The 142,682-nt window shown below is 45.5% G+C and overlaps 5 protein-coding genes and 2 non-coding genes across 10 annotated transcripts; 1 reads left to right on the top strand and 6 right to left on the bottom strand.

The window, feature by feature from the left end:
- Positions 1-27,795: 27,795 nt before the first annotated feature.
- On the top strand, positions 27,796-29,843 carry LOC132317585 (uncharacterized; the record flags this gene model as incomplete). The annotated part of the gene is given in 6 exon segments (XM_059821598.1): positions 27,796-28,351; positions 28,354-28,418; positions 28,420-28,684; positions 28,687-28,919; positions 28,921-29,079; positions 29,805-29,843. Coding segments are annotated over 6 exon segments (1,317 nt in total), but the record flags the coding sequence as incomplete, so codon positions are not given.
- Positions 29,844-35,773: 5,930 nt separating this feature from the next.
- On the bottom strand, positions 35,774-42,898 carry LOC104257222 (N-alpha-acetyltransferase 20). The gene is made up of 7 exons (XM_059821782.1): positions 42,802-42,898; positions 42,575-42,599; positions 42,380-42,470; positions 40,961-41,096; positions 39,809-39,954; positions 38,331-38,418; positions 35,774-35,993 (listed from the first exon to the last, which is right to left on the bottom strand). Exons 1-6 carry the CDS (start codon positions 42,864-42,866, stop codon positions 38,333-38,335), a joined length of 549 nt encoding a protein of 182 aa, XP_059677765.1. The 5' UTR covers positions 42,867-42,898; the 3' UTR covers positions 35,774-35,993; positions 38,331-38,332.
- Positions 42,899-46,345: 3,447 nt separating this feature from the next.
- Positions 46,346-90,561, bottom strand: MSH4 (mutS homolog 4). The gene is made up of 23 exons (XM_059821597.1): positions 90,183-90,561; positions 87,788-87,946; positions 81,386-81,549; positions 78,574-78,684; positions 77,394-77,509; positions 76,600-76,773; positions 74,027-74,199; positions 72,742-72,809; positions 67,134-67,208; positions 66,645-66,709; positions 65,925-66,094; positions 63,019-63,155; positions 62,479-62,582; positions 61,529-61,653; positions 59,530-59,730; positions 58,223-58,341; positions 57,557-57,685; positions 55,893-56,067; positions 54,157-54,245; positions 53,629-53,810; positions 46,664-46,705; positions 46,518-46,566; positions 46,346-46,420 (listed from the first exon to the last, which is right to left on the bottom strand). The coding sequence occupies exons 1-23, from the start codon at positions 90,559-90,561 to the stop codon at positions 46,346-46,348; spliced, it is 3,081 nt and encodes a 1,026-aa protein (XP_059677580.1).
- Positions 90,562-93,213: 2,652 nt separating this feature from the next.
- On the bottom strand, positions 93,214-105,515 carry RABGGTB (Rab geranylgeranyltransferase subunit beta). The gene is made up of 9 exons (XM_059821735.1): positions 105,493-105,515; positions 104,733-104,840; positions 103,441-103,638; positions 100,912-101,017; positions 99,397-99,449; positions 99,167-99,277; positions 97,066-97,191; positions 96,270-96,419; positions 93,214-94,191 (listed from the first exon to the last, which is right to left on the bottom strand). Exons 1-9 carry the CDS (start codon positions 105,493-105,495, stop codon positions 94,051-94,053), a joined length of 996 nt encoding a protein of 331 aa, XP_059677718.1. The 5' UTR covers positions 105,496-105,515; the 3' UTR covers positions 93,214-94,050.
- On the bottom strand, positions 102,374-102,459 carry LOC132317658 (small nucleolar RNA SNORD45). The gene has a single exon (XR_009484139.1). It is a non-coding gene; the product is annotated as a small nucleolar RNA SNORD45 (small nucleolar RNA).
- Positions 104,488-104,570, bottom strand: LOC132317657 (small nucleolar RNA SNORD45). Its single transcript, XR_009484138.1, has one exon. It is a non-coding gene; the product is annotated as a small nucleolar RNA SNORD45 (small nucleolar RNA).
- Positions 105,516-107,399: 1,884 nt separating the features above from the next.
- Positions 107,400-121,419, bottom strand: ACADM (acyl-CoA dehydrogenase medium chain). Of its 4 annotated transcripts, XM_059821727.1 has the most exons (13): positions 121,359-121,386; positions 120,790-120,935; positions 116,779-116,878; positions 115,886-115,983; positions 115,708-115,777; positions 113,175-113,275; positions 113,009-113,089; positions 112,061-112,191; positions 110,769-110,877; positions 109,800-109,940; positions 109,626-109,721; positions 108,678-108,926; positions 107,400-107,791 (listed from the first exon to the last, which is right to left on the bottom strand). In XM_059821727.1, the coding sequence occupies exons 3-13, from the start codon at positions 116,873-116,875 to the stop codon at positions 107,720-107,722; spliced, it is 1,245 nt and encodes a 414-aa protein (XP_059677710.1). In that variant the 5' UTR covers positions 116,876-116,878; positions 120,790-120,935; positions 121,359-121,386; the 3' UTR covers positions 107,400-107,719. The 4 variants fall into 4 exon arrangements, with proteins under 4 accessions (XP_059677710.1, XP_059677708.1, XP_059677709.1 ...); XM_059821725.1 differs by lacking the exon at positions 120,790-120,935 and having other exon boundaries at positions 121,359-121,419; XM_059821726.1 differs by lacking the exon at positions 120,790-120,935 and having other exon boundaries at positions 116,779-116,875; positions 121,359-121,419.
- Between the last annotated feature and the right edge of the window lie 21,263 nt (positions 121,420-142,682).

Genomic DNA, 142,682 nt, shown 5'->3' with positions numbered 1-142,682 from the left:
AGTGCCCGGGACTCCAGGGCACTGGCCGGGCCCTGACTTACAGGGCAGCCCTGGTCCCAAAGGCCCACGGAGGCTCCTTCTCTCCGCATTCAGGGGCACCCTGACCCGCACCCCGCTAACGGGGCGGTCACCCCACACAGGCTGCCAGCTGAGCACAAAGGCTCCCAGACCCAGACCCCGATTACAGGCGGGTCGACACCCAGGGAGCCAGAGAGCTCGGCCTTCCCCCGCAGCAACAGGAACGAGACTCAACAGCCAGGCAGTGGAGCTTCACGGCCAAAGGCCGGTGGGGCCGGGGCCCCAGCCCCGAGAACAGAGGGGGCACACGCCCGGCCCCACGCATCCTGGCCCCACGCCTCTGAAAGGCTGGGGCCAGGGGCACCCGCCTGCTTACAGAGGGTCCCTCCAAGCACGGGGGGCACACGCAGCCCTGCTTACAGGGCGGTCCCCCTCGGCTCGGCACGCACTCCCAACAAGCCCCACGGAGCCCGAGGCTCCGACCCGCGCCCGAGTTACAGGCTGGCCATCCTGGCTGCAGCACACCACCACATCTTCAGGAGCCCAGGGAGCGACCTGGACCCCAACCGCGGGGAGGTCGCCCCAGCCAAAAGCAGCGCCAAAGGCGGGACTGCGCCCTCCGGCACAGCGCTTCCTCAACCTGCACCCTCTAAAGGGCGAGGGAGGGCTCGTTCCTGTTGGCTGGCTAAAGGAGCCTCCCCGGCCCTGCTTACAGGGAGGTCGGGCTGCTCCTGGGGACAGAGGGCTCCACAGCTCGTGACACACGGCCCGACTCCAGGGGGTCACGCTGGCAGGTCGCCAGCAGGACAGGCAGCCACGCAGGCAGAGACCCAGGCCCTGACTACAGGCGGGTCGCGTTGCCCGCGCTACGACTAAGCGGCTTCGCTCTGTCCTTAGAAAGAAGGGGCAAGCCTGCACTCTCCCTCCGCTCGCGGGCTCTGAGGGGGCTCCCCGCAGCTGCACAGAGCCCTTCTTTCCCTCCTGGGAAGCTTAAGCTAAGCTGCAGCAACTTTAACAGGGGCCTAAAGGACAAGCTCACTCACACCAACAAGGACAAGGACACACAGACAGAACTTCCCAGAAGGGAGCGCGAGCTCTGTGCAGCCAATGACTGGGGAGCCATCCCTACCGCTGAGCAGGAAAGGAGAGCCTCAGACCTGCCCCCCGGGGCTGCTGCGTGGAGGCCAGAGGGGCCTCAACACGCCAAGGGGCTTCACGGGTGGCCAAGGGGCAAATGCTGTGACACGCCCCGACTCCGGGGGTCACGTGGGCCAGGCCGCCAGCAGGCAGAAAGCCACGGGGCCAGAGGAGGGGGACAGGGAAAGGGCCCACCCATGCTTACAGGGTGGGCTTGGGGTCCAGAGAGCTCCATTTCCCCCTCGGGTGCAGAGACGGTGGCTCTCCCCCTCCTTACAGGGTTGCCACTCTCTCCGGGCAGCCAAAGGAGCAAGGTGGCAAAAGGCCAACAACAGCAAAAGCAAAGACCGAGCCCTGGTTACAGGGCGGTCGCCCAGCGCAACGCCAGCCAAGGGCACCCCAAAGGTGCCCGCGAGGCTCTTACGTGACCGCGCCCTGCTGACAGGGAGGTCCCTTTGCCCAGAGCGCCTTTCTCGTGCCCCCTCTTCAGCCCGACGCTGCTCCTCTTCTCGCTCACTCTTGCCTCGCCGTTCCACACGCCGCCTCTTCTTTCTTCTCCGCCAGCTGCTGCCAAGGAAGGAGGACACAGTTAGGCCTGAGAAGCGCCAACTCCTCCGCCCAAAGGACATGGGGTCCCCTACCCCTGGAGGGAGCTCCTCAAGGCACAAACCCAGCCACCACCCACCCGCCCGACCGCCCACAGAGCCCCCACCTCCACAACACCCCTCCTACTTCAGCTTGTCTCACCCAAGCGATGCACAGCAGAGAGTCCCAGCCGGTGCTGGAGCTGGCCTCAGAGGCGGGCACCCTGGGCAAATGGAGCTGGGCATGCAAGGCAGCGGCCAAAGAGGCTGCACCCCTGCTTACAGGGGGCTCGAGCCGCTGCCTGGACTGCAAAGTGCCCGGGACTCCAGGGCACTGGCCGGGCCCTGACTTACAGGGCAGCCCTGGTCCCAAAGGCCCACGGAGGCTCCTTCTCTCCGCATTCAGGGGCACCCTGACCCGCACCCCGCTAACGGGGCGGTCACCCCACACAGGCTGCCAGCTGAGCACAAAGGCTCCCAGACCCAGACCCCGATTACAGGCGGGTCGACACCCAGGGAGCCAGAGAGCTCGGCCTTCCCCCGCAGCAACAGGAACGAGACTCAACAGCCAGGCAGTGGAGCTTCACGGCCAAAGGCCGGTGGGGCCGGGGCCCCAGCCCCGAGAACAGAGGGGGCACACGCCCGGCCCCACGCATCCTGGCCCCACGCCTCTGAAAGGCTGGGGCCAGGGGCACCCGCCTGCTTACAGGGGGTCCCTCCAAGCACGGGGGGCACGCGCAGCCCTGCTTACAGGGTGGTCCCCCTCGGCTCGGCACGCACTCCCAACAAGCCCCACGGAGCCCGAGGCTCCGACCCGCGCCCGAGTTACAGGCTGGCCATCCTGGCTGCAGCACACCACCACATCTTCAGGAGCCCAGGGAGCGACCTCGACCCCAACCGCGGGGAGGTCGCCCCAGCCAAAAGCAGCGCCAAAGGCGGGACTGCGCCCTCCGGCACAGCGCTTCCTCAACCTGCACCCTCTAAAGGGCGAGGGAGGGCTCGTTCCTGTTGGCTGGCTAAAGGAGCCTCCCCGGCCCTGCTTACAGGGAGGTCGGGCTGCTCCTGGGGACAGAGGGCTCCACAGCTCGTGACACACGGCCCGACTCCAGGGGGTCACGCTGGCAGGTCGCCAGCAGGACAGGCAGCCACGCAGGCAGAGACCCAGGCCCTGACTACAGGCGGGTCGCGTTGCCCGCGCTACGACTAAGCGGCTTCGCTCTGTCCTTAGAAAGAAGGGGCAAGCCTGCACTCTCCCTCCGCTCGCGGGCTCTGAGGGGGCTCCCCGTAGCTGCACAGAGCCCTTCTTTCCCTCCTGGGAAGCTTAAGCTAAGCTGCAGCAACTTTAACAGGGGCCTAAAGGACAAGCTCACTCACACCAACAAGGACAAGGACACACAGACAGAACTTCCCAGAAGGGAGCGCGAGCTCTGTGCAGCCAATGACTGGGGAGCCATCCCTACCGCTGAGCAGGAAAGGAGAGCCTCAGACCTGCCCCCCGGGGCTGCTGCGTGGAGGCCAGAGGGGCCTCAACACGCCAAGGGGCTTCACGGGTGGCCAAGGGGCAAATGCTGTGACACGCCCCGACTCCGGGGGTCACGTGGGCCAGGCCGCCAGCAGGCAGAAAGCCACGGGGCCAGAGGAGGGGGACAGGGAAAGGGCCCACCCATGCTTACAGGGTGGGCTTGGGGTCCAGAGAGCTCCATTTCCCCCTCGGGTGCAGAGACGGTGGCTCTCCCCCTCCTTACAGGGTTGCCACTCTCTCCGGGCAGCCAAAGGAGCAAGGTGGCAAAAGGCCAACAACAGCAAAAGCAAAGACCGAGCCCTGGTTACAGGGCGGTCGCCCAGCGCAACGCCAGCCAAGGGCACCCCAAAGGTGCCCGCGAGGCTCTTACGTGACCGCGCCCTGCTGACAGGGAGGTCCCTTTGCCCAGAGCGCCTTTCTCGTGCCCCCTCTTCAGCCCGACGCTGCTCCTCTTCTCGCTCACTCTTGCCTCGCCGTTCCACACGCCGCCTCTTCTTTCTTCTCCGCCAGCTGCTGCCAAGGAAGGAGGACACAGTTAGGCCTGAGAAGCGCCAACTCCTCCGCCCAAAGGACATGGGGTCCCCTACCCCTGGAGGGAGCTCCTCAAGGCACAAACCCAGCCACCACCCACCCGCCCGACCGCCCACAGAGCCCCCACCTCCACAACACCCCTCCTACTTCAGCTTGTCTCACCCAAGCGATGCACAGCAGAGAGTCCCAGCCGGTGCTGGAGCTGGCCTCAGAGGCGGGCACCCTGGGCAAATGGAGCTGGGCATGCAAGGCAGCGGCCAAAGAGGCTGCACCCCTGCTTACAGGGGGCTCGAGCCGCTGCCTGGACTGCAAAGCGCCCGGGACTCCAGGGCACTGGCCGGGCCCTGACTTACAGGGCAGCCCTGGTCCCAAAGGCCCACGGAGGCTCCTTCTCTCCGCATTCAGGGGCACCCTGACCCGCACCCCGCTAACGGGGCGGTCACCCCACACAGGCTGCCAGCTGAGCACAAAGGCTCCCAGACCCAGACCCCGATTACAGGCGGGTCGACACCCAGGGAGCCAGAGAGCTCGGCCTTCCCCCGCAGCAACAGGAACGAGACTCAACAGCCAGGCAGTGGAGCTTCACGGCCAAAGGCCGGTGGGGCCGGGGCCCCAGCCCCGAGAACAGAGGGGGCACACGCCCGGCCCCACGCATCCTGGCCCCACGCCTCTGAAAGGCTGGGGCCAGGGGCACCCGCCTGCTTACAGGGGGTCCCTCCAAGCACGGGGGGCACGCGCAGCCCTGCTTACAGGGCGGTCCCCCTCGGCTCGGCACGCACTCCCAACAAGCCCCACGGAGCCCGAGGCTCCGACCCGCGCCCGAGTTACAGGCTGGCCATCCTGGCTGCAGCACACCACCACATCTTCAGGAGCCCAGGGAGCGACCTCGACCCCAACCGCGGGGAGGTCGCCCCAGCCAAAAGCAGCGCCAAAGGCGGGACTGCGCCCTCCGGCACAGCGCTTCCTCAACCTGCACCCTCTAAAGGGCGAGGGAGGGCTCGTTCCTGTTGGCTGGCTAAAGGAGCCTCCCCGGCCCTGCTTACAGGGAGGTCGGGCTGCTCCTGGGGACAGAGGGCTCCACAGCTCGTGACACACGGCCCGACTCCAGGGGGTCACGCTGGCAGGTCGCCAGCAGGACAGGCAGCCACGCAGGCAGAGACCCAGGCCCTGACTACAGGCGGGTCGCGTTGCCCGCGCTACGACTAAGCGGCTTCGCTCTGTCCTTAGAAAGAAGGGGCAAGCCTGCACTCTCCCTCCGCTCGCGGGCTCTGAGGGGGCTCCCCGTAGCTGCACAGAGCCCTTCTTTCCCTCCTGGGAAGCTTAAGCTAAGCTGCAGCAACTTTAACAGGGGCCTAAAGGACAAGCTCACTCACACCAACAAGGACAAGGACACACAGACAGAACTTCCCAGAAGGGAGCGCGAGCTCTGTGCAGCCAATGACTGGGGAGCCATCCCTACCGCTGAGCAGGAAAGGAGAGCCTCAGACCTGCCCCCCGGGGCTGCTGCGTGGAGGCCAGAGGGGCCTCAACACGCCAAGGGGCTTCACGGGTGGCCAAGGGGCAAATGCTGTGACACGCCCCGACTCCAGGGGGTCACGTGGGCCAGGCCGCCAGCAGGCAGAAAGCCACGGGGCCAGAGGAGGGGGACAGGGAAAGGGCCCTCCCATGCTTACAGGGTGGGCTTGGGGTCCAGAGAGCTCCATTTCCCCCTCGGGTGCAGAGACGGTGGCTCTCACCCTCCTTACAGGGTTGCCACTCTCTCCGGGCAGCCAAAGGAGCAAGGTGGCAAAAGGCCAACAACAGCAAAAGCAAAGACCGAGCCCTGGTTACAGGGCGGTCGCCCAGCGCAACGCCAGCCAAGGGCACCCCAAAGGTGCCCGTGAGGCTCTTACATGACCGCGCCCTGCTGACAGGGAGGTCCCTTTGCCCAGAGCGCCTTTCTCGTGCCCCCTCTTCAGCCCGACGCTGCTCCTCTTCTCGCTCACTCTTGCCTCGCCGTTCCACACGCCGCCTCTTCTTTCTTCTCCGCCAGCTGCTGCCAAGGAAGGAGGACACAGTTAGGCCTGAGAAGCGCCAACTCCTCCGCCCAAAGGACATGGGGTCCCCTACCCCTGGAGGGAGCTCCTCAAGGCACAAACCCAGCCACCACCCACCCGCCCGACCGCCCACAGAGCCCCCACCTCCACAACACCCCTCCTACTTCAGCTTGTCTCACCCAAGCGATGCACAGCAGAGAGTCCCAGCCGGTGCTGGAGCTGGCCTCAGAGGCGGGCACCCTGGGCAAATGGAGCTGGGCATGCAAGGCAGCGGCCAAAGAGGGCTGCACCCCTGCTTACAGGGGGCTCGAGCCGCTGCCTGGACTGCAAAGTGCCCGGGACTCCAGGGCACTGGCCGGGCCCTGACTTACAGGGCAGCCCTGGTCCCAAAGGCCCACGGAGGCTCCTTCGCTCCGGATTCAGGGGCACCCTGACCCGCACCCCGCTAACGGGGCGGTCACCCCACACAGGCTGCCAGCTGAGCACAAGTGCTCCCAGACCCAGACCCCGATTACAGGCGGGTCGACACCCAGGGAGCCAGAGAGCTCGGCCTTCCCCCGCAGCAACAGGAACGAGACTCAACAGCCAGGCAGTGGAGCTTCACGGCCAAAGGCCGGTGGGGCCGGGGCCCCAGCCCCGAGAACAGAGGGGGGCACACGCCCGGCCCCACGCATCCTGGCCCCACGCCTCTGAAAGGCTGGGGCCAGGGGCACCCGCCTGCTTACAGAGGGTCCCTCCAAGCACGGGGGGCACCGCGCAGCCCTGCTATACAGGGCGGTCCCCCTCGGCTCGGCACGCACTCCCAACAAGCCCCCACGGAGCCCGAGGCTCCGACCCGCGCCCCGAGTTACAGGCTGGCCATCCTGGCTGCAGCACACCACCACATCTTCAGGAGCCCAGGGAGCGACCTGGACCCCAACCGCGGGGAGGTCGCCCCAGCCAAAAGCAGCGCCAAAGGACGGGGACTGCGCCCTCCGGCACAGCGCTTCCCTCAACCTGCACCCTCTAAAGGGCGACGTTCCTGTTGGCTGGCTAAAGGAGCCTCCCGGCCCTGCTTACAGGGAGGTCGGGCTGCTCCTGGGGACAGAGGGCTCCACAGCTCGTGACACACGGCCCGACTCCAGGGGGTCACGCTGGCAGGTCGCCAGCAGGACAGGCAGCCACGCAGGCAGAGACCCAGGCCCTGACTACAGGCGGGTCGCGTTGCCCGCGCTACGACTAAGCGGCTTCGCTCTGTCCTTAGAAAGAAGGGGCAAGCCTGCACTCTCCCTCCGCTCGCGGGCTCTGAGGGGGCTCCCCGCAGCTGCACAGAGCCCTTCTTTCCCTCCTGGGAAGCTTAAGCTAAGCTGCAGCAACTTTAACAGGGGCCTAAAGGACAAGCTCACTCACACCAACAAGGACAAGGACACACAGACAGAACTTCCCAGAAGGGAGCGCGAGCTCTGTGCAGCCAATGACTGGGGAGCCATCCCTACCGCTGAGCAGGAAAGGAGAGCCTCAGACCTGCCCCCCGGGGCTGCTGCGTGGAGGCCAGAGGGGCCTCAACACGCCAAGGGGCTTCACGGGTGGCCAAGGGGCAAATGCTGTGACACGCCCCGACTCCGGGGGGTCACGTGGGCCAGGCCGCCAGCAGGCAGAAAGCCACGGGGCCAGAGGAGGGGGACAGGGACAGGGCCCTCCCCTGCTTACAGGGTGGGCTTGGGGTCCAGAGAGCTCCATTTCCCCCTCGGGTGCAGAGACGGTGGCTCTCCCCCTCCTTACAGGGTTGCCACTCTCTCCGGGCAGCCAAAGGAGCAAGGTGGCAAAAGGCCAACAACAGCAAAAGCAAAGACCGAGCCCTGGTTACAGGGCGGTCGCCCAGCGCAACGCCAGCCAAGGGCACCCCAAAGGTGCCCGCGAGGCTCTTACGTGACCGCGCCCTGCTGACAGGGAGGTCCCTTTGCCCAGAGCGCCTTTCTCGTGCCCCCTCTTCAGCCCGACGCTGCTCCTCTTCTCGCTCACTCTTGCCTCGCCATTCCACACGCCGCCTCTTCTTTCTTCTCCGCCAGCTGCTGCCAAGGAAGGCGGACACAGTTAGGCCTGAGAAGCGCCAACTCCTCCGCCCAAAGGACATGGGGTCCCCTACCCCTGGAGGGAGCTCCTCAAGGCACAAACCCAGCCACCACCCACCCGCCCGACCGCCCACAGAGCCCCCACCTCCACAACACCCCTCCTACTTCAGCTTGTCTCACCCAAGCGATGCACAGCAGAGAGTCCCAGCCGGTGCTGGAGCTGGCCTCAGAGGCGGGCACCCTGGGCAAATGGAGCTGGGCATGCAAGGCAGCGGCCAAAGAGGCTGCACCCCTGCTTACAGGGGGCTCGAGCCGCTGCCTGGACTGCAAAGTGCCCGGGACTCCAGGGCACTGGCCGGGCCCTGACTTACAGGGCAGCCCTGGTCCCAAAGGCCCACGGAGGCTCCTTCTCTCCGCATTCAGGGGCACCCTGACCCGCACCCCGCTAACGGGGCGGTCACCCCACACAGGCTGCCAGCTGAGCACAAAGGCTCCCAGACCCAGACCCCGATTACAGGCGGGTCGACACCCAGGGAGCCAGAGAGCTCGGCCTTCCCCCGCAGCAACAGGAACGAGACTCAACAGCCAGGCAGTGGAGCTTCACGGCCAAAGGCCGGTGGGGCCGGGGCCCCAGCCCCGAGAACAGAGGGGGCACACGCCCGGCCCCACGCATCCTGGCCCCACGCCTCTGAAAGGCTGGGGCCAGGGGCACCCGCCTGCTTACAGGGGGTCCCTCCAAGCACGGGGGGCACGCGCAGCCCTGCTTACAGGGCGGTCCCCCTCGGCTCGGCACGCACTCCCAACAAGCCCCACGGAGCCCAAGGCTCCGACCCGCGCCCGAGTTACAGGCTGGCCATCCTGGCTGCAGCACACCACCACATCTTCAGGAGCCCAGGGAGCGACCTCGACCCCAACCGCGGGGAGGTCGCCCCAGCCAAAAGCAGCGCCAAAGGCGGGACTGCGCCCTCCGGCACAGCGCTTCCTCAACCTGCACCCTCTAAAGGGCGAGGGAGGGCTCGTTCCTGTTGGCTGGCTAAAGGAGCCTCCCCGGCCCTGCTTACAGGGAGGTCGGGCTGCTCCTGGGGACAGAGGGCTCCACAGCTCGTGACACACGCCCCGACTCCAGGGGGTCACGCTGGCAGGTCGCCAGCAGGACAGGCAGCCACGCAGGCAGAGACCCAGGCCCTGACTACAGGCGGGTCGCGTTGCCCGCGCTACGACTAAGCGGCTTCGCTCTGTCCTTAGAAAGAAGGGGCAAGCCTGCACTCTCCCTCCGCTCGCGGGCTCTGAGGGGGCTCCCCGTAGCTGCACAGAGCCCTTCTTTCCCTCCTGGGAAGCTTAAGCTAAGCTGCAGCAACTTTAACAGGGGCCTAAAGGACAAGCTCACTCACACCAACAAGGACAAGGACACACAGACAGAACTTCCCAGAAGGGAGCGCGAGCTCTGTGCAGCCAATGACTGGGGAGCCATCCCTACCGCTGAGCAGGAAAGGAGAGCCTCAGACCTGCCCCCCGGGGCTGCTGCGTGGAGGCCAGAGGGGCCTCAACACGCCAAGGGGCTTCACAGGTGGCCAAGGGGCAAATGCTGTGACACGCCCCGACTCCGGGGGTCACGTGGGCCAGGCCGCCAGCAGGCAGAAAGCCACGGGGCCAGAGGAGGGGGACAGGGAAAGGGCCCACCCATGCTTACAGGGTGGGCTTGGGGTCCAGAGAGCTCCATTTCCCCCTTGGGTGCAGAGACGGTGGCTCTCCCCCTCCTTACAGGGTTGCCACTCTCTCCGGGCAGCCAAAGGAGCAAGGTGGCAAAAGGCCAACAACAGCAAAAGCAAAGACCGAGCCCTGGTTACAGGGCGGTCGCCCAGCGCAACGCCAGCCAAGGGCACCCCAAAGGTGCCCGCGAGGCTCTTACGTGACCGCGCCCTGCTGACAGGGAGGTCCCTTTGCCCAGAGCGCCTTTCTCGTGCCCCCTCTTCAGCCCGACGCTGCTCCTCTTCACGCTCACTCTTGCCTCGCCGTTCCACACGACGCCTCTTCTTTCTTCTCCGCCAGCTGCTGCCAAGGAAGGAGGACACAGTTAGGCCTGAGAAGCGCCAACTCCTCCGCCCAAAGGACATGGGGTCCCCTACCCCTGGAGGGAGCTCCTCAAGGCACAAACCCAGCCACCACCCACCCGCCCGACCGCCCACAGAGCCCCCACCTCCACAACACCCCTCCTACTTCAGCTTGTCTCACCCAAGCGATGCACAGCAGAGAGTCCCAGCCGGTGCTGGAGCTGGCCTCAGAGGCGGGCACCCTGGGCAAATGGAGCTGGGCATGCAAGGCAGCGGCCAAAGAGGCTGCACCCCTGCTTACAGGGGGCTCGAGCCGCTGCCTGGACTGCAAAGTGCCCGGGACTCCAGGGCACTGGCCGGGCCCTGACTTACAGGGCAGCCCTGGTCCCAAAGGCCCACGGAGGCTCCTTCTCTCCGCATTCAGGGGCACCCTGACCCGCACCCCGCTAACGGGGCGGTCACCCCACACAGGCTGCCAGCTGAGCACAAGTGCTCCCAGACCCAGACCCCGATTACAGGTGGGTCGACACCCAGGGAGCCAGAGAGCTCGGCCTTCCCCCGCAGCAACAGGAACGAGACTCAACAGCCAGGCAGTGGAGCTTCACGGCCAAAGGCCGGTGGGGCCGGGGCCCCAGCCCCGAGAACAGAGGGGGCACACGCCCGGCCCCACGCATCCTGGCCCCACGCCTCTGAAAGGCTGGGGCCAGGGGCACCCGCCTGCTTACAGAGGGTCCCTCCAAGCACGGGGGGCACACGCAGCCCTGCTTACAGGGCGGTCCCCCTCGGCTCGGCACGCACTCCCAACAAGCCCCACGGAGCCCGAGGCTCCGACCCGCGCCCGAGTTACAGGCTGGCCATCCTGGCTGCAGCACACCACCACATCTTCAGGAGCCCAGGGAGCGACCTGGACCCCAACCGCGGGGAGGTCGCCCCAGCCAAAAGCAGCGCCAAAGGCGGGACTGCGCCCTCCGGCACAGCGCTTCCTCAACCTGCACCCTCTAAAGGGCGAGGGAGGGCTCGTTCCTGTTGGCTGGCTAAAGGAGCCTCCCCGGCCCTGCTTACAGGGAGGTCGGGCTGCTCCTGGGGACAGAGGGCTCCACAGCTCGTGACACACGGCCCGACTCCAGGGGGTCACGCTGGCAGGTCGCCAGCAGGACAGGCAGCCACGCAGGCAGAGACCCAGGCCCTGACTACAGGCGGGTCGCGTTGCCCGCGCTACGACTAAGCGGCTTCGCTCTGTCCTTAGAAAGAAGGGGCAAGCCTGCACTCTCCCTCCGCTCGCGGGCTCTGAGGGGACTCCCCGTAGCTGCACAGAGCCCTTCTTTCCCTCCTGGGAAGCTTAAGCTAAGCTGCAGCAACTTTAACAGGGGCCTAAAGGACAAGCTCACTCACACCAACAAGGACACACAGACAGAACTTCCCAGAAGGGAGCGCGAGCTCTGTGCAGCCAATGACTGGGGAGCCATCCCTACCGCTGAGCAGGAAAGGAGAGCCTCAGACCTGCCCCCCGGGGCTGCTGCGTGGAGGCCAGAGGGGCCTCAACACGCCAAGGGGCTTCACGGGTGGCCAAGGGGCAAATGCTGTGACACGCCCCGACTCCGGGGGTCACGTGGGCCAGGCCGCCAGCAGGCAGAAAGCCGCGGGGCCAGAGGAGGGGGACAGGGAAAGGGCCCTCCCCTGCTTACAGGGTGGGCTTGGGGTCCAGAGAGCTCCATTTCCCCCTCGGGTGCAGAGACGGTGGCTCTCCCCCTCCTTACAGGGTTGCCACTCTCTCCGGGCAGCCAAAGGAGCAAGGTGGCAAAAGGCCAACAACAGCAAAAGCAAAGACCGAGCCCTGGTTACAGGGCGGTCGCCCAGCGCAACGCCAGCCAAGGGCACCCCAAAGGTGCCCGCGAGGCTCTTACGTGACCACGCCCTGCTGACAGGGAGGTCCCTTTGCCCAGAGCGCCTTTCTCGTGCCCCCTCTTCAGCCCGACGCTGCTCCTCTTCTCGCTCACTCTTGCCTCGCCGTTCCACACGACGCCTCTTCTTTCTTCTCCGCCAGCTGCTGCCAAGGAAGGAGGACACAGTTAGCCCTGAGAAGCACCAACTCCGAACTTCTAAACCTGGAGAAGGACTGACTCCTGGAGCAGCATTACTTTAAGTCCCTGTTCTGTCTTCAACCCGTATCAGCTACAATTTTTGCTTCATGCATCCTCCTCTCCTTTCTTACCCAGCCCCATGTTCTCTCTCTCTCCACCCCTCCTGCCCATTCACTGCAAGTAATCCTTTTGCTGAACTCACCATTAAGTACCAGTTGATCCTTTATCTCCTTTCCTCCAGGTAGATTATGTCCATGCATTTCTGTTAAAACTGGGCTCCAGAACTCTAAATAATAGAAAATACCTTTGTTAAGTTGTTATTTTGAATCAATTTCTATGCAGATGCCTTTTTTTTTTATGAAAACCCCTCTCCATGATCCTGTTTTCAGCTGTCCTGCACCTTAGTGCCCAAATAACTACACAAATCATGTAGCATGACCTCCTAACATCTTCATCCTTCCTCCTACTTTTAGCATCTTGCAACACCATAGCTTCTCCCACAAAAATGCTGCCAATATCTTCCCTAAGGTACCTTATATACTGCCCTCAAACATGCTCACCCCATCCTAACCATCCTCAATTTTACTCTGATAAATGATGGAGGTCTCTCCTGGTGCTTTCCCTATCATCTCAGTTACCTCAAACTTGCCCCTCAAAAAAACTGTTTCTGTTCCTCTTAAGAAACCTAAGGCTTTCCATTGATAATGCTTACTCCGTCCATTTTGAGGTGCCTCAGATTTTCCATAAAAACTGTCTGGTGGTTCCCCTCTAAATTACCTCAACTATTCCCTCCCCAATGCCACCTGTCCCCTCTACATTACCTCAGATTTTCCTACAAAAACACTTGGTTTGTCCCCTTTAAATTACCCCAGCTATTCAGCTTGAAATATCACCTCTATACCCTCTAAGTTATCCCAGATTTTCTGTCGAAAATGCAGCCTCTGTCTTCTCTGAGTTACAGCACTTTCCCTCAGAAATGCTCATTTTTCCCCCTCTAAGTCACCCCAGATTCATCCCTCCAAAAAAGGTCATTTTGTTTCATCTAAATTACCTCAGGTTTTCTGTCAAAAATGTCACCTCTGTCCCCTCTAACTTACCTCAGCTTTTCCCGCCAATAAGTTCATCCTGTCCCCTATAGATTATCTCACATTTTACCCTCAAGATGTCCCCTCTCTGACCATTTTAAGTTACTTCAGCTTTCCCCCCCCCCCATAAAGCTCACTATCCCCTCTAAATTAACTCAGCTTTTCCCTCAGAAATTGCACTGAAACACCGTGCTGTCCCCTGAGGCAGCTGCCCAGCACTCCCTCCCTGTGCAACAGCCCAAAGCCTGCCCCACGGCCACTCCAAGACCCATTACCAAACCCTGCACAGCGCACCCCAGCCGCAGGCGCGCATTTCAGCCCGTGTGGCTGCCGTCCCTCTCGCTGAACGGCGGAGCAGTGAGGCAGCGCGGTTTCAAACCCGGCGCCGTCGGCGCCTGACGAGCCCAAGGCGGCGCGAAAGCGACACGCCCCGCCCCGCCGCTGAGGGAGGGCAGGCACGCGCGCGGCTGAGGGCGAGAGGCGCCCCCCTGTGGCGCGCGGGAGCGATGCACCCGCGTAGCCCACGGCGGCACAGCAGCAACACGCCGCCCCCGCTTGGCGACCCTCAAAACACCCACAGCCCCCTCAGCGACACGCGGGGCACCCCCCGCCCCTTTGTCACCCTCAGGACACTCACAGCCCCCTCAGCGACACGCGGGGCAACTCCGCCCCTTGGTGACCCTCAGGACACTCACAGCCCCCTCAGCGACATGCGGGGCACCCCCCGCCCCTTTGTCACCCTCAGAACACCCACAGCCCCCTCAGCGACACGCGGGGCACCCCCCCGCCCCTTGGCGACCCTCAGAACACCCACAGCCCCCTCAGCGACACGCGGGGCACCCCCCGCCCCTTTGTCACCCTCAGGACACTCACAGCCCCCTCAGCGACACGCGGGCACCCCCCGCCCCTTTGTCACCCTCAGGACACTCACAGCCCCCTCAGCGACACGCGGGGCACCCCCCGCCCCTTTGTCACCCTCAGGACACTCACAGCCCCCTCAACGACACACGGGGCACCCCCCGCCCCTTTGTCACCCTCAGGACACTCACAGTCCCCTCAGCAACACGCGGGGAGCAACACGCGGGGCACCCCCCGCCCCTTTGTGACCCTCAGGACACTCACAGCCCCCTCAGCGACACACGGGGCACCCCCCGCCCCTTTGTGACCCTCAGGACACTCACAGCCCCCTCAGCGACACGCGGGCACCCCATCGGCTCTCCCGCCCAGACCACTCACAGCCCACCACCCCTTCTCACCTGAGGCCGGCCCCGCCCACCGGCTCTGCCCCCTCCTCCCCGCACACCCCGCCTGTCCCCGCTCTGTCCCCCACCGCCACCCCTGCGTGAGCTCTTCCCGCACCTGCATCCTGGCCCCAGCACCTCTCATCTCCTTTCCACCTGCCCTGCCTAGCTAGACCCCGGCCGAGTCCTCTGGCTTGCTCCAGCCAGCCCCCGGCAGTCCACAGGCTACTCCAGAGCTTGGCTTGACACAAGAGGCCCTCTCATTTCCTTTATTTTTTTTTAAAACTCCAAATAAGCATTATGTGCTCTGATGTGATTTCCCCCAAGTTCTCACCACATGCGCCTACTTAAGCTGATTTTTACATAAATACATCCATTTTGATCTTTGCCACATTTGTGCTGCTGTTTTCCCATAACAAACGCTTTGGCAGTATCATTCCTCTGCCAGTAAGAATTCCAAAGGGAGTAAGTATGCTGTCTTTGCACTGAAATGCGTGGTCAGACGGAGCTATGAAAGTTAAGGAAATAAGGCTGGTTTCCTATGCATTTTTAAGCACGTATTCTCTAGAACTCTCTGATCTTTCCACCTGCACAGAGGTTCTCCTGGTTAGCAGGAAAACGTACATTTTCCTTTAAACAAGGTCCTGGGTCAGACTGCAACCCTGTGGATAATTCCCCAGGGATCCTACCTGACTGGGCAACTATTGTAGTCATTTTAAGGGGTGGGGAAAACTGCCAGCGACAAACACAAGCAACCTCGCGTCAGCAGAGGCACCAAGGCTGAGTGGTCTCTGCCTATAAAACTGACTCAGGACTCTCCAACGCCACAGGGCTAGCTGCTGGCCATACCCTTCGGCTTGCTCAGGTAGGTACAGAAGGGAGAACTTTGAGCATTGAGCCAGTGTACTTTGAATACCAGGGTGACATTTGAGTCCCCCTACTCCATCATAAAATCATTTCGGTTGGGAAAGACTTTTAAGACCATCATGTCCAACCGTTAACCTAACACTGCTAAGTCCACCACTTAAACCATGTCCCTAAGCATCTCATCCACACGTCTTTGAAATATCTCCAGGGATAGTGACTCAACCACCTCCCTGGGCAGCCCATTCCCATGTGTGACAACCCTTTCAGCGAAGAAGTTTTTCCCAATATCCAATCTGAACCTCCCCTGGTGCAACTTGAGGCCATTTCTTCTTGTCCTAGCACTTGTCACTTGGGAGAAGAGACCAGCACCCACCTCCCCACAACCCCCTTTCAGGCAGTTGTAGAGAGCAATAAGGTCTCCCCTCAGCCTCCTCTTCTCCAGGCTAAACAACCCCAGCTCCCTCAGCTGCTCCTCCTAAGAGTTGTGCCCTAGACCTCAAGGCACAGCCTCACCAGTGCCAAGTACAAAGGTACCATCACTTCCCTAGGCCTGCTGGCCACACTGTTTCTGATACAAGCCAGGATGCCATGCATCGCATGGGGCTGTTGCAACCTCGGCATAGCAGCTTTGACGATCAGGCTGACCACAATAGGCAACGGGCAGGCCAGGATTATATTGTAGCCTCATGGGTGAGGTGGTGAGCTATCTAGGGATCTCGGCTCCAGGGGACTTGACACTTCAGTTTCCAATACTCAAGAGCCTCAAGAAGAACCCCTGAGCAAGGCAAAACAGGACCCCATAGCCAATTCATGAATTATCTTCTCTAGAGAGTCTTAGCACTCTCATGAGCTAAAGAGCTGACGTCTAGTGGAACTGGAAGCTCCCATCCAGGCCCTGGGTGTCTGCTACCAGCTTGGAGCTACTGTGCCAACATGAAATTCTTAATCAGTGTAAGTTCACTCTGCTGAGTCAGGTGTGTTCCAGTGTATTATTTGGTCTGACAGAGGAAGATTTGTCCCAGCAGGTTTATGCCAGATGGGCTATCATCTCTGCTCCTGCAGCTGACACAGCCAGCACAAACAGCTCTGCATGTGCCAGCAAAGGGGACAAAACCTGTTTGTGCACTGGTACAGGTAACACCTTCATTGCCAGGTGATCCACCAACATGTGGATCCAGTACTAATCAATGCAAAACAGCAGTCTGCTACAGCTATACTCTAAAAAGGTACTAGAAATTTTGTTGGAAGGGAACAGTCTCAAGGCAGGGGACAGCTTTATAGCAGACAATAATGCAGATGCCAGCAGCAACACACAATGCCAGGTCTGACAGAGCAGCCTTCTCTCTCCATTTTTTCTTCCCCTAGGATTTTCATGGCATTATTTTGTGCCCAGTGAGCTCCGTAAGAGGTGCCTATGCCTGCAGCCATTGACAAGGCCTTTGGCCAGGCAGGCAGGCTGCCGGGAAAGCTCCAGGCCTGTGCCCTGGGGGAGGCATGGGCAGAGCCCAGAGCTCTGGGGCAGCCTGGGACCAGCCTCCTGCCCGGTGCTCGGAGCCCCTTATGGCTCCAGTGCTGCTTAGGAAGGGGAAGGGGCAGCACAGGCAGTGCAGCCCCAATGCCCAGCAGAGAGCACCCGGGAAGGCAGGCAGCTCAGCCCCCACATGCCGACTCAAGCCTCCAGGGTCAAACCACTTCGGAAAAGTTACAGGAGTGTTTATCCCAGAGTAAGCACACTGGTAATTGACCTAAGTAAAGCCAAAGCAAGCTACTAACACAGGCTTTGCCACCCAAAGTGCATCTCAGTGCTGCAAAGCGCCTCCCCCCACCGCCAGGTTAGACTCTGCATCGCCCAGGACCATTTATATTGCCTGACAAATCTGGTCTGGAGAGCAGGCCACCAGCATAGCCCACAAACTCAAAGCAGCTGACCCCTAATCTTCCCAAGCAAGGGGGAGATTTATCATCATGGTCTGTTGCTATGTTAAATTACAGGGCAGACCAGCATCCCTTCAGCAATGCCCTAGCCTCCCCCAAGGCCCCTGAAGACCTCCCAAAGGAGACAGGACCCTGCAAAGAGGTCTCAAAGCCATTCTTGAACAGTGATCCTCTACCACGTTTTGGCAGGCATCAAGCCATCCATTTTTCAACAGCAGGCACCGCATCACCCAGGCTAAGCTAAGCCTGAAGCACCATCCCTTTGTACCCCGTCCACGAGCTACCTGACTTTCCTGCTCAGGCACAGCTCCCACTGGCGTTGCAACACTTACAGGACCACCCAGCCTCACTGGCCCTCCCTCAGCATTGTAGTTCTTAACTCAGAGCTAGAAAACATTTGACAAATACCCTACCCTCCCTAGGTAATCACTTAAGTAAAATGTAAGCCCCTTCATGAAGTCCACAACCCCAAAAAATATTTTTAGAAACTCTGTTTCCAAAAACACTTAGACCCAACCTCCAGCCAAATACCTGTATCAGCCCATTTTTCTCTGAAGCTTTAATCCTGAACACATTGAGGACCCTTCCAGCACCTCTCAGCTCCCTCACACCAGACCACAGCACAAGCAGAAACCTTCACCTACTGTTGGGAAGCTACTTATAGGGAGCCCAGCTGCATTCCTGGGGTGCCAGAGGCAGAAGCCCTCATTGGCAGCATCTGAGGCACAATTAATAGCACACAGGTGCATCCCAGCCTGATTTCTTGAGCAAATCCATTAATCCTTGCATTTATATAATTCTGGAGTTGAATTCTGAACAAAATATTTTAGGCCCTTTAACATGCAAAAATACTGTCACTGTAGAGTATATGACCAGGAAATTATTGCTATTTTTCAGTGGTCTCCTCGGTTTCTTTTAAAAAACAACTTATCAAGAAGCCCCCCTTCTCCACCCTTCCTGTGCAATGGCAGGAAAAAAATGTGGGCAAAAAGATTTATGCTATCTCCTCCTAGCTCTGCTTCTCAAGCCTGCATCCTTCCTCTCCCTGCAACTGGATTTGTACTTTTCTTTGCCTTGAAATTCCTGGATACAAAGCACTGGCCAGTGTGAGTATCACAATATTCTCCTAGCTTGCTAAACTGAGCCCTCTGAGACATTCAAAGTCCTGAAACAAGATTATAAATCATGAGATTATAAAGCTTATAAAACAAGCTTATAAACATGAGATTATTAAAAAAACAAAAAGAAATTGCTGCTTAAGTTCATATGCTGGCTTAGAAACCTTTTGAACAAGTAAGTTTCTCAGCTTGTTATTGCAAGGATAAAGTCAATCATTTGACTTTATTTACTATGGTTATTTACATACTTTATTTACTATGTTTATATACATATAAACTGTGTTTATTTACATAGTTCTTTATTATGGGAGCAGTGGAGGGTGTTTGTGATGAGTCAGTCCTAACATGATGTGTCATTTTACTCTTTACACAGGGTAGATTTTTTTTAATGTTGTGATTTTTTTTTTTAATGTTGTGAATTCCTGTTTTGAAGAGATTCAGATTTCAGTCAAAAAGTGTGTTGGGCAAGATACTCCAAAAAAGCAATGTTTAGGATCATGACCACAATCTAGGCTAGGGCTAGGAATAGTAAAGAAAAGATATTTCTCAAAATACATGTTATTGGAATTTATGCAGCTGTTACACGGGGGAAATATGCGTGTTTCTGAGCATCTTACTCAGTAAGATTCCTTTTCTTTCTTGCTATTTCTTAACTTGAAGGAAGTACTTACAGGTATTTCTGAGGCCACACATTAGTGTGAAACTCAGAAACCCCCTGAAGAACAAGTTATTTGCAACCAAAGGAAAAATGGAAAGTTCTGTCGATTAAAATCAGAGGCAGGGACAGAGAGATGGGCAAAATGAGAAAGACAGGGAAAGAATTAGATGAAAAACACATACTGTCGGAGGAAAACAGTGCTACTATAATCATGCATGCACACAGACACAGGGGAAGGTTCTACTTACATACAAACACACACTTAACAAAAAGGGTATTTATTAAGCATCACAAACAATGTAATCTGCTGTTTACTACAAGAATAGTAAATAAATGCTAGGAACTAAACCACAGCCTATTTTAATGCAATTCCTGTCTGCGCTGGCAGGCCAGGGCTACACTTCTGAAAATATATTAGAAATAAACCACAAAAAGCTGTATTCAAACGAAGCAAACTTTGTAAATATGTATTAATCAAGCGTGAAGGGCCAACAAAAACTGCCCTGAAGTCTCCATGTGTCCTCCTCATGCAAAGCAATGACTGGATAGAGCTAGCTGCTTCCTCCATTCTCCTTAACACGACATTCAGTGCTTTTGCTGTTGAGATACAGGAGGGAATTTACGCTGACACCAGCTGAGTCAGAAACAGCTTTAACGGGGGAGGAGAAGAAAACCGCTCCCTGGCCTGCACGGGTGAGAGTGAGCACAGCCCCTTGCACCTTGCTGCGTGTAATTGATGGCTTTCCCTGGCAGAGGTGGTCTGTGTTATTGGGGTGAGGGGTGGGTCAGTGAGCGTGGTCGGTTATCTCTTCCCAGTGTAGTCTTTTAGGGAGCCCAGGGTGCTATGGCTCTCCATGATAAAGCTGCATGATACAGGGAAGCTGGCCTGTATGAGGGATGGGGGGGAAGCAGCGTGATGTTAACATCCGTGGCTTGCAGCCCCTGTGTTAGCTCTGGTGACTGGTGGGCAGACTGGTTATTCTGCTAGGAAGCGCCCGAGGGCAGCATTGCCTTTTGCTGGAGTATGCTCGTGAGAACCAGCGTAGTGCTGCAGTCTTCCCTAAGGATCGTGAGGCTTGTTGGGGTGGAGCAGGTTGGATCCTAAGGTCCTGCCGTGGTCTGTTCTTACATGTGAAAAGAAACGCATTGTAGAAGCCGAAAGTCCTATGTTTTGTTTATGGACTGCAGTCCACTGGTAGGGTGGGTTTTGATTTTTTTTTTAAATGATCCTTGGGTTTTCAGGGTTTAGCCTTGTCTTCCCTGGTAGGGTAGATAGGAGGGATGAAAGTGAGCTTTATGGACTCACCTTGTCATGAGTCCTACAGCTCTATTTTGTGTCTATGCTAGTAGGTCTAAGTTACTGCGGCAGGCTTTTAGCAGAGAAGCACAGATTTCAGTGGGGAGGACTGCTCCGAGCTGTACGGGAAGGGGGAGTGGGAAGAAGTTAAAAAATGCTGATCTCTTAGAAGCTTACTAGATGAAATGGTTAAAAGTAATAGCAGTACAACTTCTGAATGCTGGCAATGATGTGTCTCATGTGTGTAATGAGTTCCAGGAAGCTGTATGGTTGTATCAAAGGGGCAAGGCAGACTTCAGTGGGGAGTGCTGGCAGGGAGAGAGTTACAGCATTGCTGGAAAGCCAGACCGGTAGTAGGGCCTCTGAACAGTGTTGAAGTCTGCCTTCTCTGTCCCAGGCTTTCCAGGGCCAGCACACTGCTGGCATACCTGTGTTTGGTGGTGAGGGAGTGAGGGGCTTAGAAGTGGGAGCTCTCCTGGATTGTCTTTCCAGACCTAATGTGTTCTTCTTTTGCAGGTATGGACCAGGCTGAGGAAGGACCCTGAACCTGCCTTGATGGCTGTAGACCTCAGAGTTGCACTGTGCTGCCTGCCTGGCTGCAGCTCAAGCTACCTTGACCTATAAAATAATTTCCAGCCTCTTGCGAAACACAGTCAGTAACTGTTCTTTGATCACTTAAATATTTTCCTATCCCCCATCTAGCCAAACTCTGTCTCTTTGGCACCATTTACAACTCAGAAAAACTTCAGGCAGCAGAAAAAATTGTTTCCTTGTTTGCAAAAACAAAAAGAAAATAACACTACCCCACTCAAGGGGCATGGGGACCTTGTTTGCCCTGCTTCAGCTTGAAGTGAGGTTTTTATGGGCGGGTTATAAACCCCTGCACAGCAAGCTCTGTAACATTGACAGACCTTTCAGCGTAGCTGCTTTAATACCTCTGCTCTGACAGCAGCAACACCATGCATCTCAGGGGATGAGATCAGAAGCAGGCGGACATTTTCAGCTATTGGCAGGCTTGTGTATACTTCACAGAAGCCTTTATCTTGCTAAGGAAGTGGAGACCTTTCAGCGCCTCTTGGTGGGGAGGGGGGAGGAATTCAACATGAACAAGGCAAACCCGTTCCAGTCCTGCCAAAGCTACTGGTTTGCTTTGAGCCTCCGGTTGCCTGCAGCAAGGGCTGCTTCTCTGTGCTACGGAATAGTGATGGTGTCCTGCTTCAGAGGTAGCTGCATAATTTTCTACCCACAGCAGAGCTTGGGATCCTTCTGTGAGTGCCATTAATGGAAGGTAGGCCAGAGCTTAACAAAGTGTTGGCCACCCGATTTCCCATGCAGTTTCATGGGATGCCATGGCCTACCTTCACCGAAGTGATGCTTGAGTGTGGAAATATAGTAGCTTTCAAGGTCACTCAGCAATACTGGCCAGTGGTTCACGGGCCAAATCCTACAGAGTCTGCAATGTTAGCTCAGCTCTGGGTAGGGGTAAAAGCCCAAGCAAACTCTTTTGTGGGGTGGGGGAAACAGGACCTCACTTCCCCCTCGAGAGGCTCTGGAGAATCGTTTTGGGAAGGTGAGGGCTGCAGTATGCCATCCTCAAGTTCTGTATTTTTCCGTGAGAGAGACTAAAGCGGAACTATGTTGGGAACAAGCAGAATCCTGTCTGAGAGGTAGCTTGGACTCTGGAGGTCCCATCAAAATCTGTTTTATACTGTATGTGTACTATGGCATTGCCCTTCTCAGCCCCTCTAGTTTCCAGCAGTTTTGGAGTACTATCACTCCGGTTGTAGCGGTAGGGAAGTAGAGTCCCTGACAGACCATGCTCAAGTAAGGTCATGCTGTCTTCTGCAGACTTGGGCTTGCCTAGAGTTTGCTAGATAGGCGCAGGGAAGAGATACGCAGAGCCAGCATGGTGCCTGTTTGCCCCAGCTGAACTTGGTCTTGGTGGTGAATCCTGCTGGAGGATGGGGGTCTGGTAACTGGCTCAATACGGAGAGTGGGGACCTTTCTCTGTGGCTGGCAACTCAGATCCCTGCTTGCTGGAAGTTGAGGAATTTACTCTACTTGAACTCCCTAGCTCCGGGCAGCCTGCTGGTAGATGTTCTCCAAGGAGATACTTGAGGCAGAAACTTGGTACCGTATATAAGGGAGAAGCAGCCAGCAGGGTGTGATGGGGTGGACCTTGTTCTAGAGCCGTCACCGGGCCAGCGTCCAGCCACCAGTGTCACAGCGCTGAGGACCTGCAAACACCCCTCTGTGTTTCCCGTGCCCTCTGTCTGGCACGTTTTCTTCCGCAGCCTTTGGTTCTTCCTTATCGTAAATCCTGTAGGATTTAACTTCTAGCTACTGATCCTTTTGACAGTAATGGACCATTAACTAACTAGACATAAAATTGAAAGCGTAAATCCCTCTCCCTTGGGGAATCAGAAAGCAGGTTTAGGATGCAGGCCATGAAATGCAGGAGTGTACTGTAATCACAAAAGAGGCCTGATTAACTCTGCCTGCCCAGCATCCCCAGGTCTGTGCTAGCTGATGAACAAGAAAGCAGAAGCTGAGGCTGGTACTGCAGAACCATTTGCATCTGCCAGGGGAAAGCCTTTAGTCTCAGCGTTTGAGCTTGTTTATCCCATTGCCAGGGTCTGCCCTGTAAGACAGTGAGGGGAGTCTCGGCTGCTAAGGAATGAATTATTTCTGGAGTCTGATGCTGCCTCTGATTGCAAGCTTGGTGTTTTTTCCTTTTTTGGGACAGGGTGAGAAGGGAAGACCAGGAGCTTTGCTCGTGTCAGAGGTGAGGGGGGAAGAAGCACAAGGTGCCTCTGCCCCAGGGGAATGGCCCACACTGCTCCCACCAGGGAGAAGGACGAGATGATGCAGCAGCTCTGCAGGTTGGTGTGCGCCAAGTCCAGTTCCCAACACTTTCCCTGAAATCTCCAATAATGTGGCAGGACTCCGCTATGTACCTGTGGGAGTGAGTTTGCTGCTGACTCTGTTCTCTGACCTTGAGATCAGTGCACACTGATTAAAAAATTAATTACCTTCCTCTTGAAGGAATGACTGTACTTTCAAGGTCTCCCAGGCCCTTAATCAAGCATCTCCCTTTGAAAGAAGTTTTGATTGAATTGCAGTAAGCTGTCACTAGAGCCAGGATGGCCAGGTTAGAGGGGGATGAGTTCAGAGACCTAACTGGGCTCTGCTTGTGGTGAATGGAGTGGTTCCAAACTTCTCAGAGAGAAGAGGGGGAAATGGGTTCAAAAGCAGTTTAGTTATGCAGAAACTAAGTATCTTGGGCAGTCTGAGTACCGGCCGGAAATTATACAGGTTGCAGTAGAAAAACTAGCTGCATGTATGGATGCTATCCAACATGGGAACAATGTAGGAGAAGGAGAGGACCTGGCCTAGATTGTCACTGGGCTGGAGATGCAGTTTTTACAGATTTGAGTGCTCAGTAGTAAGTAGCTTGAGGCTTCCTCTTCTCTGTGCCATGTTCTTTCTTCATGCTCTGCTTTGCAACCCCAGAGTTAGAGGATAATTCGCTCCTCAAACACAGGATTCCCCAATAATCACTTGATCGTCGCAGCTGGGCTTTGGGAGGAGCAATGCCGGCAGGGGACTGGCGAGGCCATGTCACCTGCCCTCCCACCGCCTCTGAGGTCCCTCTGAGCCTGCAATGGAGGGACTCCAGGCATGGTGCTGATGGTAGGCAGGGCTGGGGGCGGTCTGTATCGCCGCAACCAGTGTGACTCCTCCGAGGAAGTGAACTGCCTGGTGACTGCTGGCCAGTGGCCCCAGCACGCCTCAGCCAGCCTCACCTCGTGTGTATGCTCTGGCATTTCCCTCCTCTCCCTGCAGCCCATGGCCACGCTCCTGCAGCCGAGCTGCGTGCTGGTGCCTGTGCTATTCGTCATGCCACCAGCACAAGAGCAACTGGAAAAGGTGTCTGGAATTTATCACCCGTGGCAGGAGCTTTTGTCTGTAATAAAAAACATTTTCCCCCTCCTCTCTTCTAGTACTTTCCCCCTTCCCTTCTGTCATTATTATTATTATTAAGAAGCTTAATGTCATACGTCTTGCTGTTTCATAAATAACCCCTATAATCAAACAGCACTGGGTAAATCACAGAATCACTAAGGTTGGAAAAGACCTGTAAGATCATCAAGTCCAACCAAAAAAAAAACAACCAAAAACCCACAACCAAAAAGCTCCACCCACAAACCACACTACAACCCACACCAAAACAACCCACCCACACCACACAGCACCATGCCCATCAAGCCACATCCCACAATGCCATATCCACACGCTCCTTGAATGCCTCCAGGGAGGGTGACTCCACTACCTCCCTGGGCAGCCTGTTCCAGTGTTTCACCACTCTCTCAGTAAAGAACTTTTTCCTAATATCCAGTCAGCAGTCTGGCAGTCTGGGCAGTCCAGCTTGTGCAATTTGTTTGGCAAAATGAATCCAGAACAATATGAGTCTGTGGAGGAAAGACAAATAGAGCAGCTTGGATTAATGTGTTAACCAAGAGAAAAACGGCTTGGCAGCGTGGTTGATGCTGTATTTATCCACACAAATGGAGGTCAGGGCTAATTTATTAAAAATAGAGTACAGAGCTTGCCAGAGCGGTCAGTGTCTCCGGGGAGGGACAGCAAGAAACACGGTCCTGCCAGGGTCATGGAGGGGAGCTGAGCTCAGGCTTGTCTGGGGGTGTTAGGCCTTTCTGCGCTGTGGGGAGGCAGGCAGTGTTGAGAGGCTAAAGGGACCCCACCCTCAGCTGACGGACACACGGGCTGCAGCAGTAGGGCTAGTGTTTGCATTCCTTGTGTGTCTTGGCAATGCAAGTAGCCCTGGCCTGGTCTAGGTGCTGGGCATACCTGCAGACAGACATTGCTGCAAGGAGCAGACAGTCTAGTAAAAATCATCAGCAGGTTCTTGTTGACTCTTTGACCTTCTGGGCTTTTTTCATGCCTTTCTTCTGAATCTCTGAAAGTGTCCAGCAGACTTTCATTCAGCATCAGTCCTTCCCTGGCCTATTTGGTGCATTTTAATTGTTTGCGGGGAAACCAGGAGTCCTGACTCCCTATTTTGGGACTGAGCAGGTCAGAGCTGGCTACTGGCAAAAACCTTCCAGCCAGAAAACCCCTGGTTCCAGCTGGGAGACCCCAGCCAACCACGGCTCCTTTGCCATTTGCTGGCAAACAGGTTGTGCCTGGCCAGGGGACGACGTTGCCTGGCTGGGGGACAGGCAGGAGGGGAGCCAAATTCAAGCCCCTGTGCGCTGGGAAAACCTCTGAGCTGTATGGAAGCTCAAGGGGACCCTCAGTCTCTGCAGTTGCCACACTGCTGAGCTCCAGGCTGGGCCTGGTGAGCTCTATTTGGTTGTTTTCTGCTAGACCAAAATGCTAGGGCCAGAAAGGGTGTGCTGGTGAGCAGACCAGGCTGAGCAAAGACCTCCAGCCCTGCAGGATGCTCAGAGCGCTACAGGAGGAGGGAATGCGGGAGGCGCAGCCCTTGAGCACCCTTGGAGGCAGCAGGGATATGCAGAAGTGAAACAACAAAGTCGGTACCGAGCCCGCGATCAGGACGGTTTTCAGAGATGAATAACTCAGTAACAACTAGTTTGTTATTAAGCAGGCACTCTTTAATACAGCGCTGGGCAGTACTGGGGATGCATCCACCACGAGTGCTCCAACGGGTTAGCAAAGCACCTCAGTTCATATACAGAAAAATCATACATATTCATCAGAATTCTAAAAAGGGCGGTCTTATGTGGATGAGTTCCTGGAATTCATTTGCATAGTCCAAGCATGCACAGTAAAATTAGGGTTAGGGTCTTTTCACCCTCCGGTGGTCATTCATAGTCTTCCTCACACTGTCCGCTAGTTGAACTTCGGGCTTCCTTTGTCCATACATGGTCATGGAATTGGCTCATCCATCCTTTGGCCTCGGAATGTTACAAAAGGGTCAGTTTGAACTAGTTCTTTGGCGCTTATCTTGACACAAACATCCCGAGTCCCTGTTATCAATGATATACTCAGGAGGCATAACGAGCTACCTCAAGGCCCATTTGATCTTGTCAGGAAGGGGGTTACACGTCTTGAAACATCCTACTATCAACTCTGCTCAGCAAATAACTAAAACTATGCAAGTAAAGCTTTTATGTATCACAGCAGGGTCTCAGCCAGGGACCATCAGTGACTTAACCCTTCATTCAATACGACTTTTCATCTCACCTTTCACAGTGCCAGCCCTTTTTGCAGAGCCCAGCCAGGGGGTGTGGGAGGAGGTGAGGACAGGGCAGGCCATCCTGCATGCCGCTGCTCCTCCCTGGGGTGCCTTGGGACCCAAACTCCCAGGGAGAGCAGCTCCCTGATGCTGCTGTCCTCCTCTTTCATCTCCGCCTTGCCCAGAGCACGGAAGAGGTCTTTTGCCAGGCTGCTTTCTGGGTCCAAGGACATTTTGCCTGTGCAGAAGCAGCTCTGCTTAGCCCTTTCCCAACCATGCAGCTACAGGAGCCTGCAGGGAGCAAGCCCTTGTTTGCATCCTCACTGCCGCCAGCCCTAGGTCTAAAACTTAAGGCTTGTGGCCAGTGGCATCACAGACAGAGCTTCAGCTGTGTCTCCTGCCATTCCCACCACCATTTCCCATGTGGAGGAGACCTGTGTTGCATAGACCTGTGTTGCCGGGCCAGGCTGGAGAGCCGCTCCGGCGGCGCCCCCCTGGGGATTGAAGAACCCAGCAAGCCACACTGAGGAGGGTAAGGAAAAGTCTCCTGTCCAGGCCTCCAGCTCCTTGACGCGAGTGAGGAGGTCAGCAAACCATGTGCCCAGGCTGGCTGTGGAAGGGTGAGCTCTCTTTATCCAGGACTCGGGCACCGTGTCCAAGAAGAGGGCATTCTGCGGGTTCTCCACGTCACTTGTCATGGTCAGTTCTCCCTGAGTGAGAAAGGGTAGAATTAGCACTGACAACTGTTTAACCTGAACAAAGCCTCCTTGAAAGCAGAGACTGAGCTAGGAAATGTGAAAGAGCATGACATCCTACACAGTCACAAGTGTTTACGTACTGTGAATTTCTTAATGAGTTTTGGGTTTTCATGAACACCTTCTATCGCATATTCCTGCATCGTCATCTTCCTACTGTAAAAATACTACTTGGAGGAAAAGATGCATTACACAGTGACAATAAGCACTGTGTGAGTTGTCTCAGTGTTGTTTCTGTTCTCTCTCACTGACTGAAGATCTTTATAGGGCAGGAGGAGGAGGAGTGGGAAGACGGCAGCAACAGAGAGCTGTCCCAAGGGGAAGACACCACCTTCTACAACATCTGGGTCAACCCCTTGGTCCCAGAGCTCTTCCAGGATGACCACACTGGTCCCCAGGAGGGGCCCGGCTGGCCCAGCAGCACAGGCACAGAGGCGGCAGGAGAGGCAGACGGCGACCTGCAGAGCGCGTCTCCTGCCCCGGCAGGGCTCACGGATCCCGAGCTGGCAGCTTCTGCCCTGGCCGGAGCTCCTGAGGAAGAGGGGCACCATGCTCCCAGGGCGCAACTGGAGGCCAAGGCACCAGCTTCTCCTGTCTTGGGTGAGCAGGCCAGCGCAGCACAGGCAGAGAGCCAGGAACCTGCCCCGCACATCCCCGCAGCCTATGAGGCAGCTCTGCGGGAGACAGCCCGGTGCCTCGTGAATGAGGCCCTGGGCAAGGCTTTCACTGGGAGCCGGGGACCCAGGCAGCAGCCGGCGCCACAGCAGGACCTGGCACAAAGCATGGATGTGGCAACGGCAGCAAGAACACCTGCAGCGCCTCGGAATACAGAGTCTCCCTTGGCTGGAGAGCGTCAGGGAGAGGCCAGCACAGCCCCTCTCATCCCTGAGGCATGCCAGGATGGAGAAAACATGGCTTCTCCCATGTCTGGAGACCATCAAGGAGAGGCCAGCACAGCCATTGTCTCCCTGGTAGCGCACAAGTCTGAAGTGGCTTCTTCAATGCCTCAAAACCCTGCAGCAGACGCGGGCACACCCCACCTTGCCCCAGCAGCAGATAACGAAAGAGACCCAGTGGCTTCTCCCTTGGCTCGGGACCCTCGGCAACAGGTGAGCCAGGCACGTGTGGTCAGCAGCGGGCATCCCGAGGTGCCAGAGGCAGACGCAGTGCCCGGGCTGTGTGCGGCAGGGAGATGCCTGGTGCTCTCCATGTCATCCCGCCGACATCCCTTCCCTCCCCTACCTGTGCTCTTGCTCTCCCCATGCAGGCGGCCTCAGAGCACAGAGGCGACGCACAGCCCTCCTCTGCCTCCAGGGACATGCCCGAGGATGACCCAGGTACGTCCCCGAGTCGAGCACTGCCCCGGCAAGGGCAGGCCTGGCCCGGCTGTCCCAGTGAGCGGCACCCAGGCCAGGCCAGCAGCACTATTCACCTGGGGGCTGGCCATGCCCTGGCCACCCCTCCCTGGGGAAAGCCCTCAGTGGCGAGTGGCAGGCGGGAGCTTGCCTGTCACCCGCCCAGCCCCTTGCCTACAGCTCTCCTTCCCCCACAGGCATGGCCGCCCTCCCGCACACCCCAGCTCAACAGTGGTGGCCCTCCTTCTTCAGGAGGGCGCTCAGGGCTCTGCGCACAGCTTTCCGCTGTACCTGCATCACGGGACAGCAAGAGGAACAGCGCCCCGCTGCCAGCACCGTGTGGATCTCCGAAGATGGCAGCTGGCCCTGAGCCTGCACAGCATCCAGAAGGAGCGGCAAGGGGAGGCACGCGAGGGATGGGTGCATGGACAGCGCCCCAGGCATTCAGCTGCCCTGAGGACATTCTGCTGCCAGCCTCTGCTCGGCTGTGGAAGCTTTCTGAGGCCAATAAAAGATGACCATTTTCCCCCAGTGCTCGTCAGTGCCTGTTCCATCTCGGGAGAAAGACAGGCAGGCAGAGCTGGAGAGCCCCTGTGCTCCCTCTTCTCCAGGCTGAGCAGAGCCTACGCCCTTGGCCTCTGCCCGTGCCTCCGGTGCTCCAGCTCCCAACCAGCTGGGGCCTCCGCTGGCCTCGCTCCACCGTGGCTGTGTCTGCCGGGACCCGGGCAGCCCCAGCCCACAGCCAGCGCCCAGGCACGGCCTCCCCTAGGCCCAGCGGCGCAGAGGAACCCCTTCCCCACGGTGCCACCCATGCCCTTGCAGCACAGCCCGGGCTGCAGGCCTGTCCTTGCTGCCCAGGCACGCTGCCCACCCCTGTGCGCCTTGGCCTCCGGGGCCTTTCCCACAGCCACTGCTGCTGTCCAGCCACACGGCCCCGGCCCCGGGCAGAGGCGGCCCCCACCCCCGGGGCCACCACCGCCTGGGACGTTCGTGGTCCAAAAGGGACGCCCTGCCCCGCTCACCTTTTCTCCCGGGCTGCAGCCGCAGCCTGGCCACGCTCCGTGACCGCTCTGCCCCTCCCGCGGCTCACACCGACCCCGCCACGGCCACCCGGGGCAGGGCAGCACCAGTGGCAGCCCCTTTACAGGGAGGGGCCATCACCACCAGCCTCACTGGCCCCACCTGGGGCTCCCCCAGCCCACAGCTGCAGCCACAGCCCCTTACACCCACTCTGTCACCTGCTCCCCTGGACTCTCTGACAGCCGCTCACCAAGTACAAAGGACTACAACCACAGCCGTGAGGGCAAAGGAGACAGCAGGTGTTTATTCGTTAATGCGTGTAAGTCCCGGGAGTGAGCCTGCTCTGGGGCTTGGTGCCTGTACGCTCACCCTTCCCCTGGGACAACTCGGCAGTTGTTAACTAGAGCAGCAGATAGAACAAAAATACACCGATGGGGAGCAGGACGGAGGAACAGAAAGATAAAAATAAAATGAGGGAGAAGGACTGAGGAGCAGGTAAAGAAAGGTACAGGGAAAGGGCAGTGAGATGGAGAAATCAATAAAGAGGAGATGAGAAGCCCTGCAGGGACATGGTGGAAGAATAACAGTGCCGGGGAGCAGGACAGAGGGAAAGAGAGAGAAAATTATGAGCATGGAGAAGAACAGATGGACTGAGAGAGAAATTGAATGAGAGGAATAAGGAAGGAGGGAGGGAGACAGGGAACAAGCCAGAGGGATTGAGGAAAAAAGAGAGACACAGATCAGGACAAAGAGATGGAGAAAGAGGAAACAGTGATGGACTACAGGATGAGAAAAAAAGGCCAGGGAGCAGGACAGAGGGGAATAATGAACAAACCAGCGAGCCAGGCACGGGGATATAGTGAGAAACAATGGGATAGGCAGTGGTATGGAGATGTACAGACAAAAAGTTAGGGGGAGGATGGAAGACAGAGAGAATAAAAGAAGAGAGACAGGGAGCTGGGCAGAGATGGAGAAATAAACATTAGAGACAGAGAGAGAAGAAGAATGACAGGACCAAGGCAGAGAGATGGAGAAAGAAAAAAAAAAAAGACAGTGATTGGTAGCAGGCCAGAGGGACAAGGAAAGATAAGAAGATGGGTAGAGGGATATAGAAAACAGGTGAGAGACAGTGTCGTGGTTTAACCCCAGCTGGCAACTAAGCACTACACAGCTGCTCATTCACTCCCCCCAGGTGGGATGGGGGAGAGAATTGGAAGAGTAAAAGTGAGAAAACTTGTGGGTTGAGATAAAGACAGTTTAATAGGTAAAGCTGTCGCGTTAAAGGGCAAAGCAATTTGGCAGAAAATAAACCCCCTTGCGTTCCAGCTGGTCCTCAGATATCAGAGGGGCTGGGGGCAGCTAGGCTTAGATTCTGAGTGATGCCCAATTCTCTGTGTTACAAGCCCGGTCGCGTTCAATGTATTGAACTCTCACGATTACGGGTATACTCGTAACACTGCACACTTTCAGTCTAGTCGTGTTCCATGAACTAGCACGGCCACACTTAAGGGATTTGGTGGCGTTCAATGAGAACTGTCACGGCTAGATTAGTGAATAGTGCAGTTTATTGAAGCAACAGATACACAAGTTCTTTTGGATTGCTGGTGATAAAATTACTGCTTGCAAAGCATGTGCAAATACCAAGAATATGAGTAATATAACCTGGCTACAAACGCGTTAAGTTATAAAGCAACTCTATAGAGATTTCTAAGTTTCCCGGGGAAGCACTTGGTATAACCAAGTGTTCGAATCTTACCCAAAGGCGTCCCTGTGGGGGGGAAGAGAGGCTCAGCCCGTCGACTGATCCCAGGTGTCAAAGGTGGTCTGCGATGGTATCTTCCCTGGCATCCTTCCTCTCTTAAGCCATTTTATATTATTTGTCCTTACAGGTGGAGCTTGAGTGACTCTAGTCATACATACCTCTATTGTAATTGGTGTAAAAGTTTCTCGTCTACTTTTAAAGGTATAGACTAAGAAAAATTCAGAGCGCAAGCTCAGTGAGGGGTGGTCGCACCTTGGAGGTGGGTAGCTTTGGGATGGAGGTGTGTTTTCTGGTATTATAATGAGATTATAATGAGCAAAGTTCACCCAAAGGATAGTATTTTGTCAAAAAATGACAAACTGTTGGCTCAGGGTGGTAAATATGCAGCTCAGGGTAGCAAATATGCAGCTTGTCAGTTCCATAGTACCTTCCAGTTCCCGTCTTATCACAGAGCCTGGCCGCGGTGTCTTCACTCCGCTCCACCCTCCGTGTAGTTTCTCTTAGAGTCAGCGCACCAAGCTCCCCTGGTGTTGCCAACATCTAAGGTTGCCTAGGGAACCTCTGTGGGATGGATTCCTTGCATATTTGCCACACTCCACCCTGAAGATTTCTTCAATGCTGTACCTTTAATATAAATTTAATTCCTAAATTACCTCCAGCAATTATTCCACAAAAGCAAAAGCCACGCATGCAAGCAAAGCAAAATAAGGAATTAATTCACTACTTCCCATCAGCAGGCAGGTGTTCAGCCATCTCCAGGAAAGCAGGGCTCCATCACGTGTAACGGTTACTGGGGAATACAAGCGCCATCACTCCGAACATCCCCCCCTTCCTTCTTCTTCCCCCAGCTTTATATGCTGAGCATGACGTCGTATTGTCTGGAACATCCCTTTGGTCAGTTGGGGTCCGCTGTCCTGGCTGTGTCCCCTCCCAACTTCTTGTGCACCCCCAGCCTGCTCGCTGGTGGGGCGATGTGAGAAGCAGAAAAGGCCTTGACGCTGTGTAAGCCCTGCTCAGCAGTAACTAAAACATCCCTGCTTTATCAACACTGTTTCCAGCACAAATCCAAAACACAGCCCCATACTAGCTACTATGAAGAAAATTAACTCTACCCCAGCCAAAACCAGCCAGGGAGCCAGAAAGTGGGATACTGCAGAAGAGGGAGACACAGGGAGCAGGACATTTGGATAGAGAGCCAATGAGAGCAACAGAGAGAATGACAGAGAAATGGAGCACAAGAGAAAACAGGGACAGTGAGCAGGACAGAGATGAAGCAATAAATAATAGGGACAGGGAGCAGCACAAAGGGTCAGAAAGAGTAAGAGATTAACAGGAAGGAGGACAGGGACAGTAAGACACAGAATGAAAAAAACCCAGCAACAGTGACCAAGACAAAGGGATAGAGAGAGAAAGAGAAGGAAGGAGGGAGAAAGATAGGAAGGCAGGGACATGGAGCGGCACATACAGGCACAGAGAGGAAAAGAATGCCAGGGAACAGGCCAGAGAAATTGTGGAGAAAAAGAAACAGATGCAGATCAGGACAAAGACATGAAAAAGGAAAAAACAGTGGTGGGCTGCAGGACAGAGACAGAAGATGAAAGAAAGAAGGAGAAGGAGCAGGACAAAAGTGCAGAGAGAAAAATAAAAGGCAGTGGTAGAAAAAGAGAGAGAAGGGGAGAGAGGAAGAGGAAGCAGGACAGAAGAATAGAGAGGAAAGGTACAGAAAAAAAAAAGAAAAAAAATCACAGCAGCATGGGAAAGAGAGAGGGGCAGAGAAGGCCCAGGATGTACAAGAGGTGAGGCAGGGCCCTGAGGGCCCGGGACTCCCAGCAGCTCTCACTTTCAGTGTTGCCAAGAGACTTTGACAGTTCAGACGCTTCTTGTTGTCTTCTGTCCTCCCTTCCTCTTATGTAACTCTGGTCGCTTGGCTATCCTCCACCTAAGAGGATATGTGGGTGTCTTACAGCTCTTATGAGACAAGGCTTCCTAGACATGTAGCCTTGCTCGCTCGCACACTACACAGTCGTGCCGTGCTTTGGGTTATGCATACAGACCCTGTGGTGCATTGGTGGTCTGGCCCACTGTGGACTATGAAGAGGGATCCTTCCTCACCTGGAGAGGCAGGCACTCTCTTGCCTGCAGTGGGAGGCAGCTGCCGGACAGATGGCTTTCAATTTCTTCTTCTTTACCTTTCTCCGGCCTCTTCAGCTTCAGCCACGGCAGCTCCTGTCCACAGCCAGTAAGTGCTCCGCCTGCTCCTTTTCACCCCCATGCCATGAGGGGAGTGGGGCCGGGCAGAGACAATCCACACAAGCCTGAGGCAGGTGTAGTCAATGGCATCCCCAGGGGAGGAACGGACAACCATATCCTCAGGACAGCCTCTGGGAGAGGGAAAAAAGCAGCAGTGACCATTATTACCATAGCTTGCACCGGGCCCAATCTCCTCCTTTGCAAGGGCTTCTGGAGACACCGCTCTTTCCCCGCACTGCTGCTAACGGCACCTGCATTAAGGAAGAACCAAGTGCATTCGAGGGCCAGCTTGCCACCTTCACGACAGGGCTTGGGGGAAGCCTGGGGATACGGGACAGGCTTCAGGGGAGGTGCTGGAGCTGGGGGCAGCTGTACAGGGTGACTGCGACCAGGGGAGGCTCAGGGAGAGGTCTCGCTAGTCAGAGAGGCGCTCAGCGTCTGCACCTGGGCGGGCGTCCACCTCCTTCCTCTCTTCCCTTCCACCAGCTCTCGGATCACTCCCTGGTGCTACACTGACCCCGCTCGCCTCCCGCTGACCGGGAGCCTGTTGCAGCGGGCGGTTTGAAGCTTCCTGTCCCGCCATCCCCGGGCCGCCGGTGGGCAGGAGACACCCCTGCACCCGCCAAAGGGTCTCGCCCGTCTCACCGGTGTTCCTGGCCCTCACCCACCAGGAATCGTGCCCAGGACACCGCCATGCTGCGGCGGCAGCGCTGCCTCGCACCGGTACCGTGCTGGCGCCGCAGTACCGCGCTTTGGCCACAAGGCGGCAGCAGCAGCGAGCGCCCGGCGGGCGGCACTTGCCCAGGGGCGGCAGTTCCGCCTTTCCTGTGGCGAGTGCCCGCCGACACCGCGCACGCGGGGCGGCAGCAGCGTTTCCGTAACGGGAGGCGGCAACGAGCACGGCAGCATCGCCTCGCAGGCACTGCCGTTATCGGCGGATGGCAGGGTGGAGCACGGTGCGCCCCCATGCCGCCCGCCTGTGTTTCGTTCGCCAGACCGGCAGTGAGCACGGGCGCGCGCCACGGCCCGCATGCGCGGCACCCAACCTGTAGTACCGACTTTGGTCGCCTGGTGGCAGCAGCGAGAGCTGTGGCGCATGCCACCACACACGCGCGGCGCCCGAGCCGCAGTGCCCCTATTCGGACGCAGGGCGGCGCACCACTGCGCATGCGCTCTCGAGGCGTGGCCGCACGGCTGGCTGGGGAGCGGCTGCAGCGGGAAGCCCGCGGGAAACCGCACTAACCCAGCGACGAAACTAATCCTCGGGCCCCGCCGCGGGGCCACGGCCGTAGCAAGGGCTACGCCGCACCGCACGTGCCCGGGAGCAATGCGGCCGCCCGGCAGCCGAGTCCGCAAAAACGACACCTCCCGGCGTGCACTGGCAAACACAGCATGGCCGCCCGGCAGCTGAGTGGCGGAAGACTACGCCTCCCGGCACACTCGGGGAACCAACGCCGCTGACCCGAAGCCCGGTGCCCCAGGACTACAGCTCCCGGCGTGCCGCGAGAGGCAGCCCGCCCTGCCCGCTGGCCCTGCAGGGACACCGTTTCCGCCCCCCCCCGACGACACCGACGCACCGGGAAGCCCGGCCGAGCCCCGAGCGGAGCCCCGCGCTCCACAGCGCGGCTGCAGGCGGTCCCCCCGCGTCCCCCACACCCGGCCCCGTCGCTGGGCAGCCCCTGCCGCCGGCTCCAGCACCACGCGGCTCCCCAGCGTCCCCGCCGCCCGGCTCCCAGCAGCCCTTGTCGCTGGCCCCGACACGGCGCCGCACCCCCGAACCCCCGCCACCACCGCTCCGTGCCTCTGCCACAGGCCCCGCTGACTCCCCGCAGGCCCCGCACCCTCCTCCGGGCGTTCCCTGGGACCCGCTGGTCCATCGCGCGGCCTCGCTCACCCTCCCTCCTTGCAGCCGCAGCCTGGCGCTGCTCCGCTCCTCCCTCAGCTCCCACCAGCCCATCCACAGCCACCGGGGGCAGGGCAGCACCAGCCCCTCCACCAGCAGCCCCCCCTTACAGGGAGGGGCCGTCACCATCAGCCTCACTGCCCGCCCCTGGGGCTCCTCCAGCCCCAGCCCACAGCTGGAGCCCAGCAGGAACAGGGGGCCATCACCCGACCCACAGTGTGTCACCTCCTCTCCCGGGCTCCAGCACAGCCCCTCACCCGATGTGCATGAGTGCAAATGCAGCCAGGAGGGCAAAGGAGATGGCAAGTGTTTATTCAGTCACACACAAGTCCCGGGAGCGAGTCTGCTCTAGGGCTCAGGGCCCCCAACACTCCCCCTAAGACACCTCAGCAGTTGTTCCCAGAGCCACACTCGTGGGTTCGGCAGGGAAAGGATGGTCAGTCGGCTGGCTCCTGGAGCGATGGGCTGCTGGGCAGAGGTGGAGGCCGCCAGAAATGAGGAGCAGGGCGCAGGACACTAGAAGAGAAGAGAAAAGTGGCAGCCAGCTGGACAATGGGGTGTAACGAGAAAGCATGAAGCAGGGAACAGGACAGCAGGAGAAAGATGGGGACAGGGAGTCCAACGGAGATGGAGAAAGACACAGCAGGGAGAGAGGAAGAGAGGCAGCAGAAAGAGGGAGAGGGAGCAGGACAGAGATGGACAAAGGACAGGGAGTAGTATTGAGATGCAGAAAAAAACTGGGACAGACAGCGTGACAGAGAGGGAGGAAAAAAGAATAGGGGCAGGGAGCCAGACTGACTGATACAGTAAGAAGCAATGAGACAGGGAGCAGGACAGAGCAACAGAGAATAAAAAAGGAAGAGGAAGCATGAGAGAAATGGGGGCCAGGGAGAAGGACAGATAAAAGGACAGAGAAACAGAGGGAAACAGGATCAAGGAGCAGGACACTGGGACAGAATGAGAAAAAGAGAGGCAGCGAGCAGGACAGAGTGGTAGAGACACAAGAAGGAAACAGGGATAGAGAGACAAAGGGGAAAGGACAGAGAGAGAGAGAGAGAGAGATAATGACTGGGGGGGAGAGAAAGACAGGGGCAAGGAGCAGCAGAGAGGGAGGGAGAAAAAGAGCGATGGGGAGCAGGACAGAGTTAGAAAAGTAACACGAGGGACAAGGACTGAGGATCAAAGGCAGAAAGGTACAGGGAAAAAAGGACAGTGAGATGGAGAAAGAAACGAAGGGGGGAAGGGGGGAAGGGGGGAAGGGGGGAAGGGGGGAAGGGGGGAAGGGGGGAAGGGGGGAAGGGGGGAAGGGGGGAAGGGGGGAAGGGGGGAAGGGGGGAAGGGGGGAAGGGGGGAAGGGGGGAAGGGGGGAAGGGGGGAAGGGGGGAAGGGGGGAAGGGGGGAAGGGGGGAAGGGGGGAAGGGGGGAAGGGGGACAGAGAACAGGGGAGAGGGATTGAGTAGTAGAGATGCAGATTGGGACAAAGAGATGGAGAAGGTAAAAACACCTGGGCTGGAGGACCTGCTTCTCACAACCTGTCACTCCTGATGTCACTTCCATAGCCTCAAAAATGGGATGTGGCAGAAGACAGAGGAATGGGGGAGTGAAAAAAAAAAAGGCACAGGGAACTTTAAAAAAAAAATGAAAAAACAAGAGAGAGCAAAATAGTGATGGGGAACAGGATAGGGAGCAGATGGACTAATAGAGGACCAAGAGAGCCAGGATGCTGGACAGAAAGTGAGAGGACAAAAGGGACAGAAAGCTGTATATAAGGATCGAAGAAAAACAGGAAAAAAACCCCAGTATTTATTACACAGTGTGGCTAATTAAAACATAAATAATCTACCAGCTTGAACAAACCTGCTCACCATAATGGCTTAGCCTGTATCTCGTCTAAGTTAGCATCTGTTTCTTGGCAGGGTACACAGGACTATAAAACCCATGATAAAACATGGAGGGAGAAATATGCTTACAGGAGTAACCTAAATGGATCATGTGCACAAGATTTGATATTACTTAGTCTTAATCCTAGCTCATACGGTCAGTTTATACTCTGATCTCTGAATTTCATTTCTGCAAATTCCACGTTTATCCATGCTTCTCCATTAAAGAAACCCTGCATTATCTCAGTGTTAGACACAGGGTTGTATGAGGATTCTGTGAACATAAGGAGAGACTTCTCTTTCACAGGTTCTCTGGAAATCCCACATTGATCTTTAAATTGAGCAAGAAGAGTATGAGGAAACAAGAAATCTTTACTGCAGATTACTTCAGTGGACACAGCACGTTAAGGTATGTATGGATACCCAGAACAAAGAATTGGTCTTGAATCTGGTTCACAGCGGAAAGCAAGCCTTGACTGCTTTGGTTGTCTGGCTTTTTCAAATCAACAGTGAACCTAAGTTCAGTCCCACGCCTGTGCCATGAAGAGGGGAAAGACATTTCTACATTATGTATAACAGGTTTATCTTCTGTGCCAGTATTAATACGTTGCCTTCCCCTGCTGTGTTTCTTGGGTATTGTACAGTATTTTCATTGGTCATGAATAAATGCATTTGAAGAGCTTTTACTGTTACTGACTTCAGGTTATTTTTGGTTTGAAAGAAAACCAAGAAAACACCATACATGAGGTAATTCCATTTTCATAATCTCTCAATATTTGAATGGAAAAATAATGGTGTAAGTGCAGGACTATGCAGCCACTACCAAGCAGCATTAGCAAGCTTCTCAATATTGTTTTTCCCCATGAAATACCAAAAAGCATCGAGCCTAAGATTTGTCATCCATAAGTTCTTGGGGGCTGGGGGGAGAAGGAACCTGACACTTTTAGTAAGTTGCCTAAGAATCATAGCTTACAGTTACTCAATGTCTTCTGGTCTCACAGGATGAGGCAGAGGTATAATTGATTTCTTCTCCGTATCTCTGGAAAGAGCTTTTCTCATATCTGTGGCAAAAGAAAAAAAATGCTATTATAATAAGACAGTCATTGCACAAAGCCACATTAAGTGAATTCTGTATTACGGTAAGATCATTTTAACCAAGATTTCATAGAATATCTCAAGTTGGAAGGGACCCATAAGGATCATCGAGTCCAAGTCCCTGCTCCTCAGAGGACTACCTAAAACTAAACCATATGATTAAGAGCATCATCCAGATGCCCCTCGAACTCTGACATGCTTGGTGCCGTCACCACTTCCCTGGGGAGCCTGTTCCACTGACCGATCACCCTAATGTCCAGTCTGAACTTCCCCTGATGCAGCTTCATCCCATTCCCTCATGTCCTATCACCAGCCACCAGAGAGAGGAGATCAGCACATCCCCCTCCACTGCCCACCCTGAGGAAGCCGTAGACAGCAATGTCACCCCTCAGCCTTCTCCAGGCTGAACAAACCAAGCTCCTCCTAAGTCTTGCCTCCCCCTCCTCCCCTCAGCCGCTCCTCCTAAGTCTTGCCCTCGAGACCTTTCACCATCTTGGTCGCCCTCCTCTGGACACACTCTAATACCTTGATGACCTTAACGTCATTCAGCAGCAACGTTATCAATTCGAATATAACACTGCATGAAATTCAAGTGAATGGAAAGGAAATGGCAGGCTAAAAGGACAAATATATGATTTAAGGCATCTGCAACAATCGTAGATATCTGTCCATAGCTCCTGTATTTCATAGCACTTCCGCATATCAAATGAATAGTGCAAGAACATAAAAGATATACAGCATGGCCATGTAACCCTTTGGGGAGGGTATTTAAAGGAAAGAAGGTCTAGAAAGAGGAAGCAGCTGGTACTTCAGTTTTGTTAACAGAATGAACATACTTGAATTTCCATGTTCCTTCCCTTTTAAATTGAATATGCCACGCAATTCTCTGCCACTGTTGACCACTGACACTTGTAAATTTGTAGTTAGACATCTGAGAAAAACAAAGTTTCAAGTCCCTGTTATGGGAAGAAACAAGGACAGCACTGCCATTCCTTCCCGCAATAACATCAGCAAAAAGCCCAGCCACTGGGTGTGAGCATTCCTCAGAAAGAAAAAATAGATAAGAAACTGCATTTTTATTTTCATCTTACCTACAGGATAAGTGTCTTTGTACTTACTAATTTATTCTTGTTGCGTAGTTTATTTTGACACAGATGCTACAAAACATGTAAACTGCAAGATTAATTTTTGTAACTGATGTAATATTCAGTAGGGAAAACTATCTAAAGGAGTATACAAAATCCCATTCATCAACAACTATCTGAACTTGTTTCATAAAAAAAATCATACAAACAAACCCAGGAACCTTCAACATGAGACCCTTTCCATTCAACTTGAGGCAGAACAAGTACTTACCATAAGCATCTTCATCTGGCTCACCACTGCTAGCAGAGTAGTACTCTAATACTGTCCGGTACACACTGTAGCCTAGTTGCTTATACATATTTACTGCAACCTGGTTTGATACTCTCACAAAGAGGTCAACGAAAAATCCACCCTTTCTTGGAAAAAATAAAAACCAAAAACACACAGTAAGGAATAGCAGGTGAATGTATTTCTAAATAATAACCCATAACTTGTAATCAGACCAAGAGCAGGTCTGATGATGTGATACACTAATCAAACATCTTTTACACTGTAATAACAGACGCAGTCCTTTACCAAGGGGCAAATCCAGCATAGGCACAAATTTCATTTTATTTTTGTCACATGACCATTCTTTTACACCAGCCAGCGGGTTCAGAATTACGAACAGAAAGAACAGGACAAGCTAAACACCCACACAAGCCTCATATCCATAAAAAAATATTAAAAAAAAAAAATCCACATTTTAGATTGCATTGGCTTAGGGACTGCCTCCTTCGAAGTGCATGGCAGGGGGGAGTGGTACAATCAGTCACAAGATTCAGTTGCCTAACAGGAGACAGCCCTTCTCCTCACAAGGCAAATCTTTCAAGATGTCATACTATTTTCTGATTTTACCAACTACAATGGGGTTGCCCTACCAGCATGAGTTAAGGACATTTCTGTGTGGGTTCATTTGACACTAAATTAAATTTTCAGCAGGTACAAACAACCAAGCACAAGATAGAAAGTAAGCTAAGATACTGCCTGCCGTACAAAATTTGTTCACGATTTTGCCTGAGGGAATCGCACAAAGCCCACAATTACTAAACAAGTATGTTGGAGGCCCTAGGGGAAACAAGTGCTGACATTTCGCAAAGCTCTTCTCCTGTCAAGAAAAGGACCTTTTATACAGCATCCCTATTGGAATTCAGGGTATTTCCTACTCATTCTGGCAAGTTAACTTTCAGAGAAACCCTGAGATTTTAAACCGCCAAGCAACATTCATAATTCTTGTTCTCTAACTATGGGGAATTTCAGTGAATCACTACACTACTTAAAGCAAAATTCTGGGTCTGTTTCATGCAAATCAAATATCTAAGCCACGAACAGGTGTCTGTAGAAAGATTACTTTAAAAGATTAAAGATGAGCACAGTACTCACTTTTCTGAAATTTCTTCCAGTAGCTCCATCAATTTAGCAGCCAAACCCAGCCGCCGAAATTCTGGCGCAACAGAAAGAGCAGTAACATGTCCATGCCATTCTTCCCTAGCCACAGAGCCTTCTGCTTTACCCATTACTGTAAACATACAGAGCATCAGAGCAGCAGCACCTTTGGAATAACGCACCACTCACAGCTATATATCTTTACAAAAGAACCAAACAGCGCATAAACAAACATTGCAATGATTGTAGTAAAGGCTTAAACAGGGATGTCTATGTTATCACTCAGTGATTCAGCCACCACTAGAACTGCCATTTTGCTCAAGTATTACAGTAGTTTCTTGACTAGTGTAAAAAAAGTAATAATAATAATTTTTGCAAATGCATTGTTTGAGGCATGACTTCCAAATGCAAATTTTAAGCAATTTTCGGGAGTCTTTAACTGAGCGGAATTCAGGATCTGACTAACATAATGGAGGAATGGAGGGCTAGAAGCCCAAACTGACCATCCTGGCAACTACTGGAGACTTTTGGTGACTTATCAAGTAACAGAGCTTGGGAAGCTTTGCCAATCTGGCAATAGAAAGCTAAGGCCCTGCAAACATGGTATGTTTAAGGAAAAACAAAACAAAACAAAACAAAAACAGGATGTTGTTTTGGGGGGCTTCTTTGTAGTTCCTCTCCTTTCTACACAGAAGCAAACCAGTGTTCGGTCACTAATGAATATTCACGCTTCCACATGGCACTCTTCTAAATATCAGTCACTGCCAATAACTGATGTGGTGGTTATGGAGAAACCTTCTGTACAGCAAATGCTTTAAGCTTTACTATGTTAAATACTTTATTTCCCAGGTTCCTGCAAAGACCCCTATTCTGCCCTGTCTGCTTTGCCAACGCCACCCCCAAAAACACAGGGAAAAACCCTGAAAGGAATAAACAAACCAACAGCTCTATTTGGAATGACTTCTGAAAAACACAAATATTCCACAGCAAATAAGCAACTGACATCCAGACCCAGAGCTTTCTCTTAGAGGACGATACAAAACCCAAGCCCAGCTTTTTTACTTACTGGTGACCGACAGTGTGTGAGATCAGAGCTGACTGCAGGGACTTAATTCCAGGATTACAGAAATGCTTGTACGCATACATTCACCTGTATAAAACCTGGGTGGACGTTACCACAGTCAAGAGTCCTTGCCACACCAGGAACATCAACCCAAAAACTACTGCTGTAAGTCCTATGTAATACCCTCAGACGTTTATGAAACGGGAAGATGATACATAACGTTTCTCTTCCCTATTGCGTATCTGGAAAACGCGAAGAGTAGGAAAAGCTCCTGCGTTATAACCCCCCAAATAGGCAATGCAGTGAGACGGTAATACTGGAAAACCTGGCGCCGCGGAGTCGCCCTCACTCACTGTAACCCATCAGCTCCCCGCCGGGCGCCTCGGCGACAACGAAATACTCGGGCCAGTGGGCCAGGTACTGCAGGTAGAAGGGTATCCCGTACTGAGGCGCTCGGTTAAGGAGCAAGCTGCCACCGGCACGGCTGCCGCCGCCCGCGCGAGGCCCCGCGCCTCCTCCCCGACGGCGGGCGGCAGCGGGAAGGATACAGTCTCCGTCAGCGGGTCCAGGTTGCTGCGGGGGGAGAGCAACGCTCACAATGGGCCTGGGCCCCGCCCGCCGGCCGAGGGGACGCCCTGAGCGCCGCCGGGGGAAGGGGGGCGGCGGTGCCTGAGGGAAAGGGGAGCCCCTTGCGCACGGCCACGGGCCGAGCGTGCGGAGAGCGAGCAGGGGGCTCGGGGGCGGGGAGAGGGGGAGGACGGCGGCCGGCGCTCACATGTTGTTGAAGCGGAAGAGGTCGTCGCAGGTGAAGGCGCGGAGCGTCGTCATGCTCATGCTCATGCTCCTGCTCCTGCTCCTGCTGCCGCCGCCGACTGCTGCCGCCACTGCCCCGGAAGCGCTGCCGCTGCCCCGGAAGTGCTGCCGCTGCCCAAGGGCCCCTTCCGCCCCGGAGAGGCGGCAGCGGAAGCAGCGCCCCCGCCCCGCCCCCGCCGGGTCACCCGCCGCCGCAGGACGTACCGGGCGGAAGCGGCGGCGGGGCTGCGGCTGGGTGCGGGCGCCGAGCGCAGCAGGCGGGCGGCTGGGAAGGCTGAGCCCGCCTGCGGCGGAGCGAGGAGCGGTGGGGCCGGGCCGGCGGGGCTGCAGTGCCGGGAGGCGCTCGGAGCCTGGCTCCGGGGGCGGGGAGAGCTTGTGCCGCGCCTAAGGACAGCCCCGTGCCGATCCCCAGGCCGGACAGCTCCACCCCAAGCGCACCCACAGACCGAGGCTGCACACACCGGGACCGTATTATGCAAGAACGCCACAGGCGAAACAAACAGCTCCCGGAGGAGGGAAGATGCTGCTGGACAAGAAGTCCTACAGTGCTACAACAGCATGGCACAGATGCTCTACAGCAGACCTGGGAAACACAGTCAAACGTCATGGCCTGTGACGGAAAGTTACTGTCAAAACTGGGACGATGGATGCCCAGCAAGCCAGCCACTAAGACCTAAGACTTTACGAATCATAGAATCACAAAGGTTGGAAAAGACCTGTCAGATCACCAAGTCCAACCACCAACCCAACCCCACCATGCCCACTAAACCATGTCCCGCAGTGCCATGTCCACACCTTCCTTGAACACCTCCAGGGTATGGTGACTCCACCACTTCCCTGGGCAGCTTATTCCAGTGTCTCACCACTCTCCCAGTAAAGAAATTTTTCCTAATATCCAGCCTAAACCTCCCCTGGCACAACTTGAGGCCATTTCCTCTTGCCCTGTCACTTGTCACTTGGCAGAAGAGACCAACACCCACCTCCCCACAACCCCCTCTCAGGGAGTTGTAGAGAGTGATGAGGTCTCCCCTCAGCCTCCTCTTCTCCAGACTGAACAACCCCAGCTCCCTCAGCCACTCCTCATCAGACTTGTGCTCCAGACCCCTCACCAGCTCCATCACCCTTCTCTGGACACGCTCCAGCGCCTCAATGTCCTTCTTGGAGTGAGGGGCCCAACACTGAACACAGCATTCGAGGTGCGGCCTCACCAGCACCGAGTACAGGGGCACAATCCCCTCCCTACTCCTGCTGGGCACACCATTTCTGATACAGGCCAGGATGCCGTTGGCCTTCTTGGCCACCTGGGCACACTGCTGGCTCATCTTCATCCGGCTGTCGACCAACACCCCCAGGTCCTTCTCCACCAGGCAGCTTTCCAGCCACTTGTCCCCAGGCCTGTAGTGTTGCATGGGGTTGTTGTGACCCAAGTGCAGGACCCGGCACTTGGCCTTGTTGAACCTCACACAATTGGCCTGGGCCCATCGATCCAGCCTGTCCAGATCCCTCTGCAGAGCCTTCCTGCCCTCCAGCAGATCAACACTCCCGCCCAACTTGGTGTCATCTGCAAACTTGCTGAGGGAGCACTCAATCCCCTCATCCAGATCATTGATAAAGATATTAAATAAGACCGGTCCCAAAACTGAGCCCTGGGGGACTCCGCTTGTGACCGGCTGCCAACTGGATTTCGCTCCATTCATGACGACTCTCTGGGCTCGGCCGTCCAGTCAGTTTTTTACCCAGCAAAGAGTGCACCTGTCTAAGCCACGAGTCGCCAGCTTCTCCAGGAGAATGCTGTGGGAGACAGTGTCGAAGGCTTTACTAAAGTCCAGGTAGACAACATCCACAGCCTTTCCCTCATCCACTAGGCAAGTCACCTGGTCGTAGAAGGAGATCAGGTTGGTCAAGCAGGACCTGCCCTTCATGAACCCGTGCTGGCTGGGCCTGATCCCTTGGTTGTCCTGCACGTGCCCTGTGAGTGCCCTCAAGACGAACCTCTCCATAACCTTCCCCGGCACCGAGGTCAGGCTGACAGGCCTGTAGTTCCCCAGATCCTCCTTCCGACCTTTCTTATAGATGGGCGTCACATTGGCAAGCCTCCAGTCATCTGGGACCTCCCCTGTTAACCAGGACTGTTGATAAATGATGGACAGCGGCTTGGCAAGCTCCTCTGCCAGCTCCCTCAGCACCCTTGGGTGGATGCCCTCATGCCCCATAGACTTGTGAGTGTCCAGGTGGCATAGCAGGTCGTTAACTGCTTCCCCCTGGATCATGGGGAGTTTATTTTGCTCTCCATCCTTGTCTTCCAGCTCAGGGATCTGAATACCCTGAGGATACCTGGTGTGCCTGTTAAAGACTGAGGCAAAGAAGGCAGTAAGTACCTCAGCCTTTTCCTCATCCTTCGTGACAATGTTCCCCCCCGCATCCAGTAAAGGACGGAGATTCTCCTTGGCTCTCTTTTTGTTGTTAATGTATTTATAGAAGCATTTTTTGTTATCCCTTACGACCGTGGCCAGGTTGAGCTCTAGCTGGGCTTTTGCCTTTCTAATTCCCTCTCTGCATGACCTAACGAGGTCTTTGTATTTTTCTTCAGTTGCCTGCCCCTTCTTCCAAAGGTGATAAACTCTCCTTTTTTTCCCTGAGTCTCAGCAAAAGCTCCTTGTTCAGCCAGGCCGGTTGTCTTCCCCGTTGGCTCTTCTTCTTGGCACATGGGGACTGCCTGCTCCTGCACCTTTAAGATTTCCTTCTTGAAGAAGGCCCAGCCTTCCTGGACCCCTTTGCCCTTCAGGACCATCTCCCAAGGGACCCTCTCAACCAGTGTTCTGAACAGGCCGAAGTCTGCCCTCCGTAAGTACATCGTAGTGGTATTGCTGACCCCCCTCCTTACTTGGCCAAGAATTGAGAATTCTATCATTTCATGGTCGCTAAGCCAAGACGGCCTCCGACCTTTACTTCTTCAGGATGCAGGGAAGAAACCCCAGAAGAGGACCCCGTGGAAACCGAACACTCAGCAGAAGAGCTGCTGACACCGCCTGGATGACTGCTGCAAAGTTGACCGTCCAGAAACACCTATGATGCAAAACACGCAAGACAGATCCACACTTCTCGCTTCGATTGCTAAACAAGAAGTGCACGACTGGCACCACGACAATGAGGCGGTGCAGTCAAGACCCTACGGATGCCTACTAAGGTGCACACCAAGCTCATTGAGCACAAAGAGCAAGGGGTGAGCATCAAGACCTAAAGAAAAGTATGGTATAGGACACAGAACACAGACTATGCAAATGACACACAACATAGACACAGGCTGGAACTGCCCTGCCCAGCACATGCTCACCTCATGCAGCATGAACCCCACACCCTCCCTCTGCACCAAAACATGACTGATCCTAAACATCCCTTTCGACTGCACTGACTTTAAACACCTTGCCTGTCCCACATTGCAATCTCTCTCCCTCCACCCACCCATACCATTTGCCCTTCAGCTTCGCTTTCAGAGGGCTGGGGGGTCAGAATCCACCCTCGAGACAGACCACGTCATGTAACCAGGATGTTGCTGCAATCAGCAGGTGCCTCTTCATCATCTGCAAAAAGAGAGTGCTGGAGGTCACTGTCATACCAGCCAACATAGACCTCTTACACAAAAACACTATCCTCAGAGGCACCATGGACTCCACTCACCTGTTCCACACCCAGAATCAGATGCTGTGGCCAACATCTCCTCTGGCACCTGGTAAACCAAAGAGATAAGATGACCACTGTGCTCATAAGCATTCACCTACTCCACGGGGCCTGCTGTGCCGCTCCTCTCACTTCCACCAGCTTACCTCAAAGGCCCAGCCATTTCTGAAGAAAGCCTACTGCTGCACCTGCAAAACCAAAGGGAAACACATCACTGAGTTGCCTCATGCTACTTTGCAATTGAACTCCAACCTGGGTGACAGGTACCTCACCTTCGCAGACTGCTCAGGTGCATGGCTTCACCTCTCTGGGACTATGAGTGGCATCTTAAAAAAGAGAAAAAAAAAAAAAAAAAAAAGAAGAAAAAGCACATGGTGAGATACTGCTCAAAACCATGGCCCACCCACAGCGATTCCTCTCTCTTGCTCCTTTACCTTGGGCAGTCATCTGCCCCAGTATGATTTTTCAGGGTGCCACCACCTGTAAAACCCAAGCAACAGGGGATGATTCTATCTACAGCGACATGACACCTCAAAAATAACCACCACATCAGTCCCCTTCATTACTCACCTGGGTGAGCTCCAGTGCAGACAGCCTGCTTTACGTGCTGCTTTGCACCTTCCAAACAAAGCTAAAAAAAAAAAAGCATAAGCTAGTCATAGCCACCACCAACAGCACCTGCTCTCCCATACCATGTGCTAGCCCACCTTCTTACAGCACTCCACTCGCTGCCTCCATTGCCCTTTGACATGCAGCTGGTCACTCTGCGTTTGAAGAAAAAACAATATAAAACAACTCATCTGGATGTGGACCGATAGCTTGAAGAGGACAAATGTCTTGTTCCCTTTTGCGTATGCCTTCTAAATTCTAACTACAGCCTGCAAAAAAAGAAAGAACAGACATTAAGACCCACATATACAAGCTTTGGCACATTCAAGATAGCACTTGCTCAACTACCATGCAAACAGCTGCTCCCAAGAGGCCTGAGCTGCCCACTCAGCACCTGAGAGATGCTACAGGAACAACTCTCTGCACCAGCTGCCAATGGCTACTCACCCAGAGATGGACCATATGATCCATGGGAAGAGAAACTAGACAGATCAACATATTACCACAGCACCATACCGCTCCACTGCCCCTAACTCTACTGTTGCTACACCCCCAGGCAGGACAGCTCCAACCCAACCACACACACAGACTGACACCGCACGCAGACACTACAAATGACATGACCAAAAAATGCAAGAGGACCACACGCTAGACGAATGACTCCTGGAGGGATAACACCACCAGCCAAGAAGCCCTATGGTGCTATGACAGCAAAGTAGTGATGCTCTACAGCAGCTCCCGAGAAGAGTCAAATGCCACAGCCCACGGCAGAAAGCTGCCACCAAAACTGGGATGATGGATGTGTGGTAACCTGGGCTCTAAGACCCAAGACTGTAAGAACATGGGGAAGAAACCCCCAGAAGAGGACTCCATGAAAACAGAACTCTCAAAAAAAGAGCTGCTGATGCAGCCTGGATGGCTGCCGCAACCATGACCATCCAGAAATGTCTACATCACAAAACACACAAGACAGATCCACGCTTCTAGCTTCGACTGCAAGACAGGACGTGCGTGACTGGCACTATGCCAATGAGGCAAGGCATTCGAGACCATCATGACTGCTACAGAGGTGCTCGTTGAGCTTGCCGAGCGCAAGGAGCAACAGTGGGCATCAAGACCTGAGGAAGGTATGGCATAGGACACAGAACACAGACTACACAAACTACACCATGGCACACACACAGGCTGGAACTGCCCTGCCCGGCACACACTCACATCATACATAAATGACCCAACACCCTTCTGTCTGCACCATAAACACAACTGATCTCTGCATGCAGGAAAAGGTGCCTGAACATGGTGACATTGGGAGGCGGTTACACGGTGTCTCTGGGGCTGCTGTGGGGAGTGAAGGGCTGTTCCAGGGTCTCTTGTGCCATTGTAGGGTCCCTGGAGAACCAGGGTTGTTCATGTTTTCTTGGGGACTCTCCCTTCTGCTCCCGTAACAAGAAAGCTCAGCACAGTCCTCCTTCTTGTAGCATCACTTCTCACAGCGGCTGCCTTCCCCACCTGGGCAAAGCTGTTGCTACCAGGAGCCCTCACAGCTTTTCACACCCTCCCTGCCTGCCTTCACCCCTCCCCTGTTGTCAACTTGGGACAGCCCCAGCCCCTGGGGACAACCATGCCTGGTCCTACCAGAGATGGGAAAAAACCCCTATCAAAGTAGACTCTGAAACATAAATTTCATCTGAGCATTTACTGTTTATTGAGAACGCACATTCAGGAAGAGGCACTGAGGCTAAATCATGCCTCATCTTTACGTTTACACGCTCTCACACATTCGGACAAACCAACCATAAATGCTCTAGATAAGGAAGAACTCATCACTATTGTACTGGAAAACGCCAATTTTGGTTAGTTGGTAACTAAGGTTATTGCGCAATGCTCAGCCCGGGGGCCGGGCTCCCCCCACGGGACTCCCACCCAACAGTGACCCCGTGCGCGTCCCCAGCTGCCCCCGCTGCTTGTGTCACTTTGACCGCGGCGTTACGAGTTGCGGGGACGCCCGCAGCCCCCGCTGACCCCCTCGGCGGTTGCAGCCGCAGCGGCAGTGCCGGCCGGCCGCGCTTGCGGGGGCTCCGTGGTCCCACACTAGCGCCGGCCAGGGCAGCCCCCGCGTCCCTGATGGCGGGCAGCCACCCCCGGCTCACAGCTACGGCCCGTGGGGAAACCGAGGGGCCACCGCCATCAGCCATGCTGGCCAGGCCTGCCGCTCGTGGCACCATCCTGCCCAGCCCCCTGGCCCACAGCAGCAGCCCACGGGGAACGCGGTGCGTGGCCACCAGCCCCGAAGGAGACAACCAGCTCTGCTGGGGCAGCGGAGGTGCGTCTCAGATGCTGACGGCAGCTTGCTGAAGGAAGAGCCCCGGGGTCCACAAAAAGGAAAAGGGAAGAGTATTAAGGGGATGAGAGAACAAATGCAGAGCTCTCTGGGTGCAGTAAAAGGAAAACCGAGAAAACCTCAGGGAATGACAAGGGTAAATGGAAGGCTCTGGTTGCACAAGGCAAAGGGAGAGCCCTGCTATGCATGGAAAGAGAAACAGCTGACCTTGAAGCACACCGAAAAGCACCGGGAAAACTCTGGGATGGGAGAAAGCTAAGCAGAAAACTTTGTGGCACGCTGCAAGGCAAACACGGGGCTCAGGGGCACACAGGAAGGCATACAGAAGACTCTGGAACAACTCAAATTGAGGACTGAGGGGTTCAGAGGGCAAATGGAGGGCTCTGAGGCACATCAAACTGCAAGTGAAGGGCAAGGGAAATCCCCTGCAGCCCTGTGAACAGCACTGGGGTTCTCTGGGAACCCTGAGGGCCCCAAAGGCACCTGAGAGACCTGGGACCAGCCCCCCCACCCAACACCATGAGTACCCTCTTCCTTGGGCACTGTCCTGAGGCACTTTCTACTGAGTGCAAACAGACTGCAGAAAACACAGCCATAAGTGCAAAGAATAAAACAATTGTTTAATTAACGCACACAAACAACACGTAGGAGTGACTGCCGTGGGCCTCCAGTGCCAGTACCCTCCCCCTTCCCATACACCTTCAGTCATTTCTGGAGTAGTATTCCTCAGTTCAGTGGGTTCTTCAGCTCCTGCTGCTGCTCTTCACGTGACAAGTCACTGAGTGACTGCCAGCTTCCTCCCTGCTTTCTCCTTCAGGGACAGGATTCAGTTCTGGTATTTGAGAGGAAAAAAACCCTGATCGCACCTGCCTGCACTTAGACGAGAGCCCTGCAATAAACCTTCACAACTCTCACCACCCCACCACCTCTACAGTCCGTCTCAGTGCATCATGCCTGCACTGCATCAAACTGAGACACCAGATCTGAGCACAGAGCTGAATGCTGGGTGGCACAGGGGAAGGTCACTGCCGATATTCTGACCAGAAAAGTAATGTACAGTTGAGGAGTCAGCAATCCACATAACTGTTTACAGGCCTGTCAGATTTGTGATACTTTAAGGGACAAGATTTTGGTAGGAGAAAATGGATTCAAAGTCTGTAGTTGTGGTGGAACTGTGATGTGTAATTTCAGAGTTGCTGGGAGCAGGAAGAGACTATGCTTTTCAGGATGGTGGTGGAGCTGTGATAGGGGATATGAAAGTTGCTGGGAAGAGGAATAGACCACTTTCAGGCTGGTGGTTCTTGGTCCTTTGAGGTGTTAGTAGTGGGGTATAAAGTTACACCCATCTCCCATTTGAGACGTTCTTTTCCTGCAGAATCATGAGGTTTATTTAATAACACACCCTTAAGAGGAGAAAAAGCTCAACCATTCACCTGAGTACTGTGATTATGACAAACTCTCCAGCTAAACTGGACTTTAGACTGTTTTGCTGTACTGTAGGCTGCAAGATCAAGCCTTTACTTCTGAAGTGCTAGACTGAAAGCACTTCTGTTACTGTGACCGAAGTTGGTTCAAAAACTGGTTATGGTTACAGTAGTCCTTACCATGTATCAAATTAATTCCCAGTATTGTAGCCTAAAGCATTGTTGTCTCTTCAGTGAGCGCTTTTTTTTAATGATTACACATCAATGTATAGTTCTGTTAGTATTAAAACTATGCAGGCCAAGTCTTGGGTGGCCATCTCTGCTGACTGAAGTACAGGTTGAAAATGTGTATGCCAAGTGTAAAGCAAATTTCAGAAGTAAATTTAGCCTTGATCTTTCAGACCCAAAGGGGTGTCAGTGAATTCTAGTATCTTTTTGGTTTATGAGAGTTTTGCTTTTTCTGCTTATGAATTGCCTTGTCCCTTTGCAGGCCTGCTGCTGCCAGGAAGTTTGTGGAGGAAGAACTAGAGACGTTAGAAGGTGAGCGTACATCTTGCTGTACTGGCTTTGGATCCCCAATTCACACTCCAAGTAGCATTTCTTCTGTCAGGCAGCCTTGTCTCGCAGACATATGGTGATAGCAACCTCGGTTTTGAGGAAAGTCTGCATTGAAAAGCTAAAGTTAGTGCAGACAGTAAATGCATTGCATACTTTTCTAGGACAAGATGTTTACAGACTACGCAAAGTAAGAATCTTGTTATAGAGGTGAATGGCCTGTTGAAGTTTCAGGGCTTTATCAGACAATATTGCATGCCTTTTGACTTTTTACTGTCAGCTCTTGACCAGGTTTAGTTTAAAATCTCTTCCTTAGTGTTCAACACTGAGATCGCCACCTTGAGTGAGGAACTGCAGGAGCAAGAGAAGGGCATTTAAAAAAGCAGCAATCTGACTTGCTACTCACAGAGTTGTGGAGGGGGGACAGGAAAGGACAAGCCTTCTTTTGCCATCTGAGCTTTCTGCTTCCCTGCAATTCCCCCATCGTAAACTTCCTCAGATCCCCTTTGCTTCAATCAGCATTCTCAATGAATTCTCAGTGGCAATAAAGCTCACTGTACAGCCCTTGAAGGTACTTACTTTTTTTTCCCCCCCCCCTCCATGGAGTTCTGGACAGTCTTCTAGCAAAGACCCTAGAATTCAAGCCAATTTGTCCACTGAGGACTGTTTGCAGGTGACGCAAAAATGAGTCTGAAAGTCTCTGTATTATCTTTTGTGTTCTGGTCCATTCCTTGGTATCCAGATGTCAGTAAAAAAGAAAGTAAAACCTCCTTATTTAAAATCTGTTTCAAGAGAGCAGTATGCAGAGTATATACATGCACAGTCCTGATGGACTGAATGGAAGCAACCCGAAGGCTCTGAAATACGGTGCGCAAAAGAGGGGAACAGTTCTGACGGGGTCAAACTACCCCAGGCCCCAGGCATGAACCCCCGGAACTGTTCTTTCTGGTGCTGTGTTGGCTGACCTCAACGGAGAGATGTGCACCTTGTTCAGGCAATATCTGAAACGTATATCCTTTGACATTTGGTTCCTCTTGTTAAGAGATGTGAACACAAAATACTTTTTTCTGCCATGATCCTCACTGCGGTAGATAATAAATATGGTATTACTGATAGATATGAGTGATATAATTGGCAACATTTAAGACCTGAAGAGAGGGGAATTGTGGTTAATAGCTTAAATCAATAAAAAAACTTCTTAGGTAAAAAACCACAGTGCGCTTCCTACAAATGTTCTTCTGTTGCACTGGTATGTTTACAAAGGTAGATACATAAAAAGGAAATATGTATGATAACTATATATAAAAATTTATTTGTTGTTATAAATTAGATATTACACTGTTGTGTATTACCCATTTTATAGATATATATAGATATAATAAATCATATATACACACACACACACACACACATATATAAAATATAAGAACTCTTAGCCAAAGTTGGTTAGAAGGAAGTGAGGAAAGATAAATTCTTTCAAGCTGGAATACATGGCTGCAGTCACTCAATGAAGTTGTATTAAAAAAAAAAAAGTCAAGGAAGAAGGATATTCAACTTTTTATTGATTTCCTGTTACTCACTTTCTAAACAAAAACTTATCAACAGTGTCAACACCACAGTAATTTGCTGTTACTGTGTTACAAAAAAGCTCTGGCTGCCCAGTTCTGGAGAGGAAGCAGTCCTGGACTGCCTACATTATGTTGGATTAAGCATAGTGATTGAGAAAGCTAGAACCCTCCTTGAGCAGGGAACAACACAATCTATGGATGCATGTTCAACAGTATAAGTAGAGCTTGCCTATGCAAGACAAGTGGACCATCTGTTTCAAAGACTGCTTTTGGTTAGGCAAGATCTTTAGTTATCAGATGTAAGAGCTATAATACCAGATATATCATGTAGAAAATACTAAATATTATACAACTTTTTTGTCTCTAAAATAGTGAAAGGGATATAGTTCATTATCAAAAAGAACTACGCTCCTCATACAAAGTAAATGCTTTTATTTCAGGTATGTTTTGGCAAAAAACCCATGAAGAATATGGTCTTTCAGTAGTGAGTGTAATTTAGACTAAGAATTAAATATTTAAAAACACGTGAAAAGCAGTGTTTTCTAATTCTATGGAAAAAATAGAATCATCTTGCAGTCATAAAAATTAAAGCAACAGCCTATGTTACACATTACTGTTGTTCATAATTTTGTCCAGGTGTAGGACAACTGGCTTCATACTTTTTCTTCAAGCCTTTCAAATATATACGCAAACTGTCTGGATCCAATCGAGAATTTCTGGCAGTCTGAACCAATCTCATTGCTAAATGGTATACAGCTCTCTGTTTCATCATCTCAGGAGTGCTTTTCTGCCTGTGCTGTTCTTAAAAACATACACATGCATTAAAATATGAAATAAATTATGTTCTATTATTAAAATACTAATATTAGCTATCTTCCAGCCTATTTCTGATCTCCTGATTCTTGGTTTGTACACCAACATTACATCCAATACTCCTTAACCCTAAAGACTGCTTTGTGTTGTCTCCTAACAGTGACCTTCAGTATAATCTTTTATAACTGGTTGCAGAAATACAAATTTTAATGAAATCTGTTTTCATAAAACCATAGGCAGTGCTTATCCTACATACTTTTAGAAACTGAAAATATATTTGAATTTTATAAAAACTGTGAATTACAGTATTATAATTTTCTAGTACATACCAAAATTTGTTTTGCAATATGATTTGTGATTTCCTTTGCATCCAAAATTATGGATGATGGTAGGGAGGAAACTTCTGCAGCTTTTAATCCTAAACATATAAAACACAAATCAGGATTTTTTATGTATTTTTTCTTCCTATGTTCCATACTATGTCTGCCAGAATTAACTTAGCCTATTTTTTAAAGGATGAAGTTTTCATTTTTATTAAAATAATTTTGATATACATTTTCTCTTTGTCTTTTTTTTTTTTTTTAAATAAACAATATGGGTTTGAGATTTACAAAATAAAATGCCTACTTTCTTGTAACGCTACCTCTAAGATAAACTTCCACGTGAAGTTACTGCTGGTAATACCGTAACTGGTCAAGATAAGACACATTAGAAGTTAAAGGAAAAAAATGGCATAGTGGTGTTAACAGCTTTCTCTGTTTAGTTTTTTAATTTGGCAGGCCAGAAAATACTGAGGGTGTGCTAAATGTGCTCTCCATTAAATCCAGACATCCACTGGATATGGATGTCATGTTCCAACTTCTACTCTGTTGCCAGTAGCCAAACTGCCAGATACTCAGGAAAAGAAAGAGATGTAAAATATTTTTTTCTGCCCTAACATGATTTTTTTACTTTTTCCTTTGCCTGTGGCCCTGGATGTTCTGAGGAAATTCTGTGCTTCATCGGGTGCTTTAATACTGTAGGCGTAAACGAAAAAGGGTCAAGAAAAGCCCTTGCACACTTTCTTAGAATGTAACTTTGCTCAAGTAAGGTAAAGCCAAGACACCAACACTGACTTACTAAAGGTCTCCTGTTCTCTGAGAATATTCTCTAAACATACGATTTTTCTGAGTTAGTGGTGGTGTAGCATCTGAAATTGAGCTTGTGCTGCCAAAGGTAAAGAAACTTATTCTGCAATTCCGATACAGAAACATTTTAACTCCAGTTAATTGAAGCTTGACTGGAATAATTTGTAGTCTTCAGTTACCACTAGCTTGCAAAAGTCATGTGTAGCTATTGATTAAATGTCACCTAAATCAAGGATCCAACTTCAGAATCTAGTATTTGGAAAGTATACGGATTTATGCAACTCTTTAAAACGTGTAGCGATGCATTATTGTCACTCACTCATTTCTTTATTAACCCATAATCTGTCAATCTGTTAAAAGAGAAGTAAACCCACTTTCCTGAGAACACTGATGCTTTAGTGGAACCTCTCAAAATAGCCTTAGGCTGATACACAGTAAAATTCCTGTCCTTTTTTAAAGAAACTTGATTCCTTTTTGCCAATCAAAATGGGCCAAGCTGCTATTTAACTGATATATCATTACTTATGGCAGACACATAAGAGAATTTTACATAACACAAACCTCAGCATTCACAGCTTTAAGTCTCTCCAGAACTTCCACTTGCTTCCATATGCGAAGATTAAATCAATTCAAGTACTGTGTGCTCAGAATGGCTCATCTCATTCAAAGAGAAGTGAATCACGTAACTACCAACATTACTAAAATGTTTTTTTCACTGTGAAATTTCATGAAAGTTCTTCATACTACCCCAAACTCCTATCTCACTACATGATTACTTAAGTATTTGGAACGTATTACAGATCTGCAGTTGTTACTCTATGAGAGGGATACAAACTCAGCAGAAATCTGTCAGCAGAAAAATATTGTTAGATGTCTAATAATTGAAATAGTATCTTATAAAATATTTACTAAGTTAAAGTCATAGTGGAATTCATTACCGTAGTTCTTTTCCTCTGTATATCCTTTAGAGAGTGTGTAAGTGTAAGCAATTTTCTCCTTATTTCCAGCACTGCTTCTCACATGTTGCACTTCAAAATGGTAATTTTCCACATTGGGATATAAAGCATCTATATGACACAGTTCTAGGAAATGTGTAGCAAACAATGTAAATGCCTAAATAAGGAAACAAGAAAGAAAATTTATTTTGTCAATTATCCTGGAATAAATGACAATAAATAAGAAAAATTAAATGAGCTCACAGATGTTCAGGTTTTCCTCCAAAACACTGAAAAGCTGTCTTTAAATTACTAAAACAAATTAAAACCTTTAAGCGATGAGTTCTGCCATTGGCAAGGAGATCTTTTCTAACTGGGAATTCTCCCACTCCTTTCTCAATAGAAGGAAAAGAATATCAGAAGTACCAGGAAATCCATGATGCTCACAAAATTTGACTAGGATGAATTTGAATGATTGTCAAATGGTTGCCGTAATACTCTCAAGGAACGTCTTGCCAAAAGTACAAGCTACAGAAAATACCTGAACTTTTCAAACCAAACAACAAAAGTACTCTGAATAAACTGTGATGAGAAACTGAACACCTACACACTTACTTCAAAAAGCTGACAACAACCTGAGGTTGATCACATAACTAGTAATAGAGGTGAAACTTCCAACCCATCTAAAACCATCTTCCACTTTTCTAAACAAGCCTCTAACCTAAGCCTCTGTGACCAATTCGTAAGTTGTGTGGAACTACCACTGTACTTTGGAAAGATAACAGCCAGGTAAAGAGGTTCACCTTTAACATTCAAGCATGCAAAGCTGTACTAAGCAAAACTAAAGAGACTGGGTTATTCTCTTTCTAGATAGAAATGCAAGCTTGCAAGCAAGTTGGAAAAAGATGGTGACCAGCGTAGTGGTTTTGGCTGGGATAGAGTTAGTTTTCTTCATAGTAGCTTGTATGGTGCTATGTTTTGGATTTGTGATCCAAACAGTGTTGATAACACACCCGTGTTTTAGCTGCTGCTGAGCAGTACTTGCGCAGCATCAAGGCCTTTTCTGCTCCTCACCCTGCCCCGCCAGCGAGCAGGCTGGGAGTGCACAAGAAGTTGGGAGGCTGACCCCAACTGACCCAGGGGATACTGCACGCTGTATGACACAGCAATAAAAGCTGTAGAGAAGAAGCAGAAAGGAGGGACGTTCAGAGTTATGGTGTTTGAATTCCCAAGTAAACGTCACGTGTGATGAAGCCCTGCTGTCTTGGAGATGGCTGAACACCTGCCTGCCAGTGGGAAGTAGTGAATGAATTCCTTATTTTGCTTTGCTTGTGCATGTAGCTTTGCTTTACCTATTAAACTGTCTTTATCTCAGCCCATGCGTTTTTGCACTTTTACCCTTCCGACCCTCACCCCATCCCAATGTAGGGGAATGCGCAAGTGGCTGGGTGGTGGTTAGCTGCCTACTGGGGTTAAATCACAACAGCCAGTGAACAGAAGCGCAGTTTATGTCAGCATTTTTTCTCTATCATCTAATTTTTACTATCCACCAGTTATGAAAAATATCACATTTAGGCAAAAAATCTCTACAAAACTGAAGTTAAATTATGAGAAAATACTATATTTACTTTCTTATAAGGTTTAAATTTTTTTCAAAACAGAATTACCTTTAAATTCAACAGATATTCACAGGCAGCATAACAAATACCAATACCTTCTTCAGCACTGGTACCTCTGCCAAGTTCGTCAATTATGATGAGTGATTTGTCATTAGCATTTTGTATGATGTATGTTATCTAGGAAAATATTTAATGCATTACCATTCCTAGAAATGCATTTTTTTAAAACCCTAATAGCAATACTGCTGCTAGTAGGAATACTTTATGTTATTCAGACGAAACTTAATGCAGAAATTTTAAAAAATCTTGTGAGATCCACAAATTTTACCTTTTCACAGCTTTCAAATAGCTGTCAATTTTAATCAAGCAAAGACTCATACTACAGCACTCTTTTATCACTTTCCCTCAAAATCATATCAGTTTGGGAGAGGGAATTGAGAGAGCTTAGGCTCCTACAAATAATCATTTAAGGTCTAAGAAATAGCAAAACGTTGAAACTACTGTCAAACAGAGCACTGATTTTTACTCGTATTGGGATATCGTTTTATTTAAGATATGCCTGGTTTTCTGCGGTTTATCATCAAGGTAACAGATGAACGCTGAATTTTTGACTACTTTTCAAAGTACGCTCTCTCAGTGGAAATATACTAGTACAATTTCTATTAACTTAACAGTAAAAATGGCCTTGGACCCTGGATTAGCTATGTTTAATACCTCTTTCATTTCCTTCATGAATGTTGATGCATTTGTTTCTATATCATCATCCATACCTATTCTGGTAAAAATTTGTTCTGCGATTCGAAAAGAACAATACTCTGCTGGGACATAAGAACCTACAAAACAAGTAAAATACAAATTTTCTCATATCAGTGTGACAAATGCCAATTTGCTTGAATGTCAGTGGGAAAAAAAAAACCAGTTTTACACTTGGTCTTTAGGCACTGTAAAGAATGCATCTTATTCTATAAAGTTTCATAAGATTATGTTCTACCACTACTTTATAAGAAAAAAAATATTATATAGATACCATAATTAAAGAAGCTCATCAGTAGAACCTTAAGAAATCATATGTCTGAAGCTGTGTGTCCGTCTAAAGGGATGCAGAAGTAAGAATAAACACTAGGATTAATTTACATTTCTGTAGCCATTGAGTTACTAATCCCAAGGAATCTTATTTTCCCAAAACCAAGATTATATTGCCTTTATCAGACTTTGAGGCCTATTAGTTTTATTGAATAGAGAAGAACAGGAAACCTGCCAAAAAACTTTACAGTCTCCTTTATTCATATTAAATTCATGTTTTTGAGAGCAATTCCTGGAGAACTTGCAGTTGTTGGGGATTGGGCCCACAAACACACTGTTAAGTAGTTTCATTCTAGTAGAGTTAGGGTCAGCCTATTAAGGTCTTTCTCCTGTGCTACCAGCCTTACCTTTAAGGTAAAAATGAGGAATTCCTGAGTATAGGGATGAGTCTCAGTTAGACTTTACAAATATTTGTTTTACTTTAGTAATTTTAGTGATCAAACCTTGCAGTATTTATTACTACTTTTATTTGAAGTAGTTGATTATTTATCTGTTAATTCTACTTGGCTGCAAGCGTGTTTCTCTACGCAACTGAGGTATGCTCAAGTTCATCTATTCCTTTTGGAAGACCAACACATACGTAGCCAGACGGGCATACTTCAAGAACTCTCGCTATCAATCTAGCGTGAGGTGCCAGATGGGGTTAAGGTGCTCCAAAGAATGAAAGCATACAACTGTGTTTCTCCTAAAGACAGACAGGGGAGGCTTCCAGATACACAGACAGGGCCCCATAAGTTTCCAGTGGCAGACCCAAAACCTTGCAGTGGCCTCTGTCAGCAACACCAGAGCTGGTAGGAGCAAACGGTCTAAAAATTACCTGTTACTATTTAGAGAGAATCTTATTTTAGAAGCCAAATCGTTCAACTCCATAAATATTTTTAACAAGAGAACAATAAATGTGCTGCATAAGATTACTATTATGGTACACTCTTACTCACCAATCTGTGCCATAATTTGACAGAGAGCAATCTGTTTTAGGTATGTTGATTTTCCACTCATATTTGGTCCGGTAATAATGACAAAATTATTACCCTCTGTCAGATACGTGTTGTTAGACACAGGTTTTTCCATAGCTATCTTTTCAAGAATGGGATGCCATCCCTGCTTGATCGCTAAAGTATCCGTAAATTCTGGACGAACTAAATGAGAAAAAGGATATAAAACATTGTGGAGTTAGTATGGAAACCTTTACATTATTAAACTAGTGCATTTTGAAACAAACTAATTCTTGCAGAGCAGAAGTCAAACTCTGTGGTCCTGAGTCCCCGAGTTTTACTTTCTTGTAGTGAGCAAGACTAACGTGCAGCACTTGGGAAGAATTACCAGCCACTTTCAGGTATAGATTCTGATTGTCATGCAAGTGTTCATGATTTACTACTACAAAAAGAACCCCATAATGAACACTTCATTTCTAAATTCACATTCTGTGTTTGTGTTCTGTAGTAAGTAGGGTTGGACTCCAGTAATAAAGAAAAATATAAAGAGCGAAACTTGAAAAGTAATTAGAACAGAAAACCTGAAAGCCAGTTTCATAGCTAATATATTTTTAATAATTTTTTTTTTATACTGCTGTGAGCATCTAAAGTACAAGGGTCATGAACTCTGTTAGTACTACATATATACCTTATTATATAAGCATGGGAAACAAGGAAGTAGCATTCCTTCTATTGTTGTTATATTTTATCATATTGATTATTTGGGTGTATACTATGCCTACATAGATCCATTTGATACTGTGACTATCTGTATGTATTTTTGTCAGAATACAGTTCTTTTCCGAACCTATTCGGTATGCCTCCTCTTTGTCTACCTCAATGGCAGTACCCCAGGCTAACAAAGAAGCGTTGTTAAATTTGGTGGTCTGTTTAAATGGAGCAGCCTTCAAGAAAAAAGTGCCAAAACAGTTCTTCAGGTTTAAACATTGGGGAACTTTAATTACCTGGTGTAGGTTTTAGTCATTTAATGATTTAGATGAGATGGTCCAGTGGCAAAGGGGACTGAAGGCTACAAATGACAGTCCATTTCTTTTGGTGGGTACACATTCATGCCTGGCTGTGCAAACTGCAAGTGTATGGGAGAAGCTAAGTGGCTTTGGTCTTGTTATTACTGCTGAAGAAAACTTGTGCTCTGATTCATTTGGCATGAAAAGGTTGTGATGCCTCAAGCATATCAGTTACTGTTCAGTTACGTATTAATCCACGTGCTGTAACTGGAATCATCAGCACATGAAGATTCACAGTCCATACTGCAAAGTAAAATCATCCTGCTCATGAACTGGAAATTAACCTAGCAGCATCAGTAATGATGAACTAATACACCTCCTGAGATGGCTTCCAGACCTGATTTAGTATCTACACCGTATTGTACTATAGATAAGTATCTCCGGTCAGCATTAATTGAAGACAATGTGCTCATTTGTACATTGCAGAACTAGGCTAGGGAAGCAGGATGAACAATATGCAGGTAAGCACATGATCCTGGATTCCTTAGAAGACTCTACTTCCAAAAATGTCTAAAAGTGCTACAGAAACTGAAACAGATAAACAAAGGTGGCCACATATTTTGTTTTACGGTATATACTTAATGTTGATCTGCTTAGATTATCTTGTGCCCTTTTAGAACAGAAGTGTAAACTCAGAATGTTCACAGACTTCGTGCTTTTGAATAGAATATGCTTAAACTGGCTACCTTGAAAAGACTGACTGTGAAGGCTTACAGCAGCTAAATGGCAGAATGTAATTTCAATGACTGGAAACAGAAAGAACATCAGCACAAGACTGGCACGGATAGACTATAGACACTCACCTGAAGCCTACTGAGACCCAGAAAAATAAATTACGTGGGCTTAGCAATTGGAGAACCAGACAAAACAGCCTGGATATTCTCCAACAGGAGGGTCTTTACCTGGCCTATGACAGAATCAAAGAAGAAACTTACCATAATCAGAAAGAGTGCAGGCATGGGCAAATGAAAGCAGCATATCCAGCATTGACACAGTGTCAGACAGCTTGTATAGGCAATGAATGTGTTCATAGATCTCGTTCAGTAGTTTACACACTATTCTGAAATAGGACACTGATTTAGTTGTTGCACAGTACATACTGTCACTTTATACAACTTACAGAAATAAAGCAAGTTAATAATGTTCATACTGCATACATTGGGATGGGAGGTTACTCATAAAATGCAATCATCTCTGCCAGATGCAAGCAAGTGTATACATTTCTTTGAAGCAAATTAAGATCTTATACCATCATCTCAGATTGAATTCTGCTATCAGACACAAGACACATAGCTCAAATACCAACAGCTCATAAGAAAGATTCACAAAAAGAATGAACTAAAAGTATAGCTATGGAATCAAGTATGTTTTATCAACACATCAAATGCGACTCTAATTCCCTTAGGCCTTCAAGTTAATAAAAACCCCACATGGTTTCTAGAAAGAATTTCCATAAAATTGACATGCAACATTACAATTAGTAAGTCTTCTGAAATAGACAGCAGAGCAACATGACATGCAGCAAGGATAAAATACAGAAACAGACAGTTCTACTGTAAATGCAAGGAACTGATTAAAAGTAACGATTCTGCATTACAAAACTAATTAATTAATTGTGTAATTTTGTGTAGATAATTCACCCATAAAAATTTAATAAATATGACGGCCACCCTTATTAATAAATGCCTATATATTTGTTTAATACAATACACACTTCGTGGGTTTTTTTGTCTCAGGAAGTACACTTGACCAGTGTCACTTTGGATTATTTCTGTAAGTAGCCATAACTTAACAGAAAGATAGCTTTAAGAAAACATGTAATTAGCTGTTAATTGGACAAAATAAATGTAGGTAGCAAATATTAAAAAGCTTTAAATGGTCTTACAAGTAGGTCATGTGATATATTTCTCTCAGGGACTCCTGACATCTTTCATTCATTTTTATTAAATCTGCTGAAGTGAAGCTGTATGTGTTTTTCATTTTAGTTATCTACAAGGAATTCAAACCAACAATAAGAAATTGCTGTATTATCAGAAACAAAAATAGTTTCTAAAAAGCAAACTGGGAACATTACAGGGGAAAAAAAAGTGGAAAAAACAATGCCTGGTTTCATTTTTCCCATATAAATTTTTATGAAAAATCCATATAAGAGAATGCAGTTATCAGCAACATATGCAACTTTATATTTACACACAACACAATTGCATGTAACTGCATATTTCTGACTGTATTAAGTATAACTAGAAATAGGGAAGTTATAAAAATATACCAATTATACCTTCATTTACTTCTAGATATCTTCACTGAAATTATTTTAACTGTTGCTTAAATTACTCTATAATGTGTGTTTTATTAATGTATTGTATCTTTTATATGCATTAAGTGTACAAACATATTATGAAAAAAATGTATCTAGTACAGATACCTTTGTAAATTCAGAAGGAAGTTGGCCATTGGGTAATGTTGAACAATCAACAGTCATCTGGATAAAAAATCCACGAGCAGAGCTGAAACTTGTTTTCATTGGTAGGTTGTACTTTTCTGCAAGTTGTGTTATCATACCTACATACCACAAATAAAGATTTGACCCAAATTACATCCATTCATGTGCATACACACACATACATGTTTGTGTTGGTACAAAGATGCATACTGTTAATGTGATTTATAGGCGTTGAATGTATTAGGTAAGTAACATGACAAAAGGCCTTAGAGATGGGTCTCCACAGAGTTATTTAAGTAACATACTAATGTAACAAATCTGGCTGCATAAAGCTATCGGGAAAAAGTTCCAGTGGAGAGCCAGATAAATTCATGTGTTCTTTAAAGACAGTTCATGCATTTGACCAACTCCCAGGTGGGCCTAACTATGGAAAGGAAAGCTTGCTCAAGCACTCAGCATCAGTGTCTAACCAGTAGACAGAATATGAACTGTAGACTAGGGACTCTCAGTTTTTACTTCTAAGCTATCTCCTTTCCCCAGACTGAGGGTAATGCTTTACATTTGTAATCCCCCCCTTAAATCCATCTTGTTCCTAGCTGAGAAGATATCATATGTTGGAAACTGTTAGATGATAGAATATGATGTACTGTTAAATCATGGGAATTCTGAATACTGCAAAGAGGTTAACAGTGTGGTACTCCTGCAAGAAGAAAGGATGGAGTTAGTTAGTGGTGTTTCCCTGCGACTCATTGCTCTAAGCTTGCCCACTCTCATGTTCCAACCACTCACAACGAGCAACTTAGGACATTCTAGATATAGAATCATAGAATGGTTTGGGTTGGAAGGGACCTTTAAAGATCATCTAGTCCAGCCCTGCCCTGCCACGGGCAGGGACATCTTTCACTAGATGAGGTTGCTCAAAGCCACATCCAACCTAACCTTGAACACTTCCAATGATGGGGCATCCACAACTTGTCTGGAAAACCCATTCCAGCATCCCACCACCCTCATAATAAAAAAATTCTTCCTTACGTCCAATCTAAACCTACCCTCTTTCAGTTTAAAACCATTGCCTCTTGTCCTGTCAATACAGGCCTTGGTAAAAAAAGTCTTTCTCCCTCCTTCTTACAAGCCCCCTTTACATATTGAAAGGCTCTGCGGAGCCTTCTCTTCTCCAGGCTGAACAACCCCAACTCTCTTAGCCTTTTTTCACAGGAGAGATGTTTCCAGCCCTCTGACTAGTTTCATGGCCCTCCTCTGGACCTGCTCCAACAGGTCCGTGTCTTTCTAGCGCTGGGTACCCCAGAGCTGGATGCAGTAGTCCAGGTGGGGTCTCACCAGAGCAAAGCACAGGGGCAGAATCACTTCCCTCGACCTGCCGGCCACGCTTCTTTTTATGTAGGCCAGGACACGACTGGCTTTCTGCACTGTGCGTGCACATTGCCGGCTCACATCCAGTTTTTTGTCCACCAGTATCCCCAAGTCCGGTATCCCCAAGACCTTCTCTGCAATCTTTTCATCCCCCAGCCTATATTGATACTGGGGATTGCCCCGACCTAGGTGCAGGGCCTTGCACTTGGCCTTGCTGGACTTCAAGAGATTCACACGGGTCCACTCCTCAAGCCTGTCATGGTCCCTCTGGATGGCATCCTGTCCCTCTAATGAATTAACTGCACCACTCAGCTTGGTGTTGTCTGCAGACTTGCTGAGGGTGCACTCAATTCCCGCTATGTCATCGATGAAGATATTAAATAGTATCGGTCCTAGTACGGACCCTTGAGGGACACCACTCGTTACTGGTTTCCACTTGGACATGAGCCATTGACTGTGACTCTTTGGATGCAGCCATCCAGCCAAATCCTTATCTATCTCATATCCATTTCTCATTCCTTAGTCCATCTGTCAAACCCATCTCTCTCCAATTTAGCAACAAGGATGTTGTGGAGGACCATATCAAAGGCCTTACAGAAGTCCAGGTAGATGACATCAGTATTTCAGTCTTGGAGTCACTTTAATCCAGTAAAGACCAAAAAAGAAAAGAATCCCTTCTGCAAGAATGTGGGCTACAGTGAAAATGGGCAAGGGGAACACATCTGTTCACACATTCTGGAATCCTAGCAGCTACCAAATTTTGGAAGGTTTAGGAAATAAAAAACAATAGCGTCTGTACTTTTCACTGTGTACTATGTAGAATGTAAGACTAGAAGGAAACAAGAAGCTCACAACTTATGACAGATGCTAAATTTTCTGATGCTCTTTTAAATTTCCAATTATATAGTAAACTAAGAAGACGGTCCTTTAGCTAGAAATCAACATTTTATACTAAAAAAAGGAGACCCATTCCAGAAAATAATTGTTTTTCTTCTATTTTGACTTAATGATAAACAGGCAGGTTACTAAAGCACAGTAACAGACATTATGCTAAAATTCCTTTCATTTGTATTTTCCAACTGTTATTAGCTTGGCTAAAAAGTAGTCCACATATAGATCAAGACTGCTTAAAATATAAAGAACAAAGAACTTAGATATTTTAATTCAAGAAACTAAAACAAAGATTTACATGTCTTATGCAGAATGTTTTAGTTGGAATAATTCTTTTACATTAACTTTTTTGTACTTTTAGAGGATAAGGAGCAACAGAGTTTTAAATATAGGAATCACAATATAATTGTTCAGCTTCATTACAATAAATCTGAGGTTTTATCTACAAAAGGAAAATCTCAGTATGTATCTCAAAAGTACTTCAGTTGCTTATCAATGACAAATCGGTTTATACTAATACTTTTTACATATGAGGTTATAAATATACATATGATTACATGGCTTCCATATGCTAGGTGCAATGTACTTTTGAACTCCAAATAAATAAGAATCTTGGTTTAGAATACCTGCTATGTCATCAACAATTTCTGTGTATGTTCTACGGGCTATGTCAAGGAATTCATTGATGTTAGGCTTAACAGCATAGCATTTCTGGGTCCTCATACTCAGACATCCTTTTGTGTACCTTGTATCGTCATTAATTACAGTTGTAATCTTTTCAAGTATAATTCCAAATCTGCAATATTAGTTGTATCGCTAATTAGCTACATAATACTTTACGATTATCTGCAATATCATCCCAAAATTACAAATAAGAGTATTACAAATAACTGAAGCAAATTATCTACTGTTACAACCAAACACTAAATTTCATGTCTATTTTCGCGTCAGAATGAAATATGACTATACCCAAGTCTGACCAAAGAGATCATTCAAATCTTTGGGAGATATAAATTATTTCTGAAATATACAGGCAACAATTGATTTTTGCATTATTATGAGGATTCTAGGAAACCACTACTTCTGTCTTTTCAGAATTATTTCTAATGGAGTGCAGTTCATCAGCAATTGCAGTATCATAGCTAACTTCCTCTTTTGCTTTTTCCCTGTATTTGTTTGTTAGTTGAAGATGAGATTTTTTGACAGTTAAAATCAGCTTTTAGGCAAAAAAATTGAGCTATACCTGTAACTACAAATAAGCAAAGATGCAATATCTTTAATCTTACAGACATTCTTAAGAAAGATGAGAGTTTCTAAAATACTAGCTAAAGTATTATGATAAATACCTTGTATCTTCAAGAGAATTGTAATAAGCCTTTAGTAGCGGTGTGTTACAACTTCTTAAAGCAGCCTGTTGAAGATTAAAATATGGACATGAAAAGTTACTTCTTTTTGTAGCCCTTTTCAAGGACTGAAAGTTCTTAGATTCACTGAGGCTTATTTGTGGCTGCATAAGCAGCTTACGGAATGTAAGCAGGAGTTTCCGTTAAATGCTTGTTATAAAATCAATTATGCGGGTAATGGTAGGAATCCAGTTCTTAAGAGTATTAGACTCAAATGCGTATTTTCAACTGGCTTAAGAATTGACAGACTATGTTGGCAGTACTGTGTTCTGCAAGATATAAATTTTTTTTTGGACTTGATGATCCTTATTGGTCCCTTCCAACTTGAGATATTCTATTCTATATTCTATGAAATTTAACAAACTGCACTGTATAAAAATAAGGACAAAACAGTCTGTCCTTTATAAAAAAAAAAAGACAAAGACAGCTTACTTTTAGAGGCTCCACAAGTTCTAGAGTATGCTTCAGGTAGATTAAATTAGTTATTTTTGATTCAGCAGTTTTAACCTGTTGAAAAATTTTACAAATATTGGAGATGTTTGTATGTCTGCCTATTTAAAAAAGTACTTAAGAACTAGCAGAACTCATACTTTTAACTTTAACAGATTTATACTTTTAATGAAAATTGCTAAAATACTTTGTAAGCTCACTTTGACAACTCTATGTATAACTGCATAAAAAATTGTTTAACTAAATTTTACATTGCCTACTGTGATAGTTTGCCCATCAGTAGCTAATATTCTCCTATGTCTGCACTGATAATGACTGACTCTGAGAACACTCTGCTAATCCAAGCCATGAAAACTTCTTTCAATCTTCTACATATACATAGCTCTATACAAGCTCTGCATAGCTTGTAGACTCTTTCAAAGTGAATACATTATGCATCGTAATTAAGAAGCATAGCCCTTTTCATAAATGCTGTTAAACACAACATAACCAATTTGGTTGAATTATATATATTTATATTCTTAAACATCTGCCCATGTAATTAAAAAAAAAATCCAATAAATGTTTAAAAATTTTGCTTACAATAATGACCGCTCTTCAAAATGTTTTGTCCACATACACATTCTACCTTGTTTTGTATGTCCCATTAACATGCTGATATTAGAGCATAACATATGCAGTACATATGCACTGTGTAAGAGGAGTTTAAGAAACCAACATAAATAAGCACATTGTTTGGTTCCAAGAAAATCTAGTGTCAGTTTTCAACATGAACACAGGAGTATAACCCCATGGGAAATCTTTTCTCGTTCGTTTATAATAACTCTTTATGCTAATGTATGAACAGAAGAATCATAATCACAGAATCACTAAGGTTGGAAAAGACCTGTAAGATCATCAAGTCCAACCATCAACAAAACAACACCATACCCACTAAATCACGTCCCGCGGTGCCATGTCCACACGTTCCTTGAACACCTCTAAAAAGGGTGACTCCACCACTTCCCTGGGCAGCCTCTCCCATTGCTTTACCACTCTCTCAGCAAAGAAGTTTTTCCTAATATCCAGCCTAAACCTCCCCTGGCGCAACTTGAGGCCGTTTCCTCTTGCCCTGCCACTTGTCACTTGGCAGAAGAGACCAGCACCCACCGCCCCACAACCCCCTTTCAGGTAGTTGTAGAGAGCGATAAGGTCTCCCCTCAGCCTCCTCTTCTCCAGACTGAACAACCCCAGCTCCCTCAGCCGCTCCCCATCAGACTTGTGCTCCAGACCCCTCACCAGCTCCGTCGCCCTTCTCTGGACGCGCTCCAGCACCTCAATGTCCTTCTTGTAGTGAGGGGCCCAAAACCGAACACAGGATTCGAGGTGCGGCCTCACCAGCACCGAGTACAGGGGCACGATCACCTCCCTACTCCTGCTGGCCACACCATTTCTGATACAGGCCAGGATGCCGTTGGCCTTCTTGGCCACCTGGGCACACTGCTGGCTCATATTCAGCTGGCTGTCAACCAACACCCCCAGGTCCTCTTCCGCCGGGCAGCTTTCCAGTCACTCATCCCCAAGCCTGTAGCATTGCGTGGGGTTGTTTTGACTGAAGTGTAGGACTCGGCACTTGGCCTTGTTGAGCCACATACAATTGGCCTCAGCCCATCAATCCAGCCTGTCCAGATCCCTCTGCAGAGCCTAATCTGCAAATAAATTTGGGGTCTAAGTCCCATGATGGAATTGGACATGATATGGTCATACATGAAGAGTTGGTATTTCAGAATGGAATGTACCTTTGCTAAAATAGTTCTTACAGGAACTTTAACTGAACTGGTGTTAAAAGTGGATCTTTGTACATGCGGCGCTTTAGGGTCAAAGGGAGAAAATTAATGAATACAACCACAGTCGATATCTCATAACTCTTCTATATAATGTTACTTCTTTATGATTCATTAATGACTAAAATGCAAACCTATCCTTTACAGCATCTGAAATTAGTTTGTCCACAGTCACTCTAATACGTAAAGCATGACGATTCAGAGAAGCAGTTGACTTTTGTTTTGTGCTAGAGACTCAAGTCCTACAGATTTAAGTGCTATGACAGTGGATCAGCCCTAGTTTAACTTTTTTATTTCCTGGAAATTCATTTAAACCAAAAATATTGGTACCTTCTCCCTGTGAGAGAAGGAATCAATCTGTCACATGCCTGGAACTTCATCAGGCACAGAATCTATTGAATTTGTTCTTCAGATGGATGACCAAGTAATCCAGAGCAGGTGGTCCTCATTTCTACCAGAAGCTGGATGTTGATCCAACTTCTAAGGATCCTTCATGATTGAGATAAGAGGGTCTTTTATGGAAATTTTTTTCTTTTTTTGTCTGGATACCTTTAATGTGCTTATATATGCAGATTTCATAAGAGGAAGTACTTGATTTCACTGATGACAGGATTTGTCAAGTAACACATCTCAGCAAGATTGTCAGTTGATGGTCCTCCTTAGGATTACAGAATGCTCATGTTGAACATACCACTCACACTTCTAGTGATTGGAAGTGTAGACTTTTCAGATGAGCACCTCATGTGTTGACTGGTGGAACATTTTGCAGTGAAAATTTTTATGGAGAGTGGGAGTAGAACATATTGAATGGGTTCATCTAGCATTTGATAAAAGCAACTGAGTTAGCACTTGGATGAACATGTCTGTTGCATGAATAGTAAGCTCTGCTATATTATATATATATTGAAAACACTGCAGTTAAAATTTTGGTGTACATGGTCCTATGTATATAAAAGGCATCTACTCTGACAGTTTTAGTCATAAAGCTGATCTTTCATTCATGTTACGGATCTCTACAAGGAAAGCTGGGAGGAATAAACATTCAGCTTTTTGGATAGGTCATTAAAGAGATTTATCTGCATTTATTACAGTCATTAGAGAGACTTATCTGCATTTATTACAGTCCTGCTGGAGTCTGTACCTGATTTCTTTAACTGGCATTAGACAAGCCATTTATCTAAGCAGGTAAGTCAGCATGTGAGAAGACACTGAGAGGTGAGAGAATTGTAAATATCTATGATGCTGGCATACCAGCATAAACACAGGCAAGCATAAGCCTCAAAAGCATTGGCAGAAATATCCTACTCAAGTACAGTAGGCAAATGTAACTTACGATGGAATGGTTACAATACACTTAGTAGAAAAAAGTTGAGGTTCCGATATCTCAAGCTCACTGTGGTGAACTGTCTTGTCTGGTCTCAATCAAGATCCAGTAGTAAGCTACATGTATTTATCCTGTTTTGGTATTTGTATTGCATGTGTTAACATACAGATTGATATACGAGGCAAGGTCTGATGAAAAAAAATAACCTTTCTTTGAAACATGTTAGTAGTCACTAGGAGGGAGAGAGCTTTTCTACCCCCTTCAGCGATTTTTGTTTACAGACTAGTTAAGAACAGGAGCTGACCTCCAGTCTAACAAAGACACATGGCACAATGAAGGAAGAGAAACCTTAGTTTAATTAATCACAACGATCTCCTGGTTAAAAATGTTACAGCATGATTTTCAAGGTGAAAGATTAAATCTGTCTCAAGCTCTTTAAAGACTTCAAAGGGGAAATTTGCTATAAATACTGAGGAGGAAAGAGGGGTTCTAAGGAACTTGAATCTGAAGGTATATTCAGTAATTCTCCCAAAGGTGATCTGTGATGGAAGCTTTCTCTGTTGGTCAAGTTCCTGAATGCACTCTAATGGATGCAACATGAGGCCTAAGGCACTCACACAGACTGAAACCATGGCTGCCACTGTCAAGTGTATAAGGGATAAAATACCCTCCTGCTGAAGCCTTAACATAATCAGACAAAGTATTGCTTGTCTTTCAATTAAACTATGTTGTTGTAAGCATTTATACCTTTATTGTCTAGTTATGCTTTTCTGAATAAATGCTTTTATCTGCATTTCATTTTGGTCTGCCTTGTAAGATGTGTGATTTAAGGCAACAGGTAAGGGCAGGGCACTCTTTTAAATCCGTAAGGCAGGGCCCTGAGAAAACTTCAGAGTGAGTATATTGCTTTCTGTCAGCTGGTTGTTTTTCAGAGGAAACACTTAGCTCCTGCATGAAAAAGCTGCGCTTAGCTCATACAACATCTGCGTCTTGGAAACTAAGAGGTAAGTCCCATTTCTGGCTTTGTATGTTTACATGATTGACTTAGTAATTGAATACAGATTTAAATTTCTCTGCATTACAAGCACAGCTGAGCAAAGTCAGAGTGCTTCTTAACAACCTTTTTCAAAATAATTTTTCAGGCAATAAAGGCTAATTTGTATTGATTTGTATTACATGAAACTAGAAATTAAATAATTTCTTAGTTAAGAAAGATGCTTAATTTTCTTTAGGCTATCAAAAATTGTATTAACCTCCAAAAATAAGACAGTAAGTTTCTGTTATACACTTTTTTCTTTTATGCTGATGTGAAGAAAATTCCTCTCTCTCATCCTAGTACTGTCAAATAGGATGTACACTTATGAAGAATAAAGGTGGGGAGTGATGAAAAAGTAAACATTTTTGGAAGTCAATCTGCATAAATTAAGATGAATGTGATATTGAAGCAAACACAAGTTTTTCTAACGTTTCCCTATAAAAATCTTCTACTGTTGTAAAATAAGATATACTCTCAATCCACAATAACAATATTCCATGTCTTTTTAAGGTGCAGTCTTTTTCTGCACCTTCGTCTTTGTATGAGGTTCAACAAGGCCAAGTGCTGGGTCCTGCACTTTGGCCACAACCCCATGCAATGATACAGGCTTGGGGATGAGTGGCTGGAAAGCTCCTCCACAGAAAAGGACCTGGGGGTGTTGGTCGACAGCCAGCTGATTATGAGCCAGCAGTGTGCCCAAGTGGCTAAGGCCAACGGCATCCTGGCCTGTATCAGAAATAGTGTGGCCAGCAGGAGTAGGGAAGTCATCGTGCCCCTGTACTCGGCGCTGGTGAGGCTGCACCTCGAATACTGTGTTCAGTTTTGGGCCCCTCACTACCAGAAGGACATTGAGGTGTTGGAGCGCGTCCAGAGAAGGGCGACGGAGCTGGTGAGGGGTCTGGAGCACAAGTCTGATGAGGAGTGGCTGAGGGAGCTGGGGTTGTTCAGTCTGGAGAAGAGGAGGCTGAGGGGAGATCTTATCGCTCTCTACAACTACCTGAAAGGGGGTTGTGGGGAGGTGGGTGTTGGTCTCTTCTGCCAAGTGACAAGTGACAGGGCAAGAGGAAATGGCCTCAAGTTGTGCCAGGGGAGGTTTAGGCTGGATATTAGGAAAAATTTCTTTACTGAGAGAGTGGTGAGACACTGGAATAAACTGCCCAGGGAAGTGGTGGAGTCACCCTCCCTGGAGGTATTCAAGGGATGTGTGGACGTCGCATTGTGGGACATGGTTTAATGGGCATAGTGGTGTTTTCTGGTTGATGGTTGGACTTGATGATCTTACAAGTCTTTTCCAACCTTAGTGATTCTGTAATTCTTATCCTATCATGCATATTTACAGATATCACATTTATATATTGCATGTTATAGCCAGATAACTGATCATCTAAGGTGTATTTTGAAACATACTGTATCCTGCTTTGGAATTTGTACCAAAACTGAAAGTAGTTGTTCTGTATCCAGGAATTTTGAGATAACTGTAAAACAAAAGTAAACAGATCAGAAATTGAACTGAAATTGTAATAAAATCTATTTTTTTTTTTAATGCACACAATTACTTAGTGATACTTATGCTGATCTTTTTCTCTCATTCTATCTTCACAAATTATTTACCAGGGGAAAAAACAGGTTAAAAAAACCTGCTATCTAAATTATTTTGTCATAACTACACTTACCATACCTAAGCATGTAGTGATTATTGTACAGGTGGATATGTATCAATTCAGCAATATTCTTTTTGTTAGATTGAATCATATTTCTCCTGTGATAAAGATTAAGATTACATGATCCAACTTCAGGTGGACTAACTCATACTCTGGTATTGTATGTTTTTTACATTTGTCTGGACCACTATGTTTTACGAAGCAACGGAAAAAAAATATGCATACACAACAAGTATTAAATCAGCAATGCCTTTATTTGTTTTTAAAGTATACATTATGTATATTTGTATACTTCCAACATAGAATCATAGAATCCTTTAGGTTGGAAAAGACCTTTAAGATCATCAAGTCCAACCACTAACCTAACACTACCGAGTCCACCACTAAACCATGTCCCTAAGCACCTCATCCACACGTTTTTTAAATACCTCCAGGGATGGGGACTCCACCACCTCCCTGGGCAGCCTCTTCCAGTGTCTGACAACCCCTTCAGCGAAGAAGCTTTTCCTAATATCCAATCTAAACCTCCCCTGGTGCAACTTGTGGCCATTTACTCTTGTCCTATCGCTTGTCACTTGGGAGAAGAGGCCGACACCCACCTCTCTACAACCCCCTTTCAGGGAGTTGTAGAGAGTGATAAGGTCTCCCCTCAGCCTCCTTGCTTCCCTAGTCCTGCTGGCCAAACTATTTCTGATACAAGCCAGGATGCCGTTGGCCTTCTTGGCCACCTGGGCAAACATAGTGCTTATCTAGCCATACAGGTAAAGAGACAAACTCAAATTCTTCAAAAATGCTATTGGCTCACTGACTTTATCAGAGAAATTCACTTTTCTTAGCAAAATACTTGAGAAAAATATTACTATCATAATAAAGATTACTTCAAAAAAATTATGTGTCCACTATATGTGTCACCTGACAAATCATTAAAAAAATACTTTTCAAACATATTGAGTCACACTGCATACTTCCATAGATTAGAAAAAATGTTTAAAAAGAAATATAATACTATGTATTAAAAAATAAACTCTTACCTGCTTGAAGACCAAAAAAGAGCTCCTCATCCTGAAGAAATTCCTGAACACAGTCCAGTCTTGTGTTAATTGTTTCGGCATCAACTAGTGGCTCCAGGATATTGGATCTAAGTCTTCGACTTCCACCTGGAGTTTTTGTGTAATTTATAACACCAAAAAGCGTGTGACCGTTCCTTTGAAAACAAAATACACGTGAAGAATACACTCACAAAAATAAACATGGTAAATGTCAAGTGACATTTTCAGGTAAGAGTATCCTACAAATTTGAGGCATGCTTTTGGGATGCTTAGCACCTCCCTATTTGCCATGTATATTATATGAACTACAGCAGTTTAGGAAGTCAGGTAATTTAATGTAATTTAATATAATATTAGCCCTCAATATATCATATTCCAACGTATAGAAATACATTTGTACTCAGTATTTTCCTCATTTTTTGTCATACTATTCCATTCCTACTGCAGTGGTGCTGTTCACACTTTTCCTCTCCATTGAACTCATTAAAAACAAACAAACTAACCCTACAAAAGGAGACAAATTATAATCTGAGATCAAATACTTATCAGAACACTTTCATTAAAATGCATTTCTGAAAATGGTTTAAAATACTTAGAAGTCCAAGAGAGAAATAAACTTTGATTTTATTTTTTTTAAAGAACTGACTTACAGTCAATACAGGAGCCAAATAACATGCTTACGGTTTATAAATACTATTTTCATGTTCATGGCTTTTACATGTTACACATCCCAGGGTCTCACACTTAAGGGTTGATTGTATCTGTTTAAAATAAACAGCCTATAATATTTACATCTAGTACATACCTGAACAGTTTTAGAAACCTGAAATCTTCAATGTTATTGTCTTGAAAGAAGGCCAGTGAAAACATTGGGGCCATATAAACACATGGATTGAAACCAGAACTTGACTAGGAAGAAATCTGATACAAGTATACAAAACAAGCAGATAGATACTACAGAAACTCCTGAAATACCATGGTATAAAAAAACAAAGCAATAGTCAAGAGAATTAAAAAAGGGGGAAATTCAAAGCCAGTTTTATTAAGGACATATTCACTGTAAGATGCAACTCATGACAACACATAAGGAGAACCCTACATTTGGAATAGTATCCACACTGCCTACCTTTAAGCAACTGAGGGCTCATTTCTCTATACAGTAAAAGCAGAGAGGCAAGTCCCTCCAGAATTAATATTGGCACAAGAACTTCATTTAGGTGTTTCTGGTGTGTGCCTGTACTATTAACTTTCACCCGTTAATATCTGATACAAAGATACCTAACCAGGCTTTATGGGCAAGACCTATGTACTGGAAATATAGCTGCGTGTGGCTTGATTCAAACTCACCACTGGGTCAGCAAAAATTCTGCAACAATAATGCTAAAAAAAGAGAACCTTAAAGCAGTTTACTGTTGCTCAGTTCCTCCTGTGACCTCCTTCCTCTCAAAACCATTTGTGGAATTAGGAGAGGCTTTCAGAAAATAGTGTTCTGAAGGTACCAATCTTAGAGCGGCTGGCTCCCGCAGTTACATATGAAGCAAAGGAGCAAACAAGAAGGAACTGGGGGCAAAGCATGACAGATGAATAGAAAGAAACTATAGTTACCTCCCACTTCTGAAGAACAGATCTAACTGTATACTCTGCAATTCGGGAAAAGGGAAAAGGGAACAGGGAACAGAAATAGCAGTGGCAGATGAGTAAGGACGACTAATCTAGTCAAAGATGTTCCTGCCCACAGCAGGGAGGCTGGAACTAGATAATCTTTAAAGGTCCCTGCCAATCCAAGCTATTCTATGATTCTACGACATCTCTCCAAGTGGAAAGCTCTTACAAACAATACTTGGAGAGTGAGGAATCTCCAGGCTCCCCTTTTTATATCAGGGTGATGTGTGGACTTCTAAACAGAGGTGGATCTCAGAACCTGGCAGGCAGCAAAGTGCAAGTTCCAAGTCTTTCTAACTGGACGCATAACAGTCTTGAGAAGGTAAGCCTTGCAGCTTCTTCTGCCTAGAAGCCAAGCAACTCCTGGTGAAAGAAGTGCTCCAAGCTTTGTTCTCATTGTGAAGAACTACCATGCAATCAAGTATCACATTGCACATGACCATCATTATAGAAATTACTTTGTTTGCCACTACTCCTTAGAGCTAAAGGAAAGTAAAACAACCTTTCAAGCCCGGAGTGTTTATCTTCTGTAAAATAATTAAAACCTAGGCATAAGCAACTTCTTGCAGCAATGTTGCCTCTTTCATTTCACAATCTGTGAAATTTTGCATCAACGTAATACATAAGTTTGAATAAAATATAGACATCAATGTAAAGATGACTATGGATCATCTCTTCCTGCAATTCACTTATAGGACTTCCTATCCTAGAAATTTTGTGCTGAATTGTAATGCATTTCTCTCTCCAAGTATTTTTTTTAAAAGCTCTGAATGGTGTATCAGTTCTGTCATACAGAAATAAATATAATGGTCAGCTCTTTGACACAAACGTCAAGGAAACTTGGTGAAATACAATGTTATAAAAGTGTAATTTGTAAACTTAGATATTCTTACCGAGAATCTCTGTTATTAATTACTAGTTCAAGATTTTGTGCCGATGATGAATCTATCATAGCTGTTTTCTCACTCCCCTGGAAACGCACTTTGAGTGATTTAGGAGCATAAACTGAATTTTGAATAAATTCAACATATTTTAGCAAAGCTGCAGCAGCTGCAAGACAGTAGTACCTTGGAAAGAAACAATCTTTAGTGAATGTTGAATAGTGCTATTTAAATACCACAAATCCAAGGGGGGCACTATAGAAATCACATTCACACTTCTGCTTCACAATTACTGGGATTGATAGCACTGAAAAAGCCTTATGTTTTAAGTACGCACTAACCCATGTATAGTGCACATATATGCATGTAAATCAAATATTCGTGAATGTTTGAATCTCTGTACACTTGACACCCCACACTATATAGCTGGTATTGTGAACATACATATCTCAGTAGCCACACATGACTTGAAATGAAGACCCAGGTCACCAAGTATCACTACTTAAAATTGTTGGTACAAGGAAAACATTTGCTGAGGCCAGAAGGAAAGGCAATCATAGCTGTTAAGTTGTATCTTTAAGGAGAGAATGAAAAGGAGAAAGTGGAAAGCTGTGAAAACTCAACGAAAAAAAGATCTGTAATGGGCTTTCTATTTAAGTTTCTAGATATACCAGAAACACTGGAGGGCAAAATAAAAGAACAGCTCTGTTATGATTTTCTAACTTTTGCAACAAGCCACAGACTTGTGTACTAATTATGTAAAAAGCTGTTAAAAACTTATCTGCTTTTTCCTTATTTAAACATACTTTGTTTGAATCTCCATGAAAATGGTGCTGAATTCAGATGCACACAATTGTTCTATGTATTCCAAACCCTTCATTTCATTGAAGTATTTTCTTTGGACAGTTGTAAAAGTCACATTCTGTGAAGATGGGGGGGAAAATCAAATAGTTTAAAAAGTTACAGAGAATTTTTCATCACACAGACTTCTCTATTTTTCTAGTGATAATGTGTTTCCAAGAAAATCCATCAACTGATTCAGCAATCTGCCTTGTATTAGTATTCATTCTAGCTTATTAGCACAAGCAAGCCACACTACTGTCACTCATATTTCCTTCTCTCTGGTAGTGAGTACATATAAAAAGGCTCATACTACTGTTTTGAGCAAATTAACATAGGCTTTTTCTTGGATATTGCTTTTCCTCTCAAGAGCTAGCTATTCCAAATTTTGAATTTAACCTGGATTTGGTTAAAATTAATGACTTTTCGGGAAGAGTTATTTTCATGCTAGCATCAATGCTCACATTCAAACTGTAGTTCTCCCTTGCCAAGGTTTAAGCCCAAGGGATCACTGTCAAACCTTCAATGGTAAATGGAGAATAAAGATATGCAGGTCAATGTAACTGAATGTGTGCAATGTGATTTATGCAAGAAAAAGAGGAGAGATGTCAGGAAGTAGAAGAGGACTTGTGAAGAAGCCATCAGCAGTGTCAACATGGAAACAATTCAAGTAGTAATTAATACAGTTTTTTAAAAGTTCTGAGGCTTTCATACTCATTAATTACACATACTAGTTAATCTAAGCCTCTTTTACCCTGCCAGCGCTCTTTTTCCTATTCTGTGATACATTAGCCCCATCTATTCATCAGGTTGAGAGAACAAAGAAGGAGTAAAGGAAAATGCTTGATTTTTTCATCTCTGAATCTTTCCTAGGTTCAGTATTGCTCAAATTACTTCAATGACACAAATTCAAAACGTTCTGCTTTAATCAGTAACATACTTGTCTCTGTAATTGTCAGGATTAGAACTAGCAGTGCTGGAGCCGCATTTAGATTATTTTTGGTAAAATTAGGCCTGAAAATCATAGAAAACACAACATCTGACTGTATTTAAGGTTTTAGAAGTTGTGGAAAACTCTCAAATCAACAATCATATAGAAGTGATCAACAAGAACTCTAAAAGATGGAATGAAATTTAAGAGCTTACCTTGAAATGTTCTGTTATCAGACTGAACAATTTTGTGCTGTTCCCTGCATCACAAGCAGTGTTTGACATTATTATTTCTAGTGGTGTTAAAATCTTGAGTTTAGTAATAACCTGAACAAAAAAATTAAAAATAATTCAATAAAAATCCATATATAATCTCAAATATTTTTGATTTACACAACAATAAACGAACAATAACGAATTACAGAATCCTTGTATTTTAAAATAGCAGTTCCAGTCTAGTAAATAAAGTCCAAATTTTCTGCTAACTTCTACACTAGTAAGTCAAATTTATCTGTATCTATAGATACAGATACATAAATATACATGAAACTAAATTAAAAAAAAAAAAAAAAAATAGAGGTATCTATCCCCTGTTATTTAAACACAGAAACATGCTTGTTGTCAAAGCAAGACAGAAATATCCAAAACCGTATTCCATGGCTATGATGGGAGAAAGACTTATTTTCAACAGATGGCAGCTTTCTGGGCTCGCAGCTGAAAAGTTAATGGTGCTCTGGAAGATGAAGAAATGCAACAGGTCTGAATATTAATAATCCCTTGTTCTAACCTCCTCTTATAACATTTATCTCAGTCTTACCTTTGTCAATATGGCTCAAAATGCGCATATTTAAACCAGCTTTGCTTTGATTATGTTATACACACCTGCTGTAGGGATTTAAAGTACATTATATGCTTTTCTATTTGTTTACTGTATAAGAAAAGACAAACACCATTATGCATTTATATTCATTTATATAATCATCCACAAATCCTCAAGGGAGAGACACGAAAAAAGAGACTATATTTTAAGCACTTATAAGTTAAGATGTGAAAGAAGTGATAGATAACAATGAAAAGGTGAACAAGCATAAAAAAATACACAAAATAATCTAAGGGTATCGGGGGGTGCGAGGGAGAGCTGTTACTGCCTGTCGTATCTGATAATCATTAGGAAGTTTTTTTCAGAGGCATCACAGTTAAAGCAAACCTTGAGGAACTTAAAGAATACAAGAAAACTTTACTGAATTAATCCATAGAATATTCAAAAATAAAAGGGTGCACAAAAAAAGAAAATACAATAAACTTGATATCAATCACTAGCAAAACACAGATAGTGACACTGTAAGAAAACAGCTGATCAGCAGATAGACAGTATTGTTAAAGGTGTTAGAGATTAAGATAAGAAACTAGGCCATGGAGTACATTTTGGAAAAAGCAGTTGTACACTAGCAGCGCTTTTTTTTTTTTTTTTTTGCCTGGATGGTCAATACAGTATCAGGTATGCCCACAAAATTGAGAACTCAGTAATCTAAATGAAAAATTAGGAAGATATGTGCACAAATAAAAATGCCATCTTTTAGAATGGTAAGGGAGGAAAATACTAAACAATCTGACCATGGCCTGACAGGTGGTTATAGAAGATGTAAACTTACCAAGTTACAAGCCTGAGTAACAGAGAAGAAAGTCCTGTTATCAGAATTTAAAGACAAGTATGAAAGGCTTAAGAGAAGTAACTGTATTTTACCATTAAATTCAAGACAAAACCACAAGTAAAAGGGTAGGGGAGGAATGTGGGCAGCTAAAATACTTCTCAGTTTAAGAAAGATAAATTTCGTGGGACCATGACACAGCTCCTAACCCTGACACAGTAGAACAAGGGAGACTCTAGACTATAAACACAGGTACTGCGTGCCAAAAAGCAAGCCTTTTACTCTTAGAAGTATCTGAAATCATTATGAAACCATTAAAATTAGTAAACAATTTCCACAAAAATAATCTGAAGTTTCCTTGCAGAATTCTAGCTTTACCATTCTTTTGATCACATGGCACTTTTTTTTTCCCCTAGGTACAAGCAAATCAATTTTTCACTTTCAAACCTTTAAGTGAATTGTTATTTAACTGGCCACATCATCATCTGAATGTCTACATTTTCTCATGCACCCACATTTTCAAGGTGCATATTTCATTTTGATTTTCAGTACTGTGTATTAAAGAAGTATTTCTGTAGCTGCCAGGTTCAATATGTACTTATGTGTGTTAAGACCAGGACAAATGATTAAAAAAAAATTACATTATACAACATACATTTTAGTAAATAGATTTGATAGCTGTTTATATTCTGAGTCATATCTGCTTATTCTCCTACCTAAATTTAGTTTTTATTTCTTTGAATATTGTCAAGATGCTACAAGCCACATTATTTTCTAGCATGCATAACTACAACAAAACCATTAAATAAGATGTTTTATTAATGCTAGTGTTGCATAAACCAGGCAGATTACTCTCCAAATTAATGTAAAGCATGCAGTGCTGGTAGGCAGAACACCTGGCTGTATACTGAGTGATTTTCATTTTGAACTAACTGAGAAGGAATATTTATGCAACTGTATAAAGCCAGCCCTACAGTCACCCTATGCTCCCTGCCCACATACACATATTTATACAGTGCTGCTCTCCGAGTTGTTTTGCCTGATGAAAAATATTTGCAAGTTCTGCTACCATGTATTGCCCAATGCTCTTCAAAACAAGGCATCTCACTCCCACATAGTTCCAACACACTATTTTTTTGCAGAAAGGCTATTTTTCTCTTGCAAAACATTCTTTCCTCTTTCTCTAAAATATGAGGCACGGTGAAGAAAGTAGTAGTCCTTTCAACATTGCACACTTTCTAGAACTTGTTACTTTCACTTTTGAGAAATTTCTTCTACAAACTAAAAATTTAGTTTCCCATTAGTCATAAGCTTTTTTAAGAAAGAATGTCACAATAATTAGCCTATAAGGGATACATCAATTAAGTATGCAACAATACCTTGGCGTAAGTTGTATTGTCTGCAAATTGTGATAATATCACCTCAGGATTTTTTAAGTCAATACTGGCCATTCCTACTTCACCTCTGGCAAGGCCTCTTCCTTCTACTACAGCTACAATAACCGATGCAACAGTATGAGCAGAGGCTGCAGATGAGGATGTAACTGTAAAACAGTTGCATATATTTAGTTACAAGCCACTACTTTACATTCACAGGATCATACTTTGACATTCCAAGTGAAACATGTGTTTACATTCCCATATCCATGGAAAGCCCTTTCAATTTACCAAACTTAGTTAAAAATTAAAAATCCTGGTTGTTGAACTCCTTACTTGCCATACCATACAGACAAGGCACACTTTCTTAAGTATCAACATCGTACTCTTACATTAAATAACTGATTGAATGCATTCATTTAAGATTGTCAGAACTAATCATATTTCTGTAGCAAGTGAAAATACAGTTTCTGAGTCACTATCTCTATACTAAACAAAAAAGATGTTTAATACATGGCAAAAGGCATGGCTATTATTAAACATTTGCCATTTAAGTTCAAAACGACGCCTAGCTATTACCACTAGTTAAAATCAGGTGTATTGCAGAGAGATACTGTAAGTTAGTATTCCCCTAAAAGCACAACTCTGATTGAGATGGCTTAGATCTTGTCAAGGTAGGGGAAACAAATGTCTTTTATATAGATATACAGATATGTTTAATCTGATTTTACGCTTAACTTACTAAACTGTTCTAAAACACATGTATCTACAGTATGCTCGAGGCCCAATAATTTGATTTTCATTTTGGTGGCTTTTTTGAAAAACATTTTTAGTGTCATAAAATTGGTTTGGCTTAAATTTGCCCAAATATCATCACAAACTCAACTGGTTTCATCTCCTTCTTTAAATGTCCCATTATCCCTCTGAGACACCCCTTGCAAAAATTAAGTGTGAAAATTAAGATTACAGCTCCTTAACACCTAATGACTTCGTTTCCGAAGACCCTAAACCTCATTTTCTTACCTAGTCTCTTTCTTTTGCCATGTAGATAAAACCACCAACCTAGCTGCTCTAGCAATTTGCCCAACATAACATAGCAAATCTACTTTGGGATTGTACTATAGACCTACAATAAGCCTGATGTTTATACCTAAACTGAACTCTATAGACCTATAATTCCTAATCTCATGTCATACAGATCCAAATAGCTAATTTAAAAAACGGGGCTATTTTGTGTTCAACTATGGTTTATTGCAGTATAGTTGACTGGAAACTAGTTTTGATGCATTCCTTCATCTCACTCCTCCCACACTACTTCATACAGTACTGAACTTTAAATAGCACCGAGCTAAGAAACAACTGTCTTCTAGCACTACTGTTTCAGTGCCTAAAACCTATGCTGTGAGCCAGTAAGAACAGTTTCAGAGATGAGGTATCATGTGCAATCAGAATTGAGGCAATAAGGAGTTGGACAAAATGAGCTGACCCTCCCACTTCTCCCCAAATTCCCTCTGCCATCACAGATCTGTGCAACAATATGTCTTAACCAATAGTAATAGAGTCCACACACACAAAATTATGCTCCACTATTCAAGAAGCACTGCTCTTAGGTGCTAAGTTACAGTACTTCCTAAACATGACATTTAACTAATGGGGTGATGGCATTTTAATTCAGTGTACTGAACTTCTTTTAATCTATGAAAGACCAAAAAAACCCCTATACAGTGCTTCTTTTAGTATCTCAGCTAATTTGTGTTTCATGTTTGCAAAATGGTGTTACATTCTTCCAAATTCTCAGAAGCTACTAATGACATTTTGTTTGGCAATCTGTGACCAAAGATTTTGAGACTGTGCTATTAAAAGGAGCAAATGTGTAACTTGCTGAGCAATACTGAAGTAATTACCACACTATGAAAAGCAGCTGCTACATACACTTTGGTATAACTTCTCAGACAAACTGGAAAAACCTTTCATGATCTCAATCTTCTTAAGTTGCAGCTGAAAGCCAAACTGAACATTACAATAGCTGAATTGAACAGATTCTTCACTTAATTCTTCTTGAATTCACTTAGATTTTCAGAAGAGATGCCATTATTAAATAACCATTAGTGTTCAAAATAAGAAAAATACTCGCATGTACAAGGCATGCCCCATTTACACTTTCAAAAACATCTAAACAGTATTGGATTTTGATAGCATAGGCATATTTACCAATCTGAAACACCAATAAACTCTACCTGCTTCGTAGTGATTATTTACATTCTTTTCCATGATTACCTTCCTTTGTTATTCACAGAATTTGCTCTCAAAAAGCAATGAAGTAAGAGTATTCTCAAAACAGAACCATCCTTCTGAGAAAGCTTAATACACCAAACCTGCCATTTTCTTCTAAATAAACTCAATTTGTACCCCAAGAATCAAAACTAATCCTACCAGGAATCTGGAAGGGCAAAATGAACTTAAGATTAAAAGGCTGTTTGAACTGCAACTGGCTACCACCTAGGCAAAATCTTTGATGCTGCACACAACCGAATCTGAACCTTCACTCATTCTACCTATATTCTGTAGGCCACAAGATGTCAGCAACAGCATTCACATAAAGTTTCATCTGAGGCCTGCCGAAAATGTAATTTTTATTCTGAATCTTCTACTCAGTACAATCCCTGGCCCATCATCATCAGCTGATCACAAGATTAACTCTTCTTTTAAAAACAACTAAAAGGTGAAGATAATAAGTATTTTAAATTAGGTATGGTAATTACACAAATTTTATTTGGAAGACAGTTAGTTTTTCAGTTTGTCACACTAAAAAAAAAAAAATAGAGTGACCAACCAGTGTTCTTCAGAATGTGATAATCTGGATACGCTGTCTTCAATACAGATCAATGAAATATTGATCAAGGAACGTCACATACAATACAGCAAACATAAACAAATACATAGAGGCACACACACAAACATAGAATCATAGAATCCTTTAGGTTGTCAAAGACCTTTAAGAACATTGAGTCCAACCGTTAACCTAACACTGCCAAGTCCACCACTAAACCATGTCCCTAAGTGCCTCATCCACATGTCTTTTAAATACCTCCAGGGATGGGGACTCCACCACATCCCTGGGCAGCCTGTTCCAATGTCTGACAACCCTTTAAATGAAGAAATTTTTCCTAATATCCAGCCTAAACCGCCCCCGGCGTAACTTGAGGTTGTTTCCTCTTGTCCTATCACTTGTCACTTGTGATGAGAGAAGAGACCAGCACCCACCTCTCTACAACCCCCTTTCAAGTAGTTGTAGAGAGTGATAAGGTCTCCCCTCAAACTCCTCTTCTCCAGGCTAAACAACACACACATAAAATCAAAGGAAACTGAAGATGTGGGTTTGTTTCATTCTTAAGTTGCATAAAGTCTAGAGAAATCTGCTCTGGGGGTTTCAACATCATAGTTACTCTGATTCCCCATTTCCTGGAGTAGTCACAAAGAAAACTGTGGATCACAACAGCTGTAGGAAATTTAACATTAACATTACTTACATTTTGCAAAACAACAATTCATTTCAGTAGGAAGTGGAGAGCCAATTTGTATTCTTACGAGGAATAGATACATTATTAAAGAATTGATTTCAAAGAAACTGCTTCAGAGAATTACCATTAAATACCTTAAAGAACACTAAAGACCGAACGGATAATAGAATCGCAGAATCATAGAATCATTTAGGTTGGCAAAGACCTTTAAGATCATCAAGTCCAACCATTAACCTAACACTACCAAGTCTGCCACTAAACCATGTCCCTAAGCGCCTCATCCACATGTCTTTTAAATACCTCCAGGGATGGGGACTCCACCACCTCCCTGGGCAGCCTCTTCCAGTGTCTGACAACCCCTTCAGTGAAGAAGCTTTTCCTAATCACAGAGTCACTAAAGTTGGAAAAGACCTGTAAGATCATCAAGTCCAACCATTAACAAAAAAAACCCAACCAAAACCCCACAAAAAACCAAACCAAACAAAAAAACCCCAAACAAACCAAAAAAACCACAAACAAAAAGCCACACCACCATGCCCATCAAGCCACGTCCCACAATGCCATGTCCAAAAGTCCCTTGCATACCTCCAGGGAGGGTGACTCCACCACCTCCCTGGGCAGCCTGTTCCAATGCTTCACCACTCTCTCAGTAAAGAAATTTTTCCTAATATCCAGTCTGAATATCCAATCCTAATATCCAATCTAAACCTCTCCTGGCGCAACTTGAGGCCATTTCCTCTTGTCCTATCACTTGTCACTTGGGAGAAGAGGCCGACACCCACCTCTCTGCAACCTCCTTTCAGGGAGTTGTAGAGAGATATAAGGTCTCCCCTCAGCCTCCTCTTCTCCAGACTGAACAACCCCAGCTCCCTCAGCCGCTCCCCATCAGACTTATGCTCCAGACCCCTCACCAGCTCCGTCGCCCTTCTCTGGACACGCTCCAGCACCTCAATGTCCTTCTGGTAGTGCGGGGCCCAACACTGAACACAGCATTCAAGGTGTGGCCTCACCAGCGCCGAGTACAGGGGCACGATCACCTCCCTACTCCTGCTGCCCACACCATTTCTGATACAGGCCAGGATGCCGTTGGCCTTCTTGGCCGCCTGGGCACACTGCCGGCTTATATTCAGCCGGTTGTCAATCAACACCCCCAGGTCCTCTTCCGCCAGGCAGCTTTCCAGCCACTCGTCCCCAAGCCTGTAGCGTTGCATGGGGTTCTTGTGACTGAAGTGTAGGACTCGGCACTTGGCCTTGTTGAACCGCACGCAATTGGCCTCGACCCATCAATCCAGCCTGTCCAAATACCTCTGCAGAGCCTTCCTACCCTCGAGCAAATCAACACTCCCACCCAACCTGCTGTCGTCTGCAAAGTTATTGAGGGTGCACTAGATCCCCTCGTCCAGATCACTGATAAATAGATTAAACAAAACTGGCCCCAGTACCGAGCCCTGGGGAACATCACTTGCGACCGGACGCCAACTGGATTTAATTCCATTCACCACAACCCTTCGGGCCCGGCCACCCAGCCAGTTTGTTACCCAGTGAAGAGCGCGCCTGTCCAAGCCATGAGCAGCCAGTTTCCCCAGGAGAATGCTGTGGGAAACGGTGTCAAAGCCTTTACTAAAGTCTAGGTAGACTATATCCTCAGCCTTTCCCTCATCCACTAAGTGGGTCACTTTGTCATAGAAGGAGACCAGGTTAGTCAGGCAGGACCTGCCTTTCATAAACCTGTTTGTCCTGTACATGCCACGTTGATGGCACTCGAGATGATCTGCTCCATAATCTTCCCTGGCACCAAGGTCAGGCTGACAGGCCTGTAGTTCCCCGGATCGTCCTTCCGGCCCTTCTTAAAGACGGGCATCCCATTTGCTAACCTCCAGTCTGCTGGGTGTCCCCCGGTTAGCCAGAACTGCTGGTAGATGATGGAAAGTGGCTTGGTGAACACTTCTGCCAGCTCCCTCAGTCCCCTCGGGTGGATCCCATCTGGTTCCATAGACTTGTGGGTGTCTAAGTGGTGTACCAGGTCACTAACCATTTCCCCTTGGGTTGTGGGGGCTTCATTCTGCTCCCCACTGCTACCTACCATCACAGGGGGCTGGGTAGCCAGAGAACAACTGGTCTTACTATTAAAGACTGAGGCAAAGAAGGCGTTAAGTATCTCAGCCTTTTCCTCATCCTTTGTCACTGTGTTCCCCCCCCACGTCCAGTAAAGGATGATTAGTCAGACAGTGAAAGAACTAACTTTGAATCCCATTACTTCTTCACTACCAGAGTACACAGATAGACACAACGTAGCACAAGGCATCATTACCCTGTAATGCAACTTTGTTCGTAAGAAGCACTGCAAAAGGTGCACCCAATGAGCTACCATGTAGGTGTTCTTCTGCAGAACTAGTGTTCTACACCTTTGAAGATGCCAACATAAAATGCATAAAACTTGCATCAAGAAACTTGGGAACGACATCATGATATGTGATGTACAATGCATTAGAAGCCTAAAAAGAAACACTGATTAGAAATGCGCATAGATTTGGGCTGTTCAGTTCAGTCACCACACAAACCAGCATGTCCACAAAAACAATCAAATTTTGGACAATTTGAAAAAAGCCTGAATTCTAACTATATTGACAATTTATACGTGAACACAAAGTAAGTGACGAGAGATTGCCATACCAAAACATCTACTCAGTATCTAAAGTATTATTTTCCCCTATGGGTGCATCTTTCATTGGCAGGCATCCTCTGTAGTACAAAACACATTATGTTTTGTGTTTTGAATATATTTCAGTATCTTACTGTATCACATTAAAAAATAAAGTATGTTTAATAAAATTATGTTGAAAATGTAAGTAGAACTATTTCCTTTTAGAGCTGTTAATCTTACCTGAATATCCCATAAGAGGGGTACGACTTCTGCAAACAGATCTAGAAGAGAGGGGTGTTTTTCCTATACATGTGCTATTCAGGCCTCGCACAGAAGAACTCGTGAGATTCGATGCGCTAGCATTTTCTACACAAGAACTTTTGTCCCCAAAATATGACTCTGAGGGGGGAAAAAAAAACCTTTTTAAAACAGACACATTCCATTGTATGTAATTTAACTGAAAAAAAAAAGATTTGAATCAGTTTTTATTCAGAAAGCAATATATAAATATACAGCTTAGAAAACTTTATTTTTCTTACTAGAAATAGAGATAGCCAAGTAATAACCTTTAATGTCATTCTATAAAAGCTCTCCAATGTAGTACAAGTATAAAATGAAATAAAAATCAGTCTGTTCTGAAAACAAGCTTGTATCGATATGGTTATTTTCCACAATGACATTACTTGCAGCACCAATAAAAAAAATCTTTGTTTACATTGTTGGCCTGAAATAATCCAACAGAAGTCACTTTACAAGGCATAATTTCATATTCTAGTGAATTCTAGATTTATGAAAGAATGCTGTAAGTCATCCCTATCTCGCATTTGCCCATCAGTTTTAAAATCCTACCTGAAACTGCACATGTGTTTCTGAAAATTTTATTTTTTTTAAAGCGGAGCATTCTTTTTAAAAAAAGGAAACTAAAAGAAAATAAAGAACCATACTCAAAAACTCCTCCACTTGAGAATGATCTCCCTTTGAATTTATGGAGTTCAACTCTCAGAAATCATAGAATAATCTGGGACGTGTTTGTTATCTGCAGTTTCTTTTACACATGCATCTTAAGATTTAGCTACATTTTTAAGTCCTGCAAAATCTCTTTTTCTCAGATAATTCTTTAGTTTCAATAAATTATTTAAAGTATTTTAATTATTTTCAGTTCTCCTAAGATGACTAAAACCACCACCACATCCTTAATCTAACTTGGATAATTGCTTTTTAAGATAAAAAAATAATTAAAATATAAACAGAGTTTTTCCACTTAGAACTTAAAAAATTCCAGATATTAAGAAACGTGCAAACCCAAATGTTTCTGTTCCTTCTATTATATTAAAAATCGATCTAGAAGACAAAATACTTCAGTATTGTTCTCAGATGACCCATGACATTTCCTCACTGGAAATATTTTGGCACCAAAATATTTACAGTACTGGAAGTTTTGGGGGAGTTTTCTGTTTTGTTTTTTAAAATCTTACAAAACTGTGACAGCTGAAAAAAAAATTACTAGTTCAGACTGTAATTTTTTCTTAGAGAATGGACAAATCAGGATTGCAATGCATATAGATGATTTTTAAAAATAACATTCACTTAAATTTTGGCATAAGTTCACACAGAAGTTCAGCAGAAGAGACTTTGCTATTATCTTAGAGTGTACCGAATCTGGCATAACATGTGGAAAAATGTAATTTTAAAGAGCAGATGAACCAAACCATCTACAGATAGTTTTTAAAACCAACGTTTAACAAGTAAGTTATGCCCTACTCAAATTAGCATTCTAAGTTCTGTTTGTTTGTTGTTTGGGTTTTTTTAGGACTCATGACTGATCAGGTACATTACCCAAAACCATGTTACCTTCTTCCCAATTTATGTGTAATGGAGATGTATGTACTTCAGAATGCATTTCAGCAAGTGTTAAAAGAATTTCCAATTCTTTTTATAGTTTTTCCACTGAAAAAAAATACAATTTGAACCATTTTTTTCTGCCTGCCAAGATAAAGACTTCGATAGTAGGATCAAGTCTTACGAACTGGTTGATGCACACATGTTCAGTATGCAGGAGATGTTGAGGGGTCTTGTCCTCAGGGGGGAGCCAGGAGACTGGTGTTAACAGCAGCTTTAGGTAAAGGATGGCCAATAGCAGTGGTGCATTGTAGGACCACAACACTCTTACAACACATCAAGGGTAACAGGACTTAAAACTATTTCAAAGGCCAGGCCAAAAAACCCAACCGAAACCAAACCAAACAACAAAAAAAACCCAACCCCAAACCAACCACCCACAAAACCAAAACCCATAACCAACTGAACGTGGTTCTGGTCTCTAGTAAAGCAAATGTTGTGTTGCAATGCAAACCAATTTCTCGACCCCAGAAGGGAACTCTGATACTGCCATCTAAAAAGCTTACATAAAGAAAATAATAAAAGATTTGTTTAAATAAGCGTGAGGAACGACCACCATTGTTCTGACGGGCTGAACGAGAAAAAGAGGTCGCTAAGATGAAGGGATGCCTCTGCCCCCTTCTCGGTGGAAGTACCGCTTGTAACAGCTCTTTCGAAGCCCGACCCAAGCAAAGCGGGCAGGAGGATAAACGAAAGGGACAAAGACCCGGTCAGAGACGGCAAGGCCGCACCCCACCTCCTCTTCCGGGAGCCGGCGGCTTCACCCCGCTACCACTGGCAGCCCGGCTGGGAGCGAGGCCTTCCCCGCTGGAGCCGCCCGGCCTCAGCCCGCCGCTGGAAAAGTCGCCGGTGCTGTCCGCCGTGCTGCGCGGCGTCTGCAGCAGCCCAAGGCTAAACCGGGGCGTCTGCTCCACTCGCCCGCCCAACCCCGACGTGGAAGAGCCGCGGCCCGTGTAGGACTCTGAGGCGGCCGCCCGCCCACGAGCGTTCGCCTTACTGCTTTCTTTCAACATCGCCACCTCTCCCGCAACCGGCACCGCGTAAGGCTCAGCGACAACGGACAGCCCGCCAGCACCCCCCCGCAAAATGGCGGCAACGGTGGCCCTGCCGCGCATGCGCGCAAGCCTGGCACCCCCACCGCGACGGCTCCGCACTTGCGCCCGGGCGAGTGCCGCCTGGCGGGGGGGGGGGCGGCAAGCGGCCGCCGCTCCGCTCCCTCGCGCCCGGCACCGCGATGGCGGCAGAGGGCCGCACCTCCATCCGCCACCCCGTGCCCCGACCGGGCTCCCTTACAAAGAAAAAAATGGTGAAGCTGCAGCTACGAGTACAGCTATGAATGACAGAACAGTAAGCTGCTGGGCCTGCACCGAGTTTCGTTGCAAATACGCGATTACAGGCAATACAAGGGTGACGCGGGAATGCCAAGAAAGGGTCTGCCATGCTCTTCAAAACAGGAGTAAAGCACTGAAACACAATTTGTCCCACGTTCATTCTTCAACATGGAGCCTGTTTTTGCAGGAGCTTCACAGATGCCTTCCCCCTGCTCAAGAGTGTAGATACCAAAAGATCCCAATAAAAACCGTAAATCTTGATCACATCTAGAATTGTCTTAAATGCGTGCGCTTCTATGCATGTTTTATAACACTGTAATGCTTGTTTGGATATTGGCGTGTAATAGGCCCCACTAAAACTGTTTCCATTAACATTTTGGCTAGACAACATTTTGTCGCCGGACCTTAGCAACACCTGCATTAAAAACACTCCACACTGAAGCCAGCCTTTAGTAGGCCACAACTCTTCGTCGACAGTTGTAGTTTGATGGCTATTCAGCTTTGTAATAGAAATGCTATCGGTTGCAGCTCCTCAGCTGACATCTGAAAGGCATCGCCCCCAGCCTCCTAGTTCAGAACAGGCTCTCTCGGCACTGAGCAGCATCAGTCAGACAGCTTTAAAAATTCGAGCATCAGAAACTTCAGTTTCACGGCAGAGCAAAGGATGGAAGACAGCAGGTGCCCATTCCAGTTACTGCCACTGTCCTGAATTTCAAGTCCTACACCAAACTTTCCATATGCATTCAGACTCCTGAAGCTGGTGTTAGACCTTCTCTTCCCTGACAGAAATCCAAGTGTATGGCAAGAAAAGCAGAAACAAAAGGAATGCCCATCTTCCACCTTCCTTCTTATGGTCACAAATCATAAGGCTGAATTCGCCTAACTGAGCTGTCTCAAAACTGAAAGGAAGCATCTTTGGAATAAAGTGCATTCCTCTGGACTTGACCATGTTCTTGGAAGGTAGCAGAATGGCTGTTGATTTCCACCACACACACACAGATTTTTCTTTTAATAAACACATCTACAGACACACAATTTTATCTACCTGAATTATTCACTATTCTTTTGCAAATTCTCATAACAGCATCTTGCAAAATTTATTGCTGGGAATGTTAGCTACACCACAGTACTTAAGATCAAGTACTAAGATACTGTCAGGATCTTTCCATATAAAGATTTCCATGGGAAAAAAGTTAGGAAAGTACAAATTTCTGAAAGCCTTTAATAAAGGGCCTGTAACTGAACACTGAGAACAGCAGATTAATTACTGCAAAGTTTCTAACTACATAAGCTCAGAAAAAAATCTTATCAGTACTTTTAAAAAAATAGAGGGAGACGGTAACAGTGTATTCTGCACCAAAATGGCGTAAGTCTTGACACAGACACACTGGGCAACCAATTTTTTTTTATAGTACATTTAACAGAAAATGTGGTTTTGCTTGCCTAAGAAAAATTGTGATGACTCTTTCTACAAATACAATATTTGTAGAAAAACTGATGTAAAGAATGGAAGAATATTCCTAAGAAGTTTTTAGTTTGTGCACATATTCACCCCTTTTTTAACCTATAATCCTGTAAGATCATTACAAATCACAGCAGACTTAGGAAATGAAGTTGAGCAGACCTCTTTCAGAGAAAAACTCCAGTAATATTAATAGGATTTCAACCTACAGTGAAATGTTCTATACTGTCATGCAGCACCACCCACATATTAATTCCCAGGGTGTCTCAGTCTATACTACACTAGAAATTCTGAAGAGGATTCTATTTTGTCCACAGAACATGGAAAAAATGGCAAATTCCTATGTACTGAACAGTGTTTCCTTAGATGAAAAGAAGTGGCACTTGCAAAGGTAACCTGGAGTGAGAAAAATTTAAAATTTTCTGCTAAACTTTAGTTACATAAAACCTGATCAGTGCTCTCATTCCCTCACACTCAACGCAAAGCCTACTGTAACTTTTTTCCAAACTGTGAAAAATAAATTAATGCCAGGCTTTGGCCAAAGAATTCATCAGGCAATTGCACAGCTAAAGAGAGTAGGGTTTTTACCTTATCTAAAAACCTGTAGAGAAGGCTTAAAAAATTAATTAGAAATATTTGAGAATTCAAATACACATTCTCCCTTTGAAATTCTCTACAAGTAAAGGCCTTCCAAAAAGTTACTTTGTCCAGTTCTATCTTACTCTCTACGAACACAAATAGACTGGATAAAAGTAACCAGCTGGCTTTTAAAACTGTGTTTGAAGTAACTGTAGACCTTCCTTAAGCATAAGTACAGAGATTATCAAAGACTTCCTCCCCTTCACGATTACCTTTTACTGTATATTTCAACTGGAATACCATTCCCTCTCAGCCAGGGTGTGCGTTATGTAAATTAAGAGGCAATTTTAGGGCTTCTGTGAAGACAAAGAGGGCTTCATCCTTCAGAGAACAAGTATTTTTGACAGCTGTCTTTATTCTCAATTACACCATAATCAAGTGTTGGCAATTATTGTCTTACTATGAAAGCAGAATTTCAACCCAGCAACAAATTTAGGATCAACTCTATATTCAGTTACAAGTCACTGTCTACTATAGAGACGTTCTCTAGAATGCTTAATGTTAGCAAGTTTCACTATACATACTCAAGGTATGCTCTATGTCACATATCAGTGAAATTTTGTCTAAGGGACTCATCAATAAATGAAGACATTTATATACTTAATGTAACCATAATTTTTGTTTTCACTGCTATCAATTACTATCAGAAGAAAAACCTTGTTTCTCAGTATATGAAAGTAATGGCAAACATGAACAGGAAGAATTAAATACACAAGTGTGTGGCAGTAAGTGCATGGCTTAAGTAGGGTTTTGTTTGGGTTTTTTTTTCATATTCTTTTAAAGTGCTTTGTGTGATCCACCATCAAAACGTGCTTGTGTAAAGACAGATGCTAGCATGGTTGATATCACAGGAATATAAAAATTAAGCATTCACACTCTTGCTTTGACTTGAATATTCAAAAAAAAGCAAAAGGCCCATATATTTAGATACAGATTAGAAATGTTTCTACATCTCATATATACAACCAAAATACATGTTACACTCAGATTATTAGAACGAGCCTGTTCTGATACAGTTTACAAAGTGATAAAGCCCACAGTAAAGCTATTGCTTTACTTTCGTAATGTAAACACATCTCAAATAAGAATATGCTAACAGTTTCAGAGATGGGATGATTTAAATCAGTAAAAACAAAACAACTGGGCATATCAACCTTTTGTCTCTACGAGGCTTAGCTCACAAGCTCAGGCTGTACATTTATTCTTCGAAGGACATCTTCTGGCATACAAAAGACAGGATTGACAGCCTTAATTTGTTCTTCTCCTAATAAAGATAGTCCAGCAATTCCAAATAAGGTGTGAAATGGATCCACCTGGGAGAAGAAAGAAAGTTTGTGTCCATTTCCAAAAGTCAGATCAGCTTTTCATTTGTATGGAATGAAGCTTTTGTTTGCTAGCAGAAGAACCGCAAATCTCTGTGGCTGGAGAAGACAATGCAACTGAACAAACTTTCATTTGTGCCGATGCGTTGACAGGCAAGACAATTGACACAGCATGCATTTACAATACTATTATTTACTCAGAGATTCTTGTCAATTGTCTGCTGCTAAGACGATTTTCAACTCTGAATCTGGCAGGAAGCACTCACGTGTTTCCACTGGCACGCAATGTCATAGGGTAGCAGAAGCAAAGGTAATAAAAATTTTCAAATTAGATTCAATCATCTACAAGTACCACTTCCATAAATTCCCCATTTGCCCTTCAGCAACATTATAATACTCTTCAATAGTCTCTGAATACAGATCTGTGCTGTACAATCTTGAGAGGGGAGCAGCAACCTACTGTGCTAGAAAACTGAAAGGAAAAAATACAAGGAAGAAAAAACCCAGAAGAGACAGGAGGAGTTATTTGGTATCCAAGTACTCCTTCACTGTATGAACGTTCCCTAAAAGCACGTATCACCACATAACTGCAACAGACTGTAAAGTCTCATGACATAAGCAACCCGTCAGTGGAGTTAATTAGCCATTCTACAAAACCCTATCCAAAAGTACCTGTGCTGTCTGGTGCAGCGTACATCCTGTCTGCGTTAGTGGACTTCTGACCTTATCGCAAAGGTTCTATATTGCAGTAAACTAAGCTGAATTACCATGTTACAGCCATACACAGGATCTCCAACCACTGATCACAGCCTAGAAGGTTCAAACTACACTAGCATAGCAAGTTTTGCTTTTCAATGGTTTGGCAACCACATTACAGGTGTGGTCAAAGCTCAGATATATGTTTACTTGCTCTTTCCCAGAATGAGTACGTGGCCACTAGAGGAGGGGTAAAATAAAGAAGTATGTAACAAAGTAATAATAAAAAACAGTACACTGTAGGAATGGCAAGACAGAATTTCCTTGTACAGATGGACAGGCCCAGAAGGGGAGTCAGTCCCTCGTGGGAAGTATGCAAATGAAGTTACAGATTCCACCTCTTGATGAACAGTGTGCATGTTCAGGGAAACCCAGATTCCTAGAAGAATGTATCTGCTGCTATGTTGTCTGCTCCTTTCTGCAATTTTCTTTAAAGCAAATAAAAAAAAGGAAAAACCTGCTAAATTGCAACTAAGAGCTAATAAGCACACCTACTAAATTAAGTTCTTGAGAACTAGCTGCTTGGAACTTAAAAAAAATGACAGAGCTGTCTTATTGTCAAGTGGTTCAAAATCTGAAATACAATCACAACGTCAAATCAAAAGACTAGAACCTAGAACTAATTAAAAAAGAAAAAAACAAACACACAAAAACTCCAACACCCCAAAACAAAAAACCACACACGCTCCCCAAAAAACCCCAAACAAACAAAATAAAACCAAAACACCACCCCGCCCCCCCCCCCCCCCCCCCCCCAAACCCAACAAGGTCTGTGAGAAATGAGTTTCTACAGGGACAAAGCAAAAACCTGTAGGCGTCAACATTTCTACAGCAGTGCCCACTTCAGTAATGGATGACAGGTAAAAATAATATGAAATGACCACTAACATAATATGCAAAAACTCTACGAAAGTTTCCTGCATTAGTTTTAGAGGAAAGGCTCTGCAAAGTTGCTTTTCTAGCAAGACAGATATAGCTCAAGTTTAATCTCGAAGCCAGAAAAGCATTAAGTGTTAGGCTTTTCTTGGAGAGTTCTGAAAAGGAAAAAAGTCTGTGAGCTCCTTAGGAATGTAAAAACCTTCCCATTTTAAGAACACCAAAACACTTTTCAAATGACGGATGCAGAGTAAAGTGATTTCTCCCCCTCCCCCACATGGAGGAACTCTACCCTATTCTTTCCTTCAAAGTAAACTGCAGGCTCTGCAAAACACTTACACCTGGATCACAAGCTGAATTACACTTGAACAAGAAAACTTACTTTTTCAGTTGAAATTTTCAATTAAGTCTATTTTATTTAGTAAAGGATTATTTACCATATCTCCTGGTCTGTCAGCAAATCCTCCAGTCTCCTCATCCTGGCAAGCCAAAATAAAGCACCGCAGTTTCTCTCTGTCAATCCAATGTAACCTACCAATCATCTTCAAAGATGCTAGCACCCACCATGAGTAACATACATCAGGTAACTGGCAAGCAGAGAAGCAGATTATTATTAGATTTTGTTTTAAACATGACATTGCAAATTTTATTAGTGATTCTGCAAATTACTAGGTGTGCTGTCATAATACTGTTGCAGAGAAACAACACTCAAAGAGTTTCTTTGGGGTAAAAGAGAAGAAAGTTTCTGGATGCAGTCTCTTTGCAGAGGACTTTCCTTTTTCAGAAAGGGAAAGTCTCTTTTTCAAACCTCTTCCCTTCTTCAAGAAGCAAAACCACAAAAATGTAATTTTGAAACAGCCTTCACCTTCTGTGGGAGAGGCTAAAAAAAACATAGCACCTTTTTCTGGTAAAACAGTAATTTTTGTAGAAATCCTACAGAAGAGATCATTCTGAGTGTCAAAAATATTCAAGCCCTGATTTAACAGGATACTGATTCAAGTGGTCAGCAAGACATATTTCAGTACGTGTACTTTCCTAAACTGAGGACTCAAACTAAGCATAGCTAAGGACTGCATGGCAAGCGTTAGTGACAAAATGAAGAATCAAAATGAAGGCCTGACTTCTCTGAAAAGTTTACTAAGTACTTCATAGAAGTCATGACAATTTCCAGAACTACTTCAGAAAAAATAATCTCTATTGAGGTTTGAAGAAACAAAAGAAGCCACCTAATACCTTCTCTGGTCGTCCGTTGAGACCTCCAGAAGGTAACTGACGTTCACAAAGCCACCAACCCAGCAAGTCAACATTTATTTGATGCAACTGGTCTGTTATAGCCAGAAATCCTGTGCAACAATAGATCTAAAATTACAGACATAAATTTTTTGTGTATTTAAAAACTAAGTATATTTTAGCAGACTAAATGCAGGATGATCTCAAAGCAGGAATACAGTCACGCAAACACAATACAAAATAAGCACACATTTCAACTTTTAGTTTCAAATGAGTTTTACTTTTCCATTAGAAAATTATGTTATTGTTGCAGTTGCTTTTGTATAAAAGCACGAGTTACGCAAATGTAACTACAGAATGTTAAGATTTTACTAATATAAGACACTAATGCAAGGTTTGGAAAAAGATCCTAAAAGGTCAGGCAGAGCCATAGTTTCATTTAAAAACAGATTCTCACGCCAGAGTACCCAAACTGATTTCTGCAGGCTGGATATGGCCTTTAAGAAAATTCTGCATCCAGCCTATCGTTTGTTCCTGTATGTGCCTCTTACCCTAACGCTTGTGGAGAGCAAACTAAAGACTAAATGAATTCTCTAGCAGAAACAGGTTAACCCTGGTCATTTAAATATCCTGGCAATCCTACACACATCTAGTCATGTCAGGCTTACTTACAATGTGCCCTGTAATATATGTGCATTGACTAATCCGTTTATTTTTTCCTGGGAAATAACATTTACAGTGGAACAGCATACTCCAGTCACATTTCATGCGGTTACTAAGAAAGTAGCCAAGCACAAACTGCAAGAAACCACAGTATTAACTGAAGCCTGCACATCATCACCTTTTGCTAATAAAATACACCCCCAAAAAGACAACAAAAAAAAACCCCAACAAAAGCACACAACAACATTCTCAGAGGTGCCTATTTGAGAACACTGCAAAATAAATGTGATATTCCCAGAAAACTTTTGAACTACCCTGCAGGCGAAGGAGTGGCCCTTTACAGCATTTTAAGGAGTACATTCCTCCCAGGAAATGCCAGCTGCAGAGTGGGTTCAGCTACTTAATCTAACTTCCTTGAATACTAGAACACGGTCCAGCCATTTAGACCATATGGGCAATGCTACTGTAAATAAAACTCACAAGATAAGGTACATGTACCAGGTTTAAACTTCTTTTCCCCCCCGATTTAAAAAAAGAAGTGGGGGGGAGGGATAAAAAGACCCAACACTTTTTCTCAACAAAATACCTCTATTATTTTCATGTGCTGAGGTGAATCCTGGCTATGGCATTGCTCACCACAATTATGTAAAACAGGTGACTGCAACAGCATTAAAATATTTTATTAAGAAGTTGATTACTATTCATAAATTCAGGTTAAGTGCAATAACCCCTTCCATTAAAAAAAAATAGCAAAGGTAGCTTTTATGTAAATTCTCTGCTGGAAGAAGTCATTGAGATCCTCTTCCTTGAGATCCCTTAATTTGTTCCAATTATATTACTGTATTCTCTCCTCAACTAGATTTTACGGAGCATTTTTCAGAAGTCATTGTCAGTAGTAAAACACACTTTAGTGCCTTTCCCATGCCGGAGTTAGGCATCTCATCTTAAAACTGACTTTCCTCAAAAAATTAAGCAAGCCTCCCCTTGAGAAGGTCCACGTCTCATTTTTATTTGAATTCATCAGCTGATAAATATCAAACATATTATACAATTGACGTCTATGTTTCATTATGATTTGAGGCAGACACAGTAATAGATCTTGTCCAGTGTCTCCATTAATACCCATTTCAAATTCTCTAAAAATCCTCATGATAAATATTCCAACATCACCATGTGAAGATTGAAATACAGTCCTAAAAGTTGTTCCCTTATGATCTTTTTTTTTTTTTTGCCTCAACTATAACCTCTAGAGGCACTATTCATCTTCTCAGATTTATCTACACATTTGTTTATTTATTTTAACTGAGGTACTACAATCAGGCATTTGGGAAACAAGAAAGGTACATCAATTGACATTACTGATAGATGTTGTAAAGAAACATTTATACGCAGTATGTGACGCTTGCTAATTTAAAGCATTTCCACATAAAGAAAAACTCACCTGTCCTGCATGTGATTCAGAACCTGGTCTACAACCAAACCCTCCATCAAAGTTCATACATGACAAAACGAATTCTACTGCTTTCCCCACATCAATAGCATCCAGCTTTCCCTGCAATTCAGAAAAACAGCTAATGCACTTTATATTCTACCAAGCTCATTAACTACAGAAACTTCAGCAGTACCAAAGAGAAGATTCTGTACTTGTGCAAGTAATGATTTAGGACTTACCAGAAGTGCAAGAGTTGCTGCAGCACAGAAGGAGAACCTTGTATCTATTTCTCCTAGAACGTGGGGGGTAGGGAATTAAAGAAGAGTATTTTTATTAACAACAACAACAATGTATTTAAATCACCACTGAAAACATGGAACAAAGTGTTAAAATACTAGGTTTTATACTGAACAACAAAAATCAGCCAAAAACTCCCCCTGTACTGTTTCCTTTTCCAGCCCATGGATTATTTCCTCAGTAATTCAGAAAGTGTACGTTACAACTCAAGTGATCTGTATGTTTACTGCACATGAAAGTGAACAACTCATTTTGAGCTGCTGTATAGTCAAATATATATGAAAAGAAATCAACTAGTGGTAATTTACAAATAACTATATAATTTTAGAGTTCATCTGTAGTGCTCTACTAGATAATTGCAGAGCAGTGGACTCAGAAATACTCAGATACAACTCTTGATCTGCCTTAAATCCAGGCAGAAGTAGAAGCCATACTTGGTTTTAGAGCAAGGCTGATGAAAGTTGCAAGTTTTGTTTTGCATACTTATACCTGGAAGCTAAACCAAAAACACTGCACCTATAGCACAATGATTGCTTCGCAAGTCCATACCAATAACTGTCCTAGCACAAACTCTGAGCAATTAATACTTGAAGTCAAAATTTGAAATTGAACCCAGCCGCAAACATTCATTTTATTGGTCAAACTGATACAAGACTTTTCTTCTTAAGAAATCCACAAGCTGAAAGATATAAAACAAACACGTGCTGTTCTGTACTACATCAGCTATCACACTCCTTCAGTTGCGCTGTAACTGCCTTTCAGAAATAACATAAATCCATTGTTCATTCAGTACGTTTGTTTCAATACTTAACAAAAAGGATGCAGCAAACTATGAATCATTTTAACGCACAACAGCTACCTTTACAGTAACATACATATACTGCCACGATCTTGATTGCTGAATTTTACCAGAACAATAACATGAGTGATATGCAATAGATTTTATTAAAATTTAAGTGTCCCATGGGGATGAGTATTTTTGGACTAAGTATTTATGCTACTGCTTAAAAATACCATCTTTGTTCATAAAGAATTTACGTGCAGAAACAAAATCAGTATTAACAGAAGTTCATGAGTACAAAACCAGTTTCTCATGCCCATATAGTGAAAGATCCTTTTGCAGCCAACATGGATGAACATCATAACTGACTGCCATTAAATAGCAAGCATAAAACATGCATTATGAAATACTGTATCGAGTATATCAAAGTACTGTCAAGTTCCAAATGCCCAAAGGTTTTCTTCTTAAGAGCTGGACAATTTATTTTTCATACAAGAATGGAACTGAAGTTTAGAATATTTATGAAAGGAATGAAACACAACTCCATCCTTCACAAAACCACAAAACAGAAGTGTTCACACACAATACATAAGCAAAAAGACCATCCAAGGAAACTTAAGTTCACAGACTTAAACATGTTAACCTAGTCACTAAATTTTAAAGATCTAAAAGTTACCCCATTTGTCTCCAGCAAATGATCCATCTTCTTTTTGCAAGTTCTGTATATATTCAACAATTTTATTTACATCAACAACATGGAGACTATCATATAAAATAAGAATCTGGAAAAAAAAAAAAAGACACAGTAACAGTAAGAGAGAGGCAAAAATTTTAAAAAATTATTTCTTAAAAAAAATGTAATTCCTAAATTTATAAAAGAGCTTATTTAATTGACTGTGAATACTATTTGGTAAGATTTATTACAATAAAATCTAATTCACTGCAGTTCATGTCTGTCTAAAAACTTCAAGAAATTCTCAAATTAAAATATAGGCAATTCAAGCTCAACTCTTTCATGCTTTGTTACTTTGCAACTTCCAGCTCTCCTTTCAAAAGCATAATCAGGTTTATGTGGTTTTATGTTAGCATTATGTAGAACAGAGATTTGATTCTGCTTAATTTTATAATCAGATAATGACATCCTAGACTTACAAATTTGTAGTCTGTGCACTGCTGCTACTTGGATATGTGCAAGTGTAAGTTAAGCAGCTAGTTCTAACACCACTTACAGTCCAAGGCCGTCAACAAAGATTTTTATTTATATTCGATTTTTAAATATGAGTAGAACCAAATTGCAATAATTTAAGAAAAAGTATGAACAATATAATTAGACACAAACTGTACAGTCAATATATTCTGGAAGAAAAATAAAGGTCATAGTAGGGAATAGAAAGTTTTCTGAGATAGCACTGATTTGAACCAGTAAACCATGACACAATGTCTTGTGAAAATAACAATACTATTTCTGAGCCACAGCTGGCTTTGTGTTTTTACTCATAACTTGCATAATCTGTAAAGAGAGTAATTAAGAATTTATTATAAATAGCATGATAGAAAAAACAGTTGAAACTAAGCGATATTATAGTGCCAATCCTGAAAAATACCAACAACTATGACTTTGAACACCCAGAGTTAGCTGGAATCTTTCAATTGTTAGATAAAATTTAAGTCTTACGGAAATGCAAAAAAGAATGTATAACTCCAACAGAAAAATACATAATTATAGCATGCTTCTTAAAAAGCAAATGTGAACACATTATTGTTAATTATGATCAAAGGAAGATGTGACGTGACCCTTTAAACATTCTGGATATATAGATAGGACTAAACAGTGTTTGGTCACTAGGAACATGCATGCTCATTAAGACATGCTGGTTAAGTTTGCCCCAAAAATTTTACCTCAGCACTTGCTAATGCTTTTCAACTTTCTACGGCTGCATTCAGTTAACATGAAAATATCTCCTAGTAACATCAAGTATTTATTTAAGAACTATCATCTCTAATATGTAGAAGTAAACAACCTCAAATTGTACCCCCTTCTCCTTACACTGGATCAGAATTTGTGAAAGGAGTTTGACTGGACAGTCTGGAAAAGCTCAAATGTCATAGCCTAAAGAAACTTTAGTTTCCTGGTTCTCAGGGTACTCAGAACAATTCTAGAGCTAAAGTGGTGATAAGTATCAACTTTAGAGCAGATAATACATGCCAACGCTCATCACTGACCCAAGAAAACAGCATTCTTCTGTCCTGCCCAAGGGTTTGAAATCCAGCACCTTAAATCCAACACACTTTCTTCCTAAAAAAGGATGCTATCTTATTCATTTGTAACACCATTTAAATATTTCTTCTGTAAGATTGGACTAGAGATACATTATGCAAGCAATCAAGCAATTGTTCAGAAGCATTTGAGCCTTTTGGGTACTTTTTTCCACGCCGGTTTGCATGAGAAGGAGAACAAACCAAACCAAAACAAAAAAGACACAAGAGATAGTGAGAAATGAAATCTATAATGGAGATAGTTATGGTGAAAAAATAAGATTGAGAATTACTTTTTCTCAGGGGAAGAGTACACACCAAACAAATAAATAAAATGCTCAACAGAGCGGTATCATTTTTAAGTTTTACACAATAAAAGCAGATTTGAGGAACACAAGAACTGGCTACTACTATGTTTCTTTTGTACAGTACTAAAATGCAAACACACTACACAATAATACATATTACATAAACATATAGTTTATATAAATATTACATAATTATTTATTAATACATTATAATATAGAGCAATCATAATATATAGTAATATATGCATTAAAAAATGGAATCCAAAACTTTACTCTTATTATGGTCATACTTATCTTTCATGTCAATGTACACTAAGAAGAATTTATAAAATCCAAAAATATCTACAAAAACTCCAGTAAAACCTGCAGCTAAGAAGTATTCCAAGATTGTTACAAAATTTGTCAAGAATGCAGTCACCATTAAACGATCATTAAAAGCAAAACGTTCCCAAATCTGACAATTTTTTTGGAAATTATACAGCTAAATCCTAAAGTTTTGTCCATTAGATTTTTTTTTTTTTAATAAAGTGCTGAAATATATTTTGCCACTGGCATTCAACAGTACCTGGTTTGTAAATCTGCAATTATCAAAATCATTAAATTACAAATGTTTTTTTCTAAAATTACCCTGTTACATTTACCTGGACAGCACTGAGGGTATACAGAAGATGAGGATCATGACCTATGCTGGCACTTATTCCACCACATTCATGTTGACATGATTTGATGAATGCCAGAATTTCTTCCTTGTTCATTCGGTGCAGCTGCCCCATGAGATCCATTGCTGTCAGCCCCCAGTAAACACCACTCATCCTCAAATACTCCGACATACAGTATTCCTAAGTAGTGCATTATTTTAGTTCTTAATCAGATAAGCACATCATCAATATAGAGCAATGAAAATACATTAGTTATTACAAACTGTTTGTAAATGTTATGGCAACCACCTTCCATCCCATTAACAACTTACTATGTATCAGCCACTCACAAATATTCTGTACATCATGCATGTGTGTATATACACATGCATACATGCAGGCACATGCATATATCTATACATACTACATTCTCTTCTTCCCCTTTATTTTCTAGTTCAGAAGGATGAAGCTCAATATCAAATTAAACACATACAAGTAGTTAGGCACCACGTCACTTCATCAGTTATTATCTTGGCATCCAAACTACCACTCAAATTACCACCCCAACTAGTCTCAAAAATACCAAGTCTAACATTTAATGAAACTTACTTCCAAGTGCCAAAACTGCCACAATCTAAAGTTGCACTAGGAAGTGAAATCTCATACTGAATTCTTTTACACTGATTACATCACCTACGCTACCCATAAACATTATTTTCTACATGCAGTACTTTTTAAGCTCAAGAGCAACAATCATAAGCAATAGTGCTTAGAGTTCTTTTGTGGACAGTAAAGATAACTGCAACTTTTCTTTTCTTCAGTCATAAGCAGTTATTGACATTTTTCACCTGCTGGACCTGGAATCCTATTGTTGTGGGCTACATCTGATAACCTACAACCATAGAATTGATGCTAGTTAAAGTGTTTATCAAACCCAGTAAGCGCAAAGCAGTGCTGTGGTGAGATTCAGTATGTTGTCCCATTGAAACAGCAACGTGTAAATGCAGCTCTGCTCCTTGTGGATGAAGCAGCAAGAAGTAGTTCATTTCCCAGGTCTCAGAGTAATTCTAGAGCTAAACTGATAATCTTCAAATTTATACTCAGATAATACATGCCAAAACTCATCACAGACCTAGGGAAATTAACAAAGACATCTTTCTTTTATACTTTGGATTGCAGGGCAAGAAACACTTAGCTTGTGAGCACACATCTAACCCTTAACTCTGAGCAAGTCAATAAGGGTTATTATTACCGTTAATAAAATCACAGCTGCACTGAAACAAATCGATACCTACATAATCATCTTTCTTTGTTCCATACGAAGCTATATAGTCCGCATGTTTCTCTGCCAGTAACGTGCTTGGGGCATCGGGTTTTATTACAACATCCTTTTGTGACGTCCCCTGTAAAAAGTACCAACAAAACACCAGTTGTATTATCGGTTCAAGAGGTTTTAGTACTTAGGTATCATTTAGTCAACACTAGTAGCGGTAACCGACGGTGGAGGAACAGACATCTCTTTGTTTTGAACACGGGGCAGACTTCGCATCTCACACCGTCACTTTTCAGTCTGGTTAAATCCTTCCCTGGGAAAGACTGCGAACAGAATCTTTCAGTAAAGCTGAGAAAAATCACCAACTCGCCAGAAATTAACTGAAAATCCGGGAGGAGGAGCCCCTCACCGCGCGCGCAGAGGCCGCGCCCCTCACCGCAAAGGCCCCGGCCGGGCGCAGACCCCCAGTCCCCAGTCCCCAGTCCCCAGTCCCCAGTCCCCAGTCCCCAGTCCCCAGTCCCGGGCTGCCGCCCAGCCTCGCGCGACGGACGGACGGGCGCTCGCCGTGCCGTGCCGTCATCGCCAGGCCCGGCCCGGCCCGGGGCAGGCGCGCTCCCGGGTCTCCTCTAGAACCGGAGTGGCGATTGCCACCAACGTCGCCACGGCCACTACAGCCGCCACGGCCACTAGCCCGCGCCAGCCTGCCGGCCCGCTGAGCAGAGCTCCGCGGCTGGAAACCTGCGCCTCGCCCCGGAGGCGAAGGCGCGGCGATCAATACCCACCATATTGGCCGCCTGCACCGGAAGGAGCGTCACGGCGCGGGGCGGAGCAAGAAGTGGCGCCCGGCAGGGCCCCGCTATAGCTGCCCGCCCGCCGCCTGCCAGCAGCTGCGGCTCCGGCCCGGGGCAAGGTGGGAGCCCGCCGGGCGGCCCCGGCCGGTACCGGCTGCGGGGCCTGCCCTGCCCTGCCCTGCCCTGCCCTGCCCTGCCCTGCCCTGCCCTGCCCTGCCGCGCCAGGGCCCTCGGCCGCCCGGAGCTGCCGGTGCGGCGCAGCCGCTCTCGGCTCCCGCGGATGGGCGTGCCCCTCCCGTCGCGAAGAGCAGGGTGGGCGCCGAGGAGCCGCGGGCGGGGAGGGCCGCTCAGTTCTGCGCCTCTCCCGAGGCTGAGCGCGGCGCGGCGGCGCCCGGGAAGCCGCAGCGGGCCCGCGGGAGGGCCCCCTTCGAGCCTTGCGTGTATACGAAGGCGTTCAGGCTTGCCGCAACGGAAGGTTCTCTTAAAACAGGGGAGGGAGTACATTTTAAGTATACTAACGCCAACTGTGCACTTCCGTGCATCACAGCAAACAGGACAACATGTAGAAATAGTTTCGGTTTCCTTCTGTTACCTCAGTTCTGTGGAAAAGCAAATCCAAGAACTTAGCCACAGAGCAGGGAGGGATAACTGTCCTTTTGTTCAAAAATAACCCCTCTGCTTCCTAATTAAAACTGCCTAGGATGATTATGCTCTTGATTACTTACACTTGATGCTGGCACGTGTCCCCACAGAACCATTCCAGGCAGGAACACCACTTTGATTCTACAGAAATCTAAAGAAATATTATGTATAATGCCGGCTTGCATAGAACAGTTAAAAATAAGTTCTAATTTTTATGTATGTCAAATACTTACGAAGGATGTTGCGTTGTTGGTCTTCTCCAGGTAAGTAAGTTGGTGATCTTTAGTGATTAAACACTTTAAAGAAAAAAAAGTGTTTTAATTTAATTTCCCAGGTGGCCTACCTCAGAAACAAGCATTGCAAAACCAATACCCAATAACAGCAATCGTACCATCCAGCACTGAATTCAGATGATGAATGAAAGAGACCACAGCATGGCAAGGATATTTTGGTGAGAAATTGCAAATGAATTCACAGGATTATTGAGGTTTGAAGGGACTTCTTGAGATCATCAAGTGCAACCCACCTGCCCAAGTAGGGTCAGCTACAACAGGTTGTCCAGGACCATGTCCGGTGGAGTTCTGAATATCTCCACAGATGGCGACTCCACAACCTCTGCCAGTGTATGACATCACTCACAACAAAAAAAAGGTGTTTTCTTGGGTTCCAGTGGAATTTCATGTGTTTTAATTTGTGACCGTTGCCTCTTGTCCTGTCAGTGGGCACTGCTGAGGACAGGCTGGCTCCCTCCTCTTTGTTGCATCCCATCAGGTATTTGTGTACATGCCTAAGATTACCCCTGAGCCTTCTCTTGTCCAGGCTAAAAGAGTCTCAGCCTCTCCTCACAGGACAGATGCTCCAGTCCCTTCATCATCTTTGTGGCCCTGTGCTGGACTCCCTCCAGTTAAGTCTGTATCTTTTGTGTACTGAGGAGCCTAGAACTGGATGCAGTACTGCAGGTACGGCCTCACCAGTGCTGAGTAATTTGTTCAAGAAGTCCAGGGAATGTCCATTCTGCCAGCACTGACAAGAAGGGTCTATCCAAAGTTTTTAAAAAAAAAAAAAAATTGCACAATTCCTTTTGAGCTGTTCTTGCTGCAAACATAGTTCAGTATATACACTGATGGAAAGGAATAGCAGGTTTAAATATACTGGATTTGAAATACGCATGATCTCGTAAGTCATTCTTAAGGAAAAGCTACACACTTTCACTTGAAGTGAATCATCCTAATTGAACATATACTTACCAACCACACTTCTCTTAAAAAATTTTTATTAGAATGCAGCAATGACTATCAAAAGTAACATTGTGATAATCTAATTTTATAGTGAGAAAACGTTGCATGGAATTCAGAATGTTTAGAAAATACCTGCTCTGTTAGTTAGGAATGAAGTGAGGGACTGGACAGGGAGAACAGAAGTAGTACTTAATAATGTACAGAATAAAAAGACTTTGAAAGAAAGTTGGGGGTTTTTTTCTCCATGCCTTTTTAATTCTGTTGAGAAACGCACTAAAATCTTCTTCCATGAGAAGACAGAACACTACGGCAGTGCCAGACACACTTCATGCATTTCTTTAAGCCTTAAATTTGCTAACATGTTCACGAGCTATGATCAGCCTTTGAATTTGAGCAGTTCCCTCATAAATCTGAAAAGAAGAATTGCAATAATGTTAGATGATGATTTGTTAAAAGGTTTTAACAGATCTACAGTTCTAAACCTTCCCAGCACTAATCCAATGTGGATTAGGATGTGCAGAAAGACAGAGAAAAAAGAAAATTCCAGTGTGACAGAGTAACTACAGTGGGCTTAATGGAATAAATCACATACAAGATATTGAGAGACAGTCTTGTTCTCTCAGGTGCTCTTATCTAAACTCAGTAAGAGTCTCATGAAAATAAACAAGACACAGTGGGTGAGGAAGCATGAGGAAATTTTCTTGTCTGAGGAAGAAAATACATAATTTAGGTTTTACAAAGTAGGATTTAAAACAATAGATGGAGGGGAGGAGGTGACTTGTGCTGAAAGTGTTGTATATTCTTTGACTAGCCTTTCAAGGTCATATCAAATATGTTCTCTTTGATCCATTTATTTCCATTGCTTCTTGTTAACTAGTACTCTCTCCCATACAGTTTTGTTTGGGTTTTTTGTTTGCTTTGGTCAGAGGATTTCCATCACTGAAGGTTTTCAAAAACAGCATTATACATAAACCATCTCTACTTATATACCAAGCAAGCATTGGTATTCTGATTTTTCTCCTAAGAGTTCAAAAGCAAGAGTCCAAGAATTTCAAAGAGTTACCACATTGGGAAAAAAAAATATATTTCTTTCTCTTATGTGAGTTGAGTTGTTAGTCCAGTGCAATGACTTCTGTATGCAAGAATTTGCCTGATTTGAATGACTCTTTAAATTGAAGGATTATTGCTTTGATTTTTTTTATATGTGTACATCATGATTTGAAATAAGTAGCCATTAGTTTATTTTATATAATATTTATGTATTGCTATAAAGATCACATTCTCTCTTTTACTTACCTGGTAGATTTTAGCATCTCTCATTAGTTTTTCTACAGGATATTCAGTATTAAATCCATTTCCTCCAAAAATCTGTACTGCATCTGTAGCTACTTGGTTTGCAATGTCACCAGCAAATGCCTTTGCAATGGAAGCGTAGTAGGTATTCCTTCGACCAGCATCAATTTCCCATGCAGCTCTCTGGTAAGCCATCCTAGCAAGTTCCACTTTCATTGCCATTTCAGCAAGCAGGAAAGACACTGCTTGGTGCTATGAATGATGAAATAAACTAGGTTAACATTGCCCACTTAAAATTCTATGACATCCAAGAAAAATAGAGTGATCTCTTAATAGAGTGATCTCTTCAACAAACTCAGTAAATCGTACTAGAGGAGTTCTACAGGACGTGGATCAGGCTCTCGTAATTGTATGTTGAATTAGACTTTTAAGTTTTTAATTCTCAAATTCATTTAGTCATAAGGATTAAATACTGAATTATGAAGTTGTTCTTTACTATTTATGAGATTGGTATTTACCTTGCTGTTTATTCATATTTCTTTAAAACTGGCAAGTGGTGTGATTGGCAATGTATTCTATTAGTATTAATACTGTGCGTCTTGTTTCGCATACCTCAGAGGTTTTTTCCTTCCCTGAAAATCACTGGTTAATAGCACTGAAGAACTTAAGTATGTCCTGATAGTACATGAGGTTTTTGGGCAGAGTTTTCTTTCTGCTTTTACTATTATTATTGGTAAAGTATAGAAAAATTCCTGAAGCTACCACATATCTAAGTTTACTTAAATGGTGCTGACCTATATACTTGGAAACCCAAAAATGGCAGAGATATAATATAAAAAAAAATAAAAATCAAGGAATAACATTGAAAAATCAGTAGTAGTACATATGGTGTGAAAACATAGATTTTATTTACATTCTCTCTCTCTCTCTCCCCCCCACCCTTCCACTTACTTCAACAATTGCTTTCCCAAAGGTTTTTCTCTCCAAAGCGTATCTAGTAGCTTCATCAAGTGCTCTTTTTGCTAATCCAACAGCACCAGCTGCTACCTGAATTGAATACAGCACAGAAATAAGAGATCAGAAATTCCTACTGTATTTTATAAATAAGTTATTTCTGATACTTACGGGTGGTCTGGTCTTATCAAAAGCTCCCATTGCGATTTTAAAGCCAGCTCCCTCAGCTATTAATATGTTTTCTTTTGGGACTCTCACATCTTCGAAGACAATACCTCTTGTATCTGAGCAGCGTTGACCCATATTCATTTCCTGAAAAGAGAAATTTACAGAGGTGCAAATAAATTGGATTATTCAAAGGTACAATACATGTTCATTCTTTAGTTTACTCAAAACATAACCTACGCTTTTTTCCCCAAAAACACTTCATCTAAAATTTATCATATACATGACAAATACTAGTTTTGCACTTGCAGACCAGCACGCTCTTAATTTGTCTAAGGTGGGCAGTTTACTTTCTCTTTATATGAAATCAGTTCTGTAGCTGTAATCAGTTGTCTTGTCTTTCTCTAGTTCAACTATATCCTTTGAGATGAGAGTGGAAAAAGTAAAGAATCTAATATGCAGGCAGTATGGGTGTACTACAACTAAATAAATAAATGAACTTTTCAAGTTTTCGGATTCCTTGCCTACTACTAAAAATAGTACTTTTTTTTTTTTCCCCCAAGAGAGAACTAGCACCAATGTCTCCAAGGCCTCTTACTCGACCAGCAGTAGCTAAAATTAAAGCTCACTGTGTGCATATTTATGGTTAAAATTGTCCAACTTGCTTCTTATCCTTTCAAGACATACTACTTCTCATTTATTGGCACTTGTCAGTAAAATAGTTCTCAAAGATTCTTTTGCAGCTGTTCAAAGTCATCTTACTTTAAACCATTATGAATAATTCCTTATCTGAATCAATAAAATTATAATTATGAATAGTTTCTGTACGTTGTGAAAATGAAAAGATCATTGTACACGAGCATATGAAAATGTTCAGCTGCATAACAGTCTTGTTTCTTTAATGGTAATTTGTTGTATTATTGGTTTAGAATTGAACAGTATTTCCTGGCTTGTCAAATAAGAGATACCGTTCACCTTTCTTCCAATTTGGATTCCAGGGCTATCTGCTTCCACAATGAATCCAGTAAAGGCTTTGCTTGCAGGAGCTTTTGGATCTGGATTAGTACGAGCTAGCAAAAAATACCTAGTATAAAACAAAGAAGAGGGATGCAGTTTATCCTCACAATTAACAACCAGATAGCTTTTTAGCTAACATTTTAAATGTTTTTACGTGCATTTCTGCTATATAATAAATTCTATCTGTAAGTTAGCAACACTTTTTTCTTGCCCCTCCCAAAAATAAAGAGAGAGGAAGTTTCAAAAATTGAAGATTTCATAAAACTTAGTAAAACTACTTCAGATAAACATGCAAAGATTCTCCACCTTTTCCATGTATTGTAAGGCTTTATGATATTATCAGCTTCATGAATAGTACAAAAGAAACCTATTCACAGCATGTACATAAAAATTAATGCTTAGGAAATACATTCTTGCATGCAAAATTATATAGTTATCACCTGATTTCAAAGATCTTAATTTTATTCTTCTAAGAATCAGTTGTAAATAAGTATCTCTCTCAGAAATTAAACAGTTAAAAGTCACATTTATGGTGTTCAGTAATGTCAAAAGTTGTCTGGTAGATGGTCCTTGATGGATCTGCCTTGAACAAGGTAATAAATATCTAGAAAATTCAGCTTTTGTACAAATGTATAAAATTTTTCCACTTTAATTAAGAAGAATTTATGTGTTGCGAACCAGTGTGATGCGAGACATGATGTTAGAGGTTTATATTATAAGGAACGTTCCATAGACACCACAGCAATATCTGCATTCTTTGACAGCTGGAAAATGTCTTCCCTTCAGAAAATAAAATGTAACACCACAATCCAACAGTGTTTCTAGCTTCACTAGAAGTGAGAGGTGTTTCTAGTAGAATCGGAAGCAACTGATCTCAATCACCACAACTACAAAGCAAGGTAGCTAGTAATATGAGCCTCTTGAGTACTTTGCAAGTTAAATCATACTGTTGTTGTCATGCCCTGAAGAAAAAGCAGAATTAATTTGGTTTGATAGCAGCAAGGTTTGAGAGGCCTTCCTGAGTGAGGAGTTGTCATCGCTCATTTTCCTTTTTAGGCTTTGCACAGCACTGAGTCTGCATTCTTATATCCTATCCTAATAAACTGGTCAGAGATTAAAGTGTAGTGTGTTGAAGCACAATGAACATTCAGATTTATAACAGATCTTTAAAGACTTTAACTGGGGGGGCAGGGGGAAGCCACTATATAACATAACAACAGAAAATATTAACGAGTTAACAGTTAACACACCAGTTTGCTTTGCCACCATTTGTGATCCACATCTTCTGACCATTAATAACATATTCATCTCCTTTCTTCTCAGCCTTTGTTTTTATACCAGCCACATCAGAGCCTGCTCCAGGCTCTGTTACACAGTAAGCCTAAGAGAAAATAAAATGCAAAATCTTGAGGAATAAAAGTTCTATTTTTAGGCAACTACAAATTTTTGCAACTATGTGCATCGAACTGATCTGTAAAAGGTTTAAGTGAACTTCATGATAAAACCCAAAACATTAAATAAAAAAACCCCAAACCTACAACAGCTGTCTCAGCAAGAATCCAAAAATATAAGGGTTAATTTTCTTTATAAATCCATAATAATACATAAAATTGTCTTTTAATAAAACAGAACCATTCTGTAACTCTTAAGTCATTACTTCCTCAGGCTTCACAAACTCTGATGTGAAAGCTGAGGACCTTTAAAATCTGATAATAAAAGCACTGAGTAACAGTTTATGTTTACTGTGTCCTTCATTTTATGAAGCTTAGTTGTTCAGATTTTAATGCATTGCACATGAATCTTTACTTCTTTCTATATAACAAATACTGCTTATATAATATTTAAGATCACAAATATAGTTTATTTCCCATCCAAGTTGAGTTTCCCCTTATACAAACCTCATATTTTTCTAAATGCCTACACCACCTCTTGAAAGGGCAATGAAAGCTATTAATTTTTGGTAAGCGACTTAGGATGGGGATGATTTTCCAAGAAATATCTTCTATTTGCTTATTGAATGTATCTCATTAGCTATTCCCTGACTTTCAGTAAATGTCCTTTTTATTTACAAACCAAAATGGGCTAAGTTGTGAGTACATGTTAGTGTTTTCTGGGGGAAAAAAAGAAAAAAAAGAAAAAAAAAGTTATACTGATTCATATGGTTTAGGAACATTCTACAGTGTAGCAGTTATACGTACACACATCATTGGCTCCTCTGTCATTCTTCCTAAATATTTTTTCTGCTGATGCTCATTTCCTGCAATGATTACTGGCATTTGCTGAAAGAAATATTTAGACCATTAATCCATCTTTCTAAAGTGCACAGATTCTAATTTAAGGGATATAAGAAAAGACAGAACTTACCCCTAAGGAATTTGCTTCAATGGCAGTTTGAACCCCTGTACATCCATAAGCTAACTCTTCCGTAATAAGGCATGCTTCAAAACTGCCAAGACCAAGACCACCTACAGTTGAAATATTTAATTTACTAAAATGGGTTTAAATTGCAACATATTAGTGATTTACACAAATTAATTAACAAAAACATATTCCCCCTGACACATTTGATTGTGTACCGTGTTCAATTAGACATTCTCATGCAATCTTTCTAAATAAAGTTTTGTCAGAAGAGTAACAGGTGATTTTCTAAAAGAATTATGGTTGGATTTGATGATCTTACAGGTCTTTTCCAACCTTAGTGATTCTGTGATTCGAAAATTACATATCACAGTTCCAGGGTTACTGTGTGATTAATGTGGGACAAGTTGCACAGAGTGGCAAGAATGTACCACTTGAATTTTTTGACTACTTTACATTTGAGAAGTAAGAGTTCTTAGGAAGCAGACAAAGGGCTCCTGAGCTACCACAGCACTTAGGAAAAAAGAAAAAAGTGCCCATATTAGTCAGCAACCAACTCAGTAACCTGCTTCTGACAGAAGCCAGCACTTTCGGAAGTACATATAAACACAATAACAATACAACTATGCTTCCTCAAAAATACTTTCCTGAGCCTTCAGGTGACTTCTTCAGCCAAAGAGATACTTCTCTTTGGTATCTTCGTTCTGCTAACCCTTGACAGACATTTCTTACGTGAATTTGCCCAGTCTCTTTTTGAATCTATATAAAATTTTAGCATCAGTATCATCCAGGGGCAATGAGTTTCACAAATTAACTACACACTGCGTGTAGAACCATCTCCTTTCATTTATTTTGAACCTTCCATCTGCTGACTTAATTTGATGCCTTCTAGTTCTATTGAAAGGGACACTGAACTATCAATCCCTTTTCACACTCTCCATGACACTGACGTTTCAGTCTTTTCTCATACAGAAGCTACATCTCACACAGAAGATACATCTTTTATAATCTTTGTCACCCTTTTAGGAACCTTTTCCATTTCCACAATACTCTTGAGATGGAAGGATCTAGCTACATAATGAACTAAAGAGGCCAGTGCAATTTGGATTCAGGCAGCAGCATAATGATGCCTTCTGCTTTTTTCTTCATTCCCTTAAAGGTCCCTTCTGACCTTAAATTTTATAGTTTTGACCACTTCTGAGCATTATGCTGACGTTCACAGAACTATATATTATAAACCCAAAAATCTCTTTTTTGGAGGCAGTAACTAGTTCAGAAGATACCATTCCTCTGTGAAGTTTGGATTGCTTCTTTTCCTGCACATGTGCATCACTTTTCCTTTTTTGAATTGCATTTGCCATTTTAACAGTCACTTGGTTTCATGACCATCTCCTGCAGCTCTCTGCACCAGCCTCATCTTTTCTACGCTGAATAACTTAGTGTTACCAGTAAACTCTATCACCTCAGCACTGACCCCCTTTTCCAATTTATTTATAGATATTCCAAATAACACAAGACCCAGCAAGGCTGTGCTGCTAATATTTCCACTATGAAACCTGATGATTTTTAAAACTCATTTTGGAAGTTCAAGCATTCTGTATCAACCAGGCATCTCTTGTTCATACACTTATTAGCTACTTCAGAGAACTCCAATGATTTTATGAGGCACGACTTCCTTTCACAAAAACCCTTCTCTAGCATATCATGTTTACCTATGCCCACTATTTCTGTACTTCGTCTTACTTGCTCTTAATTTACCTGGTGTATCAGGCTTACTAGTATGTGTTTTCTTAGATCTCCCTTGGAGACCTTCTAAAACAATGGTGTCCAATTTGCCACTTGTAGTTTTTCATTTAATAACCAAGTGATTATACACTGCAGTAGTCCAGCTATTTCAGCCTTTAGTTTCTCTAGAATTTGTGGCTGAATAAATCTGGTCCTCACAATAGCTCCTTTTGGCTCTTTGTTCCTTAACCTCGTTTACTGAATTCTTGATACAACGTATACCTTCTGATTAGTCTTCCAAAAAAAGGGTCTGCTATGGACACTTAACCTAACTTCTTTTTCAGGTAATATAAATGCAAAAAAAAAAAAAAAAAATTTAACATTTTTTCTGTGGTTACTGATATACTTAAACACTTCCAAAGCACTGAGGTACTGCACCTAATCTAAACTGAAATCTGTCCTTCTGGAATAAACTCTTAAATTGCTCCAGCCTGTGTCAGAGACTAGAACAGAATATGACCTTCTAATTTCTCTGCCTAATCAGCTGACACAGTGCACCAGGGGAACATTAGGCAACTGTAATCACGGCAGGAAAATCTCGTCATAAATTACTAAATCATAATCTGTTTCATTTGTCTCCTGATTACATCCACGCCTAGTAACACTTGTATGTGTCAACCTGCCTACTGATTAAATTTAGATTATTCAAGTATGTAACTGTTTATTTTATAGAGAATCCATAATTACACATATAAATCTCATCTAATGCCTTTTCTTTGTTTCATTTTACACATTAAAAAGAATGTTTACTTACCACAGCTTTCTGGTATGTGTGAATTCATAAGACCAAGTTCCCAAGCCCGTTTTATAAGTGGAAGAGGATACTGAAATAGACACGGAAAGATCACCTTCTGACTCATCACTATCAACATTTTAAATTCTATGCAGATTAAGATAAAAGTCTTTTTTCCCTTACACTATGGTAGATTTACCTCTCCAGTTTTGTCATATTTTGCAGCAACAGGAATAATTTCCTCCACAGCAAATTTATGAGCAGTAGCTTGAAACTCTTTCTGTTCATCAGTAAGTTCTATTAAAAAAAAAAAAAAAAAGGTCACAAATTCTCTACTATCTTTAATTTTGCCAGTTGCAGACTACGAGAAAAGAGAAAACAAGGGTGTCTTTCCAGGACAACCCAAACCACCACTTCCTGGGCCTCTCCAGGAAGCAAAAAAGCTCAGCTTCCCCTTTTTCCTGGGAGAAAACCGCCACTGTTCTCTCATCAACACCTACAATGCACTTACTTCTGACAAAATTATCCACAAGATATTGAAAACAGAGTGGAGAGGACTGTGTAACATGAAATGTATTACCAAAAGAAACAAGAAGTATGCTGTGCCAATTAAATTAAGGAAGAGAAGGAGGCAGATGCTGTCCAAAGATCCTGGCTATTCAGTTTCAAACATCTAGCTGCTGACCTACTAAATTTGGTTTATGTATGTAATATGCCAAGAGAAGGGTGAATTTCTTTATAATGTTTCCTTATAACCAAGTTCAACTATGACTACATTTAGTTACTTTAACATTGTGAACAGCAATGCGAGATAAATACTCAAAGCTAAGGCACTTTGGCAATTAAAAAGCTTAAGACAGACATGAGTTAAAAAAAGAAGAAAATCTTATAAGCACAATACACATCCTTGACTTGCCTGAGCTGAGGAAGAAAGTAATTTTGGTTTTCAAACATTTTTTTAAAAAGAACAGAAATCTATTTAGAATAAACACCTTCATTTTAAATTAATGTTGAACTGCAATATAGAATTTTTTTTAAACTCGGCAATTTGCCCTTAATTGCTGTATTTCTTTCAAAAACTGTAATACTTACCAAAGCTAAAGCCAGCTCCAGATTTGCCTATATGTAAGTTTTGAGCAGGTTTACTAGAGTATGACCTCCATCCACACCCTGTAATGATTTGGAGCATCTGCTAAACAGAAAAAGAATGTGAGGTGTAAGATCTTTACAGCTCAAGTCTCCTGAAGCTACTAGCCTGACTGCAGCACAACTTTAAATGTAGAATCCCTCTTTAGAAACAATATCACATCAAGTACAACACAATTACTACAGTGGTAAAAGAATTCTTGGCTACCTTAAGTTTTGTTTTTGTGGCAAGCAGCGCTCACATGATATGACAGCTATACCAGGAATCCCAGGCTTTAACAACACTGAGCGTGAGTGAACTGCCCTAGCCCCTTTTAAGTATTATGCAACTGATTATTTAAAAATAATAAAGCATAATTACAATTTATGTTTACAGAGACATAGCAATGTATATTTCTTTCATTTATACACACATTCATCAAACCCAATTTTCTTGCCCACTAGTGAATATTCTATCTATCCAATGTTTCCCTACAGGCAGACTTAGCAAAGACTTTAAAAACAACCTACCTATTAACCCGTATCTATCAGAATATTTTTAGAATGTCCCAGACTCATGTCGGCTTTCTTTTAATAAGCTGCTGCCATGGACACTTAGTCATTATTATTATTATACTCCAAATAGGATAGAATTCAGCAGACTATCTGAAGTTTATTTTTCTTCCTAATACTTATCACAAATGTATTCTTTTTCATTGTAAGTGCTTTCTTCACTTTAAGTTTAATGCCCACAAATATTACAGACTCACAGAATCACTACGGTTAGAAAAGACCTCTAAGATCATCAAGTCCAACCATCACCCCAACCCCACCATGCCCACTAAACCATGTCCCACAGTGCCACGTCCACACGTTCCTGGAACACCTCCAGGGATGGTGACTCCACCACCTCCCTGGGCAGCCTCTTCCAGTGCTTCACCACTCTCTCAGTGAAGAAATTTCTCCTAATACCCAGCCTGAACCTTCCCTGGCGCAACTTGAGGCCATTTCCTCTTGTCCTATCACTTGTCACTTGGGAGAAGAGACCAGCACCCACCGCCCCACAACCCCCTTTCAGGCAGTTGTAGAGAGCGATAAGGTCTCCCCTCAGCCTCCTCTTCTCCAGACTGAACAACCCCAGCTCCCTCAGCCGCTCCCCATCAGACTTGTGCTCCAGACCCCTCACCAGCTCCGTCGCCCTTCTCTGGACACGCTCCAGCATCTCAATGTCCTTCTGGTAGTGCGGGGCCCAACACTGAACACAGCATTCGAGGTACGGCCTCACCCGCGCCGAGTACAGGGGCACGATCCCCTCCCTACTCCTGCTGGCCACACCATTTCTGATACAGGCCAGGATGCCGTTGGCCTTCTTGGCCACCTGGGCACACTGTGGACTCATCTTCATCCGGCTGTCGACCAACACCCCCAGGTCCTTCTCCACCAGGCAGCTTTCCAGCCACTTGTCCCCAGGCCTGTAGTGTTGCCTGGGGTTGTTGTGACCCAAGTGCAGGACCCGGCACTTGGCCTTGTTGAACCTCATACAATTGGCCTCAGCCCATGGATCCAGCCTGTCCAGATCCCTCTGCAGAGCCTTCTGACCCTCAAGCAGATCAACACTCCCGCCCAACTTGGTGTCATCTGCAAACTTGCTGAGGGAGCACTCAATCCCCTCATCCAGATCATCCATAAATATATTAAACAAGACTGGGCCCAAAACTGAGCCCTGGGGGACTCCGCTTGTGACCGGCTGCCAACTGGATTTCGCTCCATTCACCACGACTCTCTGGGCTCAGCCGTCCAGCCAGTTTTTTACCCAGCCAAGAGTGCACCTGTCTAAGCCACGAGTCGCCAGCTTCTCCAGGAGAATACTGTGGGAGACAACTATTTTCAGAATGCCTTAATACTGTACAAAAACACCTCTGAATTTGATTTTAAAAGGTTGTTTTACTCTCTTTCATCCTTCAATAGTTATGAATCTCTGAAATGTTGGGGAAAAAAGTGAAAAATATTTAATTGGATAAATTTCTAGAAAGACCCAAATCAATACTGTGTGAAAACAAATTAGCCTAAACACTAAGAAAAGGCTTGTTCTTGATTTTCTTAAGTGAAAAGGTAGAAAGAAAAAAAAAAAAGTGTGATCAGACCAGTCACTTATGTTGTAACATTAAAAAAACTGAGTTAATCATAATAGTGCAGAAATATCACAGAAATTTTACTGGAAACTCTAGGAGACAAGGACATTACAGAACGTTACATAGCTGGGGAGGCAACAAGTAACTTCAAAATGAAGTTGTAGTAGGTAACTGCTCTTAAAATAAGAATGCTATGCAGAGATGGTTACGAAGTCACACCACAAGAAGCATGAAGAACACAGGCAATAACAGGTATCAACACAGTGAAAAAAGTATTTCCAGAGGATACTGAAAACATCTATAAAGTTGAAAGGTGAAGAAATGCAGAAAGACCACTGCTAGGCATAGAAGAGTGGGAGGCTATGATATAATTGAATACCAAACTGTTAAGTCAGTTTATTAATAGTTCAAGATTGCATTTTCCAGTAGGCAATATTTTATTCAAGTTTTAACAAGCCACAGACATTGCAAAATGGTATCTTGTTAAGTCTTGTGTTACTGCAAACAAACAGTACCAACAAACATCTAGAAAGACCTTGATCCTTCAGAATGTTTTATACCTTGTTTTATCTGGAAAAAGACAAGATGAGGTTGAAAAAAAGCCAAATGATGAAATTTTTAAATTTTTTTTTTAAGGAGCTGCCCTTGATAGAGTTATACATAGCTTTGCCACCAAAAAGTTTTGTCTACACTAGAAAAAGTACTGAATTCAAACTAATGCTAAAAGTGATACCCTATATGAAAGAAGCTGTCAAATTTCTACTAGAGAACTTACATGTATTGTGGTTTTTGTACCAAAGTAGTATGTAAGGTCAACACTGAAGGTTACTCTGGAAAAACTCAACGCTTCCCCCCACCAATAGAAATATGAATTGGACAGGTGGGATTCATACCTGGAAGTTGCATGAGTGATCAAGTGACAAAGGATCACAGTTTACTACATGTAAGAATTGGGATGACCATCTGTCTACTCTGACAACTTTCCTATTGCTTGACTCAGAGGAACAGTTAGATTCAGTGACAAACTACTGCTAGTGATGCTCAGATGCAACTCCTACCGCATTTCCTTGCGCTCTTGCATAAGCTGACTGCACAATCAGAAATACGGTCGTTAAAGTGGCAAGACTAACACGGGAATAATCTGCTGTTAGGAAAAGGGTATGACAAGGATACACATGGAAGTAATGCAATCTTTATTACCTTAATGCCAAAAGAACTACAGAACTTGATTGAAAAGCTGTACATCACAGAAAAAGATAGGACAACAATAAGCTAAGGTCTCTAACCTTGATTCTCCCTCACATAACTCAGGACAAAAATGAAGAGAGTTGTCAAGAGCAGTTTGTTGCTGGGGTAATGTGTCAGGAGGCTGAACTTACAATGAAATACCAATGCCCTATGGTAGGCATTAACTGACTGTCAGCTTGCCTTGCCTGAAGCATTACTTCTGATCTATAAAACACCAACTAACTTCAGACGGAGACTTCTTCCCTCACCGACACTGTCACAGTAACACTTTGGACACCTGGTCGAGCTGCATCACTTTGGGGCAAAATAGCACTGCTGCCAGGAAGCTCTGACAAAGGGCCCTTCAACTCATTCAGACTCACGAATGACGCTGGAAACGGGGAAAGCAGGAAAAGGCCTGTGTAAATGCTGAACAAGGTACTCCCCTAGTTTTGAGTAATTTTTACTTTCTAGGTTGAAGCTAGGAGGTTACCGGTGGTTCAATATAGCAAAATGTTAGTACTTAAGAAAAACAACTATTATACATCACACGTATTTAAAAAAGGCAGCATAGGTGGTACAGCTAGGTATACTTAAGGACATGCATTGTACAAAATACCCTGAACGGTAAGTCCTGGTGTTTTCAAGTCATCTCCACTGTTTGAGCAGGAAGCAGGAGGTGCCAGACCCAGACAGGGTTTTCCTAAAGACTTCGCGGCGCGGCCTTTGGCACACGAAGAGCCCCGAAGTTGTGCGACAAGTCAGCTGAAGAGTAACAGATGGCAACACCCATTCAGACCATTAAGATTACGGCCGTAAAGCCACGGGTAGTAATGCGGAGACAGGAAAAACAGAGCAGCGAGCGAATTTCAGCCCTGCACGGCTTTGCCCTCCGGGGCAGCCGCTCGGCCTTCCAGCTGTCGCGGCCCGGAGCGGGCGGTCACGGCGGCGGGAGCCGGGCTTGCCCCGCGGCAGCTGCCCGCGCTCCACGGCCCCGCGGCCGCCGGAGCTTCCGGCCCTTCGCGCCGCAGCGCTCCCTCGGCCGGCGGCCCTTCCCCGCCAGCGGGGCGCCTGCCGCCCGCCCAGCCTCCGCTCGCCGGCCGCCAGCAGCGCCGCGCCCCGTCCCGTCCCGTCCCGTCCACCCAGACCTCACGTCCTCCGAGCGCTCGCGCCGGCCCGCCCGCTCACCCGACTGGCCCTCAAGGCAAACATCCCGGCGGCTGCGCCCGCGACCGCGTAGGCTGCCGGCCCTGCCCGGTGGGCGCCAGGCAGGCGGGGGCGGAGCCGCGCGGGCCGCCCGCTCCGCCGAGCGCCGAGGCGGGGTGGGGTGGGGTGGGGGCTGGGCCTGGGCCACGGCCGGGTGTGGTTCGACCGCCCCCCGCCAAGGCCGCCGGGCTCCCCTGTGGCGAGCCTGGGCTTCGGGCTGCGCGGGCTCAGGCGGGGGCCCGCCGCGCCGTGGGGTCGGCCCGGCCCCGCCCGGTCTGAGCGCGGTTGTCGCCCCCCCCCCCCCCGGCTGTAGGGGAGTTGGTTCTTTTCGTTTCCCGCTTGCCCCACAAAACCTGGGGAGGGCGCGGGCCTGTCCGTGGCAGGCGGAGGTCTTCGCCCCTTCCCCAGCAGGGCAGCCCGCAGCGGACCGCGGCCGCGGGAGAGGAAGTTTGCCTGAGGGTCAGCCAATTTGCTTGTTGTACGGCAAGTCTCCTGGGCTGTCTCCAACCGCCGACATCTTCTCCCTGCTCTCAGAGAAGTCCCTGCGACCTGTTTGAGTGTGTTTTCGCCCCTCAGGGAATCGTAAACTGGTGTTCTGGAGGCGTACCATGAACTGGGGCGTCACCGGGGTGGCGTGTGGGCCCTGCTGAACCCCGGCTCTGGCGCGCTTCGTCGCCATCTCCTGTTCTCTGCGCGGCACACAGTATGTTCCTGGACTCCATGTCTTTCCAAGGAATTCTAGACTCGTAACTACAAAAGAACACGATCTATTGGCATAGCTAGGATTTTAAAATTTGATTTTCATACAAATGCGAGCTTCGATACCATTCTTCACTTGATACACTGTAGTGACGTCTGCTGTGTTGGTAGTTACGTAAAATGTGCTTACACATGCTCTCAATTCTGTCTATGTGTTAAAGCCAAAGCATGGGTTTTGTAAATGATCTGCAGTGCATAAAATACACTCTTTTGAATATTATTGCTTCAGTGTCGTAAAGCAGTGTTATTTAGGGTTTTACTAAACTAACTCTTTCAAGACAAATAGCTACTTTGATTTATCTATGAATTACTTTTTTTGGTATGAAATTTTAATAGAATTACCAAAACATAAAGCACTTTTCTGGAAGCTGGATTTTGGGTAACATTTTATTTTGCATAATAATTCAAAGTAAGGTGTCCCAAATATTTTAAGCGCCATTATTGCCTTGGTAGGTTTGGTTCTTAATTGCTTGGTTTGTTTCTGCAGTTCAGAGTATGGATTTTGTACTTAACACCAAAGAAGCACTTCCATAGGAAGCTAGCCACGTGAGAGTTATTTTTTGGCATATATAGCAACTGACTAAAACGAAGCTGGTTGTAATGTTGTGTAGGCTTTATACTGGCATGACTCCAGGTGTTCACCGAATGGAGGCACATAAGCAGCTCTGACTTAGTGCACAGGATATTGATTTTTCGCTGCAATATCAGTGGATTTTTTTCCTGTAGTTTAAGGGTAGTTGAGTAAAAGGCATAAGCATGATTTATAACTTTATGTTACTTAAGTATTTCATGAAGATTTTTGTATGTTCTTCTGGTTCTAAATCTAGTTTCGAGTATACCATGCCACTGGATTGCATGGCTGTGGGGCTTTTAAATATCAGCACTCAAGTCTGCATTTTGTGTTGCATTTTATATAAGGTTCTGTTCCATAGGTCATGTTTCTGAATATGGCGTGGGAGTTTAATTACTGAGCAGTCCATTTTCTATACATATATTATTTAACTATTATTTGTATTGTTTGTGTATACATAGTATCTCTGTATTCCTCGGTTGATTTATCATCACAACAGCCCTTGTTGTGATGATATATAAGGAAACATATTAATCTCATTTTAATGTTTTAAAAGTTTAATTTTAGATACACAGCATGGATTTTACCATGCATATTCTAACTAGGATTACACACAGAGCAGAATTCTAAAGATGGGTAGATGGGTTCAGAATCTGTACGAAAAGCTGATGTTATAGGTAACATACACTCTCACAGGTAACAAGCAACTCCAGCTGACTGAGTCAGGTGCCTGAACACCTGTAAGGATGTCACACACTAAGCATATTTACTAGCTGCAGGGGGGGATTTAAATACTACAGTGCTGAGAGAGATAACTAGAGATGTTATTTCTAGGTGCCTTCAAAATTAGGATCCATAACCTGTCAGTAAGTAAATAAGCTCTCTTTTTGCACTGAGGCAAAGAGAAAGCTTGGAATGGGGTTGACGACATCCCTAAGGCTGAGAGACTGAATAAATCAGTACACGGAGGGAATGTTGACCTTAGGAAGTAATGTGGACCAATACTGTTCTATTTAGAGAGTGAAATGGTTGGATTCAAGACCTGATAAGCATTTTGGAGGGTTTTTGCTTTCGGCTAGACAGAATACTCCCTAGTAAGTGGTTGGAGCACATTAGGCGCACTCCTAGATCATGTCTTCCAGCTAGTTTCATCCGAAATTCAGTTCATGTGCTTTGACATCTCTCTGTGAATCAAGTAAGGCGCGGTAAGTGCGGAAAATTGGGAGATTCACCTCAGAACTACACTCGTTACCTGAACTAAACTGTTCATACAGACACAGCCTGAGAAGGCAGTTGTCTGAAACTGTCCAACTGAGGAAATTGAGTCAGGAATACACCTTAACATTTGCTGGTTCTCCAGGTTTGCCTTACACTAACAGCATCTTTGCACGTGAAACTTGCTACTTGCCTCTGAAGACAGGTGTCTATGTACCTTTTGGAAGCCAGCTTCTGTATTAGAAAGCTGCTAACTATCTGTGATCTCCTGCAGTGTTGTAGAGGTTGAAGAACAGAAGTTGTTCCAGAAAAAAGGAAGGAAAGAGCGCATAGAGCCGAGACCAAGTATTCAAGGCGTTTTCTGCTAAATGACAGGAGCAACTGTGGTAAGGGACTAGAACCAAGTCGTGATTAAGGTCACTGGTTAATGCAGCTTGCAGTTATGAAGCTAGCCCCTTGATCACCTTTCTCCACTCCCTTGGATCATTTTCTCACTACCTCTCTTCACATCTCCTTCTTGGGTAGGTGAATGAGAAATTTTTTGACAATGTCTTGTCAACAGAGTTTTTACCAAGCCAGTCTGTAGGGGAGAATTCAAAGCACAGGCGACCTCCACCCAGTGGTCCGTGTCTACTACGTATTTGGGAAGAGAGGGATATGAAAGATGGCAAGGTTATCTGTCAAAGCCTGAACCACTTGAACTTTGAGGTTCAAAGTTATTTACATAAGGAGTGACAATAGATAGAAGCTTCTGTTATGTGTATCTAGCAGTTTTAGCTTTTCTCACAGAAGCAAGAAATATAGCATCTGTCTTTCCTTTTTATCTTCTCAAACCCTTACTACTTGGTCATATTTCTTACTTACGATTTCTCTGATCACTTTTACTGCAGTAAAAATTGTATACTGCACAGTTTCTTGCATTATTAACCTAGAGTACTCTCTTTTATACTTACCACCAGAACACATGATGCTTATTACTGAAATGTATAAATTCGCAAGTAAACACAGTAAGAATATTACATTACACGATACGGCTCATTCCTTAAAGTTAGCATCGCTACTCTGGGCTGAAGTGTTCTTTTTTAGTAGTAGTTATAAATGTTTCAAAGTGTATTTTTTTAATTGTTAACAAGAAACTGTATTTTAGCATTGGCCAATGAATCTTCATTTTAGAAATAGAGAGCAACTTGAATTTTCTGCAGTGATTTATGTAATGCAAGTTATTGAAGCTGCTGCAGTAAATGAACATTGTAAAATTTAGCGTGTAGGTCCTGAATTCATGATCTACAAAGTAAAATCCTTTTCCATGTAGTGCAATGCAACAAGTACGGCAACTTCTTAATAAAGCGATGAAATATTTTTTGTTTTTCTTTGATCCCTGCTACAATAGTAACCTAAAACATCTTAAACCCAACATATTTTTCCTAAACTTCTGTTGCAAGCTCATGTAATTTTTGTAGTTTGTCTTGGGAGTTTTTGGTAGCTTTTTAAAAGTGCTTTTTTAAAGTGGTCTTTAAAGCAATAAATTTATTTGGGAAAAAAAAAAGGAAAACACCTATATGGGAACCTTTGATTTGTCTAAAAATGAAGATAATGCGATGGTTGAATTAAAATATTTTCAAGTATATTTTTAGTTTGTTTGATTCCTGGGTATCACAAACGTTATGTCATTTCAAATTTTCAATCTTTCTTAATTACAAAGCCATATCTGCTCAAAGCCTTGGAGGCTTTTAATTTGACTACTATATGTAAACACATCAAATGTTTTTTTTTTTTTTCCTTAATGTCATAAAAACATACTGAGTTACATTTATGTGACTATCTAGCACGAACTACAAAGAGAAAGAAGGGACGGATATACAGAGCTTGAGAGCAAATAATAAACATTCAGTTGCATCTTGTAATAATTTTGGCCGGTATGACTTTCTGAAGGCACAGAAGGTCAGCGGAGAGCTCAGAAGATACTTCTGAACCGTGCCTTAGACAAAAGATCACCTGTCCTGATTTTTTTCAAAGTATGATGAAATTCACATTGGAATTTTTCAGGACTAACTACTTTAAGAAACAAGTACTTACTCAGACAATGATGGCTTTCACTTGTATGAAATATAAAGAAGTTAATCATTCAAAAAATAGAGTGAAGTAAGGCCTATCTGTGTAAAGGAAGCATCTAGGACATTTTAGCACTAAATCGATTTTAATCATCGTATTGAAATATGTTGCAGCAGGCACTTCAGCAGTGAAAAAAATCTTCGCGGTCTGTTGTTTTCTACATTTCTCCTTGTAGAATCAGGTATCAATTAATCCCCAGCTGCAGCGAAGACATCTCTCAAAGGTATTTGACACTTGTAGGTTAGATACCGGAACAGTAAACGCAGAGAAGCGGCTCCTCAGAGGCGCGGGCGGCTCTTGCGAACCCCCCGTAACTCAGCGCGGGGGTCCGCAGGGGCGGAGTTGTGGCGGCGCAGAGGCAGCAGGGGGCGCTGCCGAGCGGCCAGCGGAGCGGGATTTTCCTGAACGTCCGTAACAGACCGCACCGGTTGTGGCTGTGCAGCACCGTACCGACGCTAACGTTTAACAACCGCCTGCAAGAGCTTAGCCCTGCAAATGGGTGTCGATGTAAGAGACAATGCAGACATTAATTTTATAGTAAAACCTGTCTAATTGTTTTTAGCAAGTGCAGCAAATGACAAAACACAAAGTAAATTCTGCCTTAAATGACAAGAGTTCAGTTTCCGTAACAGCTGGCGGAAGTTGTGCCCACATACTGAAGACAGAATTCACTAATGATTACAGGTGTTGCTGCTGTTGAATTGCGTAAGGTAGAGTTCAGAAAGACTAGCTGTGATTACAGCCCTATTGAGGCATGTGCAGTGAAAGAGTAAAGAAAGAGAGAAATCCTGTGTCGGAGATCCTGGAAGAAGAATAATGGGATTGAGAATATGGGCACAAGAAGGTGAAGGTTGAGATTTTCATCTAACGCTCATGTGACAAATGACTAGGCCCTTTGCGACACTGATAGCTAAAACTCATTTTGCCATGAAAATAACAAGTCTTGTACTAGGTCAGATCAAAGGTCCACCTAGTATAGTATCCTGTTTATGGCAGTTGCAATGAAGAATGCTTAGGGAAGGGTTCAAGAACAGAGCATTTACCAATAAAGTAGTGATACTTTTTTCGAATTTTTTTTTTCTACCCTCCAAACGTTTTCCAATTTAGAAGTTTCCTGAGCTGGAGGTGATGCCTTTATGTTTAACAACGCTTCATGGATGTCTCTTCCGTTAACTTGACTAGTTGCTTTTTGAATGTGTTGGGAACCACAGCTTAGTTTCTCACACTATGAAGAACCACTTTGGTTTGCTTGTTTTCAACCTGACATCTGCTAACTTTATTTTTTGTCCCTACCGCTTGAATTGGAAGAGGCAGTGAACTGTCAGTCCCTAGTCATCCTCTATGTGTCAATGATTTAAGAGAAAAATGTCTTGATGTCCCCTTAGCTATTTCTTTTCCAAGCTGAATAATCCTCTTTGGGTACTTTCCACAATGTCTTGGTTTTGTGGCAAAATAATCAGAATCATAAAGTGGGTGATGTTCTTGCATAAAGATGAGAGTATAAGTTCTGTTCTGCTCTCTTTTTCTTTTATTTTCTGGTACTCTTTTTTGACTGCCTCTGAATACTGAAATGAAAGTTTTCATATATTATCTATGAAAACAAAATATGATTCCTGGGATGTAATGGTCAACTCAAAGCTCATCTTTGTATATAATTATTTCTCTGCACCCCTTGTCTGTATCATTGTACATTTATCTACCCTGAGCTTATCTAAGATTCTTTCAGTCCCATAAATAACTTACTATCGGCAGCAAGATTTTCCACTTAAGTGTTCCTCTCCTTTTTCAAATCATTGATGAGTACCTGAAACAGCAAGAGTCCCAACACATAAGTCTTTGAGAATCCATGGGTGACCCCACCACTGTAACAAACTTCTGTTTAGTCTGGAAATTTTTTTAAAAATATTTTTTGTAAGGGTATGTGTGTGGAAGGAGAGTGTCTGCTCCTTTAAGGGTATCTGGTCAAGAACTTTTTCAATGCAGAAAGGGAGAACAAGACAAGGAGGAAGCCGTAAACAAGAACATAAAGGGACACAGACCTGACTGACAAATAGTAAGGGAGGCAGTGATGAGACACAAACCTGGTCAGTCACACCCATTGATGAGGGAATGTTTATTTCAGTAAGGTTATCTGATCACAGGTCTTGTCACATGGGATACCAGGAAAAAGTGGGAAGCCATAAACAAAATATGGAGACACAAACTTGGCAGGCAAACATAACAGTGACAAAGACAAGAAACAACCTGGCTCTCAATAAACTGCAGGCAAACTGGGACTTTGCAGCTGCTAAGGATGCAAACCTGAGGGTCCAGAATGTTGGAAAGGGATCTGTGGAGCTATGCAAACTTATGAAGGAATGAGCAGGGGAAGGGCATCTGGAGGAACAAAGGAGGAATAGATAGAACAGGGGTATAAAACGGACCAGTCGTATGTAAAAGAGGGCAGTCAGTACACTTGTCTGACTGAGCCCAGCACCTGATCACCATAGTCGTCTTAGTAAATCCTGTCTCCTTATTAAATCTTTTCTTAACTATCTCTCTTTGTAATCTCACTATCTATCCCATGTGTATGTGCGTTGTGAGGATGAAGTGCCAAGCTACTGAGGGTCCTGTGTGAGTGGATTTGGTACCAGCAAACAGAGTCAGATCGGGAATGTGGGTGCCCTGGCCGGTGGTGCCAGCTGCTGGAGCCAGTGACATCTCAGTCTCAGCCACTGGAGCGGGTGGAGGTCTCGGCAGCCGGCTGCTGAGGCGGGAACAGCGTGTGTCCCAAAAACCTGCTACTGGGAGGGACCGGTATGGGTGAGGCGAGTGAGGGGCTCAGCACCAGCAGCTGGAGCGGGACCGCGGATCACAGCTCATGTGCCTGATGCTGGCTGCCAAGGGTGGCGAGTGCCAGTATCTTCCCCGAAGTGGGTGTGCATGTCTCATTCACTGGCAGACTTCAAGCTGGACTCACTGGTGGGTAGAAGACGCTGGGTCCAGGCAGGGGTATCAGGCAGGCAAGGATCCATGCTGTTGCCCAGGGCGACCTGTGAGTGTGGAGTGCCTGTGGGATGAGTGTGAGTGCTAGGTGTTTGCAGCAAGCATCAAGCTGGACCAGCCAGCAAGTAGGCAGCCCCTGAGGCAGGTAAGAGGGCTGGGATCTGGGCTGGCAGAGGGGCCGCAAAGGTACATGTCGTTGTGCATCCAGAGAGTTTCGTGTGTGTGCCTGCACTAGTGACCTTTTCTTTCTTGCCAGCCTGAGAGGAGAAGGGGACGTGGCTGCCTGTGCTTGTGTTACGCGTGGGTCCTGTGTGCGGGTACTGTTGAAAGCAGTGCCTCATATGTGGCAGTGCGTGTGACCAGCCGAGTCAGTGTCCTCTGTGCGTGTCTCTAGGACACGTGCTCAGCTTCGCTACTGGCTGAACCTGCAAATGGGAAGGTGGCAGCCATGTCCCTCCTGGGCAGAGACCCTGGGCCGGAGCTGCAAGAGGTGACAGCCACTCCTAACATCCCGTAACATTTTTTAGCCATAAAAAGACTTTTTCTTTTCCCTCTATGGTGGCTTAATTTATTTAAGATTTTTTGATGAGGAACCTTGTGGAATGTTTTCAGAAATCCAAGTAACCTTCAGATCAGCTGTATTCCCTCGTCTTCATGCCTGCTGACTCCTTAGGATGCCTCCAGTAGTTCTGTGAGCCCTGACTTCTCTTCACAAAAATCATACTTCCCAATATATCATATATTCCAAACCTGTCTGCATTATTGCAGTTTCCACTATTTGCAACGTGCAGAGGTGAGCTTTATCAGTCTGCAGTTTTCTGGATTTTCATCAGAAGTATTTTCAAATATTTCCAAAATGTTTATCACCTTCAAGTTTATATATGCACAGGAGGCTTAAGGAAAATACCATATTGGCCCTGCGTGTTCTCTTCCTGCTCTTGGCCTTTAAAAAAAGGATTATTTTTAATGTCCACACTTTTTGCAAATTAATGCTCACATTTAACCTGCCAAATTTTGTGATCCTTTATAATTTACTCATTTGAACACAACTTTAACTTATCAAAAGATGCATCCTTGTTTGTAGCGACTGCTCTTTTCATTCTGTCTAGACATGCTGGCTTCCTTTTACCATTTCTCAGGCCCTTCTGAGAAACATGAATATATGAAGATCTGCCATGTCTCAAAGTGGTGTCCTTGCGTAGCCTTCTATCTACCTGAAAAACTCTAACTCATGTAGTTTTTAGCGCTATTCTAACCTTTTAAATTCTTTTTAGCAAGTTTTCTTTCTTTTTAGTGTATATTTAAGTTATTTCTTGGTTCTGATAGTCAGAAGCAAGTCAAAAGTTACTTCTTCTCCTGGATTCTCCACTAACTTCTAAATATTATATATGATTTTCCAACGTCGATTCTTGAAAGTAGGCTATATATAGATACACCCCTCTGCACAGAGGGAATAACAGAGCTGTAGAATAATACTGAAGCTTCTCTGAGAACACTACTTCAGCTCTGACTAGCAAGTCCTGTCATGCCCTGCTACCTTCAGATTGCCATGTCTTATCAGAATGAGCCAGAAGACATTAACCCACCACCTTCTTACAAAGCTGTCCTACACAGCTTTCCTCATGTTTGACTCAATCTCTGGCACAAGAAGCTCTTCTTTCTGTAGGTGAGATTGTCTGAATTGTTCTCCTAGTCATCAAAACTGAGATGAAATAAGGATTTCTTCTTAGAGAGCAAAGTATGTCATCCCTTTTCCATATGAGGTGTTTACCCTTGGGATCCATTTCCTGGAACACAGACGGGCATTTTGGGCAGCTAGAGCAGGTACGTGGCTTAAGAGGATAGGTGGACTAGGTTTGAGGAAAAACTCTCATTAACTTTGCAGACCACCAGTGGTGCACAGAATGCATAAACCTCTGCCTCGGTAGTATTCTGATGAAATGGGGTAACTGGAGGAAGCAGCTACTCGTTTTAAAAGTTAGAAGGACAAAGAAATCCTCACAATTTAATGCAGAGGGGGAAATAACTTCCCCTGGTACTTCCACTACTCGCAGACAAAACTGCCTATGTGAAATTCAGTAGTTATTAGAGCAATTGGCCTGAACTGAGACCTCTGGGAGAACGGATAAGGTGCTACATATGCCCGATTTAGTTTTCTTAAAACTAGCCAAGGCAGCTAGCTCTATAAGACCTGACGTTGCCCTGACTGTGGAGGAGGCACTTGCCCTCACTGCCTCTAATGCATATGTGATTGGTTTATTTTACAGTACAAGCATAGTAACAACTTCCATGATCTATGCACATTAATTTACTCATAAAGAAAATAATCGTGTGCTTTTGAGTGCCTTACGCCAATTTTTGAAAGGGTACCATTATTTGCAAGCCTTGGAAAGCACCTTTTCCTCAAACTGCTCATGTGGAAAAATGTAAATGATGGCCTACAGGTGCACTTCTGCCAAGAATTACATGGGGTTATTTCAAAATTTTTTCAATGCAAAATGTTCTGTGTGTTGGACTTAGCCATGTTTCCCTAACAACAGACTAATAGATAAATAGCAACGTGACATCCTTTTGCGGCAGCGGTGATTTGGGCTGTCACGACTGAAAAAGAATCTCAGCAATCAGACTAATTGATCTCTAAGCGGCCATTGCCCCACTCAGATAAAACGAAGGGAGGTGGGTGACAGCTCAGGGAAAGTTCAGGACCAGCAATCTGTATTTGTCAGGACTGAACCCGTTTTTTGACTGAATCGTGAAAATGCCCCCTCCCAGAGCCAACACCGAAGCGTTACAGTTCCTGCCGGCCCGGAGCAGGCGGAACACCCAGCTCCCCGTGAGCACACCAGAGCGCTCCGACTTCTCAGCGGCCCCTGCGAGCTCACGCCCTCTCCTCGCCTGGGCTGGAGGCTGCTTCGCGCGGGGCGGCCCGGCCCGGCCCGGCCCGGCCCGGCCCGGCCGGGAGAGCTCAGCACGGGCGGCCCGGACAGCTCCGCCGGGGGCCGCGGCGGGAGGCGCTTTCCAAGGCCGCTGCCGGGGCCGGCGGGGCCCGGGCGGGCAGTCGGCGGCTGCGGGACCGGCTGTCTGCTTCCTACCCGCGGCGAAACCTCTGGGCTGAAGGCACGGGCAGCGCAAGGGGCCGCCCTCCCAGCCTGACCGGCCGCGGGACAGGCCCCCCCCCCCCCCCCCGGTCCGGCTGCCGGCGGTCACGTTTCGCGGGGCACGACCAGCGCTCCCCGGCAGGGCGCTCCTCCCAGGCAGCGCCTGGCGGCGGGGGGAGAAGATGGAGACCTCCCCGCCGCGGACCCCCCCAGGTAGGGCGCCCGCTGCCACCAGCTGCCGAAGCTGCCGCCGGCAGCCGGGCGCGGGCGAAGTTGGCGAGGCGCGTCCCGAGGAGGGGCCAGCGGCGCGCTGCGGCGGGGCCGTGCGGGCCGGCTGCCGGCTGCGGGCCGCCCTGCAGCCCCTACGCCTGCCCTGGGCGCGCCCCCTCTGCCCGCGCCCCCCCGCGCGGCTCGGGCACCGCCCCCGCGGGCTCGGCGCAGGCGTCGGCCGCGGAGCCGCCGGGACGGGAGGGTCAGCGCGGGGCGCGGGCGGCGTTGCCAGCGGCAGCGGCGGAGCGGAGGGCTGCCCGGCCGCTGCCGCCTCTCATGCCTTCGCGGCAACAAAGAGCGCGCTGAGCGGCGGGCGGCGGCGGCGGCGCCGGGCCCCTGGCTGTGCCGGCGCGGAGGGCTCCGGGAGACGATGGCGAGGAAGGGAGAAGCCTCCACGCCTCTCTACGGTGAGCGGCCGGGCAAAGCGGGGGCAAAAGCGGGGCGGGCGCCGGCGGGCGCGGGCAGCCGGCGCCTGTGCCTCCCTCCGGCCTGTTTACATTGCGGATCCAGCCGGCGTGCGGCAGCGGCGGCGAGAGTTTGTTTTCCTCGGCCGATGCTGGGGGCGGGGTGGGCGCAGGGCCCCCCCCGTGTGGGAGGGAGCCCCCAAAGGCGCCGGGGCTCCCCTCGGCTCGTGCTGCGGCTCGCCCGGCCCGAAGACGGCGGGACGGTCGGGTTCGGGGAGGGGGGCCGCCGGGCGCAGAGATGGGGGCGGGCGGGGCGAGGACCTCCCCCAGCGCCCCCTCCCCGGGAGCAGGTGCGTTCTGGCCGCTTTGTCCGCGCTCCGGGGAGGTGAGGGCGGCGGTGCCTGCCCGCCCGGGGGCCGGCGCGGGCGGGCGGGAAGGCCGCCGGGCGGCAGGTGCGCGGCGGCGGGGAGGGCCGGCCGTGGGGCGCTGGGGGCCGGGCCGGGCCGGGCCGGGGAGGGCCGGCCGTGGGGCGCTGGGGGCCGGGCCGGGCCGGGGAGGGCCGGCCGTGGGGCGCTGGGGGCCGGGCCGGGGAGGGCCGGCCGTGGGGCGCTGGGGGCCGGGCCGGGCCGGGCCGGTGAGGGCCGGCCGTGGGGCGCTGGGGGCCGGGCCGGGGAGGGCCGGCCGTGGGGCGCTGGGGGCCGGGCCGGGCCGGGCCGCGGGGCCGTTGGGCGCGCGGGAGCGGTGTGTGGGGCTGGGGGCCGCTTACCCGCGGGCCGCGGTGCGGCCGTGGCACCGGGGCCGGGAGGCGGGAGCCCGCTGTGCTGGTGGTACTTGTGGGGCGCTGGTGTTCCGGGCGTGGGGACTGGGAGCTCCAGGGGCGTAGCCGGGGCAGCCGGGCTGAGCGAGCTCCGCGCCCTGGCTGGCTCCTGCCAGCCGGCGCGTCGGGGAAGGTCACCGCGGGCAGACCTTGACCTCGGTGCTCCAGCTCGGCTTTAATTGCCCCGTGGAAGCGAATATAGCTGCGACAGAGCACACGGGGTTTGCGGAGCTTCTCAGCCCGTGTGAAGGTGTTGCTACACAACCGATCTCCTCTTCCAGTGTGCGCGAGATTTCCATGGCAAAACCGATCCGCAGAATGAGCGAACCCCCTTAGAAACAAGGCTGCTTTTCTGTGAGTCCCAAAGGCTGCCTGCCGTTGGCTGGGCTGCCAAGCCATCTTTGCCTGTCTGTGTAAAGCAGCCTTTGCCTTCATGTCACAGGCACGCTGTGCTGCATGTTTACAACTCGGAAAACTCTATTTTGTAGTTCACCTCTATGGTCCGAGCCTTGATGTGGCTAAAGCAAAATTCACAGCACGGCTTCCTCCCAAAAAGGAAGAGGAAGAAAGCCTTTAGGGAGGGAAGACAAGCCAGAAAGAAATTAGTGTTTCAAAGGTGAAATCTAAATAGGTGAGTCTATAGTTATTTAACTCCTGAGAGAACCTGTTCCTACTCCTGCGGAATTCAAATGGTTTTGCAGGTTACTGCAGAGGGAGTAGTCCTATGACCGCAGATATTCACCACTGATGGTAGAAAGGTAGGCATGGAAATACTCTTCTGAAAGAAGGCAGGAACACGATATTCAGGAAGGGAAAATACCTTTTGAATAGAGTTCAGTAAGTGCTGCATATGCTTCCTCACTTGCCGTTTGTAAGCAAGAACACTCTGATAAGGAAGTCATGATAGGAAGTACCGAGTGTTGTATTGTCATAATACAATAATTTTTTAACTTCATTTTTCAAAGCATGTTACTCAGGTAAGAAAGGGTGATCCTTTAGTTATTCAGCTTAAGGGAGGAGGACAACATATCTGTAATCAACTTGTAGTTCTGAAGAATTATTCTGACTAGAGTTTTTGCTATTGTAGCTGTTTCATGTCATCAGTGTGTTTACTTCCTTTTATCTCATTTGCATATGTGGATTTTGTTAACAGTAGTGTGTGTTGTGTGACCGCATTTGCAGAAATCTTGAGTGGTCTCAAGATTCTTGAGTAGTCTCAATCTTCTCTAGTCTTGTATTGGGAAGCCAGGTTTGCATTCAGAATTGTTTTCCCTGTTAGATCCCGGAATGTGAACGACTTACAAAAGCAAAGTGCAGCATTTCCAAATTCAGCATATATGGTGTGGTTTTCCTTTTAAATTAGGTTGCTGTAACAGTTATTCTCTTCACTTTGTTGTCTCTGCCAGTAACTGGTTATTTATTAGACGTAGAAGTGTCCTAAGCGCCTCTCCTTGGAATCTCAAGGATTCCTCAGAGTTTCAGCATTTATAAATGACAAAGGCAAATTCTTCTCAAAAGTTTTGGTCTTTCAACTTGTGGTATCAATCTGATTCTTTAGAAGAGTTGAGTCAAGCCCGTGGTTGACAGCTGATGTTAGACTCCATGAACAGTTTTGTAACTACCTCAGATTTCTCTTTGAGGTAACAAGTATCCTATCGGGTGACGGGTTATTAGAGTTAGACGGACTGCTGGAAGCGCAAGGTACTGGGCAGAATGGTTGCCTGGTAGTGTGAATATGGCTCTGTAGAAGGTTTTGATAAGCCCATAGGCATTTTGAGGCCTGTTCCTCTTAAGCTCTCTCACTTCTAGCTGTGTTGTCTGTCTGTATGCATGTGTGAGAAGGATCGTAAGCTCATCTTTGAGAACAAGCTTCGTAGTGGTTCCTTAAGTTTTGTCGTCATTGGGATAGCTGTAAGCTAACTCCAGGAACTGCGTCATGTTTTTCCTTAAAATGGGTTAAATATGAAGGATTTGTCAAGAACAACGACATTGACTTTATCGAGGCCTCTCTCTCTAGCAGGGGACTTCCAAATGAGAAAAAGCAAAGTTCTTTCCCAACAGGAAGGTTGCCACTGAAGCTAAGGAGGCAAATTACTCATTATTTCCTTTTCTCATTATGGCTGATTTTTGAGGTTGTGGGATCTTTATTTTTTAACCAAAGTAGTATTTTCTTTCATGTAACTGCAGTATTAAGGGCTATCATGTGACTGTTGAAGTCAATGGTAAAATTCTTTTTGACTTCATTGCAGAATCAGACTCTGAGCAGTGATTGTACCATAAGCAATTTACTATAGTAGTGAACTGTAGTTCAGTTGTTAGCTTACAAGTCACTGAAGTCCAAATGGATGATGACATTGTCTTTAAAGAAAGCTTTTATCACTATTTTAAGAAATATCATTGAGAGGAAGTATATGAAGTGCCAAATTTTATTACTTTCAACTCTAATTTAGCTAGCTGACTTTTTTCTATCTGCATATTTAGATACTCTCTAGGAAGAACTACTTTCCTATTATTTCTTTTGCCAGTAGTGGGTGCAACCAAAATTGGGATTCCTAGTTACTGCTGTGATCGTGTCAGGTTTTTTTACTAAAAAGAATTCTATTTGTTTATTTTCCCAAGTGGGGGCGGTTCTTCTGCTTCCCTTGGAAGACCTTTTGATGAACTATGAAACTTTCCATCAAGATATATGTTATTTCATGTAGCTTGGCCTGCATTTCCCTTTCTTAAGTTCATCCAGTTACACATATGTACCATATAGGAAGGACACCCTCAGTCTAAGGAAAATGGGCTATTTAGCCAGAGCAGTGTCATATGACATGGAAGCTGTTGGCTGTGACACTGCTGCAGGTAAAGCCTCCTTAGCTCCTGCTCGTAAATCCTTGTGTATCGTGTTATGTAACTCATTTCATCTTCTGAGGTTCAAATTTCTTACCAGTGGGTGACATTCATATTAAAGCTGAAACTTGAATTAACACTTTATTCACATTTGAATATACTCAGAAGTGTTAGAAGTAGGTGAAACTCAGATTCAGATGGTTTAAAGCTTTCTTCCTCTGACATAAGTTTGGTCCACTTTATCTAGGCTTTGCAGTGCATGTTTTAGGTGGGATAAATCATGTACTCTTTGAGCACATTTGCTGAACCTAGGTATAGAGCTTCAGCAATGTATGATTTTGCTAACATCCTAGTTTCAGATAAAACAATTCACTGTGGAATAAATTTAGGGGGCTGGGGAGAAAAACAGAGAATTTTAAAAGCAGTGCTTTGTAGTATGTTTCCTGTTGCTTATTACTGCTGATAGGTCTCTTTGAGTGAGAAGTTTCTCGCTTAGCGTGCTGCTTCATCTTTTACCCAGTCCTGTGGTAATGTCTTCCACAACATCCTTGTCCCAAGAGTCACAGTCAATGGCTCAATATCCAAGTGGAAACCAGTAATGAGTGGTGTCTGTATTGGGACCAATGCTATTTAATATCTTCATTAACAACAAGAGATAGCAGCATCAAGTGCACCCTCAGCAAGTCTGCAGACAACACCAAGCTGAGTGCAACTGAGGTGCAGTTGATTCGCTAGAGGGACAGGATGCCATCCAGAGGGACCATGACAGGCTTGAGGAGTGGACCCGTGCGAATCTCTTGAAGTCCAGCAAGGCCAAGTGCAAGGTCCTGCACCTAGGTCGGGGCAATCCCCAGTATCAGTATAGGCTGCGAGATGAATGGTTTGAGTGTAGCCCTGCGGAGAAGGACTTGGGGGTACCGCTGGATGAAAAATTGGACGTGAACTGGCAATGTGCGCTCGCAGCCCAGAAAGCCAATCGTGTCCTGGCCTACATAAAAAGAAGCGTGGCCAGCAGGTCGAGGGAAGTGATTCTCCCCCTCTGCTCTGCTCTGGTGAGACCCCACCTGGACTACTGCATCCAGCTCTGGGGTACCCAGCACTAGAAAGACACGGACCTGTTTGAGCAGGTCCAGAGGAGGGCTACGAAACTGGTCAGAGGGCTGGAACACCTCTCCTATGAAGAGAGGCTGAAAGAGTTGGGGTTGTTCAGCCTGGAGTTGAGAAGGCTTCTAGGGAGACCTTATTGCCACCTTTCAATATGTAAAGGGGGTTTGTAAGAAAGATGGAGAAAGACTTTTTTTTTACCAAGGCCTGTATTGACAGGACAAGGGGCAATGGTTTTAAACTGACAGAGGGTAGGTTTAGGTTGGACATAAGGCAGAAATTTTTTATGATGAGGGTGGTGGGATGCTGGAATGGGTTTTCCAGACAAGTTGTGGATGCCCCGTCATTGGAAGTGTTCAAGGTTAGGTTGGATGTGGCTTTGAGCAACCTCATCTAGTGAAAGATGTCCCTGCCTGTGGCAGGGGGGTTGGACTAGATGATCTTTACAGGTCCCTTCCAACCCAAAGCATTCTGTGATCTGTATATATGATTTGTATTTGTAGCAAGCACCTGTTGTCCCAAGTTGTTTAGATGACTATAATTCTTATACCATCCTTCTAACTTGCGTGGGTAGTAATTGCATGAAGGAGAAGGTGGTGTGTTGACTTTAAATTGTGATGAGATTCTGAACAGTAGGTAATTAAGTTGAACTTGATTATCTGTTCCAAATTTTTCCATTAAAAAGGTAAATTCCGTGAGTACCAGCACTCAGGAAGCCAGGTTTCCTATGCTCATGTCTTGTGACTGATTGACGCTGTTGTCAATCAAGTTTTGGGAGACATTTAGACAGTAACTTCCCCTCCCCCCATCTTTGATTCTCTGCAGTCTAATACGGTGTTTGCTTAACCTTTCATGCCTCGGGCGTGTACAGGGTAGTCTTTCTCTCCCTCCTGCTGATTTTCACAAAATGTGAAATTATCTTAACACATATCCACTCTTCTAGCAGATTTAATGGAAGTTGGTAATGGAATCATAAGTTATTAAAAGTATAAGCAATACACACAGAGAAGGTTTATGCAATCACATTGTAGATTTATTGAAAAGTAGGTTTAATAGACACAATACTGACAATACTTGCAAAAGGGTGACTTGTTGAAAAAACTGAAGATACTGCAGTATGTACTTTGGTTGAGGTGAAAGTGACAAAGCAATTTTAGGCCATTTATGTGGCTGCTGTTTCCCTCTTGACTTCAAAAACATAAAATGAATGCAGTAGGGGACACATACAAGACCATCACACTTTGTGTATGTGAGGTAGCTTTCTAATATCTCAAAGTATGAGGAATGTTTCTTCCCAGAGTAGAACTGGGCTCTAAATCAGGTGTCTAATGTGGAGATGTGTTTGCATACTCTGAGCTGTATGACATATTTATTATTTGTAGTCAGGAAGTTCATGATCATGTTGAATGTTCTTATAATGTGTTTGTTTTCTTGGAATAGACAAGACATAAAGCATATATTGTAATTCACTGAATAATCAGTATGGTATCAAGGAAGAATTAGAAATGCAGTACAAATTTGTTTCATTTTATCTTTTTGTCATTACAAGATTTTAACTCAAATTTATCTCTAAAGAAGTCAATAGAGGGTTGTGCCCCAAAACTTCATGAAGCACAGGACTGATAATCCTAACTCTTTTTTAGGCATATTAGATTACAGTATTAGGGAAAAAATAAAGATCCCTACAGAACTGTGTGAGAGTAAACACAAAGATTTGCAATAGCTTTCTAGATAAATTACAGTCAATTACGTAAGTATGCATTTCAGAACTGTTTAAATGCACCTTTTCGTAATACTTTAAATGTGCATTATTGACTGCAATAGGATATGATATAAATACGTATCTAGACACTGTAAAAGACATATACTGTTTTTATTGGACTATGGTGACTATCTCTATTAATGGGTATTTTAAAAAAATGTGGAGTATTTACTCAATAGAATAGAGACTTTCTGAACAGCAGTGTGGTTTATTGTGTATTATGGTAAAACCCTGATTACAAAGATAACTGGATGTTCTTAGTTTTTTGTGCAGTTGTAGTATTTCGGAAGCGTCTTTACTCTGGTACTTTGGTGATAGTGATACCTTCATGGGATTCCTACACTGTGCTGATCTCAGAAACAGTTTAAACATCTTTTCCTCATTGGGATTATCATGGAGACTTTTATGGGATGACTTGGATTTATAAAGCTAGGCACATTCTAAGTTTTTGCAAGAGGTCTTCAACAGATTATTGACGAGATGCGAACAATAGCTCAGTTAAATTTACAAACATTTCCTTTGATACAACAATAAGTGCTTACTTTATTAATATAAGTAGCTGAGTTGAATTCAAAGTCTCTTCTTAAAATATGAAAGTACTGCATACCAGAAACGGTTAGGTCTGTAAGTGAATAGGCAACAAAACCAGTAGGATTTAGTCAATACAAATTGCTCATCTAGTGGTCTAGTACTTCTTTGTATTACTTAAGCCAAATTAATTACTACAGTTTCCAGTCCAATTAAGATTCTAGAGTAAGTGAAAGCATCCAGGCTCTGATATATCATCCTTTCAAGCTTGAGTATTGTACTTCTTTCAGCTTATTGACTTAAGCCGAGCCATTCTTGGGAGTAAGGTATTGCTCAGCTATGAACAAGGATGATGCAATCAGAACATCTTTAAGTGAGAAGATTAACTTAACTGTTACGCATAGTTATACACTATTTAGTTGATTATTTATTGCTGAGTGGTATGACTGTCACTGAACATTACCCAGAAAGAAATAGTTTAATAAGCTAGGCTTCTTTATGACTAAATAAACTTTATGTCTGCTAACAAGCAGGATATTAATACATAGTTGAGAGGAAATTCTCTCTGCTACCATACAATTTAACAATGATGTAATGAAATTAACTCTAACCTTTGCACAGTCCTCTGTCAGATGGATTGGAGCAGTTTCTACGTGATACGAACTCTAGGACGGTGTGGGTGTGTAATGGAGTTGTTACGCAGGAGGAGATAAAGCTCAAACCCACTGCTTTTAGTGGAACTCCCTGTGTTATCAAATCAAGTCTTTACATACATGTACGGAATTTTCAAAGCCTTTAGTGTTCTTGTTTCCCGGGCCTATGTGATCTGAAAGAGGAGACATTGCCCAGAAACATGAAGCATAACTGTTGCAGAGTTAGAATTAGTACACTTACCATAACTTGGTAGTTTTGTCAGAGTTAGTGAATCCTTCTGTTTAGGAATCCTTTCATATTTCTCTGCATTCAGGGTGCCAAGAGCACGAATAGGTTGTCATGACCCTGACCAGTCTCACTTGGGGCTTCCACCCACGTCCTCTGACCAAGGGTTCAGTTTAAGCTCAGGCTGGTGCCTTTGGTTCCTGCCTGAGCTGTGTCCGAGGGGTGTCTGTCCCCAGTCCCATTTCTGAAGTGCTGCATGGAATCCCTGGACCCTGTTACCGTGTCTTGCCTGATTGTCACTGAACTGTCAGTAGGACCTGTTGCTGTCACTGCTTTGCGTGCCTGCCCCTGGCGCTATAGGCGTGAGGTCATTGCACAGCCTGTGTTTTGGGCGTCCTGGGGATCAGACTTGCCTTCCCTTAGGGAGCAGTCCTGCTCTTGCTGTTCCTTGACGCTCTGTAGTCTGTCTCCACATCATTTTGTCTGCTCAATATGACTGTTAAACACTAAAAGCCAATCCTTTTTGGATTAATTAGCATTTTGTGCATTTGCCACAAAGCAGTTGTTTTCACAACTCAACTTGATAAAAAGAAATTAAAGAAACCTCTCTATATCAAATGCAGAGACACTAATGGTTGTGTAAAAGTGAGACTTGGCACTTCTCATACCTATTTGACATGTTTGTGCTGTGGTGTGCTGGCAGTTAAATATCCTCAGGTGTTCCATCTCTTTCCAAGCTTCTCTCACTTTCAAAATCAGGTACAGTCTTAAATGTAAAATAAAATTAAATCTAGCCCTGCCTATTTTTCTCTCATGCACCTACATGTAATATACTTGTTTACATGTTTTTAGAAGCCTAGAGGAAATCTCAAAAGACAAGAGAGGAGGCTCATTCAGTTAGGAAGCAGACAAATAGACGGTACCTTGAACTTCTCCAGCTACAGCTGCATAAGTAACTGATATGTTTGTGTTTCAGTGGGCAGTCCTGACACATGAAAAAAGTTTAGCTTTTGAATTCTTTCTTCCTTTTTTAGTCCAAGACGGCTTACTGAATTCAGTCCCAAAACACTCAAGGTTTTGTGTATCAAGTATTTACAAATCCTTCCCCACTCCCATCCCCCCAAGCCGTAGCTTAGCTGTGCTCCCAGCCTTTCACGGAAAAAGAACAAGTCTTAGGCTTTAGAGAGTTGCTTAGGTTGCTGCCTTTTGGAGGTTGGGTTTTTTGTTCTTTTGCTTTTTTTAAATACCTATATCATTAGGCTATCTTGTTGCTTTCAAAACAGTATTGCAAGAAATGAAAGAAATAAGGGCCTAAACATTTTTGTATGCTGAATGTAGTCGTCATGCCACAGAATGTATCCCTGGTCCTAGTAGTAAATTTCAGGCCTAGTTAATCAGAACTTCCTTGGAAGTGTATTTCAGGACTTGCTCAGGTCCCTTGCTATGGTTGGACTGTTGCCTGCTGTCTACCATCTAGAACTTCTCATAGGTTTGGACTGGAAGAGTGCGCTTCTGTACTTGGGAAAGAAGATAGGTATTTAAAGACACATGGAGCTATTTCTTACCAGCATCAGTACAGGTTAAAAATAAGGTTTTTTTCACCAGCTTCTGCAGACCTTTGGCATTTAGGAGAAATTCTTAAAGATGCCACTCCAAAGTGGTAGATGCATTTATAGTGCTGTTTGGTTTTCCTGTGTAGCTTCTCTTTGGCATATTGTTTTTCATAATCTGTCATCGAAATAATAAAATACAGTATCAACGTAAGAATTTTAAGCATGAAAATAGTTGGGCTAGAGTGTCATCTCAACTCTGTTGTAGTAAATCTGTCAGAGTTTCTCAGAATGTACACCAGTGAAGAGAGTTTTCATAATTATTTGGTTCAGCAGAGGTGAGGGAAGGGACAGGAAATCAAGAGAAGTTTGGTGTCTTATACTACAGTTGGGCTGTAACAAGAGAATTTAACACCT

The sequence above is a fragment of the Gavia stellata genome, chromosome 10, assembly GCF_030936135.1.
Source record: "Gavia stellata isolate bGavSte3 chromosome 10, bGavSte3.hap2, whole genome shotgun sequence".
Lineage (NCBI taxonomy): Eukaryota > Metazoa > Chordata > Aves > Gaviiformes > Gaviidae > Gavia > Gavia stellata.
Note: the sequence above shows the minus strand (reverse complement) of the source record. Positions and strands in the feature narration are given on the sequence as shown.

Excerpts from the sequence above, each read along its gene's own strand:
- LOC104257222 (XM_059821782.1), bottom strand. The coding sequence starts at position 42,866 with ATGAGCATGAGCATGACGACGCTCCGCGCCTTCACCTGCGACGACCTC. Across the intron at positions 42,600-42,801 it reads CTCTTCCGCTTCAACAACAT|CAACCTGGACCCGCTGACGG; the intron begins GTGAGCGCCGGC and ends CTCCCCCCGCAG. Across the intron at positions 39,955-40,960 it reads CTGGAAGAAATTTCAGAAAA|AAAGGGTGGATTTTTCGTTG; the intron begins GTGAGTACTGTG and ends ATTTTTTCCAAG.
- MSH4 (XM_059821597.1), bottom strand. The coding sequence starts at position 90,561 with ATGCGCGGCAGGGCCACCGTTGCCGCCATTTTGCGGGGGGGTGCTGGC. Across the intron at positions 66,095-66,644 it reads AATTCTCTTGAAGATACAAG|ATTTGGAATTATACTTGAAA; the intron begins GTATTTATCATA and ends CTAATATTGCAG. Across the intron at positions 61,654-62,478 it reads ATATATCACATGACCTACTT|AATAGTGTGTAAACTACTGA; the intron begins GTAAGACCATTT and ends GTCCTATTTCAG.
- RABGGTB (XM_059821735.1), bottom strand. Across the intron at positions 99,450-100,911 it reads ATTTGCTGGAGACAAATGGG|GAGAAATAGATACAAGGTTC; the intron begins GTAACTTTTAGA and ends CCCACGTTCTAG. Across the intron at positions 97,192-99,166 it reads CTGAATCACATGCAGGACAG|ATCTATTGTTGCACAGGATT; the intron begins GTGAGTTTTTCT and ends CTGTAATTTTAG.
- ACADM (XM_059821725.1), bottom strand. The coding sequence starts at position 121,382 with ATGTTTGCCTTGAGGGCCAGTCGG. Across the intron at positions 115,984-116,778 it reads TGGAGCTGGCTTTAGCTTTG|AACTTACTGATGAACAGAAA; the intron begins GTAAGTATTACA and ends TTTTTTTAATAG. Across the intron at positions 113,276-115,707 it reads ACACATACCAGAAAGCTGTG|GTGGTCTTGGTCTTGGCAGT; the intron begins GTAAGTAAACAT and ends TTTCAACTGTAG.